The sequence below is a fragment of the Thunnus maccoyii genome, chromosome 11 (assembly GCF_910596095.1).
Source record: "Thunnus maccoyii chromosome 11, fThuMac1.1, whole genome shotgun sequence".
Lineage (NCBI taxonomy): Eukaryota > Metazoa > Chordata > Actinopteri > Scombriformes > Scombridae > Thunnus > Thunnus maccoyii.
Genome location: NC_056543.1, coordinates 32,454,150 through 32,598,328, shown reverse-complemented (window position 1 = coordinate 32,598,328; position 144,179 = coordinate 32,454,150). Strand labels below are relative to the sequence as shown.

The window sequence follows — 144,179 nt, the reverse complement described above, 5'->3', positions numbered from 1 at the left end:
TCCATGGATGTATAAAGAGTCCTTCAGGCTGTTACAACAAGCCAGCCGTTGCATTGGCTAAGCAAGGAGCTATCTACTACTGCTACTCTGCCTTACAGTGGAGAGAATTGAAGATGAAATCTGGAAACTATCATTGGACCAACTCGATCTCAATATTGCATTCTGGTTGTTGATTGGTTAGGGAGGACGTCCTCCCTTGGAGCGTCATTTTACGTATCTTGGCCAATCATAGATTAGCATGAAAAAAAAAAGAAATACATTAAATCCAGTGTAACAGATTCCGCCCAGAGGAGGTCAGCAGCCACCCGTCCTCCTCTGTCCCCCACTCCCTCTCACTATCCCTCACTGCCCCCCACCACCACTTCACACACACTGCTCTTTCTCCTCCCGCCCTGCAGGTGTCGCTGTAAACAGAATTTCAATAATGGATTTTTTCCAAAGGACAAAAAATATTTTATGAATAATACTGAGATTTGTAATGGTTTATTTCAACCAAATATTCTTTTTTATATTTTGATCTCCCTCTTGCCTCTCAAAAAATAGAGGAAGATCAATCTCCTCTGCCTCTATGGACCAGCCTCCACTGATTACAACCTTGATGGACCCCGCCGCACTGTTTGAAAAATTCAGTTCTTTTTTTGTCCAATTTTTACAGCACACTCATTTTCTGAGTACTTGCATTTAATTAAGTCATATACTTTGCCTCCAATGCCATTTCAGAGCAACTGGTAGAAAAGACCATTGTGCCAAATCAAATCAAAAGCTTTCCTGAAATCCACAAAGCAAGCGTACATTTTTCCTTTATGTTTTTGGTGTACATGTTTTTGGATTAGAGTATGGAGAGTAAATATGTGATCTGTTGTTCTATGTTTGGGTATAAAGCCAATTTGGGATTTACTTAGTATGTTGCTTTTGATCAGGTAGGACAGTATTCTTGAATGCTACAAAATAGTTTCCACAAATTAGAATTTACACAGACACCTCTATAATTATTGGGATTTAGATTGTCTCCGTTTTTAAAAATAGGAGTAATCAGTCCCTTGTTCTAAATTTCAGGATATATGCCACTTTTTAATACCAAATGTAATAATTTTAGAACAGCCATTTAAGTTTGCTACTACTGTGTTTCAACATTTCTGTCATGATACAATCAAAACCACAAGCCTTTCCATTTTTAAGATCAGCCAGTTTCTCCTGTAGCTCTTTTATTGTGATTGGACTGTCCAGAGCATTTTGGTTGTCCTTTATTACATTTTCTAATGATTTCAATTTGTCAATTGTGGACATCTGATGTGTGTTCAATCTCCTTGCCAGTTCTGGCATTAAAATCCCCACATAACAACACTGAGCCGAGCGACTGGAAGTAAAGTATTTCCTTCTGCTGAGTGCTTGTAAAATTGTAGGTGTTTGTAATTATTATTTTTTCATTGAATATCGAAATGTATGTTTATTTTACATTATGTGTGTATGCAGTGCTGAAGAACAGTATTTATACATCAGTATGTATATTCAGTATCAGTATGTTTACTAAATTCTGTAAAAGCCACAATAATCTGCTGTTCAGGTCAGTAAAGACAGCTGTATGGACAAGGCCAAATAAATATGGTTAACAGCATTTTATATAACCATTGTGTGCAACTCTGCTATCCAAACATCAGCCATGATCAATGTTTTGTATAGTTAATTTAATAGCAGATGATATAAAATAATGACATCATGTGGATTTAATACTCTCTATTTTATCAGAAAGCACAAGACTACTGAGGTTTATTCTCATTTAGTATTTATGCACTGTATTATTGTTATGTTCTTATTTTTACACTTATTTTGTCACTTTATTTTAAAACCTTTGATTGCAGGTTATTTCAAAAAGCAGCAGGAGGTATCAGTTTGAAATGTTTAAAGGACATTACCCAGGTGGTACTGCAGCTTTAAAGTCAGCATATTTTTCAGTAGATGAAAAAGCTCCAACGTCAACAATTACTTGTGTATATGTAATGAACTGCTATCAACTATTACATGTAACTTTTGCTATTATATCAATAAACTGTTTTTCAGCAACAAGCAGTCAGTGGTGTTTCTAAATGCTTTTTATATTTACATCATATATACTTTATATATTTATATAATTGAGTAAACTAGTGTTGTCATGTAATTACACACTACCAAAGGTGTGAGTCCACATGTCTAATATGAGCTGATCAGAGGGCAGACGCCAGAGAGTGTTGAGGAAGTAGAGAGGAGAGTGGTGCACTACTGATCCATATCTAATAATGAAAAGCCAAACATCAAACAACAAATGCACATTGTTAATGATAATGCCAACTGTTATGAATAGAAAGGTCAAACAATGAATAGTAAGCCATCAGATAATGAATACAGAGGAAGAATAGTCATTAAATATGGAAAATGAACCTCCACACAAACTAGATACATCTCCATCCTGTTTTATGTGTGTAGCTTTCACCACTAGATGTCACAATTTGATTATTTGAGGTGGGCCTTCATTATTTATTGCTGCCACATTCACTGTTTGATGAGGTGATTTGTTATTTGATGTGTACTGTGTGCCCGGCCTGTCAATCAAACCGGCCATCAAAGGCTCCACTCAATGCCTACAGAGCAGGAGTCCTGCAGGGGAGACTCTTGACCGACCGATGAAAATGAGGAAATAAAGTCTTTAGTGAAAGTCAAATGTATGCTGTCAACCAGATGACATGTTTCACACCTGATTGACAGCAGATAGCAGACTGAGGTGATAGGAAGAGTTCAAGATGCAAAACACAGTGAGAACTTTAATGTCAGATTTTCACAAGCTCACCTGTTTAAGACAGAAATAAATATTGACTGTCCACTTCCTCATGTCACCAAAACATTCTGTAATTACTATATTATATTCATATGCATTGCACTTGACTCAGTTTCTACTATTTCCCAAAATATCTTACCATCTAAAAAACATGATCCTGTACAGTATCAGACATGTTTTCTTTCTATGTATTAACACATCAGCTCTGGTGTGAATGTGTCATGCTGATAAGCAGTGACTTTCTGCGGTCAAACCAACTGAACTTGTCTGAGCTTTGTGTGAAAGGGAAGGAAGCACACGCAGGCTAAACTTAGAAGACGTTGGAGAAAAACTCTGATCTCATATTTACCTGAAATGTAACTTCTCTCTTTGTCTTTCTGCTGCATTATTATTAAAACAAAGTAGAAACATTTGTCAGACTCAGAGCAGCTGAGTGACAGAGTGTCAGTGCTGGATGTGAGGATGAGGTATACTTTGATCTGTGTGCTGGGATTATTCTGTAAGTACATTACTGACTTTCTGTGTTTGCATGTCACAGATTAAAGAACATGTTGCTGAACAGTTAGAATTACAGAGTATCACTGGTTGAACCAGTTTCTCTGAGAGCTTGAACAGAGCACGTTTATGGTTTTTAACTACAGGGTTGTTTTATAGGCCAGATGTTGGTTGGTGACTTGGCTCAGTTTAGATTGAAGGACTGTTTTTTGAAGCAATTATTTTTGCACAATGCATGTAAATTATTTAAGGTATTATTATGTATGTGGGTTTTGAATGTCATGATTTTCTTATTTTATTTACGTTTCATTGTATAGAGATTTTTATTTTATCTGTTTCCTTCCTGCTTACTAACTTACTGTATATAGACTATATATAGTTTTAAATGCCTTTATTATGATTTTGACTTTCTTCAGTTTGATTATGTCTGATGAAGTTTCACTTCACTCTTCTACGGACACTCTGAAGGTGACCAATTATTTTATTTATACATTATATATAAATATTTATCATTTATTTGTCATTGACTGTATTACTCTTAATCACACTTTTTGTATCTAAAGTAGATGCAGAATTGCTTATTCCTCAGAACGATTTATATTTTGGTATTTATCATTTCTGGGCAGATTTGTATGTTTATATAGTGAGACCAGATGTTGTGCTGACCCTTGAGACAAATTGTATATTTACTAAAGAGTTTGTTAACTTCATACAGATGTGTTTTCTCTTCATGCATTCATCTGATAATCTTAACGCTCATCATTAACAGGGCAGAGTGATGACCCAGCAGAGGACACTGATGACTCTGATGTGGAGAAAGGATCATCTGCAGGTGCAGTCAATTTCAACAGTCATTACAACTTCATTCATTATTACACTGGAGGTGATTACGGGTCGACATGCAGTTCAAATGATCTCACTTACTTTGGGTAGTGACATGTGTGCTGGCTGCCACAGTGTCTTTTTTCCATCATCTTATAATTGTGATAATTGATTGTGAAAGCCAAGTGCAGGACCAGCCTGTATGAGCAATATTCCTCTTATAATTATAATATCTTATAATTGTGAAACTAATGTAGTAAACAGGTGAGTGTGGAGCTGCTTTTAAGAATTTGGGACATAAAATCATTTAGTGGGCATATCATTAATAAAACAGTAAGTGTGACTACAACTTCCTCTTAATCCAATTTAATGCTGAATTCTCACGACACACTTAAAAACCATTATATTTAACACTGATATCATATTGCTGCTAAATAACTAATGTTGTAATAGCTTTGTTTATATGAAATATATAGTCATTTACAGTAATTGAGATGATTAATGAAGACTGAGAAAATCACTTTCCAACAGATGCACCAGAGTCTGTCCTCACTGTGTCTCCATCATGGCTGAGTCCTGGAGACTCAGTAACTCTGAGCTGTGAGGTCAAACATCCATCTGCAGGATGGAGGTTCTACTGGTATAAGACTGTTCCCAAACTATCAGACTACTCCTACAGCTATGAGCTGCTACGTGGTAGCACCAATGGGACTGAACACGATTCCTACATCATTCATGGGTCGACTCACACCAGTCACACAGTCTTATTATGATGCTTGTATACTGTGAGTTTGTCACATAAACGTATATGAAAATGGAGTGGATTAAAATAAGGCGTTTTAATGTAAGATTTATATATATGACGAGTAGAGCTGGCGTGTTGCCAGACAGAGAAAAAACTGCGTAGCTGCAGAGTGGAAAAACATCTTCTGGACTTCTGGGCGTTTTTCCTCCAAATTAATGGATTATCCTGGTGAGTTAGCCACTCGAGGTTAGCTGGTTAGCATCAAGGTTCTGTTCCAAAATAATTTAATCATGTGTTAGTTTATCTTGAAAGGTATGATGAAGCAAAAAGTCAGTCAGGATATAATGTTTGTGTGACGCATTAGAATATAGCTGATGGTGCTAAACCTTTTGGCCGCTAACCACTTCGGTTTAACTGCAGCCTAGAAGCTAGGCTAAGTGCAACATGCTAAGCTGCTGATGTAGCCCTGGAAAAGCACGTAAGGCAGTTTGTGCATATTTGAAATGGACTTAAAAGCTAATGTGTATGTACTATAAAATATAAAAGGCCAGAAATGTGCATTTATTTTAAATGTATATGTACAAAAAAGGGAGGGAGACTTAGTTCAGAAATGTTTATGGTAACACTTTCTAGGAAGCCCATGTCCATAATGCATTATAAACATTCTTATATTGTGTTATAATCTGCGTAAAGCACTGTATAATTATAGTTATAAGCACTCGTAAATGTTCATATCTTTGTATAACAATGATCATAACACACTATAAAGCATTTTATAATGACATAAGGTATATAATCACAATATAATTATAATATTTGCAGGTCACTCACTGACATTTATTTGCAAGGATCACAGTGTATTATAATTCTCATAGTTGTAATACATTATAATAATACATTATAATAATTATTTTTAAATCAATAATCACTGTCATAATGCATGAAAATGTGATTATAAGTTACTTCAACGTCAGGATCCTACCAGGTGTGTGTGTGTGCTGCGTTGCGGGCATGACCCAACTCATGCACACAAAGTCTGCCCGAAACTTGGGTGTCATGATTGATGACCAACTAACCTTTAAGGTTCATGTGGCCTCAGTCGCTCGATCATGTCGATTCGCCCTGTACAACATCAGGAGGATCAGACCCTACCTGTCTGAGCATGCAGCACAACTCCTGGTACAGGCTCTCGTAATATCACACATCAACTACTGCAACTCCTTACTGGCAGGCCTCCCTGCATGTACACTTAAACCTCTGCAGATGGTTGCGTCTGGTCTTTAATCTGTTTTGGGCTGTTGATATCCCTCCACTGGCTCCCAGTTGCTGCCCGCATCAGATTTAAAACCCTGACACTTGCTTACAAAATAGCAACTAAAATGGCTCCTGCCTACCTGAACTCCCTCATTCAGGTCTACACTCCCTCCCGCCCACTACGCTCTGCCAACGAAAGGCACCTGGTACCACCACCATAACAGGGCCCTAAGTCACTAGCTAGACCCTTCTCTGCTGTAGTTCCTCGGTGATGGAACGAGTTACCAAACTCTGTTTGATCTGCAGAGTCCCTCTCAATCTTTAAGAAAAGACTAAAGACCAAGCTCTTTCGCAAACACCTCTGCACTTAATGAACTGTAGGGAGAGAAAAAACAAAAAACAAAAAACAAAACAAAAAAACATGCTGCTATGCATTCTAATCATTGCCTTGTTGCACTGCCTGTTGGCATCTACGTCCTATCGGGCCCAAACTTAAGCTTTATGGCACTTACTCGTGTTGTTCTCTCCTTACTAGATCCCTGCTTGTGTTGTATCAGTCTCATATGTACGTCGCTTTGGATAAAAGCGTCTGCTAAATGAAAAATGTAATGTAAATGTTTCAGCTCCAACGCAGTTTTGCTCCGTCCTCTGCATGGTGTCCTATCCCACCAGGAGCGTTTCAGAAGCAGAGCGTTTTGTCTACAGGGAAGCCATGCACCTTTTAAATTCAATTGCACTCCTACTTAAGGAATTACTGCAGCCTAGACAAAGGAGCGTCTTTAGGCTACTGTAATTACTATAGTAGAAGGGCAACTAAACTGCTCGATTTTGTTAACTTGTCATTTTCCTTGATTTTTGTACTATTGGTAAATAGGCCATGTAGTTAAATGGTTTCTTAATTCGCTGTTTTAATTGTGTTCATTATTGATATACAATGGGGAGTCTGCACTTGGTGTTTTATTTTGAAAACTGACTGGATGCTCTATGTTACTGTCTGACTGACCTGAAGAAACCAGAGGGTTCATTATAATTAAACTTAAGAATATATTTCATGAACATATAAAATAGAATAACATAACAAGGCTGTACAGTGTGACAGTTTTGATCACATATGCTATTAAAAATAATTCTGTGTGAAGAGAAATATGTATCCACTCATACGTGTTACTTGTATTAAATTACTCATTTTACTCGCAAAACTTTGAATGCACTTAGAGTAACTAGTGTTTCCCTTATGTTGGGGGGGAGGTTGGGGGTGTGCTGAGTAAAAGTCGGGAGACTAAGCAGCCAGACATTTCTCTGTTTTCTATTTCTCTGTTTACTGTCTTCAGGTTTGGCTAACCTATTGTTGCTAACTGTGGAGCTAACACCCTTCACTTTTCCAGCGGTTGGGGAAACAACAGACGTGACTTTTCTTGGTCTTGACAAGCTGCAGCATTTCTTAACTTACACACTGTAGTCTGTACTGTACATCTACTATCAGACTGACCACTTATTGCCAACCTTTTCCTCTGCCGCTCGCATTCACATCACTTTTCTGCCGCTCGCTCTCTCATTCAACTACTCACTCACCCACTACGCACACGTATTACGTGCTGCCCTATTCCTTAAAAGGAGCTACGCTCCCAAGAGTTTCCCAGGCAACAACAGAGGTTAACTCACGTTTTGGAACAGCGCTGTACAGAGGCTCCCAAACTCTATTGATTTCTGAATGAATGGATAGTTGGTGTTATTTTTGGCATTAAAAAATACTCTTTTGTCCTGGTGGGGGATCTCGTTCCCTGATGAGTGAAAAGCACTGATAATGTATTATAAAATGATAGATATGATACTTTTATAAGTCATTATATAATGCCTCATAATGTATTATGATCATTGTTATAAAGCTTTATGAATACTTTTAAGCAGATTATAACTCATTATAAGTATATTTATAATGCATTATAGACATGGGCATCATAGAAACTGTTACCATGTTTATTTTAGTCATTGTAAGGGTTTAATCCTGTGTGTGTGCAGATTTAATTCTTGTAATTCTAATTTGATGGACACTGAAAGGAAATTCAGATTGTGTGATAACTGCTCTGCACACTTGTGTTTGGGCTGTTTTGTGTATTTTTGAGGTACGATTCTATCTGTGAGTGGAGCTGCTTCGTCTGCCATCCAGATCGTCATCACTGCTCGTGGATACCTTCATCTTGGCGGGATGCTGACATGTGGATGTTGCGCCGTTCCAAGGAGGCAATAGGAACCAAATCAAAGGGAACCGAACTAAGGAGCATTCTATTTTATTTTCATTTTTCCTGAGATCTCAGATTATTTTGTTCTTCTTTGGCCCAAAACAGACTTAAAAACTGATCACAACTGATGTCATAAAGAAACTGAAAGTTGACAAACAACGTTAAAGGAACATTTGAGGTGAAGGAACCCAAGACCAAATAAGACTAATAACCTTAAGGTAACTTAAGGGAAAACAAAGACTATCAAGAACTGATAACTGATAATAAGTGCGTTTTGATCCAACAGAGGAGACATTTAATTTGTGTATCAAGCACTGAGAGTTGAATGCTTCTTAATTTCTAATTTACAGTAATTTTGGTTGTACATTCATTTGTTTTTTTTTGTCGTTTTTTTTGGTATAATTGAGTTTAAGATTTGCATCAAACAAAGAAATGTTATTTCTAAAGAGATGCTTTGCATGTATAAAAAGAAGCTATCAGGAAAATGACAAAGGACAGAATGAATTTATAAATATATTTTCTATTATTTTTCCTCAGTCATTGGTCGTGTGTGTTTTGTGTGGCCTGGAGGTCTTTTCTCTTTGTAGAGGTATTATATTTTTCTCTTTTGAATTAGCCTGTTATTTCTATACTATTTTTGAATTTCAAGTGTCAGTTTAATTTTCAGTAGTTTGTTTTTATTAGTTTTGTTTTTATCACAGATTATTGGAGAGCTTATCAAAGACTGTCACAAGATGGTTCCATCCATTATTATGCCAACCATAGGCGACACTTTGTGTATCTACAGACAGGGTCTCATACACAACATATTGAGAGAGCCTGGTGTTCTTATAAGGAGAACATCTACCGCTTCAGGGGCAAGTGAACGGCCACAGCTCTTAAGATGAACCTCAGATTCATCGAGTGGAACGACTGGTTGGCCAAAAAACATGATGGAGTGGTTGGACGCCTTTTTAAAGAGGTCAGAGTGTTATTTAATGTGTAAAAATAGCACAACACAAATGCTGTGTTTTCATGTCAGAAACCATGTATAAATTTAATATCTTTGTAAATGTATTGTCTCAAAATATAAAAGTGACATTTGTTGAATGGTGTGAAGACATTATTATCAGGCCTTAATAAGGAAGCAAGGACTTTTAAAATGGGCAATTTGTATCTTGATCTGAAATTGAACTGATCTGAAATTATACAGAAATTGGTGAGAATGAAAATGGTTAAAAATCATACTTCAATTTACTGGCCTGCAGAAGTTAGGCAGAAACTACTTGGAAATTAAGCTGCAACAAATCACTTCAATTTAGGGGTCTGCTAAGTAGAAATTAGACAGAAACTAGTTAGAAGTTAAGCTGGTATGATCCCCAGAAGTTAAGCAGAAATTACTTGGAAATTAGGCTGCAACAACCCACTTCAATTTATGGTTCCACTCAGTAGAAATTAGACAGAAACTACTCGGAAATTAAGCAGCAACAACTCATTTATTTGTGGTGAAATTTGAGGTAAATGCTGGGGTAATTTGGAGGTAATTTCAACAAAATTTCAAACTTACTTGCTTATTATATCTACTTACCATGAAAGTTGAGACAAATTTTGAGGTAATTTTGGAGTAATTTCAAAGAAGTTACTTGCTAATTACCACCTAATTACCATGAAATTTGCGGACCGTACCGCTTGGACAAGCCACATACACTCGCCTGACTCAATCGTGATTTGCGAGCACACGTGAAATAAGAACTTTTGACTGCTTTCCCGCTACTACAACTGAAGGCTTGTTAAAATAAGGTAAATACAACAACTGACCATGTAGACACATTTAAAAAAGTCACACATCTTAACATACTATATTTCTAAAAATACAGGTAACGTAATTTTCATTATTATAACTATCTCATGTAGAGTCAATATATTTGAATGGAGAGTTAGTCATTGTTTTATTTTTGTTATCCTCATTTTAGACAAAAAAAAAAAAATGCCATCATTGACCGATTTAACATCTTCCACAGAGGTCAAGAGTGAGTATAAATATACTGGAAATACCTGGAAATCACACATTGAAATCACATCTTGCCTGTTGTGATTTCAGCATAGAGGTAGTTTTTCATTTGAGAATGATATAAACGAGTAGTGGCAGTGTTATCACTGGTAGTGATACGAAAATTATTTTTATTTGAAAAAGTAAAGGAAACATGAAAATAAGATTTTGTGATGATGAATTGAGCAATATCTGGAATACAGAATGCTAAAATTAATTTATTGCAAAGATATAGAAAATAAAAACTCAGTCAGGTCACTTTTAACCCATGTTGTGCACAAGCGTGATAATCGAAGTAAAATACACAGCTATGTTACCTTTCAAGATGAAATTACTCGCCAACCAAGTAATCTCCCATTTTCAGATTTTCCCCAACTGGAGTGAAACTTTCCAGCTTCCAAGTAAGCTCAGAGTTGATGGAGAAACATTTTTATCTGTTATTGGTCTCTGTCTTCTCACATTATAGTCTATAAAAATAGACTAAATTGGTGACTAAATTAGCTGTATATGTGTGTAAAATGGTGCATGCACGACTCACATCCACGGTCGAAACTTAGAAACTTAGATCGACATGTGGTTTGTCCAAATGGTGTTGCCAGACTTACCTCCAAAATGGCTGACCTGCTGGCGCATGCGCAACAAAAATTCCCAGTTGACTCAGATTGTGAGTTACACCATGGATGTATAATATATATATAAATATATATATGTGTATATGTGTGTGTGTGTATATATATATATATACACACACACATACATACACATATACATATATATTATAATACATCCGTGAGTTAAATCCTGGACATATGAAGAGAACTGAGTCTGTTCATGGTCTGAACTGTGAACATCATCGTAATGCTTCACTGACACAGCTAAACTTAGAGCGCCCTCTGCTGACCTTTGACCATCCCAGCACAGACCACACAAACAATACAGGGAACCTGTGACATTTTCAAACTCAGTCTTCACATTGTTACGTTCATATCAATTGTTCTATAATGTGGTCTATTGAAACCTCTTATGAGTCACATATACTTGCACAAGCAACACAGAAGTCAGGTTTAGACTTTATTATTTGCATTTTCTCTTTTACAAGAAAAACAAGACTAGGTAAAAGCCTAGTATATGTCTGGACCCTCTATGGTCAATGTGTGAAATTGTGGCCAATTTGTTACAGAGATAGTCAGTGGTAGTGTCTATAATGTGAATTCCTTGATATTAAATGTTCATCTGCAATTTTCTGTAGTGGTCCCAGTAATATATATTACTAATATATATTATATATATAATAATTATATATTATTATTAATATATATTGCAGCAGGAAATAATGGATCAATCCTGGAAAACTATTAATGTAGCACTTCTCTCCTTATGACAGTAACATGGCGATTATTCGACCAATGAGAATTTAGTTGGATGAGAGCATATTGACCAACTAATCGACCAGTCGACCAGGAGACTACAGCCCTAGTACATAGTCCTTTAAAATCTTGACTGCAACTAATCACATCAAACGGTCCTTTATTTTAAAACAGCCATGGTTATCTTAAAAGAAGAAAATGTGCAACATATCCATATTTGAAGCTAAAAAGAGACAAGGCAGATAAATGGTAGTACAAAAAACACAATTTTTAGCCTGGGACTCAAAGCAGGTGTAAGAACAGGTGGTAATGGAGCTGAGCAGAAGTAAGTTGACAATACTGAACATTTTCATGTTGATGGGTGGATACTTTCATAACCAGAGGTTTGCAGAATGATACTACAATAGTACAGGAAGATACCAGTGAAATGAAGCGATTCAGTGTGCCTCAGGTCTGAAAGAGGTCTAGCAGAGGTCTGGCAAGTTTCTTTCAATGGCCTGTTAGGAGTAGGGGGAGGAATAGGCGGCACTGGAGTGGGGGTGCGTCTCCTCTTGTTCCCCTCCTCTGGCTCACTGTCAGAGTCAGTATCACCAAATATGTGTCTAACAAACAAAGCAAAACACACAAGAGCCTAGTTAATGATGCAGCATGTGCAACACAAAAATCAAAAATTGCACCTGCAAGCAGCTTTAAAAGATGAAAAATGTTTTAATAAAAATCAACCGGACACTCAAAATACTCAATTGGTCAAGACTATGAGTCTGCACTAGGAATCCCTTTGTGACTTATAAAGTACTGCAGTACAAAATATTTTTAATGCTTAACGCTTACTTTACCATTTCATATTTAGTGCATATTGCTGCCTACAACAGCAAGACAAAATGTTTAGTCTTTTGATACCTGTTATGTCAGACATCTGATTAAATGTATCTGCCTACAGTAAATGGTCTTCTAATCTTGTATGTGTCGTATGTCTGCAAATACCAAACCTTGGCTTAATTTTTCTCTTCCTAATGACTTCTTCCTCATCATCTGTTTGTAATTCCGAAGTATTACAGGTCAGTGAGGCCCTCAGCCTTTCTCTTGCCTTTAGGTAATCACCTGATCAGAATTGAGATAAGATGAATTATTAGTCTACCTCTGCAAACTCTCAGAAACAAATATCTTAAAAATGCCAAAATACACTGAAGGGGGGGCTCAACTTAATAGGTCCAATAGTTATGGAATCAGTACATTTCAGTGCATAATTTGGTTAAATTATGTCTCTAAACATATCCTTACCAGCTCTTCAGAGGACTCGAACATCGTACTGTTTCCAGTCTGGTCCTGGCTCCTCCCGTTTTTGGACAGCTCTATTGATGCGTTCATCACTCTTATAGTTTGGCCACCAAGTTACACCATCTTCAAACCATGACTCTGATATAATATTTACAGTCTTGGCCTCAGTAAACTCCACAACTATGTACATCTGAAAAAGAAAATGTTCAGATTATTATTATTATTATTTGAAACCCCTGTTTTAATACTCTGCATGGTCATCATTTTTCTGCAATAGCAATTCAGTGTTTACAATCAGTAATTATCTCTCTATATAGTTTTATAGTCAGACTGCCTTTCACTGAGATTCACAGGAAATAATGCATTCATGTGCTCAAGAAATACAGTTTGTAATTTCATCTCATTGATAGAAGCCCCCCTGTTTGCCGATAGCTCTCAGACAACAGTATCAGAGTAGTGTTACTTTATTGCTAAGGCAAACTTAACATTTGCTAATGCTGAAGCTTCACATTAAAAGCATTCAACAGGGGAACCACGGGTTGGCTTTTATTGTGAAGCAGTCACAGTAAATGCAATGTATTTGTCACCGAGTTAAACGCTGACTGCTACTGATCACAAAAAATGGATTTACAAAATAAGACAACAGTCATTTTCAACACTTTTGTCAGCAGGTCTTGTTTAATTTTTGAAAAGGGAGTAGGGGAACCAGCAGAAACAGCCACAGTAAACTATTAGATGAAGAGTTGCAGGCAACATGCTCTTACTGTAGTTTGTGAGAACTAACACACCTCCAACACATCAAAATAAACAACTCACTATGCCCTGCTATTGTGTGGAAAACTACTCGTGCCATGTGTGCAGCATGAGATAACACTGTGGTTGCTAACAGCACGAGGAAAATAGTTGACTTTCTTATGATGCAATGAATCCTCTCGGCCTACGGTTTGCTCGACTTCAAACATATCACACACCTGTAACTCCATCTGAACAAACAGAAAGGTGTGATGCAACCAGTTACTACAACAAAAAACACAGCACATTTTCTGGCTGCCTCACCAACCATTCCTTATCTCCTACTTGTTGGTTACCTACTCTATGTTTGATCAATCAAGTTATCAATGTCAATTAATTGATTGTTGATTTATCAGTGACATCCATTTTTTTTTTAAAACCAAGTGTTTTGAAAATTCAGCTTCTGCATCAGACTCTGAAACAATTACTTGTTCTTCCCATGCTATGTCTGTGTGAAGGCCGTCTGAATTGTCATCCTCCACTTGAGGAAAGACTCTAGAATCACAGTCATTGTTGCCATCAGTGTCATTGGTGCTGTGGCAGGGGTCTGTCCTAGGTACTGTCTGCTCTGATGTTAAATGACAGTCTTCAGCAATGTCATGGAGTCGTTTTTCAAGTGATAAGCGGGCCCTCCGCCTGACTCCAGAGCTTGTTAATGGAGGTTGCCTCCTTTTCATCTTGTCTCTAAAAAAGATTATTTATGACAAAAAAGAACCAATAGTGACTAATAGTAAAAATATTTGTTGACATTCACCAACATAATGAATCTGTTATCACCTCCAGAATTACAGTATTGTCTACAGACCAACATGATTATGCTAAAAAAAAAATATTTTACTGTAAGGTCCCCTACAACAAGCTTTTGAAAATGAACTGAAGATTCAAATAAGTGACCAAAAAAATATGGAAAAAGTAAAAAAGCTCTACAATATACAACCAATATGTAACTTATAGACCTCTAGTTTCACATTGGTCTCATGTGGTCTAATGGTAAGTTAGACAGTTTTCCAAAAATAAAGACATTTAAGGCTGCTTATATTTGACATGTTTTAAAATATTTGTATGAAACAAATATTCGTTAAAAAAACAAAAAACAAACAAAGAAAACACTATTTGTGCTTTGCCGAATAATGTATTTGTATTTGGGCACACTCCTACACCCTATCCCAAGGCTAACTCAGAACTAAGACCCATGGTAACAGACCAGTGTTTCCATGGTAACAATCAGTGACAACTTCTGACCAGTGGCACCACATGACAAAAAAAGAGGAAAATATGTGTCATAAATCTTGGTTTGTTAACATTTTTGTGAAGTGACCAATGAGGAGGGAAAGAGTTTTTAGAGAGTTTAGTAACCTTTTGGAAATATACAGCAGTGTGGACATCATCAGTCATTTTCATTTGAAAACTATCCTGAGTCTGGTGAGTTGGAAGAGGTTCTGATCCCTGCCACATTAAGAAGCCACAGCAGCTCACCTCTGCTACGGATTTACACTGCCTTGAGACTTTATGCTACTGTAAGTTTTTTGTATGGTTGCAATCTTCACTGAATTTTCACAATCAATTGTCTTTGTAACTTTAAATTCTTCCAGAAGACAAATATTTTCTACTGGAGTGAACAGAGCTGAGCGGTTTGACAGGGTTGCTCAATAATCAGTCATGTTATTTAGTTTCAAAAAAGTCTAAATTTACCCAGATTCAATAGCAAATTAGTCCATCTTAAAATAATTAAGAACTAGACAGCTTTGTGCACCAGATGAATTTAGAAGTCTATCTGAAGTGTGACTAGAAAGTCTTTGTTTGTGAAACCAACCCCAAATGGATGTATGTGCAAAGCCGGCAGAAACAAGACAAAAGGTGGGGCAAATTAAAAAGAACAAGCTACCTCTACCAGCCATCTAAGTGTACTAATATCATGAACCTCATCACAGTTTTACATAACTTAATCTGTAAAATTTCACTAACCCCTGACAGACATGTGACAGAAAACACTTTGTAATAAAAAGCTTGGCCTAAATATGAAATTTGTTATTTGTTACCAACTCCATTCAAATTTCAAAATACTCATTATTGCACACTATTTAACTCTACTTGAGCTCATAAAGATGGCATGTATAGTTTGTGAATTATATAATGTATTAATGTCCATGGAGGCCCATTCAGTCCCATTGTATTTATAACTCAGCACCTGTATACAGTACAAACTCCATTCAAATTTCAAAAGGCTCAGTATTGCATACTGATCAACTGTACTTATGCTTAAAATGTCATGCACTGTAAGTTTATGAGTAACATAATGCATTTACACCGTGTTCACATCAGAATCGCCACACGCAGGTTACTGCTGTGAAACCAGTGGCTATGAAGTTCAATTTTTGTTCAGTCTGTGCCAGAGCAATTCAACACAACACCATGAACAAACCGACTAACGTTACAAGTACAGAGGTGAGTGAACCTCTCTCTTAGCTAGTCACAACAACTAAATTAACAACCAAACACAATATGCTTCTCAATGGTAATTATAACACAGCGATCAGACAATGAATTACAGTTAACTTTAGATGAATTTTTTAACTTCTTTACGTTACTTCTTTACTTACTGTAAAACTTTAACTAACTTATAGCCTGGATTTGAAAATTACTGTAATGATGGGGAAATCAAAGCAGGAAAAAAAAACTTACCCTACTGATCCGCGGCACTATGGGGGAACCTGAACCTGAAATAGAGACCGGTTGTGCGATCAAATGGTGCTGTTTCAAACTAATGTTAGCAGTTAGCCTTAAGGTTAGCCGTTAGCCTATATGCTACTGGCTATATGAGCAGCTAATGTAACGTTAACAGACAGTAAGATGCGGATGAAAAGCAAGTTGTGGGCGACATTGGTTGTAACATCACTAATAACAAACACAGAGTTGTTTATTCATTATTAATTCTAACTAACTTAGCTAGTTAAGTAAGCAAGCCCGGCTAAAAAGCTAGCCGTTGCCGATATAATATTATTAGCAAGCTTAAATGGGAAGTCAAAACCTTCTGAAATTATGTTAAGAGGCATAAAACCACTTTAAATACTGTTTTGTCACAACATTGTTCGCCTTACCGTAATAAAAATTTTTCCAACGCTGGAAGAAAAGCCGCCAACGGTCTCCTGCTTTTCCTTGGTCTGTTCTGATACAACTGAACAAAAGGAAAAAGAAAAAAAATCGCGCGCTCGTTTCCACGGATCTGGCCCGTAACTACTTTGACTCTGCTGACTGATTGCGAGTCTAACTGACACACCCACTCGTCAGCCTGTATGCGGTCCGTATCTGGCACGGGGATGTAAAACCGGTGAGACTGTAACATGGACCTGCCGGTTTGGAGGCGGATCCGGTCCAGAGTCAGTTGCTATCTGGGGAAGTAGCATCACATGACATGGTTAAGCTACATTTGAGTCAGAAAAAAGGGTATAAATGCAGTTGCAAGAACAATACTTTCCACTCATATCTTAAGATGTTTGTTTTGAAAGAGAACTTATTTTAACTCTAATTAACTATTAACTATTTTTTTCTGCCTCTTTCCTGGTTGAGAATTATGGAGGCTGCGGTATCTTTTGCAAGATGGCACAAGGGTGCACAGGCTCCTCACCTCACCGATATCCCTGATGCTCGTTAGATGGGTGCTGATGATGTTCTGGGCGAGTTTAATCACCCGTTGCAGAGCCTTCCTGTCTTGGGCCGTGCACATCTCTTGCCAACTTGTGATGTTTCCAGTGAAGGATGCTTTCTATTGCTGGAAACATCACAATGTTGTTGTTCATCATTTGTGATGAGAAAATGTAAAAGAAATAAAAAGCCAGCATCCTGGTATTAGTTTGTTATAAAATCCAAAGCGTCTTTACTACCGGCTGCTGACAACGCTGACAGCTGGAGATTCTATCACAGAAATGACGGTAGAGAGGCTGGCACCTGTACGTTTAAACAGGGGTTTAGCCAGGTTCGCTGCATTTAACACTGAAGCTGTTAGTGTCAGAGCTCGGAGCAGGAAACTCAGTCACTCTGTGTCACACTGCTGTCCTCCACCTCCATCATCCGCTCCAATTCAGTTTGAAAGAGCAATGGCCAATGGGGAAGCTCTAACAGTCAGCCGGCTCACTAATGGTGTAACTTCATCACTCACTCGTTCACTCATGGACAACTGCAGTTATAGGGCTGGTCCGATTTGGCGGAGTGAGCAAACCAATGATATTGGCAAACGTAACATTATCTCGGGTAAGGACTCCAGCTGGAGAGTAAACTTTCCCACATCCAAAAAGAGCAGGACAGAGCCGCTAACGTTAGCATCCAGAACCAGCTTCTATACAACGGGGAAATACTGCACGGTAGGTGAATGGCTTGGTTTTTTGCTGTTGTTTTTTATTATAACATATATCCCAACAAATGAATGTCGTAGGCAAATGATTCTCTTTGGCCTTGGAAGTGGCAAGTAAATGTAAATGCTTTAGGTAGTTTTGCAAGCATTGCTTGCTAACATTAGCAGCTAATGTTCACACTGCTTAGTTATGGAGGGACAATTCAGGGGAAGAGTTTAGAGAACATCCATCTCATCTAAGCATCCACCAGAATACAGTGACACAAATGAAATTTGGGATGTTGCTGTATATAAAAATAAAGGCTACAAAAAGCTCCATTGTTTAAATTCAATTTTTAATTTTTTACTTTTCACTGTTCAACATTCTATACCTGACTGTAAGCCCTTAATAACTAGTAATGAAGCTTAAAAGAAAAGGATTATTTATTCATGTATTTTTGCTGTGAATCAGGGTCATTACAGTCCACTGGAACTGCAGGGAATCCAAACTGCTGCCACCTTCATGATGAAGTGAGATACAAACTTTGGAGGTGAGTATTTGAGAATATTCTATATTTTTTATTGTCAACAAATCCCATGAAATCTAAAGACTTATCAATCTGATTCCTCTGTGCCATAGAAATGTATAGAAAGCTCCATTGTTGCCCAAAAACTATTCAAAATACATCAATGAGCATCATCCACACTCACATACAAGAAAATATATCCATGATGTAGTAAGTGATGTGACTTTGTTTTAGGCTTAAACATTAGCATGTAGGACCTGTATCTTGATCTCAAAACATCAGGCACCAGGGAGAGAGACAAGAGGAAATAACATCATAAAAATAGAAATGTTAGAAGCTGATACTAGTGTGAGAAGCACAATAGGAGCACTGCCACCAACCTGGGTTGGGAGCCAAAGTTTAAGAAACACTGCACCAGTGTAAACAGATGAATGAAAATATATATGAATCCACTGTAGAAAATAGTGACTTTTTATCCGTCTGTCTATCTAAAGACTACAGTGCCCAGCTGATAGGACTTTACTGAACCTTGTTTGAAACTGTAATTTGTGAGCTGTTTTCAAAGACTTGAATCTTCAGTAGGAGACTTTCTGAGACAGAAAGTATGGAGAGATGGATGAACACACTATTGGTTTTGGTCTTTTAATGGGATTTGTTGACAGTAAAGAGAACATAAAACAGTGCCAGCCTTTTAAAGAACACACTAACCAACAGTGACTGATCTCAGCCATCAGCTCAGGATCAGATATTATTAGTGATCTATGATAATAATTGACAGTAAATACATTCTATTAAGTTCATTTCAATATATATTCATTTATAAATTCAGGTTTGTCTGCTTGTTGAACATTTGTTGACACTTTGCTTATGCTTTGTGAGGCAGTCAAGACTAAAATACTGTATCTACTGTTAGTAGCAATGACTATATATGATTTTAATCATGTAGACTGTCTGTATTCTATAATGTACAGTATTGGATGGACAGCAGTGTCTGTGTCATAGAGACTGACATTCTAGAACTGTCATGTCATGATGCAACAAAGGACATTCTGATTCAGCTCAGCAGATTTTGACTTAAGATCCTGAAACAGTACAGAGCAGCTGGTTAACATTTTACTCACGTTGTATCTACGGAAAGATCTACAACCATGTTTAAAATGCCTCGCTGTCTACGAAAGGTTAGTTTTACAAATGTTACACAGTTTATGTACTTTCCACCTTGTTTATGTCAACTTGGAAGTCAGAAATAGTGCTATTTCTCTGACTTTCTTCAACAAGAGTTTTATAGATAGCAGGGTCTGTGAACACAGCTTATATCTGCTATGAAGACACATGATTTTTCTTTCAATTAACAATTAATTTGCTCCATTTTTCTTTATCCTGAACAGAAAAATCAAGTGTCAGTTGTGGAAGATGAGAGCCAGCTGTGCTCCATCTCTAGTGCGAGGTAAGAAAAGTTCACCTGCACACAGTGAACTGAGTGAGCAGAAAAATAGAAACACCTGTACCATGAGATGCAGACTGTAGTGATGTTGTAGTGGACTACAGTATATTGAAAGGTGTTTCTGATATTTAGTCAACTTCTCTTAAATGTATGGAGTCCGAAACTTCCATCATGATGTACTCCAACACATCAACACTAACTACAGCCTCCAGAGTGAGCACAGAGTTGAATCATCAGCATCAACAACAAATATCAATTAGTAGGATTTATTACAAGTGTTACAGGGTTTCTACTTTTTCTATATTTGTAATGGTCCCCTGCGTCACACACTAACTTGTCATTTGCTTACAAAGACTTGACTTGCACTTCAAACCAGCTCTGGTTTACACCTGCTACTAACAATTAACTTCATTATTAATGATTTTTTCTATTAATCTATTAATTCTAGTCTACAAGTTCCAAGTTGACATCTACAAATGTCAAAAGATATTCAGTAAACAAGGACATAAACCAGAGAAAGGCAGCAAATCCTCACATTTATGAAGCTGGAACCAGGAAATGTTTGAGACTTTTGCTTCATAAATGACTCAAAGTTGAATAAATGAGTCAAATGACACTATCCTGTTATTTGCTGTATTGACTATGGAGAGTGATCAGTCCATTCAAACAATGCTGTCAAATGATTGTAAACATGAGTTGATGGTGAAAAGTCAAAGTGTGTTTGTGTTTTATCAGCAGTCAGAAGTCCTCTGTGGAGAAGCCACCAGGAAGGACTCCTTGGCTGCACAGACTGTTCGGTCGACCTGTGGTATGTTTGACAGGAAGTGCTTCACATTCACCTGATTTGAGCAGTTTGTAAACTCTCTATTTGGTATTTAGCCACAAAAGATGTCAGACATACTTTATTCTTATGATAGTTTTTGTTGTCACGTCAGAAGAGCGAAAGGGAAAGAGAGGAAAGGGGACAGCGCTCCGGCCACCAACAGAGGTAAAAACATCATTCCTCCTCCCACTAGCAGAGCTGACAGTGTCTGTACTAAGAGTCAGGAAATGATTTATCCACAGTTCAAACTAAGTCAGCAGTAGATTAACCAGCTGTGTTTGTCAGCAGAGTCACCTCCTCAGACGCTCCAGCCAACCAACAACCAGAGAAGAAGACTCGCTGGAGGTGCCGAGTCTTCGACTGCTGCAGAGTAAGTTTCACTGCTTCACATCAATCACACAGTCACCAGTCTGGACTAGTAAAGGATTCAAAAGTGTGTCTCTGTGTTACTGAACTGTGAGAGTCTTTGTTTCCTCCAACAGAGAAATCGACGAGTCGCTCCGGCTGCCGACGACCAGGGAGACGACGGAGAGCAGAGAATCCCTCAGAAACCTCAGAGGAGGTAACGAGACTCTTTTCACATCACTGACAGTGTTTGTCAGGAAGAAAGAAAGTCAAGCAAAAACAAAGTCTGCTACAGAATTACAGCCTGTCTCTCCCTCCATGTTGCAGCCCTGTCAAAGCTACAGATGGGACTCTCACTGCTGATGAGGTTGATGAGGTGGTGGAGTTTGATGCTCTCACCGAGGAAGAGGAGGAAGCTGTGACGAAGACAGAGAAGAAAGCAGCCAACAGAAAACATGAGCTGCACAGACTCACATCTTTCCTCCTCTCTGGGTATCGGACACTGGCCAACCAGGACTCGTCCTCCAACAGGTCACTTTCACATGTTCATAGTTCACATTCAAAAGCACAAAAATATCAAAAGCTGCCATCTGATGTCTGATCAGATTTGTTGACTTATTCTTTGATCAGATAGTTCCTGATTGTAATCAACATTTTCTCACTTTTTCACATGAAAAGCTCTTCAGACAACATCTGGTCTCTTTAGTGTGGCAGTACTGCAGCATCAGCATCAGCTCTGTCAACACATGTGATCGTTACATCACTTTTACATGAAAACATTGACTGTATGTTTATGTGTGTGTTTCTCTCTTCTTGTAGTGCCAAAACACATCACGTCCGTCATGGTGATGTCATGACCTCCCAGAGACTCAGAGGTCAGCAGGTCGACTGGTTTGGGTGAGTAAATCTGTTTCAAAACACAAATATTTAACAGAAGGTTTGTTGTTGCTCTGTCACATCTCTAAACTAACAAATGGATCTGTAACAGAACATAAATCCATCAAAGCAAAGTGAAATCTAACTAGTGAGAGAAAAGCAGCTGCAGTTAGTGATGTTGATGTGTGTGCTGACAAGTTGTGTTTGTGTGTCAGGTTTCCCAATCCAGCTCAGATCTGCTATATGAACTCCAGCCTTCAGAGCCTGTTCACGCTGAAGGACTTCATCACAGACATCATGTGCCAGGTGGAGGTGTGGGGTTCAGTGCCTCAGGCTGAACTGATCAGGTACAGCAGCCACACACACACACACACACACACACACACACACACACACACACACACACACACACACACACACACATTGAACTGAAATAACAGCAGAAGCTCTCCTCTCTTATTTTTTCTTCACCCTCTGCAGAAGACTCATGAACATCACGTTGCTTCACCGCTCCGTCGACGTCCGTGACAAACTCCAGGCCCTCTTTATGTTCAAGAGCGCCCTCTCTGTCCAGGCTCAGGAGTTCCAGGATTTCAACCAGAAAGTGAGTCAGCTGCTTTGATTGTTTCTGTTGTTTCACCTCCTCCTGATAGTTCCTCCTCTGTGCATCAAACCCTGTGTGTGTCTCTGTGTGTTCAGGATGCTCATGAGTTGCTGACAACTCTCCTGGATCAGATGAGGAGTTTGTCGCCAGCGCTGCAGGAAGCAGCTGCCCGCGTGGGAAGAAGCTACAGGTGCCCCGTTGAAGACCACTTTGAGTTCCAGATGAAGAACACAAGGATCTGCAAGAGGTAAAAGAACACAGAGAAACACATCACACACAATCACAGCTCAACACACTTGTCTCTTCATACAGCTTTTTTATGTATATATGCCATATGTCATATCACATATCTTCAGTGAAACAGCAAAACACCTTTCTCCCATTTTCCTTCTTTTCCCCATAAATACAAAACATTGTCAAAAGTTTCCACATTAAGTCTTAATGTTAAATCAGGATGCCACAGAGATTTTGAACCTTCTTTAACCTTCCAGCTGTGCTACTAAATCCCTACAACAGGACGCCTCATCATGACCTCTGCAGCTGTAATTTTATGTTCTGTCCCTTGAATGTGCAGGTGTGGAGCCCGGACTACCAGAGAAGAGGACTTCAACAACCTGTCTCTGGACCTGGTGCCTGGAGCTTCAGTCCAGCAGATGCTCCAGGATTACCTGAAGGTAAGATCCACCTGTCCTCCTTCAGTGACATCATCCTTGCTGTTTTATTATTCAGTATGTCACTGACAGCATGTTGTCTCTGTTGTTCAGGAGACAGACTTGGACTTCAGGTGTGACTGCGGTGCCAACACATCCGGCCAGCAGTCCACCTTTGTGAACCTTCCCAAGTGAGTGACATCACATCCAACTGTGGTCCACTGACCTTAAAGGACCTGCTGAACTACACACACACACACACACACACACTTTACTTCTCCTTCATCTCCTTGTTCTCATGTCTTTTCTTCTTCTTGTGTTTACTTCCTGTCTACAGGGTGCTGATGCTTCATCTAAAACGTTTCAGCTTCACTCCGTTCCTGCAGCTGGAGAAGCTTCGACACCCAGTGGAGCTGTTCAGAGAGCTGCTGGTGACCTCCAGCCAGGTAAGAAACAACTCACCTGAGTCCAAATACAAAGTAAACATGTGGTCTGTGTGTACTGGTGTTTTATATGTGTGTGTTGTTGACTGTGTTCCTCCTCAGGCTGATGGTTGGTACAGTCTGGTGAGCGTCATCAGCCATTTAGGCTCTGGAGGGGAACAAGGTAAGATGATGACACGCTGACATCACACTGTCACCTTCTGTGGTTCATCTATCAGCTTCTCAGACTCATTATTTGAGCATTTTTGTTAAACCATTTTTTTAACTGAAATGAATCATACACAAGTCAGCTGTAGAGATCAGTTGACCTTCATATCCTGTGCAAGTTAAGACACCTGATCTAACAGTGACTCCTCTCCTGTTAGGACACTACATAAGTGACGGAGTGCACCCAGATGTGGAGCTGGATGACCTCGCTGACCGCTGGCTCATTTATAACGATTCAGAGGTCACAGAGACAAAGGGGGCCTCTGTCTGTGAGCGGCGGCAGCGAGATGCCTACATCCTTTTCTACCAAAGACGGGTAAGATGACAAAAGTGTCTCTTCCTGAAGTCAAAGTGACTCTGATGTTGTTTGATTTGAACTGTTTCTCCAGACAGTGAGCCCACACACACGTTGTTGTTCACAGGGATTGTCTAATCCACCCACTCTGTATGACTGCAAGTGTTTTTCTCTGTTCTCAGATGTAGAGCAGTGTGGAGATGGGGGACTGTGTGGCACTCTCCTGAAGATGATGCAGTGGAGGCGAGCGACCATGGGAACTGGACATCACAGGTAAGTGTGTTCCTCTCTTTTGTCTTTCTGCAGGTGGTGAAGGAGAAGATGGAGGTTCAGGTCGGACCAGCAGCTCGTATCGTGGTCTGAAGCAGCAGGAGGACCCCCAGCCCTCAGGAGGAGGGGCTTCTTCCAGAGAGCCTGGTTCCTCCCGAGGTTTCTCCACGTTAGAGGGAGTTTTTCCTCGCCACTGTCGCCACACAACTCGTCTCCTACATACATCATTCTAATGCGGCTCTGGATTGGACTGTTACTGTCAGACATGGAGATGAGTTGCTCTGAATCAACGTGGCTTGCTCTCTGGGAACGACCAGCTGTAAATAAAAAGAAATAAATAAATAACTTGAGAATTAAGAAGGATTTGATCCTGCTCTTTATTTGTGTATTTTACTCTCAGTGTTATTGAGTCTTTATGGTTGAAATGGACCTCAGTGATCAAGAAGTCTCATCATTGTCCACAACAGCAAACACTGAGTGTTACGTTCAATAAGTATAGAAACAAAGAAAGAGAAGACAGATCTTAAATAGATGTTCATACTGTTGAATTGTTTTGCCTAATATGTTTTGAAGGAAATGTAATTGCTGGTTTATATTTGTTGACATTTTTTCCTTCCTGTCCACAAAGTGTTAGACTCTTGTGGAGGAGACAGACAACTAACCATCATGTCAAATCAATTCAATTCATATTTATACTGAATTATTGCCCAAAGACAGAGATGCATCACATGTGAGGATGGAGGAGTTTAATTCACCAAAGCAGACGTCCTGGCTCACTCCAGCCTCATTTTGAGGAGACAACAGTTACTCACCAGGTGCATCGTCTCAACTGTCAAACGTGTAAAATAAGTCATAGTTTTAAAAGGAAAACGCCTGATAACTGCTACTCTGATACTGATTATGGATCTACAGCTGTCAGGCCTATAGAATGAGACTGATTAAAATCTGTTTATTACCAACAGAACAGAATGGACGTGAGGGAGAAACCAGCTATAAAGCCTCATTAGTTTGTGAGAGAGCACAGGTAAAGTATAAGTGATGTCCTGTCCAGGCTCAGCTGATATTATGGCAGTAATAACAACAGCAGGACTGTAGCTGTATACGTTTCCTCAATGAACCAAGATGCACTTGGAATGGAAAGTTAGAAAAAGCTTTTTGGTTTATGAAGAAATCATAAAGAATGTTACAATGTTTTAATGATTCATTTATGACTCAAATAAATATTCTAAATACTAAAAAATATTAATAAGAGAGAGGCAAAAATAAACTCATAATAAAACATAGTGTAAGTGGGTTTACAAAGAAGACAGGAAAAGATGGATGTACAGTACATTCTGCAGAACACATGGAGGAAATGAAGTCTGACAGCAGGAAGAGCATGAAGAGAGGAGAGCAAGGAACTAACTCAGCTTAATCTTGCTCACCTACTACTGAGGGAAACAAAGTGCATAATGTGCTTAGAAAGCAAAGACAGCGTGTGTAGAGGAAAGTGGGAATAAGTCGGAACAGATGAGATCAAAGCAGGAAGCAGAAAGGTAGAGATTTAGAGGGATATACTGTAGAAGGGGAGAGAGGACAGACAGACAGACAGACAGAGGTCGGGAGAGGTGACTGAAAAAGGGGGATAATGAGGACAAAGATGGGGATGGAGGAAGAGAAAAAGAGGGATGAGGTGACTCAGAGAGAGAGAGAGGTTTCAATAACATTTACTGTTCAGTTTTCATGACAAGCATGAAAGTCTTAAAGCTCTCGTAGCTTTCTCTCCTTATCTGTCACTTTGTTCACTCTGTCTTAAAATGAGTTGTAAATAATAAATAAATCAATGAATAAAAGGGGTTTTCTTTTGTCTACATGTAAAGTACAACTGGTCACTCATATTCTCACCATCTGAGCTTTGTATCCTCATAGATTTGGTTTTAGGGCAAAATTACTCAGCGCTCTCATTGACCTCATTTCTAGCAGCAGCAGGCAGCTGTTTTCAGCAAACACGCTCTGATAAACCCACTGTACACTACCTGCTAAGGCTCAACCAGTAATGGTAGTCATAGTCGTACAGTCCCATGAGGTACAGCAACACATGGAGACAAACTGACAATAGATGCCAAGAAACATGAAGTAACACACACAGTAGAGAAGCTAGAAACAGACAGGAAATCATCATTGCTTATACATTTAGTGTGAATGGTGAAATCAGTTAAAACAAACAGTGAGTTCACAAACATCTGCTGCTCATCTTTGTAGGTAAGACACAAACTGTGTACCTGCTCCCTTATCTTGCATGGTGATTACAGCCAATCACACAATACATTGTGTTTTTATTTAAACAGGTCTTCGGCTTTGTTCAGACAGCCTGTGTGAAAAACTCAACACCTCATTCATTTGAAAGGAGGTAGTCCGGTGACACAGTGGCGATGCCAACTATGGATTTATTAAGGAGAACTGGATTCAGAAATCCAAAGATGGCGCTCCATTCATTCATGTGGCTGAATCCAAATGTCCAGACGTCACTGCACTAAACTGGTGCAGGCCTGGGAAATCTGCAAGGATGAGGGCCGTCCACAAGGCAGGGCCGGACCTGACTTTGTTAGTGGCGAGATATTAGATTGGATCCCCCACCTGCTGCTGCCCTGAACACCCATCACTCCCCAGCACTGCAAAACCACTTGCTTTTCAATTGGACTTGAATTTCATAAAGAAAATAACAAGTAAGTTAAATAAGCAAAGGGAAGAATAAATACAATTATGCTTATAACATCAACAAGAAATCATTTCAAAAACAGCAGCAGTCAGATTCAATGGAGGTAAATGAGGAGCTGGACACCTCTTCAGCAGCAGAAAGAGTTATAGATGAGGCAGACAGAGCACTTGTGGTCCTTTCAGCACCAGAGACAGGTTGAGATGAGGTGGATGGAGGGTTTGGGGTCACTGTGAAACTGTGAATAGAAGTCACTAGAAAATAAACTCTGAAGTGAACTGTGAAGCCAATCATACTCTGTCCTAACAACAATAGAAAGTTATCTTAATACATTTACCACATACATAATATGTTTACCATCAAATTTATAGGCAGCAACATGGAACAGGCCTTCAGGCAGACAGTAGACATTACAACATTCCTAATTTCACATTTTAAAATTGGAATATTTCATTTATTTGCTTAATATCAACACAATGATCATATATCTTAAAATGGTGTTAATTCAGACACAAACCTCCCTTGTAAACCACTGGTTTGGATGAAGTGAGCATAGCTCCCTGTGGTGGATCAGAATACTTGTGCTCTTTAGTCTGTAATGGAAGAATTGTAACAACCACCTCTGTGTCTTTTTTCCACAGTGAGGTGAGCTTCAGTGACCGTAACATGCTAACTTGAAGCATCTAACTACAACTGTGGCTGACAAAGTACAAATTCGTTTGCCCCACTAGTAGTAAGCATCTAAAAAAGTTATCTTTTTTTCATTCATTCACATTTTTGTTTCCTGGTGTTTCAGCATTACAGCCATGTGTGGACTACAGCGTGGGTATGGACTTTATTTGGTTCTTTTAATAATAACCTATTCTCGTGGCATGTGCAGCCTTGCAGTCACCCTGTGCTCACCCAGTTTGCCCTGATTAGAGGTTCTGTTGTGTAACAGAGTCAAGGATTTTGGTTACAGTGGCTGGTTGATTACTTGAGTGGGTGTTCTTGTAGCTTAGCAGAAGATTACAGATTGAAATGCTGTTGACTCTGTTTGTGCTTATGAAAACTGACGCATGATGATCCCAACTCTGTTCATGTAAATGTAAAAAAAAAAAAACCTAAACCTGCCCTTGAAGGAGCATCCATCTTTAGTTCAAGGGTTTGATGAATGCACATGAAACTTGTATAACATTACTGATGAACATGAATTCAAAAAGACCGTTTGATGAAATTAGTTCCTCAAATGAAGACGACAGACATTAACATACATAGAGATTTATGATGAAAGCTGTTACCATTTTGGTTTCATCTACATTTTTTACATGTACTTTATGAGATAAATTTACATTTCACTCAAATTTACTGACCCAATCCTGAGAATTATGGATTTTTTTTTTTAAAGGAATAGTTGAACATTTTGGGAAATACTCTTTTTGCTCTCTTGCTGAGAGTTAGTGACACTGACACCACTCATATCTGTCTGTTATTATGAAGGTGCTAGGGCGCCTCAGTAGCTTACTGTGCATACCACACAACTGTAACATCCGTGGTTTGATTCTGGCTATGAACCTTTGTTGCATGTCACACCCCTCTCTCCCATGTTTCCTCTCTGCACTTTAAAATAAAGGCAAAAATGCAAAGCGAAATCTAAAAAAATTAGTTATAGCCAGCAGCTAATTAGCTTAGCTTAGCACAAAAACTGGAAACGGGGAAAATAGCTTGCCTGGCTTTGTCCAAAGTTAACAAAATCCATTTACCAGCACCTGTAAAGCTCACTAATTAAGATGTATGTCATGGCTCATCTTGTCATTAGGTTATGTTTTTTTTTTGTTTGTTTTCCATTTAGTTCTGCATTTCCTGTTTTATTTTGGTACTTAACTCTCCTCTTGTTTCAGATCCACTTCCTGCCCTTGTGTGTTTCCCGCTCCTGTCTTCGTCATCATCCCCTAATGTCATCCACCTGTGTATCATTACCCTCACTCCCCTTGTGTATTTAGTCTGTGTGATCCCTGCTCCCTGTGCCAGTTCATCTTAGCCTTCTTTGCAAGTGTTCCAGCATTATTATTCCAGTTATTTACCTCTAGTGTTTTTGACCCCGGATCTGTATCTTGACTCTGCCTTAGCTCAGTCCTTTTTGTCTTGTTGCCTTTTTCTGACTGCCTGCCTGTGTACCGAACCTGCAAGTAAAGACTTGGTTTTTTGGAAGTGTTTGTTTGAGTTGTGCGTTTGGGTCTAACCCTGGTGTACCAGACACCCCTTGTCAATGTTACATGTCGAACTATTCCTTTACGTGGAGTCTGCATTGCATTACCTAATGACAATAATGTAAATGTGAGAAAAAATAATCCAGTTTCGAGAGTCTAATAAACTTTCATAGCATATAGAAACAAATGGAAACCAAATGGCTGTAGGAGCTGTGGGAGAAACATTCAAGAATCTAGAACTGTACAGCAGCCATTCAACAACAGTCCACAAAAATTTAAAGTACCGCATCTCCTCAAATAAAAGACAGTAGTCAATTAAAGCTGGGTTTCTGAAAATGGCCGGGGGTGTGGTCGACACAAACAAATGAAGGCGAGCCCTTAAAAACAGGCCAGGAAAAAAAGAAGGGTGGATAAACTGGGCAGCTGTGGCTCAGGAGGTAGAGCGAGTCATCCACTAATCCTCCAGTCTGCATGTTGAAGTGTCCTGGGGCAAGATACTGAACCCCAAATTGCTCCTGATGGCTATGCCATCAGTGTATGAATGTGTGTGAATGGTTAGTTCACTCTGATGGGCAGGTTGGGACTTTGCATGGTAGCCCCAGTACCCATTCAGCATATGAATGGTTGAATGTGACTCATGGTGTAAAAGTGCTTTGAGTGGTTGAAAGACTAGAAAGGCGCAATACAAGTACAGTCCATTTACCATTTAAACTCCTGGTGCCTGTTATATAATGTGCATGCCAGTTAAGTATAAAAAATAGTTACCTGGATGTAACTCCAGCTCTATTACTACATACGTAGCCCTCTAGCCGACTGTCACAGAGGGGGGAGGAGGACGGAGGAGATGCAATATTGTTTAAATATGGAGATAACAGTGCATATTTTAATAATAATGACAGCAGCAACACTACATGAGCATCGGGTAACCAGGGTAACTTGGCTAAGCAGATCAGAAAACAAAGAGGCTTCATACTAAAATTTGGGTGACAATAAGAGTAAATGAAGGCCCTTCTCATTATATGAGAGAATACAGTGAATGAATTGTACTCAAAGAACTATACTGTCGTTTGACCATGCAGTGTCTTTTCTTTTCCTAAAATAGAACTTCCTGAAGTTTTGTCATCACTGTGAGGTGAAATTGCCATTTGAAATTTGAGGCAGACATTTGTCCATATGACTCCATGTTAATGGATAAAGCTGATTTTCTGTATTTTTCTTATTCTTAACAAATTTCATGTGCAGAGCCAAACCAACAATGATCTCATTCTACTTACAAGTATTGTGTGTATCCAAAGCCTGATATATCTTATTCTTCTGTGCCATAGACCTCCGTTGTTGTCCAACAACAATTAAAAACACGTCACTGAGTCACACTGCTGCACTTGATGACATGTTCCTTGTCTCAGAAGGGCAAGGTTACTTTAGTTTGGTTAGAAACGGCTCCAAAGAGTCACAGTTCTCTTTACAGTAAACAATCACATTTTCTTTCACGCTCAGTGTAGTGATCAGACTCTGACCCAGACATTGTAAATTTCTCAAAGAAGTTTAGTACAAAGTCAAGACGCTGTGATACACTGCACAATAAGCTAGCAGAGTGGTGTCAACAAGGCTGTGTCCTCATGCATGCACAGTGGCCTCTGAGTGGTTCCTGAGTGAAAACTTTGACAGTGTTATTACTCTTAGTGAGCTGTTTCAGACCAAAAGAACCAGCAGGAGCAGGTCACATAAACACATACACACACACACACACACACATTCAGCTTTGAAGTCTGCTTGAGCCTTTTGTTCTACGATTTCCACCGCTGCTGTACGAGGCACAACTTTGATCCTCCAGCAAGAGGATTATTTTGATTGCACACAAGACATTTCATTAAGTACCTGCTGCCATGTTATTCCACAGATGAAAATGTCACTGAGACAGAAAATGTTGAGATAAATGAATCTTTTTATGTTTTAAAAAAGTAACAGTGAAAGCCAATTTAGCAGGAAGGCAGGGGGTCCAGTTTAAGTAGGGTGCTGATTTGTCAGGGATATACTGTTGCATTTAAAATTCAAATAAGAAACTTGACCAATATTTCATTTTTTAATGTGTTTGTCTGCAGCAGGGAAAGAGTCTGTGCTGGATCACAGCTTCATCTCTGAGCACACAATAAACTGGATCTATTTCATGAATGATTTTGGGCCCTTTGTTAAACCACTTTCACGGCATTTACTGACAGGGGGTGGACAAATTAACAGAAACACCTTATTATACAAACTAAGTCTATCACACTTTTAATCCACTGTCGGCCTAGTTTGTGTAAATCCTCCTGGTCCTAGACATGTGGTAAAGCACAAATGCACTCTTACATGCTCACAATGACAACGCTAACATGCTGATATTTAGCAGGTATAATGTTTACCATGGTTCACATCTTAGTTTAGCGTGTTAGCATGCTAACATTTGCTAACCACTAAACACAAAGTACAGCTGAGGCCGATGGGAATGTCATTAGTGGTGGCACTAGAATGAAAAGTCAGATGATGATGGCAGTCTATCCAATAATTGTCGAGACTCAAAAGCACAAATATCAACCTCACAGTGGCTCTAGAGGTAAAGTCATTAAGATTCATCGCCTGGGAACCATGAATGCCATGAATCCATCCAACTTCTGTTAGATCAGGCAATCATCAAAGTCAGTAGGCTTCATCCTCTGGGAAACATGAATGAGCTAAACTTATTACTCCACTACATTTATCTTACAGCTGGAGAACAAAAACAGAGTGCACCAGAGAGCACTGACAAGTTCATTTTTAAACTGTAAAATGTCACACTCAATATATATCTTGGTCACTATTCTGTAATAACAAAATGGAAGGGATCCTTATCAAAAATATTTTTTGTTACACATTTTTCAAATTAATGTATAGGTCAGACTTCAGAAGTAAAATGTTGCCTACATGTCAACATATCAGTAATTAAATGACTTAATTGCATCCTGGTGGCATAGACATCAAGGTGCTGACCATGAACCCCAACTTCCCTGGTTTTCATCCAGCCACATCTCCCTCCCCTTCATTTCATGTTGTCTCTTTACTTCTAGTAAGCAGAAAACAGCAGAAAACAGCAGAAAATAACATGTTTAAATATCTTAACACTCAAAGGACAGTTTACCAGGACAAATACTTTTAATACTTTTAAGCACATTGAGTTTACGCTTGTTGTATGAAATGTGCTATATAAATAAATTTGACTTGACTTTGACTTGACTTTTAATACTATTTCCATCTTTGTATTACTACTTTTACTGAAATAAAGGCTTGACATGCTTCTTCCAACACTGATGTTGGACATATCTTTTGAAGTGTCAACATGTATCACGTCTGGACTCCCACTTCCTCTCTCCCAGCAGCAGCTGATGGCGACTAATCTGGTACGGCTGGCTTTGTTGCAGAGACGTGGGAGGTGTTAAGATTAAGAGCAGCATGTCTGACTAAACAGAAAAGCAAACCCACATAATATACAAGCTCACTCAGGGAAACTGTAGAATAAAAGCAGAGAAAGACAGAGGAAATTATTCTCAGCCTTCCTGATTGTCAGCTGCCTCCAGTGACAACAATGTAGAAATTAAAGAAGTCTCTTCATAGAAATACTTAGGCGTTATGATAGATGCCACCCTATCATGGACTCCTCATATAGAATTTATTTGTAAGAAGATAAAGCAGGCATTTACTTTCTTCATAGACTCAGATCTATGGAGCCAGTAGCCAGATTATTTTTGTTTTATAATCAGTTATACAGAGCGTCATGCTGTACTGGTGTATGGCCTGGTTCAGCAGCCTATCTGTGAAACTTAAAACTAAACTATATCATCAAATCCAAATTTGTGTGAAGATTATTGGCCAACCTGTGGCACACTCCTTTCAAATAGCTCACAACAAGAGCATGCTTAGACTTGCTAACAGTATCTCGCATTTTATAAACTTCTAATAAACTTTATTTATGTAGCACTTTTCTTAACAATGTTACAAAGTGCTTTACAAAAGAAAATAAAACCAACAAGGCGAATAAAAATAAAGCAAACAGGAGCACAGAATAATAGTAATAGTAACAATAATAGTAATAATAGGACAATTGAATGCACAGGAGTAAAATAATTATAAAAAATACATTAAAAATAACATCAATTAATAGGTGTAAAAACAGTAAATAAAACATATCAAACATTTCTAAAAGCTTTCACAAAGAAAAAAGTTTTAAGAAGAGTTTCAAAAGAAGCTAGAGACCTAGTGTGTCTGAGTTCAGTGGGCAAGGAGTTCCAGAGAGTGGGGGCTCTGACAGCAAAAGCCCGATCACCCTTTGTCACCAGCTGTGACCTGGGAGTTACCAACAGGGCTCCATCTGCGGATCTTAAGGGTCGAGGGGGCACATACCAGTTCAATAATGCAGATATGTAACTGGGAGGAAGGCCGTTTAATATATATATATATATATATATATATATATATATATATATATATATATATATATATATATACATACATATATATATATATATATATATATATACATATATACATATAATATGAAAGCTAACTGGGAGCCAGTGTAGGGAGGCAAGAACAGGGGTGATGTGCTCATACCTTTTTGTCCCAGTAATGAGACAAACATCAGCATTTTGGACCAGCTGGAGATGGTGAAGGGAGCCCTGGCTGATACCTGAATTAAGTGCGTTGCGGTAGTTGAGCCAAGAATATATAAAAGCATGTATAATTTTTTGAAGATTGGCAAAAGATAAAAATGACCTAATTTTAGAGATGATCTTCAACTGGTAGAAACACAACTTGACATTTTTGACTTGGTTCTTAAAACAGAGGTTGGAGTCAAATATTACCTCCAGATTCCTAGCAGCCTGTGTAATGTTCTTTGACAGATTGGCAAGGTTTACTCCAATAGAGCTGACGGAATTTGGGGGACCGAACAGAATGACCTCAGACTTGTCGTCATTAAATTTAAGAAAATTTTGGGACATCCAGGATTTAATGTCAGAGAGGCAAGATTTAAGTTTGACTAGGATCCGAGGGTTTTAATGCTAAGTATAACTGTGTGTCAGCAGCATAAAAATGATAAAGCACATCATGATTCTGAATAAGCTGGCCAAGGGGCAGCATGTATACGGAGAACAGAAGGAGGCCAAGAACTGAGCCTTGAGGGACCTCACAATTCAACTGCGCTATCGTGGAGGTGGAGTTACCCAGAGTGACACAAAAAGTTCTATTGAGGAGGTATGATTGTCATAAAGTAAGAGCCGGGCCCTTGATGCCCACCCAGTTCTCTAGGTGGTTTAGGAGGATACTGTGGTCGACAGTGTCAAATGCGGTATTTAAGTCTAAAAGGACTAAAATCAAGCAGTCACTTCTGTCTGCAGCTAGAACTAGGTCATTAGTTACCTTAACAAGAATTGTCTCGGTACTGTGAAATGCTGTAAAACCGGACTGGAAGCAGTTAAAAACACTATTGCTATTCATAAAAGAAATAAATTGAGAAGAAATTACTCTCTCCAGAACCTTAGATAAAAAAGACAGTTTAGAGATGGGCCTGTAGTTGCTTAAAGGTGGGAGGGTGGACAATGGCATGCTTAAAACTTAAAAGAACTGGAGGTCAGGGAATTATTAAAAATATGCAAGATAACAGGACTAACAGTGGGGAATACCTCCTTGAGCAGCTTGGTGGGGATGCTGACTAAGGTGCAGGAGGAAGAGTTCATGTGGGAAACTATACTTCCTAACTCTATCATTGTAATTGGCTGAAATTTGGTAAAAGTGGCAGGATTATAATGTTGAATGGAGAGAATGTGGGAGGCCGGCTGGATTTGGGATCTGATGTCTCCACCTTGCCAATAAAATGAGCAAGAAATCTGTGAGAGAGCTCAACATCCAGTTCAGGAGAAGAGGTGGAGGTGTCACCAATAACAGAGTTAATAACTAAATATGATGTGATATGTATGATTGTCATGACTGTAAAATGTATAAATGTATTTGTACACTTCTGAAAAGTGTCATATGTGTAACTTTATGTTTAATCTGTGTGTAAATCCCTAAAATGGAACTACCTAAGGATGCAAAGTGAATTTCAGTGTAAACTGACAATAAAAGTTGTATTTTATAATATATAGTTTGTCTGGCTATTGTGAGCATACATATACTCAAAATAAAACTAACAAGACTGGTCAGTTTTATATGTTTTTATTGTTCAAAAATGAACAATAAAGACCATCAAACAACTTCAGCACATTCACAACAATGCTGCCAGAGTTCTAACAACAACCAGGAGAACTGAGCCAGTTCTTAAATCTTAACACTGGTGCTGCTAGTTTATAAATCATTATTATAACAGTCATGGGACAAAATACATTTCTGATCTCCTTGAAGAATATAAAGCCAGTAGGGCCCTTAATATCTTTAGGAAGTAGTCAACTGGCAATACGACTGACAATAGTCAGTCATAGACTGACAATAGTCAGTCATAGACTGACTGGACTACTCATCAGCTTTAATCAGCTTTGCAAAGCTCCTCCCTTGCCATTGTGCATTGTACTGCTGATCAATAGCGTCCATCATCACTACACCACAGTGATTTTTGTCTCTATGCCAGGATGTTTGTCTTTATTTTGAGCTAATTAGAGGGGACATGTCATTCTTTTTCTGATTTTCTGTTATTTTTATACTGCTATGATGTCGGATGTTAAACATCATCAAAGTTCCAAAACTTGAGGTGAACATATGTAAAAATGCTCCGTGAAAGTCAAAAGCTAGGGCTTCAGCCTGCTCCGAATACTTTGTTTGCAAATCTACCTCTACTTCCTCCTTGGACTGACGTCAATTGTTATGCATGCCCACAAACAGCTGTCTGTTCTGTAGCCCTTGTTGCTAAGGTTGTTCCATGGTTGTTCATGTTGTCCACTTGTACATTTCAGATCGGATCAGGGCTCAAACATGTACACGTGTATTTGAGTAGTTTCCATTTCGAGTAAAGAACAAGAAAAAGAAGTGAAGTCCTACTTCTACTGTTTGTTTACGTCGCCTACCAGAAGGTGGCCAATCAGAAAAAACAGCCTGTTTCAGACAGAGGCTGAACTGAGAGGCTGCAGTATAGATACATGAGGAGTTTTTTTTAAAACTGTCAATCATGCAAAGATATTCCAGAGCACCCAGAATATAAATATAGACCTGGAAATGTACATAATACATCCCCTTTAACAGGTTGGATCAGTGTAATTCTCAGGTTTATCAGTGAAATGTATGAACTACAGAACAGACTGCAGTCTCTGCTAACAGTGAGAAGCAGGGGGACAGCTGTCTCATGAATGGGTCCAACACGCATTGAGTAGACCCACACGATATGCGTGTCTGCTGTCTGAAAGTGGTATTAATCCTTTTTCAAATCCTGCTCATGAAAATGGTCAACACTGAGGTCAAGAGCATAATTTGTTGTGAGAACACTGAAATATGCATATAATTGTGTGTGCTTCTGTTCACAAAAGGTTAGTGTTTGATCACAGTGTGATTTGTGTCTGAGCTGTCTAACATCCGCCTGTTTTTGTCCATTCTCTCTTAGATGAAACATGGTGGCTTGCTCGACCTCTCTTACTCTCCACAGGTGGATGAGTGTGCGATGACTCATGCTGCTGTTTTTCTCTCCTATCTGGTATAAAGGAGAAGAAAGGGGTGGCTGGACCCTGTCTTTATAAATATAGATAAATGAGGCTGCCTGCTGATGGAGCTGTCACTTCGACCGACACGCACACTCTCTGACTGCATTCACGATGACTGCAGATGACAGATGGAAAATCTCGGGCAGCATTCACACCTCCTGTGTTTGAGCCACCGTAGAAAGGTTGACTTTGTTCCACTTTGTAATGGTTCATTCCATTAGATTCACTCTGACCAACTACCAACCAGCTTCACATGGCTTCTAGTGTGGCTGTAGACTAAAAGTCTACAGCCACACTCCTGGCATAGAGCCACACAGTGTTTACATATATTTATAGATCTCCTCTTTTAATCCCAAAAGAGAGAAAAGAAAGAAAACACATTATTTCCAGGTGTGACTCACCCCTTTGCTTCCAGAAATAGTCTTTCTATATCTGTATCTATCACTGCCATGGCTGTGAACATTTGTGTTAGTGTGATTGCTTCCCTCCTCCACACTGTGTCTCTGTCACAGCTCCTCAGCAGGGCCGTGTAACAGACTTTCATTTTGAACCATTTTAAATTCTTGCCATTTTGGGCATAGTTAAAGTTAGCTCACCGGCACCCAGAGGCTGTTCTCTCACAAGTTATTACACCCTGAAGCTCACCGAGCCAACACACACAGGACAGACAGAAAGATCATTCAGGATCTAATGGTAATGACTGTTCTGTTTTCTACTACACATCCAAAAGGTCATCTGTTACACACACACACAGTCCAGGTTCATACAGTGAGATTGTTTGGAGTAAAGCAGTCATCCTCCTGATACATCCTGAGCTCTATCAGAGCTGCCTAAAAAAATATTTCAGAATTTAAAAGTCTAATTCTGTTTCTCCTGGAGAGTTTCCTCTGTCCTGTCAAGTTTGAAACATTCAATACACAGGCATTGAAGTATAAAACAAGAAGGGCCTAGCCTCATGAAAAAAAGAAAAACGTAGCAGTTGTGCCGGTTGCTTGCCATCCTCTGCAGTTAACTTGTTTTTAAAAAGATAACCTTGACATTGAAAACATCACAGCAGTCGAACTATCAGACACCGCCGTCATCAATCTGTTGAGAAGAGCAGGAAGCTGTTTACCTTCATACACAGCTCACACATGCACACACACTACACTTATCTAACTCTAACTAGTTTCATCCTTAACTATTACAGTGGAAACCGCTTATAGTGATCACAGTTACAGTAATCAACTGCTTATATGGATCAAAAATCTTGAAAAAGAATCATTCCTACACAAATGCTGTTCTCTTACAGTAATCAAGTAGTCCACTTACAGTGTTCATTTTGGGTCTTTTCATAAATGACAACGTGGAAATTTTTTTTAAAACCACAGTAATTATAAATATATTTTTTTACCTTACTCCCATGATACACATATGCTATGTACTATGCGCGTCATCTTTAAGGATGTCTCAATCCTAAAATGCATCTCAAGGAGAGAGGAGGCTTGCCGGAGGAGCTGTAAGCAAGGATACACAGGTGTATCCTTTGCGGAAGTTTTTCGACACCTGTGACGTATAAAAGAGGCGTGACACACAACTGGAATATACAAACCATTTGTAGTGCTTCACACAATAAAATATATAAAGGATATGTATGTGTGTGTGTGTGTGTGTGTGTGTGTACGTGTGTGTGCGTGTGTGTTCGCGTGTTAAGTAAAATATAATAATGTATGATATACGTTCATTCTTGTCATATTATGCCATGTTGTAATTTGCATTAAAAGTGCTCATCTGTCAGAGATCATAAAATACAGGAGCAGGCTGTACTAAAACAATGGACAGATGATGCAGCTCTGCAGCACGTTATATTTAATTGACATGACGGCTCTGAAGCGAGGATGTCTCATTTTGTTAAATGTCTGTTGCCTCAACTCCTCTTTCCTCGTGTCTCTTCCTCGCCTCCTCTGCTCGCATCTCAGGTGGGAGTGACTAAGACGCGAGGAGAGGAGGCGAGGAAAGGAACTGAGGATGTACAAACTGAGAAATGAGAAGAGGGCTGGTGTGGCTGTGGGCATGTTTATTTGTAACTGCCATGAAACAATCAGAAAATAACATTTTATTCCTCTCATTCACCAGCTTTCTCGCTACCACTGCTCACTCTCCTCATCTACTCTCTAGCTCACTCAACCATTGCTTCTCTCTCTCTCTCTCCCTCTCTCCCTCTTTTCTCTCGTCTAATTTAAAATGAGTTGAAAAGCTGTCAGCAAACCCTAACTTTACTTTTAATGTTATCAGCGAAGAGAAATGTTCGCCCCTCTTCCTAGTAATGTTTTTGTCTTCCGTCATGCAGCATTACAGGTTGTGTTTCTCCAAAAGTTGATTCTGGTTCAACTTTCTCACTGCAGGCTCCCACCCCTGCAGCCTAAACACATAACCCGTCTGCTACCAGCTGGTTACCTGAGGCTGGTGCTGAGTGCACATTGAAATCATGGCAGGAAAAAGAAAGCAATTTTCTCTCAGTGAAAAACGTAGTCTCCTTGAAACTTATGACAAACTGCCAAAAACGAGCCAATGAGATGCAGCAGCGAAACAACAAGCGTTTGAAACAGCTGTTCTGTATTTTGAAACAGGCCATAAAATTCAGTAAATAGCAAAGCTGCCTGTTTTATTACTTTATATTCATGTAATAAATATACAAACGTCATTAGATGGTAATCAGCATGAGAAATTAAGAAAAAGAAGAAAAATCGGTTATAATAATCATCTGCTTATAGTGATCAATTTGACCCGGACAGATGTGATCACTATGAGCAGTTTCCACTGTATTATTTTGCTGTTTAAGTAATTTTGCTGTCTGATATTTCTCAGGGCTGACATGGCAAAGAAAAGACATTTTTCAATTACAGTCCATCTCTTCGAGTGAGATAAACACACCTATCTTTCGTAACAACTGTTTGCAACAAATGCGATTGAAATACTATAATAAGCAAGAACTGCACTCTTAGAAAAATGCTATAAAAAGATACAAGTGAAGACAGGCTATAGTCCCTTTCAGACACCTTGTGTGTCTCTTTGAATAAGTCAGCACACTAATCTTACTGCGTCTGAATCAGTGACATTTCCATAACACTTCCAACTTGGCTGATGTCTAAATATAGGGCCAGAGTTGCCAGCTATTTTCAATGGAAAGTAGATAAGGTCTGCTCGAAAACTAAACTTAACTGACACTAGCTAGCCTTATTGTTAGCTATCATTATTTTTCAAGTTGCTTATCATCTCATCAATATGCAACTAAATCTACCTCTAATATCCAAATGGTTTTATGTAGGTATTGAAGTATCATTAAGGATGCAGACACTGGTATTAACTCATTTAGAATAAAACAAAAGAGAGGGAGTTATGCACACTGGGTATGATTGGGCAACAAAATGTGCTGCTGCTCTGTCCCACTCACTGAAAACAGTGAGAGACCCACAGCTACATTAGTGCACATTCACTGAGAAATATAAGAGACTCTCTTCAAGGAGAGGAGTTAAGGTCTACCCAAAAAAACAAGTTGATAATGCTATTGAAGTTATACACATTTTTGTGGATGGCTTGCAAAACACTCACAGGAGATGAGGTGGTTTAACTTAAAAAGCTTTCACCTCTTCAAAGAGGGGAGACTCTCAAGAGAACCCTACAACCTGCAAGGTGAGGGTAGCTTCCATCTCTACAAGATTAGACACATTACAAGTGTAACGGTGCTGTGTCTGTTCTCAGCGTCTGTCCCTCTGACATGAGGTATCAGAGTATAATAACCTACAGTGCACTATCTGTCTTTGTTCTCTGTGTTTCGGCTTCCTGCTCTTCTTAGATTGACAGTGGTGGCTGATAGTTTGGCTGTGATTTCAGATTTCAAGTTTCGATGCTGTTTATTGGGTCAAAAGCTTTGTTGCCTGAAAGGTGTTCAGGAAGCTGTAATTATTTGAGATATATATCCATCCTGAGGGGGGCTCAGGTTGAAGACTTGTGGGTTTTGTTGTTACTTTGAAAATAAAACTCTTTTTGTTTCTGTATTGACAAAATTTTTGGCATCTAGTTATTGATATTTCTTTGAGGACATCATACTACCATACTGTCCCTGTATCATGGATATTTTATTTCCAATTTTCTTTACTATATGTATTCACATTGCTGTTTTTGTACTGGGTCACTTCTGTCTTGATTCTTATGCAGCAGTGGGATGCCTACATTTGGCGCACATAAATGCAACACTAAGACCAAAAAGAAACATAAATACACAGGAAAAATACTCAGTCAATTATAAAGATTTTTTAAAAAGTTAAAACATTACACAAATAACTACATTTTCCTCCTTGAGTTTAGGAGGGAGATGGCAGAAGGTATAAAGAAGTGTTTGTATCTGTTGGTTTTAGCTAGTGGAAGTCTGAGGAGGGTACCAGATGGCAGAAACTGAAAGTGTTGATGTAAATGATGGGAAGAATCAGACAAGATGGATTCTGCTTTCTTATAGAACTGTTTGTTGTAGAGATCCTGCAGAGTTTCCTGTGCAGTGCCAGTTATTATAAAGTTTTCTGATCTCAGAGCAGTTCAGTAATGTTTCTGTTTAATATCTTTTTTTCTCTTTTCAATGTATTTTTCTACAAACCTTAAGTTGTTTTGTCTCCTGCAATCATTGGATTTAATTTCTCTTTTTAAAACTGGTTACACAACATTTCATATTTTAAAAAAGCCCAACCTCTGTTCAACTAAAAAGGTCAGTTATGAACAAATTTCCAGCATCCTCTCCCATTCCCGTTTGGAAGACGGATAATATTACACCTAAGGTCCAAAGCATATATTATTAGAAATATTCCTCTCTGTATTCACAGGTACCATGCTCTTACCAAATCAGCAAGCCTTCCAAACAAAATTCACACTCCCAGAAGCCCCTGGAGCACTTGTTAGGTGGTATTAAGCTCACTTACTGTGTTCGTTCTCTGTGTTGACCTTTACTTGTTTTCCCTGCTGGATTCTCTTGCTTCTACATGTAGCAAAGCCATTTAAATAACATCATCTCTGTAGATATACTGTGTTTTCCTGTGTAATGAGGAAGTCTTAATTTTTATCTATATTTACCATAATTGGATATCATTTACGTGGTATATAGTCCACACACATAAACAAGCTGTAAAAGATGCATACAACTGTTATTTTGTTGTCAACAACAACAACCTTTCACACAGTTGTGAGGCACTCAAATACTGTAAGTCTGTGTCAAGAGCAGTGGTGGTTGATTTAAATGGCGTGTCAATGTGGTGTCATGTACAAAGCCCTAATATACCCAGACAAGATTTACGTATCCTCCAATGAACAACTGATTTTGGATTTCAGACTTCGGTCTATCTGGATTTGGATATATTTTGCCTTTGACCAACGCCTGGACTGTGACGACGATTCAAGAACATGGACCTGAGCAAACAATGCCAGTGAGCCTACTGGCTAGCTTAGCCTAGTTCACTTAGCTTGGCTGTGCCCGGGCTTGTTGATGTTGGTGGCTACTGTCAAAATGTTTTCATATTTTTTGAAGACTGTCTGGTCTTTCATGCATAGATTGCACTAAGCAAACAAAATGCCATCAATAAAGACTTGTGCAATCACGGCCAAGGATGTTGAGGACATAAAGAAATTGCTCAACTTTATCAAGAGATTGCAACTACACCTTATGAGGCCTTATGAGCTTTGATAGGTGTCATTTATCTCCACCTGGAAATAATTGGCAACCAACACCGGAATCGGAATATGAAAACCTTGGACTGAAAACATTTGATTACACACAACATAAACTACAAGATATGGAAAAAGAGAATTTAATTTTAATTCAATTTATTTATATAGCGCCAAATCACAACAAATGTCATCTCAGGTCACTTTTCACCTAGATCAGGTCTACTCTTTAACTTACAGAGACCCAACAATTCCCCCATGAGCAGCACTTGGTGACAGTAGTAAGGAAAAATTCCCCTTTAACGGGAAGAAACCTCAAGCAGAACCTGGCTCTAGGTCATCTGCCTTGACAAGTTGGGTAGAGAGAGAAATATTGATCATGAAAACAATTTTTTTTCCTAATAATGCATAATCACTGTGAATACTACACTGAAGATCAATTTAATAGAAATGTGAAAACGGAAGGAGTAATATCAATAATACATCAATAGTAGGAACCTCAATACAAACCTTTCAAAGATCCAACATTGTTTAAAACAACTTGATAAGAAATGGCGATCTCTGAGAGTTGGCTTAACGAGGAGCTTGGAGGGTTGAAATACAGAGTTATGAGATGTTGTAATTAATAGGATCCAAAAAAAGGGTGGTGGAGTACATATTGATAAAAGTTATAAAAGTAAATCAATCAGTAATGTCACTTGTTATAGACAATGCCATGGAATGTATCACTGTAGAAACTTAGAAATCAAAAAACATATAAGTTGTGTATACAGAACACCAGGATCATGCATTCATAATCTTTAGGGATAAGTTATCAGGGCTGTATGATGACAAACAATAAGAAAATGTTTGTGGGGATTTCAATATTGATTGGTTAAATCCACTTGAGCACAATAACTAACCACAGAGTTCATCAACTCAGTGTACAGTATCAGTCTAGATCCCTCAATTACACGGCCAACTAGAATAACAACAAAGTGCTAAATTGACAATTAATTTACCAATGTTATTGAGGAGAAAGTAGTCAATGGACTACTTTCTTATCAGTCTTTGCAGACATTCGGAGCTGTATTAGGACCATCAAGGATGTTAAAACTTACAACCTAATTAGACACAAAATATGAGAGGTAATTAAGACCTAATGAAACAAGATTGGAATAAAGTCTATGTGGAAGATGTAAATGAAGCCTATGAGACATTTCTGTCCATAACAACCACTCTCTATGAAAAAAAAAGTCCAAGTAAAGAAAGTAGTAAAACAGAAATTTGCTGAAAAGCTGTGGCTAAATAATGGAGTACAAAATGCATGCAAGAAGAAAAATATGTTATATAAAGAATTTTTAAAGAAAATAACAAAAGAACATGCATACAAGACAAAAATAAACTGACAAGTATTATGAGAAGCAGCATGTATAGTAAATTATTGGAAGACAACAGAAATACATAAAATACATAGAAAGAAAAACAGGATACCCAAATAATTTCCTGACAAAGAATAATACAACTATAATATGGATTTAGTCGCAGATGAATTTAATGACTTTTTTGTCAGTGTTGGCGCTGGTTTGGCTGAGGAGATTGCAAAGACTAGAACTAGAGATGATGTTTATAAGGGGAACAGATGGAAAAGAAATTATTGAGCAAGCAAAATGAAAACAGCTAAAGTCACACTGTACACACATATTTATATATAAAGAAGAAAAGGCTGGAGACAGACATGTACTCTCTAATTACAGACCTGTTGAAATAACAACTGCAGTAGAAAGTAAAGAATATGCAGTGGGGGAATTCTCGGATCTCAAAAAATGATTTAGTATTGAAGAAATTACAAAGATATGGAATTAGATGAGTAGCACTCTTTTGGTTCAACAGTTATCTGGAGAATGGGTATCTATATGTGCAAATAAGGTGGAGAGTGACATGCTGGGACCCTTCATTGTAAAAAAGCTGCTGGACAAAAGGGCTATACTCCAATCTACCACAGACACAACCACAAGACCACTGCAAACATTGATCATTTGACACATTTCATTAAGCCAGGGCTAAGCTCAGAAGAATTGAAGGGCCCTCTCCTCTGGCCTCATACAGCACAACAGCCATTGATATTCCTCTTTTCCATCAGCAATCTACAAACTAAATCACCCTGATGCTGCCAGCACCCCTTCAATCTACTCTCCAGCCTCCTCAACTACACTGTCCTGTGCCTGCAACCCTCCCATTACACACACTCCCATCTCTCCAGCCACATTATCCATGAACAGCTGCCACACTGAACTGACATCCAGTATCACACACCCTCACCAAAGCAATGGTATGTATATGTAAAACCTGTAAGAAATTTAACATATTGTATTCTGTATTGTATTATCATTCTGCTCTCTGTACCCTTTTTAAAATATTCAATTATTTTCCTCTCCAGTACCTGACTTCTGGGATCAGGAAAGATATTGTGGGCAAAGGTTGGTCTGTACAAGCTGTTCACTTCAGACCTCCAGAGCCTTGCCCCTGGATGGGAACTGAAGAGCAAGGTATGTGTCCAGCATTAAGCAGACTACTAAAAGTTTGCTGAAACAGGTCAGCCTATTAATGATGAAGTAAACTCTTTGCAGGTGTTGAATGCTTATTTGAATGTTGTACCACCAAAGGTATTTGTTATACATACATTTGAAATGACAGGTATTGGAATGGCACATCTCGGGGTTGAGTAAGGTGAGCATCATTATTCAAATTCTAATAATGTCTTATTCAGAAGTTCATTTTAACAATTGGACTTTTTGTAGCTGGATGCTGCAAAATATGACAATATAAATAATTGGAGCAGTTTGCAAGGACAGACATGGGTTTGACTCTGGAAGTAAGTGAACTTTTGACCGAGTTTGTATGCCCATCTTTAGCACACATGAACCCTTCATGCACATTTAGGAGTCCATCTGTGTATTTTTAACAGGTTATGTACCCCAAGGAATGAAGGGCCGTTTTTGTGGACCCATTTGTGCCCAGCTCCAGAAATGCAATGAGATGACAAGGTAAACAAATCTTGGACGATCCCTCTTAAGTGCACCTATTTTATCTCTGGTGTGGTAGACTATTTCACGTAGCCACAAAAGCAGCATCTCATACTTTCACCCCTCTATCTTCATGATGTAGAGCCTTCATCAGGAGAAGGAATGTCAGTATCTCCAGGTGGTCATGTGACACCATTTCTCACCCCCACCAGCAAGACACCACATCATGCGGGGAGCTGGTGTGTAAAGTAGGTATTCCAGTTTGTCAGTTAATCCATCTCTTTCAATAAGACAACTGACTCTAATCTGTATTCAGAGTGGCAGAGCATGTACTGAATGGACAGAAGCCTGACTTTCCAGCTGACCTGGAGTCGGTCCACAGAATGAGGCAGGAAATGGCCAAAACATTGATTTCTGAGTCAGGTATGAATGTGATAGTCTTGCATAAATTCTAAACTAAGTATACAGAAAATTCAATAACTATATTTGTGACAGATTCCATGCAGGATCTCTGCCATTTCTGTGGGAAGAAAAGCCCATGAACCAATGGGCGGACCTCATGTTGACTGGGTAAGGAACATAGCTCTGCTCCATAATGTGGAATTTATTTTCACTTTCTGATCCTAAAGTTTAATTTGTTTTTCAGATCAAATGCACCTCATGAGGCCAGTGGTACCACTGGGTCTGTGTGGGGCGGCCTCCTCTGGACAATGAATATTTGTGCCCTGTATGTCCTGCTGCATAATTAAGTTGTGAATAATAAAACTATGCATTACTCAACACAAATTGATTTAATATTACACACAGAACTGTTGATCCAATGTGCTTTACAGCACACAGAGGTAAACAGAAATATGGTCCAAGCATCAAATGATTATAGATATTTCCCCCTGACTACCTTAAGCAGACATCATGACCTCTGATCTTCGTAAAATGTTTAACTTCAAAGGTGCAACAAACTGGACTTGTATATCTGCTTTCATTGCAATAACAGTGGTAACAAGTTAATCTAGCAGAGGTGTTTTGAAGCCAGACGATAATATGCATTTGTCACTTCAGCTTTGACATATATTATATACTGACAGCCGCACAGCTCAGTGGTTTAGCACAATGCACTGCAAGTTTTGCTTTAGATATCATGCCTGGTACCAAAACCCATGTGGGGTTTTTTTTTTTGAAAATCCAACAAAATATGGTTACGAATTTTTCTGATCCCACAGTTTCACTAGACTGCATAAACCATCAATGCCTAAATTAATTAGATGGATGGCATTGTCTACAAGATTATGAGTGATAGAGAATTATAATCAGGCCTTTGCGAGGTCAGCTACGTTTGCTCTCCATGGTCTGAACATCTGCTGTCACCATGAGAAATGCCCGACGTTTACAAACAAAGGTAACCAGTTAACACGAAAACCAGTTGATTTGTAACACAGGGCTACTACATCCTCAGGGCAGATATAACAACTAATGACTCCAGTAAGACCAGAGGGGCGTGGGGGACTGTGCATTTATATTAAGAAAGCTTGGTGCATGGTCAATGCCATAATCAAGGGGCACTGCTCTGCTAACCTTGAATATCTCATAGTTATGTGTAGACCTTTTTATCTGCTCAGAGACTTGACATCTACAGTTGTGACTACAGCTTACATCAGGATGCTAATGATAGGCTTGCAATAAAAGTATTGTATGTTACCATTAGCAACAACCTTTAGCAGATAACAGACTACACACCCAGCCAAAGCCCAGGGTCCCTTGTTCTTATGTAGAGAGTCTGAAAACATGTAAAATAGTTTAAAATAAAATAACATTAAACACATATGAAATGGACAATCAGAAAGACAGACTAGCATAGAGGGAGAGGGTACAGGATATTAAGTTATTAATTTGTATTATTTTGTTTTTGTCTTGTTTTGATTGTTTTGTTTTTGTTGTTTGAGGTTACCTTTTGAGAGCAAACATAATGTGTGTTATAAGGGTAGGAATTATAAGCTGCAGCTTCAGCCTACAACTTATTTTTGGACTGCAGAAAAAAAGAGAACTTTAAGTTGGTTTATCGTGCTGTTTTGAGCTGTTCTATTTAAGTATCTGTTTTTTTCCGTGTAGTTATGGATGTAAAAAAAAAAAAAAAACTATAAAAAATTTGTAGGTGTAAAATTTGTATTTGCAGACCAGAAATAAATTCTATTCTATAATCATCCCTGCCATTAGCCAGTAAGGATGATTGTCTATCACTGTGTTTATTTGGAAACAAGTCTGGATCTATTTTTTATTATTAAAATAACAAATTTACACTTTAGTGTAGCCCTATGGAGGTATATTTCTCATAGTGCCACCATCTGGTCAAAATTTAAATTTGTCCAATACCTTGGTTTATGAACAAATACCTGCAAACTGATAGGTTGATATACATACCCACATCAATGCCTCATGTACACTGCTTAGGCAGTTGAATTAATTGGCGCGATACACCAGGAAAATAACTATCTGTAAGTGTTTATCATCCTCTTCCACTGCTGCTGGGTGTCCCTGTTAAATCCTTGGTCGAGGTACGTTGTAGATGTTTGACACTGTTGGTTTGTTTCCCCAGTTAGGTTGCTAAGTTTGTTGCATTTTCAGACCAAAGTTGCTGTCTGCGTCATCATCTCAGTGTTAATGATGCCCTCAGTAAAGGCTTGCAGAAGTAGGTCGCTGGCTGTGAAACTGACTGTGGGAGTGTAGGTACCTATCTAAAATGTCAGATGATTAATAACTTTATGTACAACATGAAAGTTGCTTTGTCTTAAGCTCTTTAATTCACCATGCAGACCCCTCTAATGGACTTTTTGACTACTGTACTCACCTTCTGGAAAAAGGCTGCAGGGCATCCGAACCAAAATCCATTTATGAACAACTTAATATTTATGAGTTCAGACCTGATGAATTACTATAAGAACCTTTTATTAATGATTTATTAACATGCAGGTGACTGACCAACCTTTGCTGATGGCTTATTAGAAATGGAGAAACTCAAGACCCTACATTAATGACTTACTAACATTTGTAACTGCAAACTTTTAGGCTTATTAAAAAATGATAGACTACAGAGCTTAAAAGACATCACAAGTTTTTTGCTGTATGAGGATTTTCCACAACTTAAAACAGCAAGTCCTGTTATATATCAATAAAAATACATCCTATAAACATATATTACTGTCCGATCTGTAGTCATTTTTATTTTCTGTGGACTGTGGCACAAACAACTCACAAATTAAATCCTCATTAAATCCAGACGCCCTCATTGAACTCGCTTACCTTGCGAGGCAGCTGGATCCATGAGATCTTGCAAGGTTTCATCTTGTCAGGCCTCAAGTTATGTGCTTGTGTTTCGGACACAAGAATTTGGAGTCCCCAGTTGAAAACTATGCCTTAAGCCTGCATGCAGTCTTCAGTATGGACTCATGTTTTTTCAAATTGTGCGTGCAAGCACTGTTTCCTTCGATTCGAATTGTTTCCAAGGTATTCACTGGAGCCCGCAGGACACAACAGCTCCTTTAGCCTGTTACCGTGGAGACCTCAATGGCTGTGATATCATTTTGAAGGTAAGGGGTTTTCATGTCAAAGAGCAAAAAAAAAAAAAAAAAAAAATCAAGAAAAGAGCAATAGTGATGGGATATGCTGGTGTTCAAAGAAGAAGAGACACGGCAAAACTCCAGATATATATTTATATGTGCAGTACATAATATAGATGAATTTATTCAAGTCTGTGGAGACATTCAGCTAAATTGGAAACTAAATTGCCCTGATGTGAATGCGTTAAATGAAAAAAGCGCTCAAGGCATCCCTTTGCCAAGACTGCAAAATCCTTCAGATGTCTTATTTTAATAAGATGACAATGGATGCCCATTTCTTAGCCGGTTAGATCTCTGTGTGTTCTTTAAGTGTCTGTAAGGCAGGCTGTGTCTACAATCACTCACTATTTACTATATAGTGCAATATATTTACCTTTTATTTGAGTGTCTGAATTGTGAGTGTGTAAATGTATCCACCATATAGTTTTTCAGTCAAATAAAGATTTTGGGAGCTAAAATCCAGTATGATGACACTCATTTTTCCTTTAGTCACTTATAAACATGAACATACATCTTCTCCTGCACCTAAGCTTGTTGAACGAGACACCAAAGAAACATATACCAGAAAAGTGCACCGCTAATGTCAGTTAGCAGCTAGATAGCTAATCAGCTGCTCAGTTGCAGCACTGTAAACAGCATGTACACATACCTTCAAATGTCACTTCTGACTTGTTAGATGCTGGTTTGGTCGTTGTCTGTCAGTCAAATAAAGTTTATGGGAGCTAAAATCCAGTATGATGACACTCATTTTTCCTTTAGTCACTTATAAACATGAACATACATCTTCTCCTGCACCTAAGCTTGTTGAACGAGACACCAAAGAAACATATACCAGAAAAGTGCACCGCTAATGCCAGTTAGCAGCTAGATAGCTAATCAGCTGCTCAGTTGCAGCACTGTAAACAGCATGTACACATACCTACAAATGTTACTTCTGACTTGTTAGATGCTGGTTTGGTCGTTGTCTGTCTGTAGTTTGTAGCTACAGCAGTTTGTTTACTTTGTCTCTGTTCTGTACGGTGTAACACTAGAAGCCTGCCAGCTAATGTTAGACCTTTTTTCTTCATTTTAAGAATACAAAATTATGAACAATATATTTAAAAATCATGTTGACATTATTCTTGACTGCAAAGATGGATGATTAAATGTGATTTCAGTGTGACTTTAAAACTTGAGATGATCAAACTTGATGAATGAAGAGAGGTCTTGTCATTAAGATAAGACTCAAGACTTTATTGATCCCAGAGGGGAAATTCACAAACACATTGTTACAAGCCCATCTATCAGTGCTTTATCTACATCCTGTTCAGGCATCATACAAGTCTCTCTTGTCAGTTTTTGTTAGATGTCACCATTGCTGCACTGTCAAAACCAGGATAAACAGTTCAATAAGTGATGTGTACACATTTAATACAAGAAATGTCAAAAGAAGGACAGAGCAGCCTTAAATGCTTTTACAGGAACATTCAGACAGTTTCACACCCAATAACTCAAAATGACCAGAGCACAAGGAGTGTTGGGCACTTTCAGACATGAACCTCCTCATCCTTCACCAATGTGCTAACAATTTCATTTGTTGGCTTTATGTTTGAAAAAGCCCCTGAGTCAACGGTCCATAATGGCAATTTGACAAGTTTGACAAGTTGACCTAGTAACATTTACGTAAAACTTAAACCCATAACACAGCACACATTTGAACTAAATGTCATCACATTAATGGAAAGGCTACAGCAATAAATGGTTGAATACAAAGAGGGACATTAAATGCGTGTCTTGTCACACGTCTAAAAGAGCACTTAAATAAATTTGCCAATTATTCATCAGTGCTAATGACAAAGAAATAGGGAAAATAGATTAAATGAATAGTGAAATACTGTGAATGAGCCAAATGGACACCAACACAAACCTGGCGAGAAAAACAAATTCGTGGACAGGCATTTAATATTCTCAGGGGTGTACAATGATTTTTCAACGTAACATAAGAAAAATCATAATAGAAAGCCATTAGTTTTCACTTTTTGAAGGATATTTTACCAACAAAGCTTATTAATTTCATTCCTTGTCAGTTCACAGAATTGTTTTGCGCTGCTTGGACAGTGACACAGCGGCGCTGTGGCTCGGCGCTGTCCGCGGTGCTGAAGTGGACAACAGCCGAGACCCTAACAGCAGAGAGGCGACTGAAAAGTCTCATTTCTCTCTCTCTTAGGAACATACACTTATACAAATCAAAGACTGAAACGGATGTATATCTTTGGTATTTATTTAACTCAACTTAACAACACAGGCAACAGTGAGTCCTCCTTCAACAACATTATATCTGCACTACAGAGTAACCGCACTGTCGTGATTTATCATTTTTAAAACATTAAATTGGAACACTGTGTGCCCAGCAGCTGCAGCCTACAGCACAGTTATGACTATCTGATTCAATGACATCACGTATGCAACAGAACAGCCACACAAAACCAAACTACCATGCCAGAGACCTTGGCTATAGGCTACTCACAAAACATTAAAACAAACAGAAAAAATAAAGACTTCATCTACTTGCTGTCAAAATAATTAGACTACAGACTCCATGCTTTGACATTTGTAGAGCAACACATCAGTTCTACGATACATTAACTCTAATATACATTCAAACCATGTTTTGCATCCACAGACTTAGAAACATTGTGATAAAGGTAGCCTAGTAAGCTATGTTCAGAAATATTTATTCACAGTTACATACATCCAACAGTAAAGCTATTGGGCTCATTTTCTCAACGAGGACGGAGGCTCAACCAGGGTGGGCACAGGTGACTCAGTGGGCAGGCCCAGACTCACAATGCCCATCCATGCCGCCAGGTGTGTACCAACTGCTTACAGTGTGGATGTCCACCAATGTCCACCAGCACAAACTTTGAAATTCTGTGGTTGAATATGACACGTTTCTTCTGGGATGCACAGGAAGGCAGAGCTAAACAGAACTACATGCCAGCACACAGCAGAGATTTAACTACTGTACATGCATTCAGCAGCCCTGTCAGCTCATTTAATTGACTCGCCTGGCAAAGAACAAGCCATGAAAGCTGGTTAGTGTTGTCTAAATTGTCACTGAGTCATCTAATCAATGTGACTGTTGGCTGTCTGACATTTTATTCTGAGCGTGTGCTGCTTCTCTACAAATGGGTCCAACACAGACAGCTGACATCAGGAATGAGTCAGCCCAGTTGGAGGGAATGTTCAGCATGAACGTAGTATTAACACTGAACATGGGAATATATTTAATACATTTTCATATATTTCCAGATACTAAGTCACTCTTCTAGTTCTTGGGACCTTCAGGGCCTCCGATATTTAGAGATTTACAGATAAACATCTCCATTAAGATGTTCCTATATTCAAATCCTTTTTGTTGTACCAGATATAAATTTGACACTATTTATGCTATTAAATGACATCAAACATGACATGTCTAGCACTGTTATCCTGTCATTAATTATTACTGTTGTGATAAACATAAGAGATATTATTTAAACACCAAACCATAGTAAAACGAACATGCAAAAAACATTGCAATTCATGAAATTATGCAGGAAACAGTCTTGGAGTCTTTGTTACTTGGTTACATGGCAGGGACGTGGAACCAAGGCATGCTTTTGAAGCTAGATATAATGGAAAAGGGATCATCCAAAAAGTTTCCAAAATTCATCCAAAATTTTGCGTGTGTTATCAGATGTTGTCCTTCTCTTTCACATACACAGGCAGTTTTTAGCAACAAAGCTCTAAGCATCCACTCTATACTACCTGCCGGGTAACAAGCCACAGACAGACACAGTTGGAGACTAACTATTGAACATAATGGAGCATTTAGCAGATAAAGAACCCGACATTTACCTCAGGAATTGGTGGAGACCTAAATGGCAAATAAGAACATAAATATTGGACTTGCATTCCTCAGGGCACAAACATGACCCTAATAAATGCTGATGTTGCCACGTTACTGCTTAATGCAAAGATTCGATTGGCTGAATGGAAAGTTTATCTATGTAGAAGGACAACTAACAGTATTCCATTGAATTAATACAGAACTAGGGGGAGCCATCATTTTTAAACTTATCCCTTTTGGTATCTGACTTTTTTTCTCAAAGGAGAGCGCAGGACATGTGATTTACAGAGCAAATGTGAATAGTGTTTAGCAATTTAATTTCAGATGGACTTTAAAAAAACTAAATCTCAGGCTTTCTTTGATTCCTATAATATTTAGTACAGTGTGCTGTAGTATAACCTCTGTTCAAAGGAGTCAGTGTGGATCTGCTGTGGCAGGAAGCTTCAGACAGGAGTCCGACAGCCTTTCTGTTTCTCATTTATCCTGATATAAAGCATGTTTCCAATCAACAGCTTTTATGCACATTTTCAGTTTGTGTATAAAAAACCCTGAGTTTATCTTGATGAGCCCAACTCCTAATATTAACATGACAGTAGTGGATGGAAATGAGCACCAATTTTCATTTTCTTTTTGCCAATTTTATGGGAGTTTGGGCTACATTTGGATGGAAACTGGACTACATGCTACCATGCTGTAAGAAAGAGTGTGTAGCAACTACTGGAATCAAAGTAAAAAGTCGCTGAGAGGCTGAAGTTGTTTGCTGATTGTCTGAAACGCTACCAAAAAAGATTCGCTGAGATTAAAAAATACATTTAATAACTTCTATTAATGAAAAGGATCAACTTATTATAACGTGCACAAAAAATACTCAAAATAATGACAATGATCAGATGTAAAATAGTGGTCAACAAAAAAATATGGTGACCCACTCAGCCTCTCTCTCTTTCTTACCACCTGCCATGCAGGTGAACAGGTGCTTATATTAACTACAGGATCACCGCCCATATCCATGTGACCTAATTATCACTCACTGTGATTGTGCAATAATAAATAAACCAAAATAACCCCAAATATAAACCATCACAAAATTACTACTTTGCAATTCATTCTAAATTCACAATTAATCCATTCATGGCTCTTACAGAGTGAGTCACAGTATTGGGCAGTAGCGCTACTAGTTTAACTACATTTCTCTGTTTTCTGAATCAAACAGCATTTTCAGTAGCAAAACTCTTTTATTGATCAAGTAGTGTGTTAGTGTCCACACAAGCTTTATTTTCCCATCAAGCATTTCTGAATCTCAAGGGCAGTGGAGCTTTATGCTGCAGTCTGAAATAAAGCTGCTGAGGATCAGTATATGTCGCCACCACCATACACGGATGAATCGTGTATGTGTAGCTGACAGAAGCACTTCTGTATGACAGTGACATCACGTACCAGTCCTTGGGCTCATACCTGCAATAGCTCTATGTAGGGGAATACAGACATGGTAGCTTTTCCATTGAAAGATGGAAGAGGGAAGCTGTAACATTGAAGATGGAGAGGAATTGCAAAATACAAACTAAATTAGATAAACAAATACATACAGGAGGAGATAGGGGGAAAATGAGGGAACAGAGGAAAGGTTTAGATGGGGGACCGTAAGGACAGACCAGGGGTGCCATGAGATTAATCATCATTTCTCATCTATTGTGTGTTTGTAAAAACGTTTCACCAATTTAAAAAACAGTCAATATTTGTATTAACTATGTTTTATGTTATGTTTTTGAACATATCACAAAAGAATAAATAAGCAATAAATATCAAAAACACGAAACTGTTTCATATGCAGGAAGTCGCAGCTGACATGAAAAATTACAGTTGCAGGTTGTCATAGTAACATATCACGATTTCCAGCTTGGGAGTTTTGCAAGAGCTCAGAAGGAGCAGTCAGAAAAAAAGTGAGCGTCAGAGCAGCGATGGAAAGATTTGAGATGGTAAACAGCTCAAATAAATGCTGAAACATCTCAGCTCTCAACACAGAGATGACTGTATCCGAGCCAAACAACAAAACTACTCAGCTAACAGCTTCACGGACAGGTTTTGGCTATTTGTGGAAGACGGATATCCATCATTGTCAATTTATGTAGATATAGCTACTAGTTCAGAGTTGGCCAATGAGAGTACCACTTTTTAAACTGCAAATCATATAAAATATAAAAATAATATAAAAAAATATAAAATTAGCTTTGATGTAGAAAACTACTTTTTCCATGTTGCTGTAGCTACATTTCTCTGGAGGATAGCTTCAATGTAGTGGAGCTTCATTTAAATTTAGGATAACTGGTAGCTAAGCTCATTTTCCAAGTCGCTTACCCAACACTGGTGAGTCAGCAGATCAGAAATGAGTCTGGAAGTGAGAAGGAAACACAGGAGAACCTGAGACTGATGACGACACTGGAGGCTAAATTAAGTCATTGTTAACAGAGTGTGCTGATTGGTTTGTGAGAGTTTGTACGTGTGATGTAGTGCGTACGCAAGGTGCATCAGTAAATATTTTTCTGTGTGCATTTATTTTACTTCGCATTCCAGTGTGACCTGTCGGCTGAGTCTATGTTCATGTGTATCTGTTTTTCAAGTGTGTGTGTGTGTATGTGTGTCTCAGTGTCAGAAATCTCTACAGTTTTTTTCTCTGGTTGAATTGTCTGTAAAATGATCATCTTTCCTGTGCTTCTTTTAAGTCTTTGTTTTGTGGTCTATGATAAGGCCTCTGTACTTGTGTGCGTTTTAGCATAGCAGACCTCATTTTCCCATGGTTTGATGTCACTACCCAGACTGCATTGTGACATCAACAACAATGGCGACCTACGAGTGAAAGGATTTTTTCCAATTTCATGAAAAACAAAGACACCAAGAATGTTTTTTAATATCACATTTATATAGTTTATGCCAACGTTAATCTGATAAGGCCTACAAGTCGGGGTTCTTTTTAAGTCTTATTAGTCAACCCTGGTGCCTATGGGAAAATCTGCAGTAGTTATGGTAACATGCACAAGTGAGATATTTGAATATGACCTTACAATCCATATTAGTCTGTAGAAAAAACAGTTTGAAGCCCAGAGTACATTATGAAGGATCTCATCTAAGGAAAAAAAAAAGGACAAAATCAAAATGCAGAAGAAAACAGCTCTACAATGAAATAACACACAGAGACAGTAGTACAACATTAGTGAGTGACACTGCACACCACACAACAGTGGTCATACTGTGTGCTGAGCCTGTCTCTTGACCTTTGTTGAATGTCATACTGTCTCTGTCTGTGACTGTGACCTGGCTGCTAATACAGACAGACTGCTTGAAATAAACTTTGTTCCTTTACCTTATATTTAAAGATTTTTCTCATATTCTGTCTCCCTCATGTATTTAAATGAATGAATTAATAGAATGCAGTCAAATACGGTAGCACTAAGTACAGCTTCAAACATGAACAGAGTTCAATCAGTTGGTCTCTTAACATGGTGTCAGACAGAACATAAGGCGAATTTTAAATGTGGTGTGAATGCATAAAAAGTCAATTGAAAGACATGAGTGAACAGGAAAAGACACTGATTGCCTGGGATGTGTGCACTGAGGCAGAGGTACTATCTGTAATGGAAAATGAAATCAGAAAAAGTACCTAGTAACAAAAGCGACTACAGTTGAGTAGAGTTGAGTTGAGCTGATACCATGTAATAGAAAAACAGCATGACAGGCTGCAACATTGACTGAGTGCCTTTGGTTGCCGAACCCTGGTGAGTCCAGCCAGTGTCCCGCAGTGTTGTTTCCTTCAAGCAGGGTGGTGGGAGCTGGGCCTGATGTCCTCCAGTCTGTTGCCAACTGTGCAGCTTGGTATTCAGTTCATTTAGGTTAACACATTGATGTGGACATAAATGAAAGCAAAATACTTAGGGTATGAGGGCTGGTATTCATTATCATGGTCACAGCAGAGTAGCTAAACTCTGTCCTTCAGCACGGAGGCATAAAATAAGAGACTTTAGATGTACCCTATGTCTCCTTGCTCCTCGCCTGAACCAGAAGTTGTTCCTGATGCACCATTTTGACAGGCGTCCCAAATCTCTTATTCTGCTCCAAGGAGCGAGGAGCGAGGAGGGATCTCTGTGGAGCGAGGAGTGAGGAAACATGAGGGCAGCCGACACGCCCCCTGATTGGATATCAGTTATTGATTGGATGCTGCAGCTGATCAGACTGATCTGATACATTACAGCAGTTTCATCCAAAAGCAGAGACAGATTACAGATTAAATTTAAGTGTATCACTCCCAAGTTTTATGTTTTACTTGTTTTCTGATTCATCATATAGTTAAAAATCTGTTAATTGTCAGTCTGATCAACAAAAGAACCATAAACAACTTTCTTCTTTTATCAGAAAGATTTTTCTTTTCATGATGTTATTTCCTCCATTAAACAGTTTCTTACTGACAGACACACTCTTCCTGACTTTAATTTTATCCATAATAACAGTTAAACACATTGATAGATAACTTATCAATAGAATGAGGTTGGATGAAGTCAAGCGTCTCTTTAATTCAAACAGAACATATGTTACAGACACGGAGAGTTATATTTTATGTCATTTATTGTCATTTCCATTCAGTCACATGTGAGGCTGAAAATTCCGGAGCGTCGGGTTTGATATGAGTTACATCATTTCCATTTTGCCTGAAACATTTAGCCAAATACATATTATCCAGTGTTCAGAAGACACCCTGATCATATGCCTGGTTATTGAATAATGAATTCACTATCAAGATTATCAAAAAATACAGATATAAATAATCAATAAATAGTATAAACGCATTCTGCCAGTAGAAATGGTTCCTGTGCGTCTGAGCAGGACACAGTATAAATGCAGAATGCAGGTTTTTATTTAGGTGTTTGTTAAACAGGTAACAGGCAGCAGAGAGGAAACAGCTGCTCTAGCGATGATCACTGTGCACCTTTATTAGTGTCAGCACAGTGCACGTGTGCAGACACAAACTCCATCAGAAGTTTCTACAGCTGTTAAAGCCGACTGACAGCTGATCCAGCTGTGATCAGCTTTCGCTGTCATCAGAAACGGACGTCACTTCACATGACACTTCAGAGGAGAGGACGTGTCTTAAAACGTATTTCCTTGTTTCCTCTCTCCTCGCTTGGTTTCCTTGTATGTCTCCTTGCATCCACGGTGGGAGGGACTACGATGCAAGGAAAAGACGCAAGTGAGGGAAACGTGGGTGCAATTTAAGAGACTTGGGATGCACCCAGAGAACAGACCAGCCAATAAAAGGCAACCAAAGTCACACAGCAGGAGCGTGTATTTGTGTGTGTATGTGTGTGTATGTGTGTGTGTGTGTGTGTGTGTGTGCACATAGGTGGCAAGATGGCGATGTGATCTGGCGTGATGATGTTGAGAGTTCAGATGGCGGACGTGACTATGGGCAGAGGTCACGTGAGAACGCGAGAACCAAACAGCGGAAGTGACCAACACAATAGCCAGATGGCACTGCCTGGCCGTCAGCGTCTGTGAACCCAATTCAGTGTAAAACACACATGTCTGATAGACACACATGACACACATGGACTGTCAGATGTGTAAGAAGATGTGTGTGCATGTGTGTGGGGGTTAGTAACACGAGAGGGAAGAAAAGAGAAAAAAGAAAAGAGCTGGCTTCGAAAAAAATTCTTAAGATGTCTCTTTTATTTGTTTTTCAACCAAGTATATGTGTATTGAAACAAGTTTAGTTTGCTTTTGTTTTTCTTTTATTTGTAACATTAAGTCTTGTGTCTTAATTTTGAAGTAAACACATATGGTATTTTATTTTGAAGTGAATACTGTTCAAGATTTGAGTGTAGTCAGATTAAACTTTATTTGGCACTCAACTCAAGTTTATACAAGCTAACCAAAGCCTGAATCCTCAATTTAAACTCCTGAAGAAGAAAACAACGCTTGAAACTGGACCTCTAACTGCTTTCTGAAAGCAACACTGCAAACTAGAAGTTAAACCGGCCTAAAGACTCAACATCTCTGCACCCATGAGGACGTGCCCACAGTCCGAAGCCTGATCTGGGCTCTTTCACTGCCAAACACCGCTGTTGATGCTACACAAGACAACGCTGGACCTGCCGAGATGACACCTCTACAATGATGAAACACCTCAATAATAAGGCATAACATGGCTTTGTGATCAAAAGTTGATGTCAAACAACGGTAAAATTAAAAGGATAATTTCTTTAGAGAAGTTGAATTAGCTTTCCCTTAACATTCCCCGTTGCAATACGTTAAGCCTGGAGACACTCTTGCTGAATGATGGTATTAACAAATCCTAACTAAAAAGGAGGTGGTGCCCACAATATATATATAATATATATGTATTGCGGTGCTCCAGATGGGCAGCTCTGTCGCCATGGGTGTGTGTGTGTGTGTGTGTGTGTGTGTGTGTGTGTGTGTGTGTGAGTAATTGGGTTAATGAGAGGCAAAAATTGTCAAGCGCTTTGTCCATTAAAGTTGAAATAAAGCTTACTGGTCCCACTCAAAAAGTCATCCTTGTACATATAGAAGATGTGAAAATGTCCTCCTATTGCAGAGTAAAACTGAAGAAGATGGCTTCACATTAACTTTAACAAAGGGATTGTATTCAGTGATCAACATGTCCTCATTCTGTAGGGACACAGACAGTGAAACTTTTCTCTTTCTTATCAGTTAAGTGTGTGTGTGTGTGTGTGTGTCTGAACGCTTGCTTGCCTGTGGGTGTGTGAGTGTGGGTGTGAGAGATTCAGATAAAGTGAAGCAAGTTTCTTTCTTCTTTTTGTGTTTATGAGTTGTTTTATTAAAGCACGTATCAGTCTGTCCTCCTCCGCCCACCTTGTCCTGCTAACTATTCTCTTTCCCCCTCGTCCTTGGATAATAAAAATATTACTGCATGAAGAGGAGTTCTCCCTGGGGAAGCATGTTGAACTGAAGAGATGTTCTGATATAAAAATGTGATAATCAACACTTAAAAATGTCCTTGAGCTTCTTCCAGAAATCTAATTCCACTGAGGACCATTTTTCAGTTTTGATTTTAATATTAAGCATTTCAGTACACACTCATCTAAAAGTCAGAGGGAAATAAAATTGTTGACATGCAAGCAGCTTCACCAGGACTTTTGTAATGAAAGCTTACAACCAAACAAAGTTCATTGTCCATCCCAAATTTGGACATGTAACACAATGAAAAGGAGATGATCTGAAATACGAAAATAAAAATATGACCAGTTAAAATACAATCATGCATCATTTTTAACTGCAGGTGCTACACTGTCAATATAGAGGATAAGGTACTGATCAGGTGGGCCTAGTTATGTTAACTTAGCATAAAGACTGGAAACAAGGAAAGACATGCCACAGACATGCAGTAATTGTCTGAAGCCTGTAATTAAATGTAGTGAAAAGCAGGTGAAAACTGCAGAGGATTCAATGGGCTACATTTGGTCAGTGCTGGGTTGATTTTGATACACTGATGCAAATGCAGAAGAGATGAGCTGACTTGCTCATTTAGAGTAAGTTTGCACTTGGCACAGATTTAATTCATTCTACCTTCCTCTGTCAACAATAAAGAAACTCAACGTCACAATGGTGAACAGCCATGGAGAAAAAATAGTTTCAATCGGGTTAGAAAATCGCCCTCCTGCTGTGTGAAGAACTGAGTAAAACCACACACCCTGATGATGGTCAATAAACCTGCAGAGTCTGAACACTGAGGCATAGATAAAATATAATCCCTGTTAAACCTCCCGGGGGAAAGATGGAAAGGAAGAGGAAAGGATCAGAAGGCAGTAAAAGAATGAAATGTTTAGGATCCATTTTGTGTATTCTCCTCCTGCCAACACACCCTCTGGTTCATTTTGATACCTGCTGCTCTTCTTATATTTTTACACAGAAATTTGGCCTCAGGGGATTCATTTAAGGTACGGTAAGATCCACGAAGTCAATATTTAAACTTAAAAAGCTTTTGATAAACTCTTAATTCCAGATACAATACCAATCTCACTTGCTCTGCTGTCAGTGAAGTAGATCTTTTGTCATCTAAAGCAGGATTGAAATGGAAACAAAAGCTTCATAAAATGAGAAAACAAATGACCTGTCATTGACATTAACGCTGTGTTTTGTTTACAAAGGATTGTGAAATGAGCTTACAAGAAGCTGTTGGAAATGAACACAATAAATTAAAAGGATTAAAAAAAACAAAGACTGTTATCTTGGTGACTTTGTGACTCCAGAATGTAACAGAGGCCTGTCACAGACTGTCAGAAAGCAGCCAATCAGTGGACAGAAAAACAACTGGCTTCCATGCTAGCATCTCTTTCTCTGTCTGTCTCTGCTTGTCTGCCCTAAAAAAACAAACAAATCATTTTGTTTTGTGGCTCACTTAAAACAGTATTTAATCATTGTCGTAACATATGACACATTTGCATTGTTAAAATTCTAGTTACAATAATAAGAATAAGATTCAGTTGTCATCAAGAATAAATAGAAGTGTAACTTATGTGAGACACACCACAGATTGATTAAAGCCACTGTGTGTGATTATGATTATAGTCATGCACTGTTGTCAGTGTCTGTTTTGATACAACCATAGCCAAAACTGGAAATTCTACACATAGTTATTAGATATTTACTAAGCCTGTTGCAAAGTACTGTTGTCACTTATGTGTCAGTGCAGATTTTTAATTTAGCTTGGTATTTAATAAGTGCCCCAAAGTAAGATCTGATGCTGGGCTGCTCTGACATGTGTTATGCATATCTTGAAATCAATGTAGTGTAAACAAAAGTGCAAGCTTGTATTCATCCCACATGTGGAACCATATACAGTATGTGAGGAAATATGAGTTAAACACCCTGATGTTGTCAGCTCAAAAAAAAAAAGATCAGTGATGGTAAAACTTTTAAACTTTTTTGTTTTTTGTAAATAGAAAACAGTCTACTTAATAACAATAACTGGATGCCACAATCATATCACACAGTTGCTGGGAGCCACTAAAAGTCAGGAAAAATAGGTAGAAGTGACCTGGGAGTATAACAGACTGTAGCATTCCTGCTTCTTCTGCTCCAATAAATTCACTTTGTAATGCATCTTGTAAACTCACTCTCTGTTTCTCTCTGCTATAGTCTGTGTGTGCGCTAAAAGAGTGCCACAGATTTTACACCTGCTTTTCTCAGATGATGTCTGTAGTGATGAATCAGGTGCAGCTGATATTTTATGAATTTCTATTCTCTCCTGTCCAACCCTTTTGCACCTCTGAACAGGAACGACTTAAAATACACATAGTATTGCATGAGGTCAAACACACTCATATTTTTGTCCATAATCCTCATATGGCACTTTTTGGCAGCAGGAAGTCTTTTTTAAAGACAGTCTGCCTGCAGGGCTCTTCTGTGGGGATGCCTCCGGCGGAGTCAGGAGGAGAGCTCAGATTTTATTTTTTAAACTTTGAACAGCAGCAACAATGAGTGCTTCATCGGTGTGTGTCTGTCAGCACATTCAGCAGAGCAGCAGCAAAAGTGAGCGCTCAGTCCATCTCTGTGGCTACTGGCTAAGCGGGCTAGTGTTTATATCGGTTTATATGTAGCAACGTCATCATGCAGAAACCTACAGGTCATGTGGGAAAAAGTTTTTAGAAAGGCCTTCCACCAAAAATTGAATTTTCAGATTTGAATACATATGGAACACTACTGGGAAGCTACAGAATGATAAAAAAACAAACAAAAAAACCCCTGCCCTTTAATAGCTCAGCCTAATCAGCAGTGCTGTGTTGGACAGTGCTGTTCAGGGTGGGGCACCACAAAAGAAGTGATAACAGTGTAAGGGGTAAAGTAGTAGGCGCGTCCTGATTTGCCAGCTATGTACATGCAAATTTCAGTGGGAGATTGCGTGTGTGTGATTGGAGGAGAGTATTACCCAAAGGCTCCAGTAGAGGGCGGAGTCTGTGTGAGATAAAACAAAGCTCTATGGATTTACTATTTTATATGTTATAAGAAGTGTATGAATTATTTTTGCTGATTTGGACAGAGTTGCAGGTCTGTTTGATGACCTATCAAGATATGGATCATGCACCAAATTCTGTTACCAGCCATTTGAGATGATCTAAAACATTGCCTCACATTACGCCTCTGTTCAGGCCTTTACAATTCCATGAGACAAAGTGGACCAGATTTTTTTGCCCTGTTTTAATAGATTGGATGTTCTCACCAGCCATTATCACGTTGTGTGGTAATCAAATCAAGAATGCAGCATGTTTCTATGACATCCATTTAATTGAAAAACAAACCTGTACCAAAGAAAGAACTACCCCTTTCGAACTATACCCGGAGCTCTCTCTGTCTTTCCTAAAAAAAGACACATTTGAAGAAAAAAAAAGACAAAAAACTTTAGACAAAACCTGTGCAATATGTTTGTATAGCTTTGTTTTTAAGGTTTTGCTCAACACGACTACATGTTTACGTGCACACCAGCTGGGCTCGTGGTTTGCCATAATGAAGCCAACTCTTGCACTAGCATGCACGCACACACATAGACAAACAAGCACTGCACAGCCCACCCAGCAGCCCCCTAGCTCTGAGCCGACTGCACAGTGAAGGACAAACATCCAGATGATGTAACAATAAGCAACACACATTTTTGAGTGGAGGAGAACTTTGACTTTAACTTTGACCTTAACAGAGACATCAACCGAATCAAAAACCAGGACAGGAATAAAAGTCTTCATTTGACATGAGTGAAATATTTTTAAAATCCCAAAGCAACCTTAAACCAGTACTGAGACTTGGCTTGTCTGTAGCTTTACCATGTTTTTCATGCTCTTGTGAATTCTCTCAGAAAGCATGTTTTCCTCCGATGTCTGTCACATTCAACTCATCAAATGTGTGGAGAGTGATGGGAGGACGAACAAGAGAAAGACGAGGAGACAAGGAGGGATGGTAAAGATGGAGGGAGGAAGGAAAAAAGCCACAACAGAATTTTTGACAAACATATTCACTCTGGGTCTTTACACCTTCTTGTCTACCTTCTTCTCCTTTCATTCCTTTTCCTGTTCCCATTTCTCCTTTCCTCCCCTCCTCTTGTCACCCATTCACCCTATTCTCTTTTTCATGTCACCATCTTCTCTACTCTCATCGCTCCTCTTGTCCTGTCATCCACCTACCTTCTATTTTTTTGACAGTTTCTATATCTTTATGTGTCTTTACGGTACACTGATTTCCAAAGTCCATCTCTTTTCTCTTTTCATCTCTCTCTACTCTCTTCCTGTGTTCTCCTTCCTTCTCTTCTCTGATTTGTAATTAATCGCCTCCTCTGCCTACACTTATCTCCAGGGGGATTTGTGAGGAATCCTTATATTACATCATGCTTATTAAAACCACTTAAAACTAAACTTTGCACTCCTGATAACAACCTCACCTAAGATGATCGCGCCTCAGCACAAACGCCTGGATGGACATTTAGACATTTCGATTTTTTTTACCCCTGAAAAAATTTTTCAGTATTTACTCTACAATGCCCTTAAAAATGATTCTCTGTGGCTCATTTTGCCTCAACTGTTTTTCTCATTTTGGGGAGCAAGCTGGGGAGTTGAGAATATTTAAGTGAATGCCTGTTTGAATAATTTATGGCTCAAATGGAACAAGCTGAAAAAAGGATATAAGAGTGTATTTAAAGGGTAATGATGTGTTCTCAGTGTGTATGTATGTGTGTGTATGTGTGTGTGTGTGTGTGTGTGTGTGTGTGGAGCAGCAGGTGCACCAATCAGAGCAGTCATGCTGACTGACATTTCACAACCATAATTTGCACACACAGAATGCAGGCTGAAGGATTATGACCCACCCAGAGGATTATAAATTCACAGCCTTCATGAACTCCTCAACACAAACACACACAGTCATAGACACCAGTTGGCAAGTCAGGTGTGGGGATCATGTCAGAACTACTTATGTCAGCCTAATAGTGGTGTAACGATTCACAAAACTGTCAGTTCATTTTCAGTAGTTTTTAAAAAACATCAGAAAAATGGATTGCCGGAAAATGTGCCTCATTTCATTTTTTCCAACTTATTAATAATTGGACAATTTACTATCAATAATTTGCAGTTGCAATGTCTGTCAGTCCATCTGTCACTTTGGTCCAGACTGAAATATCTCAAAAACTGTTGGATGGCTTGTCATGAAATTCTGTACATACATGTATGTTCCCCAGAGGATGAATCCAAATGACTTTGGTGATCTTTTGAGTTAAAACATTGAGTAGAATACTCAGTTTCGCATTTGTTAATATGAACATTAGGAGTCAACCAAGAAGACACTGTTTGCATCTGTCAGAAACAAGACAGAGCACTAAGATCTTATCTGCTACAAATCTCTCTAGGCTCACTAAGTACAGGAACAGTTAATGGTGCAGTGTGTAGAATTTAGTAGCATCTAGCAGAACGGATTTGGTAGAAATGGAATATAATATTCATAGGTATGTTTTAATTAGTGTATAATCACCTGAAAATAAGAAATGTGTTTTCATTACCTTAGAATGAGCCCTTTATATCTGCACAGAGAGCAGGTCCTCTTCCATGGAGCCAGCCATGTTGCACCGCTGTGTTTTTACAGTAGGCCAGAGTGGACAAACCAAACTCTGGCTCTAGACCGGGCCTTTCGTGTTCACCATAGGTTCTCCTACATGCTTGGAATGGAAGGTGAGGGGAGTTGGTTGCAATCTGCAACCTCACCACTTGATGCCACTAAATCTTACACACTGGTCCTTTAAGTGTCAAGATGGTATAATATTACAACTGTCTACTAGGGCTGTAGCTATCGAATATTTTAGTGATCGAGCATTCTACTGAAAATTCAATCAATTAATCAAGTATTTGGATAGATAAAACATAATTTTGCTTAATTAAAGAGCAATAGTAAATATACAAGAGAAAATAAGACAGGTCTCTTGAAATGAACAACTAATTGGTTTCCTTTTTTAGAAAAATCAACATTTTCATGTTTTAAATGCACAGTATGCAATGCATATAACAATATTTTCTATCAAAAATAAACATTTAGTCACTACCCATTGTTTCTCTGTCTGTACTTGTACTGTGAACAATGACAATAAAGTTGACTAAGATGAATTAAGTGCATGTTTGTTTCTGCACCCATTTGTTTCTGCTTCTCCTTCAACTTGGTGCATGCCAGTTCAGTCTTCTTAAAAATGTTCAACAAGGCATCTCATAGCAGCCACAAACTTGGAGATAGCTTGGTGGATCTTTAGAGAGCTTTGTACAACTAAGTTGAGGGTGTGTCCTGCACATAGCACTGATGCCCATCCATGCCTTTCTTGCAAAATCTTTGCTGCTGCTACGACATTAGCACCGTTGTTGTGAACAACAGACTTGATTTTCTCTGGTGGAATGTCAAATTTGGCAGTTACATCCTCAATCCACTCTGCAATATTTGCAGCCGTGTTTCTCGTCAAGCGGCATCATTGTCTGGCAGTGGGACACCATTTCCCAATCCTCCCCAAGATAGTGACACATCACCCCAGATAAGCCTCTGTTGCAACGCTTGTCCAAATATCAGTTGTGAGTGCAATGCTGTCAGTCTCCTGCAGGGCTTTCTTCACCTTGCCTTTGATGCTTTTATGTTTTTTCTCCATCTTTTTTGTGAGGAAGGGTCTTGAAGGAAGCTCATACTTGGGATTGAAAGTGGAAATCATCGCTTTAAAGTCATCATCCTCCACCATGGACAGTGGGCGCATGTCTGTGACAATCATGTTTAAAATGCTGTCTTACAACTCAGCTGCTTGCCCAGTGGAACATATTGCAGTTGTCCACACATATCTGTCCATACGAAGCTGTGATGATTCACTGAAAAAGAGGTGAAAAAATAATTATTGATGATATTTATTATTAAGGCAAAATATCATAATCATACAGTAAGTTCATGGCTGTGCATTTATAAACCCTGTTCATTGCAATCAAACTAAAATTAACACACCTGCTGTATTGGAGCACATTAGGCTTAGGGACATGATTACTAGCCACCACCGTTAATTAACTAGCTATAATTAACGTACATTATTTAACAGCCTTCCTCTCGAATAGCAATCACAATGATTTAACACTACATTGAATTTACCTTGTCTAAGGTGACGGTCCTCCGGTCTGTGAGTAGAGTGGATGTTTTCTGTTGAGATGCTGCAGCATGGACAACTTGCTGTTGTGGCATGCTAACTCGATCTTGCAATGGAAACACTTCTCTTTGCTCGTCACCATTGCTATCGCTCCCTTCTTCCATTTTGCAGCCCGCACTAGCCCGCGCCCTCAAATCAAAGCACTGCTAACTCCTTGCGTATCCTTCCACTTTGTGGCTGACGTAAGTACATTGTGTCACATTAAAAATAATCATTCTGAAAGAACATGATGTGAGCTTTGAAATGAATTAAAAGAGGTATCGAGGCAGAGGAATTTGCCTTGATAATTTTTTTATAACTTTTTGTTTTTTGTTACTCGAGGAATCGTTTCATCCATATTGTCTACACTCTGTTATTACAGACATCACTGACGATACAATACATTAAAGATACATATTAAGCAACTACCAACATGATGTCACCCCTATCGTGATGCAGTGCGATTCAACACAATGCGATACAATGCGATTCGATGAAATGCTAAAGAATGATGCTATGTAATTCAATATGATATAAAAAGTTTGATTTTATTTCTTAAGCATACAGCAAATCATAAATTAAATTAAAAAAGTGCCATTTTTACTTAACACATTTATTTTTCTAGCACTGCAACTCATTAAGTATCTCATTTATGCTGTTTCTTTTTGCATTTCTTTTTGACATCTAAAAAAAACACAAACAGACCTTTTCACAAGTCTTTGTGGTGTAGTGTTCTCTGTCTCCAGTTTACATGCATATGCTATGTGACCCAAACAATTACTGTCAAAATAGTTTAATAATCCACTTATTCCGACATGCAGAACAATAACTCTAAAGCACGAGTTACACCCAGAACGTTTTGGCAGCATACCACAGCTGCAGCATGCTAGAATGCTTGAGAAACAGTTAAGAGAAGAATGAATCAATCTAAATATCAAATTATTGTCCACAAATTATTGGTCACATTTCTAAATAATAAAGGCATAGGGCCTCTACTAATAATTATATGTAAATAAATCAGATTTTACCCATGCAAATATGTTAGAAAGAATGCATTGCGAGTTCATCCCAAATTGTATCCGGTGCACGTTTTTTAATCTGGGCAATTGCATTGTGAACATTCATGCTGGTGCACCAATGTGAATCGGTGAATCTTCCCGTTCCATGTAGTGCCCTGTAGAAATTCACAATGTAATAGCTGCGCATAATGTAATAAAAAATGTAATAAAAACCGATAATGTAATAATCTGCCATTAATGTAATAAAAATGGTGAGTGCAAAATGTAATAAGTTATTACATTAGGAGTTTAGTGGCAACTTTTTTGTTGTAACTTGGCATGTATTGTAATAACAAATTAAAATGTAATGATGCATCATGATGCATCACATCATGGCCTGCATGATCCAAATTTCAATTGTGCCCGATGTGTTTTTAAGTATAGGGTTGCCCTTCAAAACCACAGACAATTGTTCCTTTATGTGCATTTTTGGTGTTTTATGCCTGATAGGCCTTTTTTCTGGGGATTAGGGTTAGAGGTTAGGGAGTTAGGGTTCGGTAAGTAGTTGTCATGGTTAGGGTAAGGGTAAGTCTCCAGGAAATTTAATGTAAATCACTGTAATGTCCTCTGAAGTGATGGAAACACAACTGTGTGTGTGTGTACATGCATGCGTGTGCATGTATGCTCTGTACAGCTCTTGGCTGGTGCTATTTTAAACAGCAGAAGACAGATGGGACATAGATAAATTCTTCACAAAGACAAATTGGATGGTTGGACAGTACTTGCTGTGGGCGAATGAGATTAGTACAATACAGACAGACTCTCTCTCCTCCCAAAGTTTCATCACAAGTTCCAGCTTGTGTATGTGGTGTTCCAAATTTATTTTAGCCTGAAAATTAATCATTAGTAATGAAGCAAGGGAAAAGTAGTTTCTTTTAGTGAAAGTCAGCAGTGTTGGGGGAGGAACACTCCCTCTGTTCAAATTGTAAATTATAAAATCTGAAACTAAAACTGTGACTGGGCAAATGTTCTTTATATGGTTTCAACTGGCCCCTCAGAGTCTTAATAAACTTTACAGTTCTACAGCTGCATGTTGTAAAGTATTTGTTGTGGCTGCAGCTGTTTCTAACATTTAAAAAATTAGCCTGACATTAGTCTTTATGATAGCCAAAGTTAGTCTAGAATTGCATCATCTTCAGGAACATTAGGCTGCTCTATGGCACATACCAATAATGTGACCATAGTGCTTTACATCAGAGCCAACAACAGAGCTAAGATGCAGTCTGTGTATATACACTACATTTTACACATTTAGATTTGTCATTTTTTAAATGAATGAGTAGCCCTTTTTGTTGGGTCTTCCAAGGCTCTTTGCTTTCATTTTTCAAACAGTTGTTGATCAATATGATGCATCTCCCGGTGCTTTCATAACACAGAATTGAAGACATAATGAACAACTAGAGGCTTCCTATGTTAGCTGTTGCATAGAGTATTGCATTGCATTGCTTTGCCTTGCAATCAGCCAGCCAAAAGATTCAGTCTAATATTTTCATAGCGCCACCTATAGTACAGTACATAACATCACAGTTTTGAATCTTACTCATGACTAGAGATAGGCATTGTTTTCCATACCAGTGCCAAAACAAAACCTGAGTTTTGGTATCACTACCAAAACAGTACTCTTTTTGATATCGTACCTGGAGGAATATAAAGATGTTTATTTAGCAAAATAAATCAAACTCTTCAAATGCATTTGGATTTACTGTTGCCTTAGCACAGCACTCTACTGATTTTACACATGAACATTAGTTAACTTGTCATGATTACTACTACTCACACTGCCAAAAAAATTATATATACATAATTTCAATGGTGGTTCTCAGGGATGTATTAAAGGGAACCTATTATGTTCATTTCCAGCTCTAAATTTTTATTTTTGGACTCCACTAGAGTAGCTTTGCATGATACACAGTTCAAAAATTTATCTTACACTGGCCCTTTATGCAGCCCCTCAGTATACTCTGTGTCTTTACAGTCTGTTTGAGCTCCTGTCTCTTTAAGGGCCCCCTCCCGATGAGCCCAATCTGTTCTGATTAGCCAGCTTTCTGGAGGCTGCATGTATCAGAGTCATGTTAAGTTACTGCCAACATTTCTTGCTTTACTGCTTCAAATTAAAAGCCTTTAAATGACTAAATAATGGGAGACTTTTATTGTGAAGAATTACAGGAAGTGAAAGGTGTTCCTTGCTGAATTAGTGGCTCTAAAAACCAGTCAAAACAACAACATCTGGAGATATTTGGAGCTATTTGTTTAGCAGATCTGTCAGAAATAATGGAGGGAGGAATAGTACAAGCAGAAACAGCCACAGTGATGAAGATGTTTGATGAAGAGCTGCAGACGACCAGTACACCTCCGACAGGTAGTCCTGTGTAATGGAATCATAGCTTGGTGTGACTAACCCCCAAAACAATGGAAAAATGCTGAAATGTTAGCGGAGCAGTGAACTTGTGCACTGTGTGTGGAGCAGATGACCATATAAATAAATCTGGGCTGAAAGTAGAAAATAATGTTGGAAAGCGAGCGTTCAGAGCAGCATGAAGCTGGTGCTTTTTGCTCACAGGGATTATGTCTATGTACGTTTACCTCATTATTTGACACATCAGCCACATGATCATCCAACTTTATGTATATGACTGAAAATAAGGAAAAGCATAATTGGTCCCCTTTAAGAAAGCTGCATACAGCACAGCCACTCAGTCTGGCTGATAATGTGTCCATTGGTCAATCTGTAAAAGAGCCTGTATGCTCAACCAACCTATGCTGTTGTAGCAACATCATGACTACACTTAATATTAGATTTTGCACTTGTAAGGAAATGGGGCATCACCCTTCATGGGAAAGGAAAATAATTAACCAAACTGAACAATCTCATAGCTAAAGTCAGCTCTTAGATACATTGATCTCTAGTTCTCTGCTTTGAAGAAACATTCACAGAAAAAACTTGATGATAAATGAATCATTTCTTTATAGTTAAGTGTTTATTAACAAATGAATGAATGAGGTAGTAATAAGGAATACATAATAGGAGGTCAAACAGATGAATCAAATGGATCTTAAATGGCAAATTAGAATGGATTACTTGGTTTTGATGATGGTGAAAGAGGAGTGTGTGAATTAGGCTACCAGAGAACAACTGAATGCTAAGACGTAAATATGTGAATTCAGAACACTACCCAACATCAACTCTTACTCACAGCAAGCAGAGAGAGTTGGCCAGAAGGATATCTCAGCAAACCTAGTGGTGTCATGCCAGAGTCAATGGAGCAGAACCGCAAGGTTCTACAACTACTCTATTAATGAAAGCAGGCAAATGTTGGTACAGTCTTTGATGAGTCTTGATCCGTAAGCTGAGTGCTGAACAGGGCTCTGAATTTTCTAACTTTACTGAACTTTCCTCATTAAAATTAACTTGAAAATAATCTCGTTGGCCGAGCGACACTACTCCCAAAGTTATTATCAATGCGAAATTTACTGAAGTACAAAAGAATATCAAAAGTGAGGCTCGCTTCCACTAAAAGTTAAAACAATATGCCCAACTTGGGTGAGAAAGAAACAAAACGCATTAATAAGACTCTAGAAAGTAGCTAAACTTAAGGAATCATGTGGTGAACAGAAGTCCGCAGAACAAAAGGAGAAGGATCTCCAAGGTGAGCCATTATGTGTTCCCCAGAGACACAGAATGAAGACAAGAGCTCGAGACATCCAGCTGTTCAGTTTGCTGGCAGGTGGTGCATGTGTTGTAAGCAGAGGATCGCTTCTTCTCGCTAAAAATGGTGACATGCTTCTATTCCTTTGTCTCAGAATACAACGTGGGTTTTCTTTGACTAACACGAATTAGCTGACTAACTGAATAAAAATGATATTTTGATGTTAATACACACCAGTGTCACATACTCCAAAACAATCACCATGGCCCATCAACAGTGATTTTAAAAGATGAATTGCATGGTACAATGTATTACCCACACATTAAAAAAAAGGCAAACAACACATGGATTAAACAACAACATCTCAAACATCATTCAATTTTCATTCAGACTGACGGAATGTTTGTCTCAAAACTCCATGTGTGTAAAAAGCAAATCCTCAAGCGTAGAACTGAGATCCACAAATGTTTTTTCGATTCACAAATAAAAACTGAGTTCACAAATGCCTGTTGGAAAGTTGTACATGTTAGGAAGATGTTCACAAATGCTTTTCATTTATTTGTAAATTAATTCAATGTATTAATGTATTAAACTGTGGAATTTGTTTGTGTATTTGCAGATCTGTTTTATATTTGAGAAGTATTTTTGTGAGTTTACACATCCTTTTTTTGTATTTGTGGAAGGTGTTTATATTTACAGATTACACATTTACACAGATTATACAGATTGTCGATCACACAAATCATTATGAAAGAGATCTCTCTCTATACCGAGGGGTGTGATAAAGTGACAGTATTTGACAATCTGGCAATGAGTACAGGTTGGACTGAACCAACTCAAAGGGTGTTCCAAAAATGTACCATTTTTTTATTACTTGTTTTTGTCAGTTGCTGAAAATAGTAAAACGATCATTGTTATAAGCTGCTTAAATATAATCACCTGATTGTGGTGATGATAAATTTAATTTTAAAAAGACAAAAAGTGGGGTAGCAAAACCATAACTTTGCTCCCCCCTAATTGAATAATGGGGATGCATTTGCTCCACTTGTTGCATTGCTCAGGCACCTATGCCTACGCTGTCTCCAGGTGACAAAGAAGCTCTTGCTCTGCCCTTTCCCCATCTGGCATCCCTCAGATTATGTTCCAGGGTGGACAATCAGGCAGCAGCTCTCCTGTCTGTGTCACCAGAAATAACTCATTGTGACAACTGGTTTTCAGTAAGGGCTCAGATGCTCTGTCTCAAGAGTAGCTAGAGGGCTTGGGTTGTATGTTTTTTCTCCACTGCTCCCAGGATACCTCTAACCTCCATTGCTTCAGTTTTGACAATGTTTTTAAAAAACCTGTCTCTTGTGAACCTCCCAACTTTATGGAAGCTGAATATTAAATCACTTGAGTACCTCTTTAAAACAGCAGCTGAACCTTTCCTAGTTACGTTCAATGACCAAAGATCAAAACACACAGGCTGCACATCAACTGACTGTAATACACAGTGATGTGTGTTCGCACTGTGAGGAAACACTGTGGGCTCTCTCCACAGAATCTGCTCTCTCACTGAAATGCTCCGACCTAAATAAAAGAGAAGAAACACTAAAAATATGCCAACTTTGGTTCAAAATAAGTCTGATATTACAGTAACCATATAAGAGCAGTACATGTAAACACAGTCTCCGATTTCCTGTCTTCACTTCCTGTCAGTGAGTGTTTGGCTGTGAGGTACAGGTATGTGATGCTGCATCAAAACACAAAACTGGCTCTGTCAGTCTCAGGGGTTCTGTACTGGAAGTAAACACATTTGGATTCAAAGACTTGAGAGACATTGGGCTAAACAAAAGAACTCTGTTGTGTACAGAATGTGGTAAAAAAAAAAAAAAAAAAAAAAAGAAGATTTTAATCTGAGACCAAAGCTGATTTTACAAAAGGAATTATATCTTATGTTTAAAACTTCACTAAGGCCCTGTTCACACCTGGCATTAACAAGCGTCTTGAGTGACCACTTGTGATCGGATCTCACTTCCCTGCTCTATATGCAGATAAACACGAACATCATTTCCGTTTGCAAAAAGTCAGATTTGTTGTTTTTAACCGGTGCAAGGACCGGGGGTCCGCTCCGTCCAAAGCTGTTTTCAACTTGTTTGATAACAGGATAAACAAATATACAATGCATTGTGTGCCCCTGACGAAAATCAAATGCCTGTCCTGTTGATTTGCTCTAGCGCAGCACTGAACATATATATATATAAAACAAATATAGAGTTATATTCAGCGATCTCCCCGCAGCTGCGTCTCCCCATTGAGGAAGAGACGCGGTGAGCACTTATGTAGGAGGCACAGCTTCACAACTTCATTGATTATTTAAATCTCCCAACACACTGACAGGATCAGTCAGGATCTAATGTTAATTAATGTTCTGTGTTCTTTTACCCATCCAAAAGGTGTGTTACATACACACAGTCCAGGTTCATACAGTGAAACCGTCCTCCTGATAAATCCTGAGCTCCTTTATGTTGAGCAGTGCAGCAAAACTGAAAACCAATCAACTTGACAGGATGAAGAAAACTATCTAAGTAAAACAAAATTAAACGTTTAGCTTCTGAAATATTTTTTTAGGTGAAAATCAAGTTATTTTCCGGTTTTGGTTTAATTTCTATTCCAACTGCCGAGTTGAAAAGGAAAACAGGTTAGGGGAATGGGAAAAACAGGAAAAAACAGGAAGTGGATTTGGCTTTTTTTAATTCACATGAAAAATGGAAAAACAAAATAATTTTCTTTATCCTGTTGTCAAATAAGTTGAACACAGCTTTGGACCAGGAGGCAGCAATTCAATTCCCCTGCCTAGTCTGCTGGAAAATAGAGGACGTCAGTTGAGTAGATGATCCTTCAATGTGGCCCAGGACACATAACGTTTACACTTCTAAATGAATGTGGACACATGTGGCCCAGACCACCTCCGAATGTGGTCTGAGTGATTGGATTTCAATGCTTCCTCAATGCATCTTGGACGCGTTCACACCTGTACTTAGAGATGTCCACTTGTGATCGGATCACCCGAGACGCATGTTAATGCCAGGTGTAAACAGGGTCTAAGACATCAGAGCCATGGGTAAATTACAAAAGGGCTGCCCAGATATGACTGTTCTCCCTGGGGATGACTGGCTGACAATGACTGGCTGGTCATCTTGAGAGATGGCTCGCTAGCAAGCTCTAACTCAAATCTCCAAATGTGTTTTTAAATACAAAGTAATTTGATAATAAAAAAAAATGATAATTTGATAGTTATTTCCCAGCAAACATTGGTGGGTATGGTGACTTTGGGAACATATTTGGAACATAGATATGAATGTGTAAAGGCCTTTAAACATTGGGGGGCGTTTTTTTTGTGCGATTAATTTGTATGTAATATATTTTTGCGAAATGTTGTTTTTGTCATGACTTCTTTCACACAGAATATTACATGGCAAAAAAGCAACGTCATATTTTTTTTCATAACTAGGTCAATTTTTCTGAGCTTTCACACAGCAAATAAAGGGCATCAATCAATCATGAAGCGTAATCTGCACAGACAGCTGTTTATTGCGAAGGCCCACATGGGGTGTTGAGGAGGATATATAATATATTCCAAATATCCCATTGTATGTGTTTTGAACTTATTTACTTGTATCTATATACATATATCTACATTACTGTATCTACATTGATTGATCAAGGCTCCCAGTCTGTCTGTGAGCTGCCTGTTTCACTGCAGGCTGACAGGTAGGCCAATGAATTAATATATTGATTCATGTAGGCTATCATGTATCATCATATGCACCATCATCATGTCTTCATAAATACAAATGCTCTTGATTTCTTCTCTTCGAGCTGACATGCAAACTAATTTGGTTCAGTAAATTTCTGCTGTCAGTCAGCCTGGTGAAGGCAATTTGTCCAGCTGCTGTTCTCCCCAGAAGCTGCAGCTGAGAGACAGCTGCATCTGTGGACAGAGATGTTGAAGATGATCTTGTCCTCCTCCTCCTCACTCAACAAAAGAAGAGGAAAGCATTATATCTGTTCAATCCACACTGACTCTGACTCCAACCTGCGTGCAGTGTCTCTGTCCACAGAACCAACCGTCTGTCAGCAGCAGCTCCTTCGGCGCTGATAGGACAGCGGCTGGTCAAACTGTCTTCACCAGGCTGACTAACAGCAGAATGAGCTGTCACAAATTTGTGTTACTGCGTTTCTGTCACAAATTTGTTTTGCTACCAGTATGAATAGTTTTGATGCAAAATATTTGCAGGGGGAGTATTTTGCATTTTCATGCCAGTGTGCAAAGGCCATTAGAGTTAGAGAAAATGAAAAGGAAAAAGCCATCCGGGGTGCAGTACAGAAAAAAGAAAACAGAAGACAACAAAAATGGCAAGGAGAAAGGTATGTAATTTTGATTGTTGACTTTGCATTTTGTCAATTTTAGCAAATGGATCAATTATGCTATCATCATGTAATCTTATTAGTTAGCTAATGTAAGCTAAGCAGTGCTGGGTCAGGGGAGTGTGATGTTAGCTAAGAACATAAACGTTATTGCCATTCAGGCGAAACTGTCATCAGGCTATCTGGAGTAAAACATATAAAAAGCAAGTTCAGCTATACAGTAATTTGTGTCATTTTCGTTGTGTCATGATTTAAATGTGAGTAAACAATGTTAGACTAGTTTTGGTGTAGTGAAGTGAGCTATAGCCAGTGTGTGTGGTATAAGGAAATTGAAATGTTGCAAAAAGGAAAATTAAGTGAGTGTTAATCAACTGGTTGGAAGCTAATAAACTAAGCTACGCAACACATAGTTTTATCAGAAGATGGCAGTATAGGCTTAAATAATCTGCGAGTAAACAGAGTAGAAGAAGCAGAGATTGCCAACTGGAAACAAAACAAATAGATATATCGCCTTGATGAGAGAAAAATGGACAAAAGTCCTCAGGAATTTGTTTCAATTGGGCACGTTGTAATTGTTCTTTCATGTCAGCTAGTGTTGGCCATGCTTCATGCTATCAGAAGATGCAGAGAGTGGAAACAGCTGATCAGTCATGTGAGTTGAATGTTTGCTACGTCATTATTTATTCAACAAATTTTGCGCATAAACTCTTTTTCGACATTTCCAAAATCCACCTCAAGAAAGTTTTAAAACTTTTTTGTGAAATTGAGGAAGTTTTTTTTTTTTTTTTTTTTTTAGAATTTTGGCACTTCTGTTAAGTTTTTCTAATGCAATACTTCAAAATGTGCATAAAAGTAGGTTGATGGAAACACGGCTAATAACCCGGTCAAAAGGTTAAGGTTACCTCACACCAACCCTGGTGTGTGTGTGTGTGTTTATTCTGGGTTGGAATGAAAAAAGTGTCAGGGCAGGCTGTCCAAATTGGGAATGGAAACATGTACATGAGTACACATGTACTCGCTGGTGAATTTATAATCGTTTAGAAAAAAACTGTACACAATGCTGTTTTTTTAAAATAGACAACCCATGCACATATGAACAAAACGAATGGATGAAGAAAAATAATATCCATTGCTAAGCAATCACAGATATGGTCCTACAATCTGAACTGAAAAACATTATTCACACTGGAGAAAAACTGACATATAATGGTTTAAAAAGTAAGAGTAAATGTTCCCACCCCTAGTCCAAATACACCAAAATGCAAATGCTTAATAACTTCATAATAGCCTAGATATTATTTAACACATGGAAATGATTCAAATGTTGATAATACACGTTTTTGTTAATATTGTTGTATCATATTTATCATTTTAGATTCCCTTTTAAAATATCTGGGACCACAACATGCTTGACTGTAAATTTGATTCAGGTCTGGCCCTCTCCATGTTCAATAAAGATCCACCTGAACATGACTTCAAAAACCCCTCAGATACTTTAGCTCTATTTTGTTTTTTATTTTTCATAAAAAAGTTTAATTTAGTTTTTAATTGGTTGAGAGCACAAGTCCTAGAGGGACATCCTCTCAACATGATCTTACCCTAACTTAAACCAAGTTAGTTGCCTAACCCTAGCCATACCTTAACCATAGCTTATTTGCCATAACCATGATCTTTCTCTATCTCTATCTCCAGGGTTTTGCAGAATCATCCATTATTGATGCTCTTATCTGGTAATAGGCTTGGAACAAGATGTGAAATGAAAAGCAAGCACTATGAATTGTAAAATAGGAAAACATTGCTCAGTTCTCCACCATACACTAATTGTTGCCCTCATTATCTTGTTGGCCCTGAACATGGTCACAGCACCCTCTTTAAGGAAGTTTGTATATTTGCATATTTTCTATAAATGCAGGAATAAATATGATTGAAAGTTAATTTGAAAATAAGGGTACTGTGCTTTAAAGTCATCATCATTAATTATTAAATAGGATATCATTAATTAGTAGTGCAATTTAGTTTGTTGTGAAGTGATGTTGTCAACATCTCTAGATCCAGAAAATGTTCCTCTCCTTTCATTACAGCAGAAATTAAGCTCATTCTTTATTTATTCATATATATTTATTTCATCCACTGCAGACTTGAATAAATAAAACTCTTGAAGCACTTGAAAAACACTCTTCCAGTTTTTCTTTTTAGTTTGAATAGAAAACAAGGAGCAGAAAACTCTTCCATTACAGTTGACATACAAAAGAAACGTGACTGTCACCATAAAACATCAAAGTCCAAAATACACACTAGTTTAAAAAACACCTGCAAACCAGAGCTACGTTGTGGAGTCAAAGTTACGTCAGCAGAAAGGTGATGATGGTCTTCACGTCACTGCAATAACTAAACATAGTGCAGCTACATCATCTGTGTGGGTCCAGATCCATTTAAAAGAACACGACCGGGCCTGTTCTCTACCAGGATGAGCAACACAACAAAGCCAAACAAGATGGTCAAAACATGGAGACCTTCACCGGTCATGTCTGTACTTACACAGATACAAAGTAGGCTGATTCTGACCTCTTTGCCATTAAAGGCAAACTCAGTTTTGTTTGTACATCCTGGGTTAGCTTAGCTTTGCATAAAGGTGTGAAAAGGCTAGCTTAGTTCTGTCCAAAGGTAGCAAAATCTGCCTACCAGCACCTTTAAACCTCAACATTAATGCCTTTTATCTCGTTTGTTTAATTTGTACATAAACTGAACAGTAAAAAAATGTGGTTTTATGTGAGATTGTTTCAAGATACAAAATGTTAATTAGTGAACTTCAGAATTTTCTGTTTTCAGTCTTTATGCTAAGCTAAGCTAAGCTAAGCAGCTGCTGGCTGTAACTTTTAACGTAACAGACAGGTTATATAAGAAGTTACAGTTTTATCGATCTTCTCATGGGGACAGAACAGTGACAGTCACTTAAAATAAAATTTGACATTGAAAACAAAACCTGAACTGAAAAAGGAAACACTGGTATTGAAACACTTGTATTGGAAAAAAGTTGTATTAAATAAAACACGGGCATTAAAACAATTACAATCTTACGATCTTTTTTTGTTTCTTTTTTTTTGCATTATGATGTGTTTTTCAATGTCATTCTTCAGATTTTTTCCTCATGTCTGTCTTTTCTCAGTGACAGATTTTTTTTAGGCTGTCATTTTTTTTCAGTGTCACTGGTTTTCAGTTTCAATTTTCTGTTCTTCAGTTTCCACTTTCTGTCAGCATTTTGAAATAGAGAGGAGGGCCCTTGCTGTGATTTTGAGCCAGAATGTTGTAATTTTCGTTCTAGGACTATTAATATGTCATTTTCTTAAGACTCAATATTTTTTCAGGCAAGAAAGTAACCATGTAGATTTCCAATAATAATTCCCAATCAACAGAAAGTTGAAACTGAAAACTAGTGTCACTGAAAAAATAGAAATGAAGAAAAACTCTGAAGATTGATATTAAAAAACACATCACAATGCAAAAAAATATCTAAATAAAATAAGATTGTAAGATTGTAATCTTTTAATGCCTGTGTTTTATTTTTCGGTTGAAATTTTTTCAATGCCAATACTTGTTTTCCAATACAAGTGTTTCAATGCCATGTTTCCTTTTTCAGTTTAGGGTTTGTTTTCAATGCCAAATTTTATGATGTCAAAATTTAACCGTTGCTGTTCTGGCCCCATACTCATCTAACTCTGCAAGACAGCATATAAGTTTATCTCAAAATGTCACATTTTTTCTACCACACTTGAAGAAACACGTAACTTTACCAGTTGTTATTTCTGTATATTGACATAAAGCAACCTGTAAAACTATGTCCATCTGACCCACTTCAACATTTTTTTCTGGCTCCTGCAGAGGACAGTGACATCCCCATTCTTAATCCTGCTTACAAAGTTTTGTTTGCCTCAGTTGTTTTACCAACTGGGGAAACAGCTGTCACTGAGCACAACACCAGAAAAAAAAAAAAAACCTGAGATATGAGCAAAGATTTAGAGGTCTGGAATCAGGGTACAATTTTATATTGATTTTTTTAAACAGAAAATTAAACTGATATGTATTGCATGTACCAGACAGACAGGATATAAACAAACCTAATTTTTACCAAACATATTGGAAGAGAAAGGCCAATGTTAAAATATATACCCAATCTCTCTGTTGTAAACATCAATTAGATAGTATCTAGTAATTATCTAATGGGCCATTTTAAACTACTGCACTGTATAGTTGTGCACATACACAGATTGTTATGCAACCAACATTTTTGGCATGTTCACGTTCAGTCTCCCTCATGTGAAGTAAACTGGGGGTTTGTTTTTGTTTAGTACAGTCGTCCCATTTTAAAGATTTGTTTAAACTCTCTTTAAACTCAGTGTTACGTGCGTAACATTTCTACAGCTGTCCATTCATTTGGACAGACACAAAAAGTTGTGGTCTACTCTGCAAAAGCAGAATCTGACTTTTCTGTTTGTATGTGAGTGCAGGTTGCTGACTTGCTGTAAAGCTAAAAGCAGGCATCTGCTACGCTAATATTTCTCTTACTTTTGTTTAAGAGCTGTCTCAGCGTTTCTGTTGCCTGAATCCTTTCCTGAGCCACAGTTGGCTAACATCTCCTGACCTGCTGTGATAACAGTGGAGGTGCCAATAAACAACTTGCTCGCTGCATGCTTTGCCAAAAAAAACCCCCTCATTTTCTTTCTGAATAACAGACTGTAATTGACTGTAATTAACAGACCATAATTACAGTCACTCTGTGCAACATTAAGTGCAATGAGCGCTATCTCTCTCTTAACTCTTAATATACCCTGAGTTAACCCGAGCCTTCTCATTACGTGAAGAAGAGTTCTGGTCCAAAATGAAATAGCCACTACTTCAAAAAGGGACACTGATACAATTTGTAGAAAAAACTTTTGACCAACTTCAGTATTTTTAGAAAGGTTATTGGCTTGTAAAATTATAAACTCTTCCCAAGCTGGATCCCTTAAATCAATATGTAGCATCTTGGAAGTGAATCCTTTATCAAAACCATGATAAACCACCAACATTTAGAGGAAATGTCAACATACAGTTTCGTTGTAAATTGTGGCATAAAAGAAATTACTCGCATGATATTCTTCCTTACATTCTACCTTTACTCACATTCATTTTCACCTGTGTCTTACTTCTTTTTGCTTTTGGTTTTTAAGGATTCTCTTAACATAGTAGTTTTTACACAATCAATGGATGTATTAATAGAGCTGGATACAGTGTTTCAGAGTTGGCCAAGATGCCAATTTGTACCAGTGACCAAACACAGTACTGCAACAAAACATATCTCATGCCCCTAGAAGAATTTTCCCAGTTGACCGCCATTATTAAAGAGATATCTGTAAAACTGTAGACATGACACCTTGACCAACAAACAATTTCAATTATTGCTCTTCATATTATGGAATTTTAAACTGTCATGATTTAATATTTGTAAAACTTTCTCAGAGCAGAAATGCTGTTTTATGTGTATGACATCATCTCAGTGTAAAGCCTACAGGACATAAGGGAAAAAGACACACTAACTGGTAAGCTGGTTTTGATTTATACAACCATCACACGCCCAAACAGCACAGTGGTTTGTAATACTATGAGGAAGGCTTTTACAACACTGTTATCATGGTGACAATCATTTTAGTTAGGTAACCAGCAAAATGACTCCTTTCACATCACAATCTACCAGGAATGTGTGCTTGCATGTATTTTATTACCTAACATTGTAAATGATTTGTAAATGACAGTTTAGGTTGGTTATTTTTTGCTGGATGATCCTGATTTTTTTTTTTTTTGCCGGTGTCCTGTGTGTTGGGATGCTATGTGTGCCAATACAGTGGTCTCGAATTAACATGCTGTATGTGCATGCGGATGTGTACTAAGCTCTACAAAGTGAAAGAGAGAAAACAAAAAGAAAATAAAGAAACCAGAAGGAGAAGTACCTGTCTTTGTGTAAATGCTAGGTTAGCAACTTTTGTTGGAATGAATGTGTGCTATCTTGAAACACTGTACCCATTTTTAAGATATTTTCAGATTGAATGCTGAGCAAATTTTCATCCTGTTTAAAGGTATCCTGTAGAGTTTTTGACCATTAGTAGTGTTATGAAGCAATGATTCTATGGGTGGGTCCCCATTTTGTTTGTATCTTGCATGTGCACAAGCACGCTATTCCATTGTTGTACAGTTGGTGGCGGTAACATGCAAAAAAAAAACTTAGCGATGTGCTAACAAAGGCAGGGAAGAAGAGTCCTAACAAACAAACATGGATGTAAATAATGCACAATATAAAATATAAAATTACCTTTGCAAATGTTTTGGAGGAAGATGCACTCAACATGTTTGTTAGACCTCAGTGTGTTTTAGTGAATAACACTGAATGTCAACATAATTTTTGTTTGTTTACAAGAAAACTCCACAAGGAACCTTTAAATCATGCAAAAAAAAAAAGTTAATTCACCACAAAGAGCCAGTGAACTAACAGTACAGATGTCAATAGTCAATTAGCCTGTGTGTGGGTTGAGTGAGATGAAATATTGTCAACTCACACAAATGCATTTTTGCTCCACCTAGAGCAAATTTGTGTCATTTGCTCAAAGTTTTCTTTTGACTTTATTTGCCTTCGGACAGCATTTAAAATTCACTTAGCATTCAGTCAGAGCTAGAGCTGTTTTTTGAACCAAATCCATGTCAAGTCTCGTATCTTCATCTCTGGTCTGAACACACCTTGATAATACATCCATGGTACAAGCCCACCCTCATGCATTAATCCATCCTCTGTCCTTCACAACAAGAACAGAATAAGAAGTGTGACTTTTACAATGGATACACCTGCAGTTAAATCTACTTCATTTGCTCAACTCATCTTACATCCTTACATCATCATATTAATAACAATAATTTTCCTCTCTCTTGTAAATAAAATTTTCAAACTCAACAATCATATACATTTATACACACTACAAATATAGATTTATGTATGTTGTCTCTCTCTAACATCAGTACCTCATTGGCATCTGCTTTCATCTCCATGTTGTTATTGTCAACAGAAAACACCTCAGAAGCAGCATGAGGTTTTCCTTCCCTTTTTGGCAGCTTTATCTGACCTCTGCAAGTGTCTGGAGTCCCGGTGTGTGAGGCTCATCCAGGCTCTCCCTCCCCAACACTAACATCTGGTAAGGTGGCAAGAAATCCAGCTTAATCCCTGCTGATCCACCAAAAGGTATGATGGGAGGTAGAGGCCACCTGGCTGATCCCAAGAAGCCGAAATTAAGGGGTAGCTGAGGTCACTGAAGCGGAACTGGAAGTTGTAATATTGTGAAGAATCTGCAAATTATTTTTACCCTTATGTCCAAAGAGTTAGTTATAAAATGGGTAAATAATGTCACTTTTTGTCGTGGGAACATGCCCAAGAGTGTGTGACATCATTTATATGGGCAGTCCTTCTTTTTCATCTGTCTCATTTAACTCTCAGACTGAAAGACATTGATAGACTCAACATCTTTAAAAAAGATTAAGTGAAAAATAAAATGATATATTTTCCCAGACTAATTTCATTTCTGGCAGTGAGGAACAAGGCTCTGGAACAGCACTGAGACCAAAAAAAATTAGACTTTGGTGATTTTAATCCATGAACAAGCACTGGTTGACAGTTTGGGTAGAAGTTTGTTTTGTTGTAAGCAGGAACTCACAAACCTCATTCAACTGATTCAGACCCTGCTGACAAGGCAGGGATAAGACACTGGATGAATTTGAGGATAGGAATTGGGGAAAACCCTCTAAAGTTGCTCTGAAAATGCACTGAAATGCATAGGTTTATACGTTATTCTCTATTTTCTTGATGAGTTGCAGTACTCATGACTGTATTTCTAAATTCCTTACCGGGAGGCACTTTGTCTGTGGCACCTTGACACTGGACCTTGAACCCTTCTCTTCCAACTATGATGTGACAGCAGAAGTTAAAATTGTATCTAACCCATGACTTGCACAGAATCAACCTTGAAGCAGGGTTTTATCTCAGTTTTAGAGGAGCTCTGCCAGCCACACTCACACACAGCTCTCATCTTTGTCTCCATGGCTTTTGTCTGGTCTACACTTCTCTGTTTTCTGCCCAGGTAAAGAGAATTCCTTCACTTCGCCACTAGAGTGCGCTGCTCCATTTCGTAACTTCCTGATGTCGCCCAGGGGAAGCTGGGTGGAGCTGTAAGCCAGCGGTGGGATAGTGTTCACAAGGATGAGCTGAAGAGGCTTTTTCTCCGGCTGGTACTGGCAGCGAACATAGCGTAGGAATGCTGCGCGGTATGTTTTATTAAACAGTGTGTAGACCAGTGGATTGACTGCGGATGACAGGTATCCAACCCAGACAAAAACATTAAGAAGGCCTCCCATGAGTCTTGCGTCACACACCGCCGGGTCACACACCACCACCAGCACATTGGTAATGAAAAATGGACACCACATGACCACAAAGAGAAAAAATACCACCCCGAGGACCTTAGATGCCTTCTGCTCATTGCTGATTGACTGCATGGTGCGGCGGCCAAACAGCGAGCCAGAGACACTACCACGGTCGCCTGCAAGGCCACCGCTACTCCCTCTGCCGCCGGCCTCACGGCTTATTGAGCGCCTTAACAGTTTCTCAGAGGAGAGTGAGGTTTGTGGTAGGAAGCTCAACGTAAATGTTGTGCTCCATTTGGGCCGTGGGACCAGCTGGTCCAAGCAGAGGGTGGCTTCATTCTGCAGGGCATTGATGGTCAGGAAGTAGGTGATGACCATGATGGTGAGAGGGACGAAGAAGGCCACGAAGGAGCCGACCAGCACAAAGTTGTTATCTGTCAGCAGGCAGCTGCCATCTTTGAAGACCTTGGAGTGGTCCCTGAGTCCCAGCACAGGAATTGGCATCGAGATCCCTGCAGAGAGGAAGGAAACAGACCAACAACAGAGACATTAGGAGAAATTTACAAACCCACAACACTCTCTGTGATTCATGTATATATTTGTGGTTGTTTCCATGTTGGTGAGAGGAAAGCTGGTTGATTTTCTGCAGTAGTGGAAGTAATGCAACAAATTTAAATTGCTCCATTACAAGTTTGCTTAAAATAATACTTAAATTGAAGTACAGTAGTATTATCAACAAACTCTTTGTAAGCAGGGCCACATCATTTTTGAGCTAGGGTCAAGGGTTAAGGCAACCAACTGTTCCCTTGACCATCTTCTTTCTGCACTCATTAAGAAGATCTTAAATAGTATATCAAACATGGTCATAAATATTATTAATACATCCCTTGGGAGTTTTTCCTTATAACTTCAAAACTGCTGTTGTGAAACTTCTACTGAAGAAACCTAACTTAGATTGTGGAGCCAGGTTCTTTTTGAGGTTTCTTCCTGTTAAAGGGGAGTTTTTCCTTACTGCTGTTGCCAAGGGCATGCTCATGGGGGAATTGTTGGGTCTCTGTAAATGAAAGAGTATTGTCTAGACCAGCTGTGTGTGAAAAATGCCTTGAGATGACTTTTGTTGTGATTTGGCACTATATAAATAAAATTGAATTGAAATCAATTGAAAAACTGCTCTCACTAAGATAATTAGTGATCTGACACTTAGCACTGATGCTAATAAATAATAAATTGCCTCGAGAGCTGGGTTGGCTTCACAGAGTGTGTTTTAAACTGGTTCCGGACATACATTACAGGAAGGAAATTTTTCATTAGTCTTGGAGAACATGTGTCAATGAGACAAAACACAGTTGTGCATATCTGTTGAACCAAGCGATCCAGATGCTTTAAACTCCCCGACTGCCTGTATGTCTGCAATCAATAAATGGATGAGTAATAACTTTTTAAAATTAAACAAAGAGCAGACAGAAATCTTATTAATTGGCCCTAAAGCAAAAAGGGTTGAGCTCTTTAAAAGACTAAGTCCCATATAAACAAAGTAACCAAAACAGCATTCTTTCACCTCAGAAATATTGCCAAGGTTCAACCATTCCTAACTCAGCAAGATGCTGAAAAACTAATTCATGCTTTTATCGCAAGTAGGTTGGACTTTAGGGGCCTTCCTAAAAAGTCCATTGAAAGATTACACCTTATTCAGAACTCTGCTGCTAGACTACTAACAAAAACAGAAAACACATCACTCCAGTCTTGGCTGGACTACACTGGCTCCCTGTGTCTTCCACAATCGATTTCAAAGTCCTTCCTGCTGTTTGTAAAGCTCTCAATGTGTTAGGGCTGACCTACATCACAGACTCCCTGTTGCTTTATGTTCCTTCATGAGCCCTTAGATCTTCTACTGCAGCCTTGGTAGATACCCATAACCCTACCCAAAAGAAAACTGGAGATGCAGCTCTCTTCAATTATGGTCCCAAATTATGCAACACCTTACCCAAAAAGCCTTTCTATAGCACCATATCACACCATTTCTTATGCACCATATCCTACCATCTTTAAGACATTTTATTGCATTTTAAGACATTTTTATATTATTTCATTGATTGATTTTGTGCTTTACATAAGAATTTATAAGTTGTTCTTTTCTTTTTTTTAATGCAAAGCACTGTTTTTCTTGTTTGCGTCCCTTTAATCTATGCATGTTTCCTGTTTAATGTTCTTAATGTCTGTCTTTTGCTTTTTATCTCTTTAATGTGAAGCACTTTGAGCTACATTTTGCTTGAAAGGTGCTATACAAATAAAGTTTATTATTATTAATATTATTATTATGGGAGCCCCTACTGACAACTTAATGGTATCTGGGACTTAATGGGGCTGGAGAACACTGATTGATTTGCAGTCTTTAATAGTGTAAACAGACCAGTGTTTCAAGACTACTGTATCTTCATCAGAGACTAAATAGACAAAGACTTTTTTCTCTTGGAAGTAAGCTGTCCTTGTTCTGAGAAGCACCTGATTCAGCTTCATACTGCTGGAGGATGCACTGAGAACCCCTTTTCAACTTGTTTGGTAATTTGGTCAGGCACAGATTTATTTAGGAATATGCACCTTGATTTCACCTTTCATTAGACCCTCTCTGCCTGGTAAACACAAATACCTCTCAAACTCCACATCCCCAGTTTGTAACACAGGCTTGAACTGTTTCACAGGCTGAGCTACAAACAAATTGGTATAGTGCCCCTTTAATGTTGGTGGAGGTGGAGCCAATTTAACTACTGAATCTACTGTTATGTAGTTTAATTTGAAACAATGTATCATGTTTTATGAAATCATTGAAGGTTTCATATTTTAAATATTATCCACAATATAAACAGCCCTTAAAGCCATCAGATAAATGTTGTATAAAGAAGCATGAAATGGAAATAAACTACTTGAGTTAAGTACAAGTACCATGGAATCGTTCTGAAGTACATTTGATGTCCTTTGTAAATATATACCAATGATTTAGCAGATGTACACAGATTGCGTGACAAATAGACATGCAGGATGTTAAAACATATTAATTGGATACTAATATAGAAACAGTGTTTGTATGTGTGAAGGGGAGAGGGCTTAATAACCTCCTTTCCTGCTTTCTTGTTCTTTTGAGCAACACTCTTCTTGTCAAAACATGTTGACATTTCATCAGTGCTGCAGTGGCTCAGTATAAATCCTGTTCACAAATCTGTGATCACACAACTAAATAATGCAACAAAATTAATTTCATACAATGTAAACTGCTGTGATTTGAATAATTTAACTGTGACAATAACACTGCGCTGGTGAGCTGTGTGTCAGTACATAGTCATTCCATGACAGAGTGGGTGGGTGGGATTATAATAATGGGAAGCAAAAAAATCCCAAAAAACAGATAAAGGCTGTCTTACAAGTATTATATACAACTATGGAGAGCCCATTAGATCAAAAGGCTCAATCTGTATTTACATTCATCTACACTGTACACCTGTGTGGGTGAACCATGACTGTGAAGGTGCTTTAAAGGATGTCATTTCTTTTATTGTTTGGTTTCATAATTCATTCTTTACTGTTTCTGCACTCCACTGAAGCTATGTCTTGCTCATTGAGAGTAAATGGCATCATCTCTAAACTAGATGTTGTTTGTCATTGCCTTCCAAAATGACTAATAGGAGCATTTTTTCTATCTGGTTTGGTTAGATTTAGGGTAAAACTACCTGGTTAAGGTTATGAAAAGATGGTGGTAATTATTTAAAGACACCATAGTTGACTGCTGGAAGGAAAAGAGACGCAAACAGCAAAGTCCCCAGAGTTAAAAGTCGCACACTTTGATGATCCAACCATCCACTTTAACACCTGACAGACAAGTTTTTCTCATGAGGACAGGCTCTGACTTAACTGTTCGAAACCAAAATGCCAGTTTTTATGACTCTGTTTGTACAAATATGAATGTCTGACATTTGCTTGGTGACATATCTTTAATCTTAAAATAAATTCTGTGTGACTGAAAAATGTGCTCATTAAGATGGATCCATGGAAGAGTTGCTGCAGTTGAAACAGTTCCTTTATTTTTCAAGACTGGATATAGATAAGATTAGAATAACAAACTGCATTTAGGTTATAAGATCTAAAAAGATTTTTAAATTTTTTTTTTAATAGCCTTATTGTGATTGTTGAACTGTTATTAGTCCTAGACCAACATTACCAACACACAAATTACATTGTTCTCACAATCATTTCATTCTTTATTTGCTGAAAAATGCTTTTTATCCACATAAAATCTCCCAAACATTCACATTCTTGGTGTGTCTTTTTTCCAGTGGATTCCAGCAGCTAGCAGCAGGGCAGGTACAGTCTGTCAAAAATGCTCACAATGAAAAGTGTCAAAGTGTCCACTAAGTCTGGGGCTAAAACTCTATTTTTCCATTTGTCTGTCTGTCACAGTGTGGGAGGAAAGTGCAGTTTTGACTCCACCTCCTAGTCAACAGCCTCTCCAATACCAATCTCATTCCTAAATTTTCCTTATCTATAGCTTCTAGGCCAGGAAATAGGTCTGTCTTGAGTCATAAACTCACAGGTGGTGATGTAATATGATGCCTATAACTTTGTTTCCTCAGCCCAAATTCCTATTTATTATTTATTTATTATATTTATTATTCCAGTTGTACTGTGACAGCCTGAAGGTTATGACAGCCTACCTCTTTCTTCCAGAGGTAGGGAGACAGGAAGAAACAAAGAGACAGAAATGATCATTTCTTGGCCTTAAACTGCTATCTGCTTCATATCCAGCTGATCGAATGTTATTTGGCGAGGTGACATTGTTGATAAGAGCATCATTTGAGTTTCACTGTGTTCTTCAGATAATCCCCCTGAACACAAGAGCTAGTTTTTCTCTGTTTCTTTGGTCTTCTTCCCTTTCTCCCTGATGGCAACTCTCTGCTCTTGAAACATGAAATAACATGGATAGTAAAATCACAATATAGGGAAGAAAACAACCTTGATAGAAGAGGGAGAGAAGATAAAAGCAGAGGGGAGGGAGACACTTTAAACACAAAAGAGATGAAGGGGAAAAGAGAGGAGATGAAGACTTTCAGGGTTTGATTTCAAAATGCAACAGAGAAATGCTGCAGCCTGAAAATTGATTGAAACAATTCAGACGATCAATCTGGACTCAAAACTCTTGATTCACTTGCCGCTCAGTTGCCATCTTTCACTGTAACTCGTAAAGTGCTTTTTTTTTTACACTGCAATCATTTTGTAGAAACAGTGATTCTTTTCAATGGTCAGTACCCAGAGGAAGTGTGAAGGTGCAAAATACTAGAAAAATAAGGAACTGAGTAAACATTCTCCTGCTGCAAGAAGGGTTTGCTTAGATGCACACAAAGTTTTTATGGGCTGAATCTTCTCGATAAAAAGGTAATTTCCAAAAGAAACTTTTTTTTTTGATGATTTAAGAAAATCAGCTCTGTAGTGAAAGAAGACAAACATTTCCACACATTTTGTTCAAGAAGATAATCACCTTTATTTTAAGCATATTTGAGATCACAGTTGAGATAATAACATGTCTTTATTAATAATAATAATCTTTAGTTATAGAGTACTTTTCAAAATCCACACACACACTGCCTGCTGTCACACCGATAGTAACTAACATAGTAATAAAATGAGAAGACGTGCTCCATTGGAGTCAGCACTCGGTTCAGGTTGTCAAGTGATAGTTTAAAATAAATACATCTCTGACTGCTGTCATCTGCTGGCTGAACATTGAAACACACACTGGCTCTGGACCTGCATTTAAACAGCCATTGATTGTTCTGTTGTCTTACAGAATTGAGTAAAAGTCATCTCATTGAAATTTCTTTCCTCTTGTCTTTATTTGCATATTTGGAATTGAAGTAATTCAAAAGTAACGGAGAGTAATCAAGTTACGTGACTTTAATGTTGTGATACTTGGATTAGGTTACTGACTGGTAATTGGTAATTGTATTGAATTACATTTTAAAAATAACCCTCCCAACCCTGTATATCATAACTGTAACACCCCCACTTTAATTCCAGCTGTTGACCTGTGTTGCATGTCATACCTCTCTCTCTGTTTCATGCCTGTCTCTACACAGTCAGCTATTGAAGAAAAATGAGGAAACATGTTTTTCTCAAGTTTTTACAGGGTTTGAGTTTCTCCATGGGGGTACCAGCTATCCACATCCAATCACCAAAACTAAGTCAATCAAACTGGAATTTGCAAGGTTCAGTTAACAAATCTGACCGTCTTGAGTTCTCTGAAATACATTTAAAATAATCAAATACTAATAAGTAACCAAATGTGTTTCCAGTCATTTGAATTACAGTAAACATGAACCATCTTTCAGTCAGAACAGGCTGACAGACTGAGCTCAAGTGATTGTGTGTGTTTTTGTCAAAGCACATATACATGTATATGTGTGTGTATGAGAGTATGTACGGTCTGGTGTGTAAACACAGATCAGTACAGTATATGCTCTGTCTGTCAATGTGTTTGTTTATGTCTATGTTCTGTATGTGTGTCTATATCTGCGAGTGTGTGCATGTTTGTGTGTGCAGGCAGACAGACGGCCCAGTGTTTCCCAGTGGGAGTGTTACAGTGGCTCATCCAGTAACTGGAGGGAGATCAACCGACACACCAGCTGATCCAACCACCTCACACACACACACACATCTGTTTGCTACTACATGCAGAGTTTGTCGCTTTATTAATCAGCCAGAAAAACAGAAAATTTGTCACCAGAAGAACATTGAAAATAAAACATTTCCAACAGGGATTTATCTTGTCTGGATGGGGGTGCAGTTCTCTTCAGAACTATCCTTTGAGCACCATGGACTATAGGAGAAATGTTATTTTGGTTACTGCATGAGTCTATGTATACATAGATTGATCTAAATCCAATGACAATGAACTTTAGCATGCTTGAACAAGTCACTACCTTAAATATGAGTTTATTTTATCTCCTCACAGCCACTCTAAGTAGGATTTTCTACAGTGAAGGGTGAAATGCTAGTCGCTCATCCTCCCCAACAACTTCAAAAGAATTTTAATAATTTATTACTTTATTTAACTAAAAACTAATTTTACCATGAATATTTTCTCATTTTATGCTTGTCTTGTCCCCACCATAAACTTTTGTCATCCGGTCACCGTTTTCCATTCAGATCTTTTGCTACATCACATCATATCACAAGAGGGTGAGGGAGTATTTGTACTAGGACCGATGCACAAGAGCTCCAGTGCATTCTCTGTTTTAGAAGAACCATCCAGAACAATCTGGTATTAGCAGTTGGGTCTAAGGCAGTGAATTAAATGCAATACATAATGACATGCTAGCCTGACACACCTAAGACAATGAGTAATGATGCACACTCTTTCACTAACATACACATACATAGATATGCTTGTAAAACCAACACTAAAGCTGTGCTGCACACAGACCATGCAGACCCACCATACATGAACCACAGGGGGAGAGAGCATATGTAGAAAAACTGAAAATATGGATTCCAGGAGGAGTAGCTGTGGTGCTGGTAACAGCTAATGGGGATCCAAATAAATACACAATAAACAAACTGCACTACAGTATGATACCGCAAGTTTCCACAGATAACATAGAAGCATTGTCATTGCCTGGCTTTTGTTCCACCAATTTGGAGGGCAGAAGAAAGGTTGGCAGATCAGTTGACTCTGAGTTTTTATGTTCCCTGATCAGCCCGTCAGATGTTAGGAGTAGTGGTCAACCAATTAATCAGTCGGCCAATCAATCAGGCTGATACCTGGCATTGAGATAATAGGCATTGGCCAATGCCTGTGCTCATGAGGCTGATAAACAAAAAATGTCTGCAGACACATCTGTAGACAGCCTTGTCAGTGTGGCTGCTATGGAACAATGATAGCGCTTGTAACCAAGTCTGTCAACTAACATACAACAATATGCTTTGGGACACTTTGTGGCGATGGTGAAAAGGTTACTTTCAAGTCCTGTACTATAATCAGAGCTACATGGCCCCTTGTGGGGGAATCAAATTCTTACTGGCAGCATGTAATGCTGCACTTTACTGAACCTGATGTGTTTATGTTCCTCTGTCTCAGGCTCTCAGTGTGGTTGTTTAGTCTGCATTGGACTTTGATTGACAGCTTTCACATCAGCATTAATGAGCCGAACTAAACACACCATAATTCATTTGAACTGTACCAAACAGGCTTTGAGTGAAAGCATTTATGAGTTGGGAAAAAATATCAGGTGGGTGTAAAATAACAAACCATGATTGATTGTTAGAAAGATATGGGTCCCTTCCAATAGAGTCACTATAAATGATCTTAAATCAAAGATGTTGCAGAATTGCTGATCAGCAGCAGTGAGATCAACACTGCAACTGCCTGGAAGAGATAATAATAACAATAACAATACTGTTTTATTTAGTCATAATGTAGTATTGTTATGTCCATATTCAAAGATAAACAAATCTCTGCTGCTGAATTTGACGATAAAATGTGAACCACTCATCATTATATCAAGGATTAAATGATTACTTTGGTAGCATACAGCAACAGCTGCAATGAGTCTTAGCAGTCGAAATCACTGTTTGAAAAGAATGTGTTTTTTTTTTTTTAAGGGAACATATTACACATATTTCCAGGTCTATATTTTCAACCTGGGGCTCCACTGAAATATCTGCATTACAGTTCAAAAACTCCTTATTTATCTCATACTGGCCCTTTACCTAGCCCCTCAGTTCAGCCTCTGTCTAAAACAGGCTGTTTTAGCTCCTGTCTCTTTAAGACCCCCCTCCCAATGAGCCCACTTTATTCTGATTGGCCAGCTCTCAGAGGCAGATATCCACTGGCTGCGAAGGCTATGTCAACAAACCATGAAACAAAAGACTGTAGCAGGATTTAACTTCTTTTTCTTGTTCTTTACTTGAAATGTCAACTTCTCAAAAACGTCTGCACATGTTCAAGCCGAAATCCAAATTGAAATAGTAGAGTGGACAGCACAAACAACACATGGAAAAACCTTAGCAACAACCTTAGCAACAAAGGCTACTGAAATGGACAGCTGTTTATGGGCATGTGCGATGCATTGACATCATCTCATTGGTAAGGTAGAGAAAGCCCTGGATTTTGACTTGCAGGGAGCATTTCTACATACATTAACCTCAAATTTTGGAACTTTGACCATCCAACATAACAAATAACAGAACATCACAAAAAAAAAAGTCCCCTTTAAGCAAATTACTTCAGGACACATCTTCAAGTTTGCTCCTCAAGATTCTGTAGTGGACATAATGGGAAGACAAACAAATAAAGCAAAATGAATGAAAATATAAGAAATACATCACTTACAGAAACTCAAAACACAAAAATATTGCGTAACGTGAACTTACAAAACTGATTTGTTCTGCAGTATATCAGCAGCCTATGGAAGATCATTTTTCAGTGGTTTGGGAATTAGTAAACTCTTTATACTTTTTAAATATTGTGAATGTTGTACAGGGTCAACATGCTATATTTAACTTTAAAGCTGAATGAATGTAAGCATTTAAGAACATGAAGACGTGGTTTCAACATGTTGATGGTTCGTCTTCATTCTCCTCTGTTTGTATTTTTCTGTTTTCTCTCTTGAGATCATTTGTTCAAATAAACTCAGGTTAACTCTCCAGCAGGAAGTAAATAAAAAAACAAGGCTTCAGTGCTGAGTGACGCAGATGTCTTCCTTCAGACTTCATTGAGCGGAAAAGTGAAAACAAGCCTCGCAGGAAATGGTTTGTAATGAATGTGGTTTATGTCAGAAGACGTTTCCACTCCAGTGAATCAATATTTGTCATGTTCATGTTCAACAAGTAATGCTGGAAATTCATGATCATGTTTAAAGCTGTGTTTATCTTGCAAATAGAGCTTTACATTCAAACAGTTTCACACCTGTGCAACATATTTCCTGTTTCCTACATCCTTCCCTCTTTCCCTTGTTCTCTCCATCTCTGTCCTCCTCTTCAATTTTCACTTCCTCTTTGACCCTCTTCCATCCCTGTCTTTCTCTTTAATTTTATACCTTATCTTCATGTATTATAGTAATGATTCTGGAAGGAATGCTCCAACGCAACCTTCTCTTTCCCAATATTGATTCTGATGACTAAACTATTCGTGTGGACCAATACCAGTGGAGTTTTTTGTTAGCCATGCTAGCAGCATGATTGGCAGTGTTTGTCTGTCAGTCAGTTACTGGATCACTTTGGTCTACACTTAAACAACTGTTGGTTGCTGTGGAATTTTGTATGGACATTCATGGACTTTGGTGGTCCCCTGACCTCTAGCATCACCGCAAGGTTTTTTTTTTTTTAAATTCATGTTCCCCTCAGGATGAATTGTAATAACTTTGGTGATCCTCTGACTTTTCATCAGGTTAAAATGTTAGTTTGTCCAATACATTGGTTTGGGTAACACATTCACATCAGCCTAAACTGTATTTTGTGATTAATGCTAATGTAACAGGGTTATACATACCATAACCTCTTGCTCATATAATTACACAAACTCTCTCTAATTATAATTAACACTTGCCAAGGAAGACCTCCAAACCCAGAATGTGTATACTGTGTAGATGTTAGGTTGAAGTTTAGAGCCCCTCTTCCTTTATTTCTTCTTCTGTGGTCCCCACTATAAATTCCTCTTGCTCCCTTCCTCTCTCCCCTTTTGTACAATTCTCCTGTCCTGGAGAGGTGGGTGTCTTTTTTTCACCCATTCATTATCCTAATCCATCCTATTATTCCTCATAGTTTGTTGTGTATATATGTATATTTTCCAACAATGCTATAATGTCTGTCTTCAAATATCAATATATAGGTTTCAGCATACAGGAACGTAAAACTATTTGTTTATAAAAGTTGAGTGCTGTTATCTGAAAGTTGCGGCAAACTCATCTAACTCGTTTTGCCTGCACATTTCTTTTAGACCACATAGGTCTATCTGCAGACTTACAATATCTGCACGACACACCCACTTTACTACATGACACACCCACTTGGTTAGGTGTAGGCATGAGGAGGGGGATGGTTAGGGTTAAGGGTCAGGGGTGTGTGTTGTGTAGCATACCGTTATGGTGACAACATCAGGGAGTGTGTGTCATGTAGTAAAGTGGGGGTGTCATATAGTAAAGTGGGTGTGTCATGTAGGACTGCAAAACTGAAGGTTGACCCTTCTCACTTGAGCAGGCAGTAACATTTACATGGAGGTCCAGCTTTACTGTTCGTCTCTTTCAGAATAAACAATGGTCATCCACATAGAGATCCTGGTGTAATGGCATCTTCCTTTCTAATCAACACAACGCAGAACGCCACTGATTACTCCACTTAGCAAATGACAGAACAGAACTAAACTGATATGGTGAACATGGTAAATGTGGTACCTGCTAAATATCAGCATGTTAACATTGTCATTATGAGCATGTTAGCATGCTGAGGTTAGCATTAGTTCAAAGTATAGCTGTAGATTCTTAATTTTGTTCCTCTATCACTTTCAAATATGTAAACCTCTCTGTGTGGGACTAATTGGTGTCATTCTTCTGTGTTTAAGGTAACACAGGAGGCACATTGCAAAGTATTTTGGTATAATTTATAAATTCAGTCTATTTACCATTTAAGAAACATGAGCTGTAGAAGATATATTGATACATTTGATTTTGTCCTCACACAACTCCTGCTTTCAAAAGGTGTGCATGCATTTGCAGGAAAACAATTATTTGAATGGGCTATGGGCACTGTTTGAAGACAACAATTACGTTTACATGATGAAGGCCATTATGCAGCTGTTTAAACATGATGGCCTCCACCCCTCCCTGGAAGGCTCTCACCTGTTATCGACCAACATTGAACTGACTTTGCTATCTTGTCGCCTGACTCACAGTCAATCCATCTGACTGTTCCTCCATGGACTCATATAGTATCCCTGTTAGGATCACAACTAGATCAAATACTAACCATCTTAAGCATCCTGTGTTATCAACTGCTTGGTTTGATAACTTAATTACAGTTTGCCACAGTAACTCCAATTCAGTTCAGCCACTCAATTCTGTTGTCTTCGCTCCTTTAAACACGCAGTCAGTGTCTAACAAATCTTTCATTCTCAATGACCTAATCACAGCCAGCAATCTTGATTTCCTGTTCCACACTGAGACCTGGCTTAAACCAGGGAAATGCGCCCCCCTAGTGGAGCTCTGCCCACCCAGCTACAGTGCTGTGAATGCTCCTAGACTAACAGGCCATGATGGCGGCATTGCAACTATTTTTAAGAATAACTTTACTTGTACTCCATTCAGTTTTGGCTCCTTTAACAGTTTCAAAATTCTTTAATTTAAAATGGTGTGTGACAACCCAGTGTACTGTGTAACCATTTATCGACCACCTAATTCAGTTGTCAGTTTTCTAGATGAATTCTCAGAATTGTTGTCCTCTCTTGTGGTCAAATTTGACAGGGCTATAATAGTCGGTGATTTTAACATCCATATTGACAACCCATCTAACTCATTTGCCCTAGACTTTTTAAACATCTGCAATTCTTTTAACCTTGTGCAGCACGTCTCTGGACCTACTCATAACCGTGGACACACTCTTGATTTAGTTTTGACTCTGGACATGCCTCTTAACTCCTTGAATATGATTTGCCTCTGACCATAAAACTGTTGTATTTGATGTACACCTGTTATCTCCTCCAACAATCCAGAAATGTAAAAATTGTCACTGCTGCAACTCAGTTTATTGGCCGACTTCACCCGAACATTAAATCCACTGCTAGGAATCTCAGTATCATCTTTGACCAGTATATGCCATCTGACCATCATATTAATAAACTCGTCCAGTCCTGTTTTCTTCACTTGAGAAATATTGCAAAAATAAGACCTATATTGACCCCTACTGTTCTTGAACAATTAATCCACACATTCATTTTCTCCAGGTTAGACTACTGTAACTCTCTCTACACCTGCCTCAGTCAGTCTACTTCAAAACGTTTACAGTTCATCCAAAATACAGCAGCTAGACTTCTAACCAGAACTAGCTGTAGGTCCCACATTACCCCTCTTCTTGCATCCCTCCATTTGCTTCCTCTAAAATTCAGAATAAACTACAAGATCCTGCTGATTACATATGAAGCACTCCATGACCTCGCCCCTAGCTACACTTCTGAGCTCCTTGTTCCCCATTCCACTTCATGACCTTCAATCCTAAAATCTTCTATCTATCCCCCACTCAAACCGCAAATCAAAAAGTGACCGCACTTTCTTCTTAGCCCCAACTCTGTGGAATCATCTTCCACAATCTGTTAGATCGGCTGAATCCTTGGACTGTTTTAAACAACGCCTCAAAACCCATTTATATTGGCAACTCTTTCTATAGACCTCACCTCTTGTTCCCATGTCCTGTTTTATTTCATTTTAGTTGATTTCTCTCTGTGTCATGTTTGTCTATTTTATTAATCTATCTGTTTCAATTTTGCATGTGTATGTGAAGCGCTTTGTATACTCAAACAAGAGTGCTCATATTTCACCACTATTGAAATGAACAGCATGAACGCATCATAATCCATCCATCAGTTATTTATACACATTTCCTGTTCAGAGTCACAGGGGCCTGCAGTCTATTCCAGCTCATATTGGGTGAGAAGAGGCACACCTCTGTTACAGGCCTGACAGACAACCATTCACACTTACATTCATGGTGCCAGAATCGCTTGCAGGATGGTCAAACAGCTTCGGAAACCTCTGCCCCCCCCCCCCCACACCTGTCTGATGTCAGAATTGGGAAGGCTGTGTACAATAATTTCTTTAACTTTCCGATACCAACAATCACGCCTTCTTCACACTGCGATTGGCCAGCTGTGAGGATGTGAGAAAGGTGGCAGGATTAAAAAACATTTTTTAATAGAAGAAACATACAGACACAGGGAGAACCCTTGCTAACCGGTTAGCATCCTACTGCACCAACAACACCCAAAATGAGCTCAGCCTGCTATCTACCTTGCTTGCTGCACCCTGTGGTAGAAATCTTTCAGTTGTGCAGGAGTAGGTATTTATGATGTTGAATCCACCAGCTGTGTTATGCTCTTTAGCAATGTCACCATAAACATTTTTCTATAACACATTAAAGACAATGAAGAATTAATGTGATATTATCAATCACATTTTACCTACTTTAACTTGAATTGTAAATACAGTGGAAACAGCTTACAGTGATCACGTCTGTCTGGGTCAAATTGATCACTATAAGCAGATGATTATTACCAATTTTTTCTTTTTCTTAATTTCTCATGCAGATTACCATCTAATTGACATTTGCATATTTATTACATGAATATAAAGTAATGAAATGGGCAACTTCAGTATTTACTGAATTTTATTGACTGTTTCAAAATACAGAACAGTTGTTTCAAACACTTGTTGTTTTACTGCTGCATCTCGTTGGCTTGTTTTTGGCAGTTTGTCATAAGCTTCAAGGAGACTACGTTTTTCACTGAAATTTTTCCCATCATGATTTCAACATGCACACAACACCAGCTTCAGGTAACCAGCCGGAAGCAAACGGGTTGTGCGTTTAATCTGTGGGGGTGGGGGCCGCAGGGGCCCGCAGTGAGAAAGTTGAACTAGTACAACTTTTGGAGAAGTGCAATATGTCACACTACAGTGGCCAATCACAATCTGATTAGAGCTGTAACCCTGCCATGAGGGAGGACAAAAACATTACTAGGAAGAGGGGAGGACATTTCTCTTTGTTTGAGAGAGAGAGAGAGAGAGAGAGTGAGAAGCAGTGGTCGAACAAGCTAGAGAGTGGATGAGGAGAGAGAGCAGTGGTAACGAGAAAGCCAGTGAATGAGAGGAATAAAATGTTATTTTCTGATTGTTTCACTGCAGTTACAAGTAAACATGCCCACAGCCACACCTCTGCACAAACGCTGCAATGCCTGATAATGGTGCCGCAGATGCTTATTGCATATCATACATGTATCATGGGAGTAAAATAGAATTACTGTAGTTTTAATTTTTTTTTCATGTTTTCATGTATGAAAAGACCCAAAATGAACATTGTAAGTGGACTACTTGATTAGTATAAGCGAATTATTTAAACAGCATTTTTATAGGAATGATTCTGTACCAAATTTCTCAACAGATCTCTCCAGTTGCTGCTATTGTCTTAAACTATCTGAAAAGTTAATAAAGTGTAGCAGGGCAGTGAGAGTGTGTGTGTGTGTCTCCTCATTGCAGGGTGTTTGGAAGAAACGTGAATGTTTCAGATTGGATGTCATTTTCGAGATGTTCACACAGACACACACACATGCACCCATGCACACACACACACACACACACACACACACACACACACACACACACACACACACACACACACTTTCAGCATGCACTCAACCGTGCCAGTGTGTGCATGTACACCCCCTCTCCTCCTCTGTGCAACAATGTGTAAGTCCTGATATTACGTCCAATCAGATCAGACCATAAATAACCACGACTCACCGCAGGAACATTTCTGGGCTTGACTTAATGCCAGCCACCCATAAGGAAACTCCCATAAGGAAACCGCAGTGCTGATTTCTCCTCCTCCTCATCTCGATACACCCAAGAAGAAAATCAAGGTGGTGCATGACTTGAAAATTAAAAATTAACCCTGATAAATAAACCCTGAAATAATCTCATTGGGCTCATAGGCGGCAGCGTGTGGCATGGCGCTGAGGCATGAGCAGGTCTGGTGTGATTCTGCCTGAGGACGTGACCTGCTGCCTGCCATGCTGACATCACATTATTCGACTCTTCCTCTTGTTGACTCTGTGGAGCTTCAGCCAGGTTGCATCACAGCAGAGCTTTTTTCAAGGTTTACCCTCAAGTTATTTGAATATATATATTAAAAACTGCTAAAAAGGTACAAGTCTGCCAAGAAACTGTGCAAACAGAACAAAACCCTCATGGAGAGTGTTACACCTGTGCTTTTGAAAGAGGGATGAAAATCAAATAAACATGTCATAGAGACCTGGTTACTCTGCTAAAAGGAACCAAAAAAATGTAAAAACTCAACTAATTACAAACTTAAGAGTAAACTCCTCTTCTGTCATCTGCAGCAGCTCCCTGAACTCTGTCTTATCATGCATCTATTTGTATAGGTGGTGGTGGTGGTGTGGGGGATATTAATATAGTTTCTATCAGAATACACTGGCATACACACAAGCTTTTCAGTATTTGTAACCTTTTCATCCTTGCCAAACCACAATACAAGCAGGCAGCTACATTTTCATTGCAAAAATATTGATTTACCTTATTTGCCTTTATCTATATGCATAGTATTGCGTCATTTCCTGTGTCACATCTCACGTGTGTTTTCATGACAAAACGTAGTTTGGAGACCAGACAGACTCATCAAGGATTCCTTCTGGGAAAAGATCTTGTAATGTGTGACACAAACTACTCGAATACAGCATGTATATGCTGGACTTGTACTTCCCAGGTGTCTGAATACACCACTACATCATCCAGATACACCACACAACCACTAAGACCAGGAACAGCACGATTCATTAGCCACTGAAAGTTGCAAGAGCATTTTGGCATTACAGTGGAGTACAAACCAGAGGGAGTTATAAACACTGAAATTTCTCTCCCCCTTTTTAGTGAAGGGGACCTGCCAGTGCCCTTTGAGTAGATTGAATTTACTTGCAAATTACCCTCCATGACTGCAGGCTACTGCAAGAGAGGACAATATGTTGTGTGATGTGGAGTTTGAAAAATATTTACCAGGTAGGGAGGGTCTCATGAAAGCTGCTATTGAGCTGCATGATGGGAAGTCTAGGATCCAGCATTTTTGGAGCTTGACTCATCCTTGAGCTTCACTAAAAGTCATTATATTTACTTTTTTTAATCTGTTTATTATTGCAAGTCCCCTAAACTTATAGAAATGCCAACTTATAGAAATGCCTTGAACACACCATCTTTCTGATGGTGTGTTCAAGGTCGTCAGGGTTGAGAGTTGCTGCCAAAAAGAGTTGTACCACTTAACTCTTCCTCCAGCCCCACTGCTCTGCTCTCAGAATTTCAGATAGACACAGGTTTCTTGGTCTGTACCCAAGTTTGGAAGAAGTATTAATTTTACATGAATGTATGTTTGACTTTAACAGCTGTTGTAAAATGGCCTAAATGCAAGTCAACAGATTCACACTGTCTTTACACAGTGTCAAACTTGATTAGTTTTTGTATATTCGATATGACTTTCCAAGATCACAGCTTGACAACACAGTGCTCAATCAATTCTGGGCTGTTGTAGTGTCCTTGAATCCAGCAGTGTTTTGAAAATATTACTTGCAAACAACTGCATGACTGCAAATAGTCATAGCATTTACCAAACCTCAAGTAGACTAAAAGTTTACTGTGATAGATTATCTATCCACAGCAAGTTCCAGGTAATGAAAATTGACGGCCAAATAACTGGTGTCATGTAGTGTAGATGTTTTGGTCTTTAGTGTTTTTATTGTGTTTTTGTACTATGTCACCATCTGGTTAATGGAAATTAATGTTTACATAACAACTTGCTTTTGCTTTATTCTGGGGTCAAATTATTGTTTAGTTATTTACTTGTGTACTTATTTCTTAATGAAATCAGCTGAGGACAGGTGGTGTTGTAAAATACATACAGTACATAAAAAATAAAAAAAAAATGATTGAGATGGGACTATGTTGGAAGTGTATGTTTTTAAGCTGAGGAAAGACAAGTGAGTTAACATGCACATGATAGACCAACTAAATCTAATCCCTATTATAGTTTTCTCTGCTGATTCTCTTTATACGCTGATCACAAATATCCCATTAATTAACTGGGTATATGGCAGAGGCACAGCTCTCAGCTGAATGCTAAACAGCCAGCCTGATGTTGCATCATCAAAACAAACTGTAATGTGTTTGAGTCATGTCTTATAGCCTCTCAAGGCTGAAAAGAACACAAAACATGTTACCTGTCAGAGATGAAGCAGAAGTGACACTACAAAGCAAATGTGGAAATAAAAGTAAGGACGCGAGAAATAATCAAAATGAGGAAAGGGATCTGCCACTAACAAAAGGTATCAATACTTCCTGGGTTACATAAAAACAAAGGACTCATAATATAGAAGCATAAAATCATAAAGATGGTTGTGAAAACAAACACACATTTGGCTATAACGCCTTCTTCTGAAACTGTCCTCCCAAGAAAAACGGCAAATGCCATCTAGTGGCCAAAGTAATTATGACCTGGAGCAATGGCACAGTTGAGATGTCAATTGAGACGTCTATACTGTATATGTTGACATATGTTGGTAGGGGCAGGGTGGTGGTAGGCTGTAACCCAACAGTGGACTTTGCCACAGGAGACTGTTCATTTCCTGTTTCCAACCATGATTCAGGACAATTAAAAAAAAAACGTAACTACAATCGTGACATCCTGACATTAACCCTGTGGTTATTATTATAGCCATGATGATGAAGGTTGCGGAACTTCAAGGAAGTCGTAACTTTAATCCACACAACGTTTCTCTAACCTTAACAAAGTGATCATTTTAACCCAAACCATGATCTTTCCCTTAACCTAACCAAGTGTTTTTTGTGCCTAAACCTAACCAGATCTTAACCACAGCATTATCACATCATAAAACATCATTATTTTTTAACAGTGATTTGTAATGGTTTTGGTAAGTAAAGGAAAATAATGTCCTGCAAAATACTACCAATAGGTAGTAATTTTTTTTTACTACCAATAGGTGGTAATTTTCGTGTCTTTCTGGAGTCACATGGTCTGTCATTTAATTTGGAGGGCTTGTTGGTTCTTCTTCAGGAAAAGCAGAAATGAATACTCAGGATAACAGTGGTGCCACCAACGCTGACAATAACCATGAAAGCATGGTATCATGATTTATGCTCACATTCCCATGTTTACCACATTAGAGTGTCACTGACTGGAAATCTCTCAACAGTTGTATGTCTGCAGAGTTGGTCATGTCAGGGTTATTTAATACTGTGCATTCACAATGTAACACAATAACCATTGACATTGGATTTAATAATCTCGGACAACAGGCTTATGTCAGCTGTTCATATTTGTCAACTTTTTTCTGCTGCTTCTGCATTATTTAGCGTCTAGTCATATATATCAATGCATTCAGAAAAAATCTAGAGATCCCAATAGTGGTAGAGATATTTAATTGGAATGAGCAACTGTCCAACATTGCTATCACTAGAGCCATGTCAGTCTTGGAAATACATCAGCTTTAATGTTTAATTGTCAGCTCTAGGCCTATAAACAATGTTGATGGTATTGGGTAGCTCAACTGGCTATATTAACTGTGAGATATTGTCAACCATTTCCTCTATTTAAAGCTAAAATCCAATCTATGTAACTTTAGTCTTTAACTGGATTGATACTTTAGCCGTGGCGTGGCAACCTGTTTTTCTCTTTAGCTGAAGTAAAGACTAATCAACCATTTCATTATTATACTATGTTTTGTAATAATTTGACCCCATGCTTGTTTTCCAGTGCCCATGTAGATAGTTACATCTACACTGTTTCCTTATTTCAATCGACTCACAAACAGATAAATGTATAGCTGGCTGCAGAAGAGGTAAACAAAACAGTAAAACAGTCAAACTTATCTCCAGAAGTAACCGGATCTCAGATAAATTACATAACTGCATTAGTTTATTGAAGAGAATGTAAATGATGAGTGAATCCAAACTATCGTGCTTTGGATCTGGACTAGGAAGGAAGGCTAAATTAGCTATCTGCAGCTCCGGCATGACTCGGTCATTAGCAGCCACAGCGCGGAATGTCAGAGCTAATGAAGTGGAGGCATCAGGAAGCAAACACAGACCTCAGAGCCACAGAGGATCACAGAGGCATTAGCCAAGGCTGAAAACTCACTCCAAGTGAATTAGTGCATTTGTTTTTGGTCAACAAGTTTAGAGAAAACACAGTGGGTATTGGAAGGGTTAATTGAAATAATGAGGAGGGGAGTCGTTTCTTGTTTCAGTTTGGTCTAAAGTCTTTACTCCTTTCCTACTCTACCTCATATGTGGTTTTTCAAGCTATACCTTCCCCTGCCCCACTGACCTCATCCCCCACACCCTCCTCATACCCCGCACACATCCTCCTACCTGCTTCACCCACTTTCACTATGAGCAATGGGAAGAAAGGCTGTTGAACTTATTTACACACAGTTATTTCTTTGAACTTATTTAATTGGGCTTATTATAAATGGTCTTGTTATATTGACAGACCTCAGTGGACTTATTATAATCCCACTGCTGGACTGTGTTCTAATATTATCTATTATAATATTCTTTTGTTGTAATCTGCCTTCCCCCCCCCTTCAATTTATGTTATATCTCCAGACATCAGAGGTGGCTCTCTTTGAACTGCCTTTCCCAAAGTTTCTGCCCTTTTCTTAGTTGTTTTCTTTGTTTTGTTTTGTTTTATTTGTTAGAAATCTGAGTAAGGTCAGAAACCATTTTGGTTGTGCGTCCATTGACACAATGATATTGAGCTATACAAATACACCTGACTAGCTTCTTATACCTAGTAAATCTTGTTGTATGGTCTTTAAAGTTCCCCTCCAGACATGTTTTAAGATGCATAACAATACTCAACTAATTAATCTGCTTCTTCCCTCCTTTATTGAACAATTTAGAATCTATGATTATAAAAGTATTTTTTGTTTCAAAAGTCTAACTACTAGACACAAGATGTCTTCTACTTTACTGAATAGTCTATTCTCAGTGTATGTGCATGGAAGGGTTCAAGTTTTCACATCGCATTTGTTAAAGTTGCATACTAGACCATGGTTGCTGCTCATAGACACACGCCTTATACTCAGATTTAAGGTGAGCACAGATAAACTTTCCATCTTTAGCAAATGAATGTGAAAACAGGGTTTAAGTGTCAAACTCTGTGTATGTATCATTCTGCACTGTGAAGCTCAAATATCCAGCTGAAGGAACAAAAATTTAAACAAGTTTTTGACTGGTGAGAGACTTTAAATTAGGCTCCACCTGGCCAATTACAAACAGTATTAGGGCATGAAAACAAACCTCCCAACCCAGGCTGGAAATAACTTTACAAAGATTAATATAAATATATGTGCAGACCTACAGTACGTGGAGAAAGGTGTTATGGGAGAGGCTCACAGAGGTGCCAATGAGCTGATTGATTGATTCATGATTTCTGACAGTAGGCTACAAGTACACATTTGTTTACATGTAGCCAGGAGGAGCATGTTCCAGCCTTCACAAGCAGCCTGTTGAATATACTTTTCAAAAATGGAAAAACTACCCCAGTACCTGCAGGCAGGGATGAACTGGCCAGCCTACATAATGGCTCATGATTGCCTTTTTTTTTTCTGGAATACAACTGGATAACGCATGCTGTGATGTACAGTAATGTCCCCCTCCCTCCCTGTACATACTTTGTCCTCCAGAAGTTTTAAAAAAAACAGTGATTCTCACACGTCATGACTGATCATTTTTTCAGAAATAAACTTGCAAATGACTGAATGAGAACATTAGGTTGCCTTGTTTTAAAATAATTTAGGCCTAATGAATATAGGCTAATGCTACTATAAAAAAATAAGAGTAACTGAAATTAAATGTGCAATTGCATTCAGCAACAACTATGTACACGGATAAATAGCTCTAATAGAGCAGAAGCTTTCAAAAAATCCAACCTACACTGTCCTTTTTGCATCACAATAGATTTTTTCATAGCCTACTGTATATTTAATGATTATAGTGGACTGGCAATGGCATATTGGTATATTATTTGATTATATTCAAATGTACCTTGTACTGCAGTATTGTTTTTTACCCTGTTTCATTATTGTTACATTAATTAACTTTTTACTTTGTTCTCCACTAAGTTATTATTATCATTATTATCATTATTATAATAACAATTATATATATATATATATATATATATATATATATATATATATATACCCTACATATATATACATACATATGTAGAACTGCACCTTTTGATTTACTCACCACTGAAAATCTTTCTTTTGAATATCCAGTACACATCCACTCAGTGGCCATACTGGAGCTTTCAGTTGCATCACATGACATCTGGTCAATTCTCTATCTGCTGAGGAGGCTTGTGTGATGCAATTGAAAGCTGCAGAACAGCTACTAAAAGAGTGTTAGAGGTGAGATTGTTTAATAAAATAATCACTTTGCCTGTAATTTGCTAAATATGCTAGTTTAGCAGGCCTTCAGAGCTATGAGGAGGTGATAGCACAACACAAGAGTAGTTTATTTGGCTATGTGGTGTAGAAACAGCCAAATGACATTCTTTACACTGACTGAAAAGTGTCAATTGATGTAATGTTTTTTTTAAAACTTTTTTTTGTTGGCCATGATTCTGGGAATCTATTGTAACTGCCGTGAATCCCTCCCACAAAGGACCAAGATGCAAAATTAAAGTAAGAGACCCCTTTTAAGAAGACTACAGGGAGTGAATGTTCAGAATTCTAAATGCGGGTTTTTAGTACCTTTGATAACTTACTCATTATGTAGTTTGTCAGATTCCAAAAGTTAAATAATTTGGCTGGCTATATTATATTCTATAATTATTGTCAACAAATCTTATGTTTGGAGCCAAACCAACAATGAACTCATCCTACTTACAAGTATTGTTTGTGTATCCAAAGTCTGATATATCTTATTCCTCTGTACTGTAGACCTCAGTTGTTGTCCAAAAACTATTCTAACACTTATAACTATTACACTTATAACTATTATAACTATTATAACACATCAGTGAGCGATACCGCTGCACTGGGTGACATGTTCCTCCATCCCTGAAGACAGTAGTTACATTAGCTTGTTTAGAAACTGCTCCGGAGAGCAAAAACAATTTGTGGTTTGGAGTGAAATGTCTCAACAGCGCTGCTCACGCTAAACTTTCTGTGTAGACATGGTGTTAGGGCCCTAAAATGAATGTCTGGAATAGCTTCTCAAATAGAAAGATGCTTCTTCAGGAAACAATATTACTGTGTGGAGGTGCAGACCATGGTGCAGAACACACAGCTCCACACATCTGAAGCCCAAGGCAGATAATGTTTTTTTTTTTTTTTTCCCCAACGTTGATTAGTACAATGAAGATAGAAATAAATATAAAACTGGTGAAAATGTTTATATGATTGCATCAGACAGATGGTAACACAGCCCTGAAATAAATAGTCACATCATTTGGTAATTGGTGTGACACAACAGCGTTTGCACTGTACATTTCAGGAATACAACATGAAATGCTACTTTTGCTAAACACAAATCTGTAAAAGAGGCCATGTTGCACAGGATTATTTCTCATTTCAGTCATGTATGTCCTTGAGGTGGGATATGACATTTCTTAATTTTCTCTATCTCCTGCCTCTGTATTTGCCCTGTTGATTTGACATTTGTGTCACTATTCTGAACAAACTGGAGCTTGTACTTTATCTTATCTTGCAAAATCAGGATAACTCAGTTATATCTGCTGTAAATCATTAAGTAAACCAAACATCACTGATGTTGAGCTATGACGTTCCTATTGTCAATTAATTTGATAAATTCAGAGCGCTGGGCAAACTGCCACCAGCAGGAAAGTCAAATTTCTGCCATTTCTGATCTTGATTAGCTAAGTGTGAAAGCATGTTGACTAATAATAAGAAGAACAAATCGCTTCGGACAGGAAAGTGGAAATTTTTTAGATAATTCAACTTCAATGAAATAATAACTGATGGCTTGTTTTTGTTGCTTGTTATCTGAAATATTATCAGCTGGAACTGAAATACATAATTTCCATGCTGTTCTACATTTCCTCTATTTGCCTGCAGTGAGTGTAGATAATGGCCGTGCAGAGCTATTCTGCACTCATCTCGTCTCGCCCACCACCTCAATCACTGCGCGGCTGCAGGCCCTCGTCTCAAGCCCCATCATTACATTTCCTGCTCGTCTTGGTCCATTGACCCGAGCAGCTGGATACCAACCAGACAGGCAGAAGTCAATTATCAGGACCTGATTGTTCCCTCGCCTCCATAAAAATGATATGGAGTCCTAAATGTCACTTGTGTCTTAAACACAGGAAAATTGCATCTCATAAGGAGTTTACTGCCCTCCTACTCACATGGTTAGGGGGTCTGCTCTTTCTTTTAACTGAGCCTCTCCCAGGTAAGACTTTAGTTTATGTATTTACAAGCTCAAAGAGCTGGCATTTTCTTTATTTTATTTAATCAAAGTATGGCTGATTAGCTCTTGTCTATCTCCGGGGTGCTTTACTCACAAAGGGGAGAGTGTCACAATGGACAAGGCTAAACATGTCGTACAGTGTGTTTCATCCTTGACCACAGAACACAAACACTTATTTTCAGGGCTGTTCAAATGTCTTGGTAAGTGTTCAGAGATGTGTAGTACATTTTATTGTGTTGAAACCACTTCTAACTGTAGTAGCTGAAACTTAAAATCAAATCAACACACTTCTGCCCAGCTCACCATTATGGTTTGGTTTGTCTTTTTTGAGGGGGGTTGGAGGTGTTATTAAAGGTTTTATTAACTTTTTTCTCTTGGGATGGCAATGTCAGTGTGTCTTTGGTCCAGACTTTAATATTTCTACAGCTACTGGTTGGATTGTTGTGAAATTTGTGGTCGGCAGAGAATGAATCCTGTTCTTTGTGTTTAATCATAGTTAACAAATATTAGCATGGCAACATGCTAAACCAGGCTTTGTCAGTCTGATACTATGGGCCCCCACAAAACCCCCCCATCTACCGAATGTCATCCCTGGTGTAATTTCAGATTGTGATAACTGAGTGTCCACCGGTTTTTAACACACACAGGACAAATATCTGCATATGAATGGATAGAGGAGAGTGTCTGTGGGCTAAAACATGACCCCTGTTTTTTAGCCTTAACATTCTGGCAAATTGGCGCCATTAAAAGTATGCCGAATGAGATATTATCAGTTCCTGTTTGCAGTGTAGCCACGGATGTACAGACATATCACTGGATTGATACTGAGGAAAACTTGATGATTCTGGAGTTATATAAATTATGAGAATGTCTTTCTTCTATTATTTCCAAGATGATGTATGGATGTTTTTTGTAATGCATTCTAGCGATGATGATATCCTCACAATGTGTAAGTCACACTGAATCTAAAAATATGTGTATCATGTCTGTGTGTTCACATTTGAGTAAGTTATGATTAAAAGAGTGAGTAAGAGTTTTGTTGCATAGTGCAGCTCACGCCTCACGTCTCCCAAACCTTGTGTCCCAACACACCTTCAACTCTCTCGTGCCCCCCTAAAAAGGCATGCCATGTAGTAAATATGACTTAAGATTTAATTTTAAAGAGCTATCATTCCCTAGAAAATGAAAACTGATTTGTTACATTATTTTCTTTATAGTTTTCCTGGAAACGGTCATTGTAAATTGATTGTAATTATGGAGAGCATGAGACAGTGTTCAGATGACACATTTCCTAGCTGAGAAAGTCATTTACTCACAACAATGCAAGTCTGGTGAACATGAAAAATCTGAGCATACAAATCAACAAATTATGACGATTAATTGTTCAGTAATAAAAAGCTTGTTTTGTTTTCTGTTTGAACATTGGGCCTCATGCAGGAAGTACTTGTACGAACAGATTTGTTCTTAAAAAACACGTACGAATGATTTAAGAACATTCATCAATTTTCTCGCACTTAGAATTTTCTCTTAGGTACAAACAAAATTTTCGGGTGGTCCAGACCTGTCGTACATGTCATGAATAGATTCTCTCTGACTTTCTTCACAAGGGAGAAACACTTGTTTGACTTATTTATATAACTTCTCTCACTCCTTCAGCTGCGTCTGGGTCTCTCTGCTGGTCTCTGTCCAGTATCATCTTGTGTTGCAGCTGACAGTGTAACATCATTTGTAAATTATAAAATTCTCCTCTAATGTCTCTGTGACTTGAACTTCATGTCAAATCATTCCTTCTTTTTTTCTGTCACAGTGCAGAGCTGTTCTGATGACATGATAGCTGGATTCATATTTTCTCATTGTTTCAGTTCTCTTATGGTCACTCTTACATTTGTTATGTGTTTGACTTCTGATTTCTGAAAGCAGGACTTGTGTGCAGTGTTTTTACTCGGTGGGAACTTTTTCTGAATGAAACTTGCCCACAAACGGAGCAGAACATGGCAATTTTAGAGGCATGGATTATGCTAATGATCACATCTCATGAACGCGTACCTTCTCATGAACAGTTGGCATTCATAAGGCTGAAACAAGCAATTCACGACAAGTTCAGGCCGTTAAGAATGTTTGTTGAATCCAACATAGGATTTTCTTATTTTCCTCTCATTGCTTTGTGCAAGAACAAATACAAGTGAAAAACAGCTGTTACTGTTTACAAGGAGTGACCAACAAACCACCACCCACCCATTCTACGCGGATGTTTAAAACTAACAAACCCTCTGTGCTGAAGCTAGCGGGCAGACTGAAGCTGGTTTCATGGGACAGACGAATAAATCAGAGTTCAAAAGATCGTATATGACATCAACATGTGTCGTATCAAATAATAATCTGTTTGACAAAATACAACTAAATAGCTACCAAAAACTCTTCAGTGGAGCAGAAGTTTTTAAAAAAAATTTACATTGGTGTTGTTTTAACCATCCAACACCATCTGGTGTTCCTGCTTTACTTTACAGTAATGTTAATGTAGCTTTATAGTTTGGATAGCTTGACTGGTTACGTATTCCCACAGTGTGTCATCTGTCCACAATTACTGTAATTAACACTATACAAGTTAAACAAGTTCTACTTCATGCTCACTCAGACTTTAAAAGGAAGGTTTTTTACATTTCCAGAGAGTGAAGGAATCAGTAGGGAGGAGACAGAAGCAAGGAAGAATTGAAGGATGTGATGATGTTGAAAGAAAAACAAGGAGAAAGTGAAGAAGATGCAGCTGATGCAAGATTGTAAAAAAACAATTAAGGGGGAAAGAGAAACACATAGAAGCAGCCCAGGTGTCAGGTGATGGAGAAAGCAGGAAAACTGTAAGGAACTTACACATGTATCTAGATGAATTACTGTTCTGGGCACTGTGCATCCCCACTAACAAAAGTCAAAGCACAAGATCGAAACCTGCCATAAAAGAATTTACAGATCTTTTAATATAGGCATTAACACTACACAACAATTCTATGAACATAATATTTTCTAAAGCTGTTAAAAGGTTGTTGACCTCAGTAGCTTTACTTTAACAAAAAAAAAAATCTGTGTAAATATTTAAAGTTGCAATACATGACATTCAGCCATTAGATAGCTCTATAGCACCAACAGACAAGACAAAACAAATGTGTGTTGTTTACGCAAACGAAAAAAAAAGAAAGCCGACAACTCAAGAAACTCTGATCAAACTGTCAAACTAGGCAGTGCTTATCATATATGGATCAAGATTCTGTCACTGCATTGCCTATTTATCGCCTCAAATGTTTTCAGAAACATATTTTAGTGTAATGTTTAGCTGTAATGTGAGAACGTTTGTGACACAGCGGCCTTGATGGAAACGTGCACTAACATGCACTAACATGCACGCACACATGCGCTAACATGCACGCACAGCCAGTGTGGCTGCCAAAACAAAGAACACAGAAGCTTGGATTACAACATACACAGAGAGAGTGTGACTTAATTCACTGCTCAAGTCATCATTACTCCACTATATCTTTACATGGCAAATAGTTATTTGCTGACATCCAGTGAGGCTCAAAGTCATCTATTGGACCTGGAATACCTAGGAGACTGTTTTCCCATTCCTGACAAAAGGCATGGTAGGTAACAACCTTTTTGTAAGGTGTGTAAGATAGACTTCAGTGTTGGTCATGGTGGGAAAAATTATGTTAACCAGCATGCTAGGTCTGTTAAACATGCGTGCTTAAGAAGCCACAAAGACATCAACCGTCTGTTTGATTACAGCAGCTCAGGCAGTAAAGGCACCTGGTGATTATATCTCTGGAGCCGAGAGAGGAAACCCTTTTTGATAATGTAAAAGTTATGGTCAGATGGGGTACTGGAAAATCTCCCTTATTTTCAAAGCCCATTGTGGACAGGTATGAACCATAATAAGTTACAGTGCTAAAGCCATGGTCATGCTAAAAGTGAAATTCACTCATCCATATGAAATAGGTAGGTCCAGGAGCTTTGTGACATAGTAACTACTTGCAGGGCTAGTTGGTGAACTACTGTAGCTGGCGAGCTAACTCACAAGCTGGCCTGGCCAAGCTGGCACACCAAACATTCACAATATAGCTCCCTCAGTTACTCTCTATTTCTATCTACTGTTCTGTTTACTTCCCCCTCGCATTTTGTTCACCATTGCATAATATTGTTTAATAAAAAGCAGAAAATAAAGCTCTGCTAGCTGACAAGCTTGTTAACGGTCAGTTAGCAAACTCCTTAGTTTTTTAGCTTAGATCGGTCACTAATGGGACAACAGCTTCTTAAAGTTTATTCAAAAGATGTTTATATACTATTGACTCCTGTGTCATGTCTGTCTGCAAACCATTGCTCTTTTGTGGAAAAGAATAGTGCACCATAGCTAATAAGCTAGCTTCCTCCATTTGAGACTCTCTGGCTCTTCATTTCTTCATAGGTCAGCACTCTCAAGATGGCTTGCTATTGGTCAAAGGTACAAATTCGCAGGTCAAAGTTCACCAAAACTGAACTTGACATAAAAAATCTGCTGTATCTGATTTATTTCGCCCCCTTTGAGCAAATCCACTGATAGCGGTGATTCTGTTGGTATGGATATATCTATATTGCTGTGAAATTTCATGTAGCCAGATTTATGCTTGACACTAGGAGTGAACGGGCTCCCCATATACCTATGGCGTAGGTTTAGATTTACTAGTGCAGTGCCCGTTCACGATGTGCCTGTTTGGAACGGGCGAACTGCTTGGCCTCCAGTATTGCTGCTTTCAGCTTTCAAATGGGGGGCTGTGGCTCAGGAGGTGTACCAGATCGTCCACTAATTGGAAGATCGGTGGTTCAATCCCTGGCTCCTCCAGTCCATATGTCAAAGTGTCCTTGGGCAAGATACTACAATACTGAACCCCAAATTGCTCCCGAAGTCTGTGCCATCAGTGTGTGAGTATGTTTGAATAAGAATTAGATTAGATCTCCTGATGAGCAGGTTGGCACCTTGCATGGCAGCCTCTGCCATCAGTGTATGAATGTGTGTGAATGGGTGAATGTTGACATGCAGTTTAAAGCGCTTTGAGTGGTCAGAAGACTAGAAAGTACTATATAAATGCAGTACATCCATTTACCAAACAAAAAAATCACACTTCAAATTGCTCACATGCAGTAAGTTGAACATTTCATGTGTTAACACTCACCAGACAGCCATACTAATTATTCAGAATTTAAACTTTATACAGTGCCCTCCAGCATCAGCAAAGGTGGTCTGCAACAAAGATTAGATGTCACAGTCAGTGGTTAAACTCTGATGTCACGCACACTACTGTCCACTTTCCACAATTGAAGATGAAAATGCCATTAAAAATCACACTTCAAATTGCTTACATGTGTAAGTCGAACATTTCATGTGTTAACACTCACCAGATAGCCATACCAATTATTCAGAATTTCAACTTCATACAGTGCCCTCCACAAATATAGGCAATCTTGGTAAAAAAAAAAATAAGCAGAAAAGACTGTTAAAAAACTGTTATTCATCAACGCAATAAATAAATATGGATAAATAGAGCGTTTAACTGAAGTAAAATGATTCAAAAGAAACAATGAGTCCTCATCAGAAAATTTAGAAAAAGTTTTCTTAACCTTTTATACCTAGCCTTTTTATTTTATACCTAGTCATTGCTAACAGCTAGCTATTTGGGACCAGACTATTTTCTGCAACAAAAGCATTCATTCCAAAAGTCTTTTTGGTTGTTTTTTACATCAAGTGTCTTATATTCCCAGATTCAGCAGAGTCAGGACTATTGAATGGTGATGCCCAGGACACAATTTGCATTTCAAGCAAAACTAGCATTCAAATAGCGAACGTGAGTTAATCAACTGGCTGCTTTCATTGCTAACAGCTAGCTATTTGGGACTAGGCTATTTCCAGGAAAGAATAGCATTCATTCTGAAAGTTACTTTGATGATGCTTGAAATGTTTGAGTTTAGCAAAACAAAATGGCAAACTTATTGAATGGTGATGCCCAGGACACAATTAGGGATGGGCATTTCAATCAAAAATAGCGTTCAACTTAATAGTGAATGTGAGATAATCAACTGTCTTCTGTCATTGCTAACAGTTAGCTGCTTCCTTGGGTCCTCAGCAGTACATCTGCCAAGTGTGAAGTTGATCAGATGAATAGTTGTTGAGAAAATCGAAGGACAGACATACATACATAGAGACAGAGACTCCTTCCATTTTAGTCAGATAGGTCAGCATTGGATTTTGAAGGAGAAAACACTAACTTATCAATCACAATTTTGTAGTCTCCAAAGTGGTATCTACATAGCTGCTGTAGCCCCTACAAGAACTTACACTTTGGAGACGGTGTAGCTTTGGAGTCTCTGCATGTAGCTGCTGTAAGCCCCTTAACGGAGAGGTTTAATGTCATTACAACACTTTGAACTTTACTGTAAACTCTCATTGACATCCCAAAGGTTCCATACACGCCCACGAGTGCCAGACAGGAAAACAGAATTTTGTTCAAAATGATGCAGAACATGTTGGCATGGTAGGTCAAGATATGCCATATCTGATGCTGTACTGCATTAATCAGAGCTCAAAAGGTCAAACACAACATAGACCATGACACAAACAGAAACAAATCATTTCTTTTGAACTCTATTGACACAGACACAAACAAGTCATTTACATTTCAACATTAAAATAGCTGTCTTATGTTTCTGTGTGTGTGCATGTTCTTGTGTGAGTGTGTATGCGTGCATGCGCATGCGTGTGTACTTACCCACTGAGATCGTCCAAACTGCCATGATCTTGATGCGGGCCTTGGTGTGGGAGTTGAAGCGGCTGTGGTGGAAGGGGTTTCGAATAGCAATGTATCGATCCAGAGAGATTGCGCAGAGGTGCATGATGGATGCTGTGGAGAACAGGACGTCCAGGTAGATCCAGATGGGACAAAGGTAAGAGGGTAGGGGCCACCCATAATCTGCAGGAGGGGATGGATGGATGAATGGGGACGTAAAGAGGAGAGAACGAGTAAAATACTGTTAGTATCAACAGATCAAATCTGTGGTATCGGTGACGATAGTTTTGGTTGGAAGAATACCTCTGTTCTAGTGTTCTTCTACTGATGTTCGTGATTTCTCATATTTCCCACAATACCTTTCAACAACCCTCTACAAAAGGTTAATTTATGGCTGTTAAGCAAAAGTTTGGGATAAACACAAAAATTTATGTAGCTAGTTTGTGACCATTTGGGTGTCAGTTTGGATCAAAACCCAACCTGAGTTACTATGGCAATGCATTTTTATTGTTTTGTGCTTCTTTCCTTGAATTTTAAATTGTTGGTGTAAAACCACAACTTTAAAAGAATTCCACTCTTTTTGATACAGAAGACAAACCCATTTAAGACAGTTGTATTATTACTAAAAGCGTGGTCTCACCCGTGGTTTAGATTCCAGCGGCAATCCAGAATCTGAGAATTGTGCTATTAGATGATTATTTTGAGTGTAGATCTGAAAACTACAGACTGGTTTCACTCCTACCCTTCCTATCAAAAATACTTGAGCACACAGTCTTTAACCAAGTTACTGAATTCCTTTCTGGGAACCTGTACGATCTGAATCAGCCTGGCTTTAAGTGTGGTCACTCTACCAAGACTGCACTCCTTTTGGTAATGGAATCACTGCATTCAGCTAGAGCTGCTGGTCAGTCCCCAGCTCTATTGCTGCTAGATCTGTCAGCTGCCTTTGTTAACCACCAAAGCCTCCTCTCCACACTCACTGAGCTTCGTATCTCAGGATCTGCCCTCCACTGGTTCATGTTCTACCCCCCAGAGAGATCTTTTAGAGTATATTAGAGGGGAGAAGTGTCTAAACTGCACAGCTTATCCACAGAGGATCCTCAAGGTTCAGCACTTGGTCCCCTTCTCTTCTCAATATACACCACCTCATTTGGTGCAATCATCTGCTCCCATGGTTTCTCATACCATTGCTATGCTGTCAATACCCAGCTCTTCATATTGTTCCCACCAGAAGACCACACAGTCTTGGCACAGATCTCGTCATGCCATGCCAATATCTCAGCATGGATGAAAGAATGCCACCTTCAACTTAACCTCGCTAAAAACCAAGCTCCTTGTCATCCCAGTCAGCCCCTCTATACAATAACAGATCAGCATCCAGCTCGAATAAACCCAACTCATGCCCACAAAGTATGCCCAAAACTTGGGTGTCATGATTGATGACCAACTAACCTTTAAGGTTCATGTGGCCTCAATTGCTTGGTTGTGTCGATTTGCCCTGTCCAACTTCAGGAAGATCAGACCCTACCTGTCTGAGCATGCAACACAATTCCAAGTACAAGCTCTTGTAATGTCATGCATTGACCACTGTAGCTCCTTACTGGCAGGCTCCCATATGTATGTTCAAACCTCTACCGATGATCTAGAATGTGGCGGCATGGCTGGTCTTCAGTCAGCCCAAAACTGCACATCACCCAGCTGTTCATATTCCTCCACAGGCTCCCAGTTGCTGCCCACATCAAATTCAAAACCTTGACACTTGCTTATAAAACAGCAACTAAAACAGATCCCGCCTACCTGAACTCCCTCATTCAGGTCTACGCTCCCTCCCACTGACTATGATCTGCCAATGAAAGGTGCCTGGTAATACCACCACAACAGGGCCCTAAGTCGCTAGCCAGAGTCTTCTCTTCTGTAGTTCCCTGGTGGTGGAACAAGTTACCAAACTCTGTTTGACCATTAAAACTGCCTATGGTCATTTTCGTAATTTCATTGGCTATCAGCACAATTTGTTCCAATTGGCAAACTCTCCTTGGCTATTGTAGGCTGTGGACAGGACACAGAAGCTCCTATTGGGTCAAGTGAGGTGTCAATAGAAAGGTCAGAGTGCAGCTGCCAATTTGATACCAAGATATCGCTAATATTAACACGTTAACTGAAGTTATGATGGACAATATGTGGAAAATGTGGCACATACATACATTTGAAATGATGCAATAGCAGTCCATGGGCATTTATTGATGTAATGATGTGTATTGGACTAAATATTTTACTGGATTGGATCAACTGGACCTTTGCCAGTGTAACAAGACCATTTTGTCAGAGTTTTATCAATCGATGGAGTAATATGAGGCTTCATAGGTGAGTTGCCCCAAATTTGTAATTGTTCGTTTGTTTTTTGGTGGTTTGACAAAGGTGCTGATTGTACCTGCTCTTGTGATTATAATCTTGAAATGGTTTGCATCAATTGAATCACAAGAATCTTAGCTTTCCAAAGATATGTCACATGAGTACCCACTTAAACATAGGAGTTGTGTACATAGCATAATTTGTGTATTGCATTGGACTGACCAAACTAAATGGGCCAACACTCCAGAGTTAATTTGAAACAAACCAAACAGGTTAGGTGTAAAAGCACCCTCAGATTGTGGTTGTACTGCTGCTCTCGTATTGACCAACAATAGAAACCTCTTAGGTATGAATGTGTTGAAGTGAGTGAATGAAAGCAGGACAGTGCTGAAAAAACAAAGAGAACCATTGAAATAAATACTGTAGTTGTATGTTATGTAGGCAACTGCTTATTTCCTGTGTTTGGCTTTACAGCTAGTCTCTTTCAGATGAATGGACAAAATGACATGCTGAAACATTTGTTTTTGTCCCTGACTGCTGACTGTTTATGTTTTAATTTAACTGTCTGTAATAAAAAGCATTTGCAGAGCCATAATGATGGTTTTCATGTGCTCGTTGCCTCTAAAAAGCTAATTATACAGTGACCACGCAGTGATAAATGGAATGAGTCATACAGATGGATCGAGGCTGAAGGCTTTAAAACCTGCTTTGAACTGAGAACATGCTCCAGATATATACACACTATCTTAACTGCAGATGCACAAACTGGAACTACGCATCCACACACATGCATATGCACATATGTTCACTTCACATATCACATAACACACAAACACACACCAGCACATGTCCCTCATGACTGTCATCTGCTTGCACGGCAGCCATCTCTAAATATAGTCCTTTAAATTGCTTTTGAAACCACTGAGCTGCCAATGGAAAGTGCATTTTACAATATTCTGAATATCAATATGAATGGAGACAGATATGCTTTTATGGTACATATATATAGGCGAGGCAGGTTTATTTATTGAGGCCATTTCGTACACAAGGCAGTTCAAAGTGCTTTACACAGGCGCTTTACACAGGCGCAGAGCATTAAAAATCAAAAAGATAAAATAAAAACATTCACAAAGCAATTTTATAAAAACATCTATTGTTTTCTTTAAAAATAAATTCAACAAGTCTAAAAGTCTACAGCCACGGTAGCGGTAAGACACAGCAAAAAGAGAGTTGTTGGAGGGATAGATGGATAAAGAATGGAGAGAAGACTAATATTTTTAGATCTTCAGCACTAGTGGGGCCAAAAAATGTACAGTTTGTCCTGACGCTGACACCAGAGGAATCAAAAGGATTTATCCTCTGTATGTTGGCCATTATAGGACGTCTTAGACTCACCATGGATCAAAATTTTAGACTGAAATGCTGACAAACTGATGAATGGACAGACAGATTGATATTGTAATCATTAGTCACATGCTACTAGCGTAGCAAAAAAATGATATACACAAAAAATTTAAAGAATGTAGCAGTGAATATGAAAGCATTTAGCCTGGATTTAAAAGTATCTGAACAATGTCACAAGGGACTGACATTTCTTCCACTAATTCACTAATCATTTTCTATTTGTATATTTTATATATTTCTTGTCTGTTAACTCCAGGTTGGGCAGTTTAATATTTGCACGATGATTTATAATACTGGTCTGCTGACACTGATACTAGTTTTGCATTAATTTGATACCATTCCATTATCTGTCTACATACAGTAGATGGAGACCTTATTTCAATACAGCAAATCAAATTTTGCATATAGCAGTAACATGGCGCTTTATCATAGGCAGAGCAGACAGTCACACTGAGCCTGCTAGCATCCTGCTACTCAACACAAGAGCCACAGACTTAACCCACATTACCTCTCCTGCTAAAGTCTCCTTCTTATCTAACTTTCAAAAATGAACACACATCTTGTCCTACACCTTGGCTTGTTGAATGAGCCACCAAATAAACATTCACTGGGGAAAAGTGCACCACTAACCACTGTAGTGATCCAACCTGCTCAACACAGATATATTGCATGGCGTCTTTTATTATGTATTTCACTTTCGACTTTTATGCGACCGGGCAAGTAATTTACACACATTTATATGAACATAATAGAAGATTGTGAGCATATTCAACACAAGAAAGCTAGCGTAAACATAGGCTTTACTAGATCAGACAGTGCTAGATCAAATAGAGGAACCCTAGAAGAGCATGTGAGAATGACAGTGAATCCGCACATGGAGAATTCAAACTGTCAGACCAAGCAGGAAGTTGAAAAAAAAGTCTTTGCAGTTGGGAGATTTGTCTCTGTCAGGGTGTCACCAGCTCCTTAGGATCTACCTTAAGGGTGTCAACAAAAATTGACAGGGAACTGAGGGGATTAGAGCGAGATCATCACGGATGTCTACACCATATTCAGGGTCAGGATGGAGCATCTATGCAGTCCTTCCTTACCCTCCTCCCCTCTTCTGATTCTCCATCATTCTCTCCACAGGTGAGGGACGACCTGATCCAGGCTTCTGTTATTTGCGAGAAGATGACTCATCCATGTCACTTGATGTCGCCATGGTCACCGTCAGACTCTCGACTATTGCCTCCTCCTCCTCATCACTCTTGTTCTCTGCTTTTCTCTCAGATTTTCCTTTTTCATCCTCATTGCACTCCACATTTTTGTCCTCAGTCTCACTCTATGTCCTAGTCTCTCTTTCACCATGTCTTCTATTTATAAATCTTTTTTGGTCTCTCTTCCATTCAGGCCCATTATGCTCAGGCATCAGTGACAAACAGCCTTCTCTCCTCTTTTTTTTCAACCTTCAACTTTCTCTTGCACTTGAGTTTCCATTCAGTCTGTTTACTTTTTTGGAAACTAAAAACCTCTTTGCTTGATTTCCTCCACTGTCTTGCTGCACTTAGGGTGGAGAGATTGTGGTTGTCTCCATGTATACCCTCCAGGTATATTTTATTATATATTATATTATATTTAAACCAGACCAACTGCAAAATACTAATAATAATTATAATGAAAAAACAACAACAACAACAACTTGAGTTTCCATTCAGTGGACTGAAGTGAATCAATTAGCTTCCTCAACTTTTCTACTCAGAAACTGACATACTATATGTAAAAACTTCTCAGGTTCGACATATATATTAAACCCCTGAAATAGGGATCTTTCTGAAAGACAGCTACGCTACTAGGCCTTTACCACTACAGAAACTTAACAACTCATAACTAAAAGGAGAGCTCCACCAAATGTACACAAAGTCTGTTTCCAGTACTACTGCATATGTAAAAAAGAGGTATAAAGCGTTGTGGGTCCAGAGGGAGCTGTGTAAAATCTGATAAACTGCATCAAGTAATGTCACTTTAGTCAGCATTGGTTGGCACTGAAGACTACAAGTTTGAAAATGAAAAAAACTGGGGATGTGGATTTATTAAGAAGTGAGGTTATCAGACCTCTGTAGCTTGCTCCTCATCTCTGCTGGAGGCTGGCAGTTCCAGGTTACATTAGCCATTAATAGCATAACCAGTGTGGCCAACTACTCTCAGTAGAAAGTAGCTAAAGCCTGCTTGAAAAGTTGCTAGATATCACTAGGTGATGTCACACACTAATATGCATATCTGAGACATCATAAAATAACCACATATATACAAGATTTAAAAAAAAAATCAAAGTAAGCACCGACTACCCAGCAAGGCCTGCATCCTTCAGTCTTGGAGCCTGACTCATCCACAGATTCGCCAGCTAAGAAGCAGCACGCCACAAAGCATCTCTCTCTCTCCATGGACTCGGTAACAACTGGGCATAGCCTAGCAACACATAGTGTAGCATAGTTTAGCTAAGCATAGACTGTCTCTCTGTGGAGAGATAGAAGGGGAGAAAGGCCAATGTCCTTAAAACGATTTGCATATCCAAATTTAACTACCTTCTACAGTCACTTCCCATCAACATTCCCTAAAAGTACTTTAAACAATTTGACAGATTAGGCAGATTAAGCTAGAGACCAGTAGATCAGGGAGGGCTTGGTATCCCAATCCTTTTGTTATATCATTTCGCCTTTGGTCTCCGGCACATGGTGCACTGGTCTTTACCCCCAGAACAAGCTCCTCCCTAGCATACCATTGAGAGCTCCTTGTGTAGACCACTTCACCCTAATCACTTTGTCACAACTAAGCTGACAGCAGATGAGCAGACTCAACCCAATCTTATCACACACACAATCGTTTTTGAAGAGAATCACTGCTATATGCAAATTTGACCCTCACTGTCGCATCTCAGCCTCTATCTGGTTAAACCGCAAGTTATGTGTCGGACACTCATCTGTTATCTGGAAACTGTGGTTTGACAGAGGAATTCATCCTTATGCAGATACTTAAGGTGTTTGGGTGAGGACACAAAACATCTTACTATTACTCAATCCTGCTACACTGCTCAAACAACTTGGCTTCTGCCCTTAAAACGGTGTGGGAGTCTGATCTGGGTGCATCATTCACAGAAGGAGAGTGGATTTGTTATTAAGAAATTTTTTAAAAGTATATTATATAAATATAAGATCCTGAACAGAGTCTACTAGACGTCATCTAAATTATATAAGGTCAAACTAAGAGATAGCCCTGAATGCTGGTAATACCAGGGGGGAGACAACACCCTGATGCTCATGTTATGGGACTGCCATAACATAGAAGACTTCTGGGTGGGAATTCACACCCATATTGAATGTATTCAGAAATACAAATTTCCCTTCTCTCCTAGTCTTTTTGTTTTAGGTGATCCTTCTCTTCTAAGGGATCTTAGTCCCTCAGTTGCAGACTGGTTTGAAACAGCCCTCATGCTGGGCCACAAATTATTATGTGTGAATGGAAGGCCCCTGGTGCTCCCTCTGTGAACTCCTGGTATAGTCAGGTTGGGTATCTGGCAGCACTGGAAAAGCTGTCTTTCAGACTTATGAATAATGTAGACTTTTACATGCTAAAATGTAATAATTGGGAAACCTACAATAAGGGCCCTGATGGAAGTTTGATTCATTAACTGTCTTGTCTTCCACTTTAGCGTGTAGCATTGTAAAAATATGCTGTTGGGTGTATTTCCCTTTTTTTTTCTTTTTTTCCCTCTCAAATCAGTGCTGTTTGTTACTTTATAAAGTGTAGCTGCACTGCAAACAGCTTCTCAGGCCTCCCCTCCTTTCATTACGTGAATCTATTTTATTTAATGCTGTATCATCTCAAGAGGGTTGCTCTCAAGCACTGATTTGTATTTCCTCTTTGTTTTGTTTGTTTGTTTGTTTTGTCTTTGTGTTATACTATTGTCTACATTGCGTATGTTAAATGCAGCATCTTTAAAAATAATAAAAAATTATAAATCGGGAAAAAATGCAGTCCATTTACCATTTACAGAAGAAAAAAAGAGAGGTAGAAAATAGGGTTAGGGTTAGAGTTATATATATATATATATCATATATCATATATCATATATATGTAAAGAAGCAGCAGATAAACTGGATGGTTAAAACAACACTGATGTCAATTTAACAAACTATAGCTTCACTGAAGAGCTTTTATGGCTACTTACTTCGTTGTATTTTGACATTATTATTTGATGCAGCACGTTATGCATGTTAATGTCATATATTATCCTCTTAACTCTGATTCATTCATCTGTCTCATGAAAGCAGCTTCAGTCTGGCTGCTGGCTTCGGCATAGAGGGTTCGTTTATTTTAAACACCCGTGTAGCAGGAGCTGTTGGTAATTTGTTGGTCCATGTTAACAGTAACAGCTGTCTCTGTGTCTCATACGAGGATACAGTGCTCAAACAGAAAACAAAACAAGTGCTTCTAGAAGCTACAACAGAAACTAAGGTAGGAAGCCAGTCTTAGCTAACAGCTGTGATGGAAGTCTGCATAAGTTACGCTATTTCTGAATTTGAGAGGTGGCTAAATGGCGCTCACACATTACATTTTTGTCAAGCTTCACATAGGCTTACATGTAAAATTCTTTTTGGGGCTACACTCAAAACGTTCGGCAAAAGAGGGACAAAGAAGATCAGTGTCAGTGGGACATAACCACTACATTTTACTTAAAATGTACATAAAACACCCAAATCTCTGACTGAACTGTTGCATTGTGGGTAATATAGGCCCCAGGTTTTGACAAGGAGGCAAAATGTGTGGAATAAAAAAGACAATATCTCTGGTACTACTTCATCAGATTTGATCCTTTTTTAAAAAAAAACAAAAACATTCAGCACTACTCAGGAGATGGTACGAAATCCAGCAGTTTATTTGTAACACAGCAAACACCGCAATTAATGATGCAAGAATTTGTTTAGGTTAGTACTGAGGTTTATGGTTGCTTCTTGGGTGGAAGCTAGTTAGCCTAGCTTGCTAGCTTCCACTTTCTGAGTGTAATACAAACTTAACTGCCCAATGTGCCCTTCCAAAAGTTAAATGTTATAGAGGGACAGACATTTTAAATCACTATGTGGGCTTGTTGAAAAGGGGGGAAAAAGCTTATATCATTGTTCGTAGGCTATTACAGGACTGTGACATGCTCTAGTTGGTAGGGCACCACAGAACCTGACAGTGTTTTTCCTAGCAATGCCAGCCCTCAAATGTCAGTGAACAGCTGCCCTCCAGAGGACTGAAGCTTAGATACTGTTCCCACTAATATCTAAAAACTGTTTCATCCTCTTTTTAGAAATGGAGAATTCTGCACAATAGCTGCATTACAGTTTCTGTTTCCTCAAACAAAAAGTGAGGAGAATCCAAATTTCAGTGCAGCTTTAAATCTTGAATGCCAGTGTGTCCACTATGATAGATTACCTATGTCAAGTAAGTTCAAAGCATCTACAAGTAGATTTTCTCAAGATTAACTGAAATAATTGGCTGCATGGACAGGAAGAGATAAGTTTAAACACTGTTGTATGCTGTAGTTAGTGGGCTAGAACTTGCATTAACACAGGTTTGGTCTTGTAAACTGGTTGACCTGTGTTTAGTCCCCATGTTGTTCCACCTAAAAGAACTCAAGCATGGATGCTGCACTGTAACTTATCCTCTATTCTTACTTCCCTGTGGAGAGCCACAAAGAGAAAAAGAGAATTCCCCCTCAAGCACTGATAAAGTATTACATTATAACTGGCTCTGCAACCTCTGATGGCGATTACCTGGACCCAGAGTGAATTATCCCTCACAGAAAAATTCTTCCCCCAACACATAAACACAAAAAGAGAAAACCACAGAAAGAATCCCACAGGACCTGCTGAAATGTGACTTCTTGCTCCCATGCCTGCTGCTGCAGACAGAGCTGTCTTTATGAAATTGCTGCTATAGTTTTACACTCAACATGTCGTGGCGTTGTCACCTGTGCCTTGTTACTCTGAAAGAGCTGCAAGCCAATATTTCTGCTTCCCTGACTTATAAAACCTCAACAACTTCAGGGACTCAGATCACAGGAAAGCTGCAACTGCGACTGTCACTACCTGACACCAATTACGCCCAGTCAGCTCTGCATGAGAGTTCACTCTTCCAGATGACTGTGAAAAAACTCTTGATTTTTTCGTCCTGTTCAGGTGCCAGGGCAAAGCTGTTCAAAGCTGCCTCAAGAAATCACTGTATTACAGTAATACCATAAAAGTTTTGTGGAAAATGTATCATTTAAGTCATTAAAATACATACATTAAATACTCAGGACACTGAGGTTGTGAGTGCTGTGTAACTTGTATCAATTTTGGTGGAAATCCTATGTGTCCTAAATATCTTTCAGTGTTCCTGGTGCTGTATACTGGTGTGATTGAAAGAAAACAGTCACAGATGTGATATTTGGTCTTCAGAGGCCTGCTTTGTTTACTTCCATCCACACATTTTTTGGTTAACATCAAAATATGTCTGAAAAAAGACTTTTAGTCACTTAAACAAACATTTGTCACAAATACAAGAACGGAGGTGTTTGGCCAATTAAATAACATATGAGTCAATTAATTGTTTAAATCATTTTTGAAGAAAAAATGCTAAAAATGTACAACCTCTCACAAAGACTGACTTATAGTAAATTCACCATCTTTGGGTTTTGGACTGTTGGTGGAACAAAACAAACTATTCAGATATGTCACCTTGGGCTGTTGGTTCTGAATCAAAAAGCTGCATTCTCTCACTTTGTTGTGATCAACAATAAAGACAGACAGAACAGACAAAACAGATTCTTGCAATTGTGGCTAAATCTAGAATTTAGATGTGCTGTATTAATAGATGTAATCAGATTTGGTCCGCATTTTGCAGTCAAAAATAATGTCCATGTGTTTTTCAAATTTATTGTTAATCATTTTTTATCATTAAAAAAGGAAGATAAAAGGTCTTTGGGGAAATATCAGAAATGTTCCTTCTTATCTAGCAGCTGGAGGGATGTGTCACATGTTCCCATCACCAGTTCCCAGATTCTAAGGAGACTCAAAGGTCTTCAAATGTCTTGTTCACTGACCAACTTCAATCATATTCAGTTTAAAATGATAGAACAGCAGCAAAAGCAGCAAATCATCCAAGTGGAGAAGCTGGAACCAGTGAATGTTTGGCATATTTGCTTGATGAATTATTAAACAATTAATTATCATTAACATTTTTGTCGATTGATTTTCAGTCGACAGTCATTGTTGTTTTAAATTTTATTTGAGATTTTGTGCAAACAGGACTTAAAGAAAAATAAAGCACTGTTTTTTTAGGGGTCCAAGCAGTGAAACTCATAAACCATAACAGCTACAGTTCTCAAACTTGGTAGATAGGTTGGAAATCTCATCCACTACTCAGACAAATAAAGTTTGGTCATGACTGGCAAAAAGGGGAGTGGTTTATAAGCGTAAACTCACATATTCATCAATATTGCAGTCAAAACGTCCGAAAATCATTTAAATTTCACCGTAGGTCCTACAGAGCTGAAATTTTTTCAGCACATTCACTGATGTGTGATAAAAGTTTGTCTCACTGCAACCTATGGTCAATTCAGAAGTCCGTCACTCTATATTTTTCAAAATATGTTAAATCAGTTAACATCTATATCTCCAGAAGTCTTCATTCAATTGCTACCAAAGTTAAGACAGACATTCTTTAGATACTAGACACCACACGTTTCAATTGGTGTTCATATATGTCAAACAGTGAGTCCGCAGTGATATTCAGTGTCTCACTGTAATTTGTACTGTATGCACAGCAATTTCTATTTGACCAATTGTTTGATCAAACTTCAACAAAGTATTTGGCAATACACCAACATTTTGACTGTTGAAAGCATTTTAAGTTTGAATAGACAAAAATACCCCAGTTTTGCACATGTGATGTCATTGCCTCAGTTTGTGAGAAGGTGTGTAAAAACCATGTCTCCCCAGCAGTGCAGTCTGTAAGTCACCTTCTCTGGGGATACAAAGGTTCAAGGTTCAAATCCCCATGTAGCCAGGTCCTTTTGCTTCTTGTCAGTTAAAGAATCAAGCACCCAAATGCTCGCAATCTGCTTGGACCCTGCTCATTGCTGCTTGCAGCTATATTTTATGTTTCATTTTTACACTGTACAAATCTTTTACAAAACACAATGACAGTTTAATTACTGAAATATCCATCTTCCTTCTTTACTTTTACTTGGATGAAAGCTGACTATGCTGACTATGATCAAACATTTATTGTATGATGCAGTGGAGCCAGAGCTCCAACAAGGATATGAGGATTATTTTGGCGTTTTCATTGTGTAACCATTAAGTTGAACAGTGGGTCAGGCTTTCAAGATCTTCTCAGTATTTGATGTGGTTTGGACAGAGAGGGGAACCACAGGGGAACAGAGTGCAGAGTATCGATTGGCTGATGGATGCAGACATGAAGAGATTCGATCGCTTGAGATGCCTCTCTAAGAGGTTAATTCTGGGTGACTGCACAGACTGAATGCTGCGACTGTTAACCACAATGGAGGCTTTCATGTGACATACCCTACACTTTGACTGTCATATTGAAAGTCTTCAGTGGTTTGGAGCCCTGAGGTACAACAAAAGATAAAACTAGGAAACCTTTGTGCCTTTAGCTCCGGGCTAAAGGCACAACAGAACAGAACATAGCTCTTTGTGTCTAAAGTTTTTTGTGTGTTTTCTGGCATGTTTGTTTTTTGATGCCATTGTCTGAATGACAGTGAATTATATCTGGAACATGTGGTAACTGTTCCAGCTGACTCTTTACACACAGACAAAAGTAATCTCATACATTTTTAAACTTGTTGAACTTTTATTGCACTCACACCCAAAACAAAACAAAGAAGAGATCATTTTAGCCCACACTACACTGTAAAAATGTCAGCTTATATTAATTTATATGAATTGAACAATTACAAGTTGATAGGCCTTAGAAACCTAACTTATCACTTACCTATTTAAAGTAAAAACTGAAATTATGCCAACAAATAAAACTAGTCTCTTGCTCCAACAAAAGTGAGTCCTTTGAGTCTGTAATTCATTACAAAATGAGAAAGTTTTGTTGACTGTCTACTCATGCTGCAGCTCGCTAAGCCTTCTGTATGATTGTATGTTTTGAAAGCACAAGAGAGAGAGAATGATGGCTAATTTCATTGTAATCTCAGCTCCATTATCACAAGAGACAGACCCTTTCAAGGCTATTTCCATCATAGTTACGATCGGGAGTAGTGATGACTATGTACGCATCTTTGAGAGACAGATGCATTTACATTTTATCAACATCTGGCTAGAATGCTCAAACCACCTGCCTCAGATTGTTTAAACCCAAGGTGCATTTACACTTCACTTTTTTGATGTCTGATGTGATCCGAGCTGCCCAAGACAATTGATTCACATTTTGGGGCTAAACAACTAATACCTAGGGCCAGATGTACACACAGAACACAAGCATACACCATTTTCTACACATTAACTACTTTAAAAGAATGTGCGCACCTCACGTATACTTTAGACCAGTTTATACATTTGGTTCTAGAGTGATCTGAGGCTGATAAGATCCTACACAGCAATTTGTAAAATGTAAAGTGCAGTTATAAACTTAATTTTGATTTGATCAGTTTTATCATTTTATTAGACGTTATTTTATTTCTTCTTTTATTTAATAATTGCTAATGTTCTTTTAATTTGATCCTTTATTTGGAAGCACTTTGTAAAGTCTATTTTGATACTGGCGCTATAAACTAAATATTTTTGATTTTTAATAATGATGATTGAGATATCTGATGATTTTGATGATGATTTACAGGTGATGAATTGATGACACAGGTGTTATAAATAACTACAGCTGCGCCTAATGAAAGCTGTTACTGGAGAACATTGCCGATGTGGCAGAGTTGGTAAAGTGGCATTTCCTCCTTGTTGTTATTTTTTTGACAGGTTTAATGAGTGGTGGAGCGGACAGAAGCATTGATATGCAAATTGCTCATTAATGGCATGTTGACATCCAGTTATGATGGTGGGAGTAGATGTTCCACAGTGATTAAGATCTGTCAAACAGAATCATGTATAAATATAAACTATTTGCACTCCAAAGCTGAGCCTCTTGTCTCCCCCTCTCCTCTCAGTTGTAGCATTACTATGTGCCAGTGGCATAAGCAGAAATTGTATTTTGGATGGGCCAGTACAAACGTGGGCGGGCCATCTTTTCTCAGAAAAACAGGGCTTATAAAAACTTAAAAAGTAGGAAAAAGGACAAACATAGACAAACTGAAAAAACAGCAACAATTTTACTTTGCAACATTCTGCAAATATGAAGCAGTGAAAAATGACAACAGGTCTACGTTTGTTGTTTTCATAGCCTACAAAACAAGGCGCAAATGCCTGGGTTTGGCATTGAATACAGAGATGATCTCATCATAATTCAGAGTCAAGAGCTCCTTTTCAAAGGACAAGAGGGCCAGGGTGTCAAGACAGGTAGTACTCATGGATGCTCTGAGGTCCGTTTTAATCTGACTAGCAGTGGAGAACAGTCTCTCAACACCACAAGAAGTCATGATAAAGGTGATGATGACTTGAGGTTTGGAAAAATATCTGGAGCACAAGTGGATGGAGCGCTCCTGGATGGAGCTCTTTTTGTGCTTCCACAAACTTTTCATGTCAGCTGCTGCCTTTCATGAAACTGTGTATATTGTTCAGTGTATCAAAGACTGTGCTAACTTGCCCAGACACCTTTGACGCTGCACAGAGCACCTAATTCAGTCTGTGAGAATTACAGTGGACACAGCTTGAGGAAAAGTTTGTTTTAGAATCACATGCACACCTCCCTTGTTTCCTGACTTAACGGAGGCCCTGTTGAAACTGAAGCCAATGTACAGAGATGGGTCAAGTTGCAGTGGTTCAATCACCTGTAATATCTTTGAAATATCACTTGCACTCATCGCGCTTGTGTCCATGAACCCCATTGCCCATTCTTTTATTTTCCCTGCGTGAACATATCTCACATCAACAGCTACAAGTTCACACTTTGACTCATCCTTATATTCGTCTGCCATTAGAGCATAATAGGTGTCTGGTGTCTGGCAAGAAGCTGCTGACTCCAGCAGCTTATTTTGAACATCTGGGCTCATCAAAGTTCTGTTTCTAGGCAGCTGCTCTAGACAATTTTGGATCTGTGGATCATATTTGCACAACTTGAACAGTTCTATAAAGTTTCTTTATTGAAAGCATCTGCATGTGTCCACATAGGGGGATGCCCTGCTTGGTATAAAACAGTCCATATCTAAAATGGTCCTGATTCCTCTTGATAAATGAAGAGTCCATGGCATCACGATTCATTTAATTGAACACATTTTCCCAGTTTGCAATTTGGCTGGCCCTGTAATTTTGAAACTTGTCCAGTGAAACAGAGAGGGGCTCGCAAATGAGCCATCAGCTCCGCTGGGTAAATGTCTGCACATTTAACAGAAAAGAGTGTCCTTATTTACACTGTATTCCAACCAAGAAAACTGTCCATACCACTTTGATGAGAAGCACATTGATTTTCCATTCTTGACAGTGCAGGGAAATACCTTCAAATTTAGCTGTGAAGGTGGTTCATCAATTGCAGATAAATTGCATCAGGCCGACCAGGAGAGAACACTGGTCCGGAGGGGCAAGCGACCGGGTTAAATTTCTTGTGGGCTAATGAATCTGAAGAACTGGGCTGGGTGGACTTGGTTGATGGAGGCAGTGGCGTGCCTTCTTCCTCAACTCTTGCTTTTTTGAAATAACACATTAAAGAACTTTGTTTAGCTATTGTTTTGTCAGTAATGTTACATCGGCTGAAAAGCTAGCTAGCTAGCTGGTTGAAGGCAGCCCAGAGAGTCTGCCTGTCAGAACCAGAGCAACCAACTAGCAGTCCTGTCCCCCAGATCAACACTCCATTAGGTTTAGAGAGAGACAGGTTCTGTTGGTCATGGCTGAAGTTTTTACTGTATAATGACAAATTGCACACAGCTCTGCGTAAAATAAAACCCTGCCCTCTCATTCATTTGACTCATTCATTGGGGCAATGCATTGACACACAGCAGGGGTGCCAATACAGAGTGCTCTGACACAACAATGCAGGGCTGTCTGGCAAAAAAGTTGAACCTGGCTCAACTTTTGCTGTAATGAATGTGTGGAGTTATCCAGCAAGTCGCTGCATTGGCCAATCACATGCAGTACTGTGCAAAAGTTTTAGGCACCCTAGATGTTTGATTCTTATCCATTATGCAATACCACCAGGGAGGTGTCTGATCGGTCCCAAATTTATTCATGATATGACAATGACCCCAAGCATACAGCTAGAGTCATAAAGAACTATTTTCAGCAACGAAAAGAATGATGAGTCCTGCAACAGATGGTGTGGTACGGCCCCCACAGAGCCCTGATCTCAACATCATGGAGTCAATCTGGGATTACATGAAGAAGCACCTGAGATGGCCTAAAAAATAAATCCACAGAGGAACATTCTTTCTCCAGGATGGTTACAACAACATACCTGCAAGTTACCATGAAAAACTGTGTTAAAGTGAACCGAGGAGAACTGCTGCTGTTTTAAAGGCAAAGCTGCTCACAGCAAATATTGATTTACTTTAGGTTTCTGCTGTTTACTCAACTTTGTAAGAAGTTAATTGATAAATTAAAATAATTTATAGCAATATTTTTGTAAGCATTTTCACTTTACCTTTAGTGCCTAAAACTTTTGCACAGTATTGTACATACAAGCGTACATTCCTGGTGGTGGTAACATGAACACTGTGTTTCTGCTGTTTACTCACAATCATCATTGTAAGATAAAACAGATAAAACAGTTTATTAATTTGTTGTGAGAATGTGAGAAGGAATAATACAGTCCAGCACTTCCTTGGTTTTCCTCATAACTTTGATCTGAGTCTGAGTCTGAACACAGATTGGTCAAGGTTTGTTTTAGTGCTTGTGTTGTGGTGGGAGAGAGGCTACTCTGCATTATGAGGGAACGCTGGCACATACTGGCTGCCACTCCTTTTTGCTAAATTGACAATTGACTGTGAACTTCACTGCTCATGTGATTTAAGTGGCCTACCTGCATTTTGTTCAGGCTTTTCATATTTTCTGTCTGCATGCTTTGATCACTCCCTGAGTTAGAATATATTCTATTAAATTGGTGGACTTTGGATTAATCAGTGTAAAGTGCTGCCTATCTGCTCAACTGGGATCCCTTTTCTCCAGAGGACAGCTGTCTCTTCATCCAGCCTGCCGGCTCAGGTGTGCCACAAATCCCCGACTGGCTCCCCTGCACTCTCTATCAGCATGGAAATCACCTGCAGCTGCACTGTCGCTGTGACGGACTCTAGTGACCGGGGTTTTTCTTAAACTGGAGCTCCCTTCATGTTTGCTCACCAATGCTGCCATTCTATCCAAGTGACAAAACTGCTTTAATTATGATGTTCTACACTGCCACTGCTACAGAATTTACGCAGCTTCATAATCACATCCAACAAGGGGTATTTAACCCGCTCCCAAGAGTTTAGGATTTTAAGAAACAGACATTGTTACATCCGTAGAGGCTCTCGCTGCGGTTTCAATATGGAATGTAGAAACAAAACAAACCTGGGTGTCATCATTGGAAACACTGCAAGACTACCCTGTACCCGGCAAGATGCAAAATATGGAGTGGATCACAACTCTACAATACATCTCTGAGCAGTGTCTTTGATCTTCATGCCGCTGACAAAACACGTGAGGTCAGTTTTTCAGCCTCTGCTCCCTGGTTCACTCACAAATTATATAAAATAAAAACAGCTGGACATGACCTGGAATGATGCCTCAGACACTCTGGGCTTACAGTCCATCACATCAAAGGACTTACTCAAAGTCCCTTAAAGATGCTCTGTCACAGTTCTAATCTAGCCTAATTAATAACAATCCTGGCAACCATGAGCATCTTTTTTTCCACCATAATCATCATTGACTTTTTCAGAGCCAAGGTCAACAACATCTGCTCTCTGATGTCCAGCTCTTCCTCTTTGCCTCCTTCTGTCATCAACCCTGTCTGGGAGCTCACCATCTCTCCTAAATTTTACTGGCATCAAGCAGAGCCACATCCCCCTACATACAGGACCTCATCACACCACAAACCTCTACCCGCACCCTCAGATCTTCCAAGAGCTTGCTTGTCCAGGTCCCAGTAGGAAATCAATAGGAATATACTAAATGTAGGTATGTATGTACATAATTTTGTACATGACACAATTTCACTATTACACTTATACTTTTATACTATCATAATTCTTCTGTAGCTCCAACTCCACTTCCTGGATTGTATTTCATTGTCTCACTGGTACCTTAAACAACATGCCCTCACCACTGCAGCCCTTTGCATTGCTTTAACACAGGGCTGTTTTCAGTCTGAGTGTAGCCTTAGGCACTGCTTGCTAGATGGTAAGTTCTAAATAACAAGCCAATTTTAATACTCCGATTTTGCAGCCCTGCTAGAAAATGAAATGGTTACTCTAAAGTAAAAATACTGGAGGGGAAAACAAAATACGAAAATATAAAACATGTATTTGCAGGATGGATGAAACAAAGTTTAAAGTATGTGTTGAGCCATATGAAATTGTCATGCAGGCTGGAACTTGCCCTGACTTCCACCTATATAATCCCCTGTCAGTATCTCAATTACACGCACCTCATTTGTGTCGTTTCATCTGAACCATCATCTAAAGAGACATCAGTGTCTGATGACGACGGCACAGCTGGGATACAGCTGCATCACCTGTCAGTCTGCAAGTGCTCTGTGGTGTTTTTTGATGCCTCGGACCATCTGAATAATGATAAGGGGCACAGTCATTATTTCCCATGCAGTTATTCTAATTTGATGCCCTGCCTCATGACAAAACAAATCCTGAAATATTAGTCACTGCATGTTTCACCTTGAAATAAACAGTTTGACAAAGAGCCAAATGCATTTAAATTGTTTCCGTATATATACTGTACATTCATTATTTAATAATCTAGCTTATGATTACAGGGTCTCATTATTTATAGATATATTTAGTAATATGATGTAAAAATGGAAGTCTCTGTACATAAATATATCTCATGTCAATAAAGACTATAGTTTCTGCCTGACACTCAGAGGTTTTCAGTGTCACCTGTGACTGAATGACACCAACTGATAGTTAAAATGTGTCTCTTGTTGAAAGACAACGGACTGTCCTGCTATATCTCTAAACATTGACAGTATTATATTACATCATTACTAGACACCCGAGTTGCTTTTATTATTTGTCCTGGTATAAAATTGTTATACCCAACAGACTGTTGACTGAGAACTGAATGAATCTACACTGTAGTCACACCAGTAACTGATGGAGCCATCTGACCACAGGAAACAAAGAACAAAGTTTTTTTTTTATCCCAAGCCAAAATGTGCAAACAGATACAATTTTTAGTCATGAACTGAAGCTGTCTGGCTAAAATTTTTCTATGAAAAGCAGACAGAGAAGCTCAGAGAGAAGCAAGGCGTAATGTTTGTTTTTTGATTAGAAAAGGATCACAAGTCCTTATTAAAATGAGAAAAGAACTCAACAGAGAGACGAAATAGTGTAAAAGCTCAGACACAGACTTGTTCATGGCCAAGTGTGCATGCTTTCAAAAGAACAGAAATATGAAAATAATTGATAGAAGAAGAGAGCGTGGAAATGGAGAGTAGGAAAATGAGCTCCCAAGAGGACAGAGTTGAGCAGAGAAAGGTTGATCTGATGAAAGAGAAGAAGAGAGGAAGTGATCTCAGATTTTGTAGAGAAGAAGAGTGCAACAAAGATGAAGACAGAGCATCACACACAGTCTGCATGCAGTCTACATACCTAACAGTGACTCACATTAACACATACCTGAATCACAGCACATTACATTCCCAAACTCTCTGAACAGACTAGGCTCAGGTCGATGATCCTTTCTCTCCAAAATCTGACTTGTTTACCTCAACAGAAATATTGCCAGATGTCAGAGGATGAAGCCCACACACACAAACAAACACAAACAAGCACACACACACACACACACATGCACTCCCCTCTGACTGTATTTGTAGACCTACTGCATCAAAGCATTCCTCATACACACTCGCTGTCCTTGAGAAAAGCATATATAAGATGAAACAAAGCTTATAAATAAATGTAATTTTATAGTAATATATGTACAGTACAGTAGTATAGAAAATATGTTTATACTAATTTGAAGAACAGTGTCTTAGAACTGCATGACAGAGGAGGAGTGGATGGTGAAGGTTAGGTTTGGGCAACAGAAGCACTTTCGTTAAAAGGCAGGTTCACAGTTTTTCAAGTCTGTTCTAAAACAATAGTCAGATATATATATATATATATAATATTTCATCCATGTGTCCGTATACATACATATACACAATTATCTGTGGATACCTACATTTTATACATACATACATTCACTGTGTGTGCATGTCTGTCTACTCCTGCTCTAAGATGTGGGCACTGATCATATCTATATTTTTATTTGTTATCTCAAGATCTTCCTCTGTCCTTTTATAAATTCTTAGTCTCAGTTTAAGTAATTTCATAAGGTAATTGTTGGCCTCATATCTCATCCACTTAACCCACCGTCTTTTATACTCTGTCTCTTCATTTTAACTCTATATGTTGTTCTTTGCATTTCTGAGATTTGCTGTAATGTTACTTTCCATCTTTGAACAGATGGACTTTTAGCCAATTCATAGTTATTTGCATCAGGGCTGCCATTATGAGTATTCTATACACTGGTCCATTTCCTGCATTAGCTCTATGTATTCTTTCTTTGAGAAGCTGCCAGAAGTATTTCTGTATCAAAACCACAATTTGTATTTTGTGAATCTCTACTCAATATCCCTGACAGTGTACCAAAGGCTAAGACTCATGGGATATGTTGTTGCAAAATGCTAACAAATTGCAGTATGTAAATTACAGGCAAATGGATGACTATACATTTCCACATCTTCCAGTTTCGGTCCGGGGGGCAGACACCATCTCTATGTTTAAGAGTAGGCTCAAAACTTTCCTTTTTGATAAAACTTATAGTTAGTGCTGACCAGGCTGGCCTTGGACCAGCCCTTAGTTATGCTCCCATGATGCACTAAGCTCCTCTCTCCTCCTCCCCCTCTCCATCTGTATGCATTCATGTACCATTAATGCATGTTACTAACTTTCTTGTCTCACAGATTCCTATAGATCAGGGTTGTGGACCCTTGAGATAACTTGAATTGAAAATTGAATTGAAGTAAAGGTCCATAGACTTTGAAGCTACTGTTTGTTGTTTGGACATCCTGTATGAATCCTTAAATTGGCCAAGTTGGCTTTAACAAGCTTCTGGCATTCATGGAGCCAGTAGAGCAAATCCTCTTTAATCATGGCTCATTGTTTGCTCTGGCTTATTTACTGCTTTTTCGAGAAGGAGAGAATTGTTACAATACATACAAATGATGTGTATAAGAGTCAGCTTCTGTGACTCTGGGTCACAGACAGAGCATCAACATCCATCACATCATTATTCATTGTATGGCCGTGTTTACTCTGCACATGATAATAAATTTCTTGAATTTTGAATCTTGAATCACAATAAAGAATGATTTTAAAAACACAATGAACAAGTGACAAAAGTCTGATGGGTTCACCTTGATACAAATGTGAACTTTGCTACACAGTGGCGGGTGGTAGTGATGCACTTACAGCTGTTTGGTAACTGCCCAATAACTTAAGTTACAACAGTAGCCATTTAGCTGGCTAACAACTATCCATTAAGTCTTTACAAACTTTCACTCTTGTCACTCCTCACCTAAAGAGATTGATGCATTCTGGCCCCAACACAGATGATTTTGTGTGAGGGAGAGAAATGATCAGTGATCAGATAAACACTACAACAGCTCAGTGCACCTTTTGTATGGTTGCATGTGTTGAATTCACTGGAGCTGCTTTCTTCCTGACTCTTTCATGAGTCAGAGAAACTTCAGTTATAATCACAGGTCCAGACCCTGTAGAGGCTACTTCCACAGACTATTACAGTTGGGAAGAGACAGACAGATGAATTTTTTCAACATCTGGCTAGAATGTGTCTCAAACCACCTACCGAACATGTCGAACAAGTGGATTTCAATCTGTCTTGAATTCTTCTGTAGACGTATTTACACATAGCTTTTTTGATGTCTGATAGCTATCCAATATGAAGTGGAAGAGTGTAAATGGGGTGTCAAGAGTAGTGCAACCAGTAGAGAGACCATCTGACTCACACAGCTTTTGTATGTAACTGCCAAAACCCAAAATCTTTCACATATTTCAGTCCAAGATCAAAATAAAACTATTAAAACAAGTGACAGCTGAAGGACAAGTGGAAAGAATTTGATAACTTGAAACTACTGTAGCGTTAAAGCTTGAGTAACTGTTGAGTGTTGACTCACTCTGAGTAAAGACAAAAACTCCTGACTGTAAGACTGACTGTAAGTGTCCATTTAAAACTAAAAGACATAATATGTCAGGTATGTCAAAAGCTGTGTGTATGCATGTTTCTGTTCCATAGATTCAATTTCCACTCCAACAGTTAACCATAAATGGACTTACACACTGCAGCACCTGTAATGCCTCTGGTGATCATTATCTGGGGGTTCATCAAGCGACACTTTTCACATACATGCAGTCATGTGATCTCTTGGTATACACATATTGATTATAGCTAATTTAATGTGAGGAAAATAATTGAGTAATTCAAGGGCATAATTTACTAATTTGATGAGACTGTTTATAGAAAATCTTCCCCCTTCATACCTGCTGGGCTTTAAAGACTTGACTCTAAAGATTTGAAAGTCAAAGCCAGAATTCCCACTCCAGTAGTTGTTTTTACTGACTTTAAGATCTTTCAGGAGTCGGGTTGCATAACACAGGAGCTGGCATTAATGTGTCGCACTGGCTGCCTGAGTGTTAGTGTGAAGAAAAGAGGTCAATAAATATCTAAAGTCAGAAGAGACTGAGGAAGTCCGTGGACAGGTTCTTTTCAAGTTACAGCCAGTGATCCACCAAAATATTGAATACTAAATAATGATCTCACATTCCCTTAGAGAAGAGAAAGATTTTCATATATGAAGGAAATGAAGGAAGCAAGAGAGAGAGAGAGAGAGAGAGAGAGAGAGAGAGAGAAAGAGATGGCATCATAAGACTTTAAAGACAAAGGACTTAGTAAAGCACTAAAACATATCTGTATCTCTCCAGAGGGAGCTATATGAAATCTGATAAAGTGCCTGCATGTCCTGATTTTGACAAGTGGTTGTTGTTCAGAGACTAACATTTTGTATGATGGCCCTGGGACTGCCTCAGCCAATCAACATTTGCGATGTCATCACAGAGAGCCTTGCTGCATGATGTCTGCAAAACTTGAAAAAAGAAAAAAAAGGAAGAAAAATGGCAAAAAGGCGCAAATTACAAGATGCGACCGACATGAAAATTTTCAAATTTACTTATTAGTTTATACTAGACTGCTACTACAGTTTTATTGGTATGAGAATATTATGCATATGTGCTTTTAAGATTAGCATTTTGCCACCATGGAAGTAAGCTAACATTAGCTTTCAAAGGTGAGCTAACAGTTAGTCCAGTTGCTACCAGCCAAAACTGATAAGCATTGCTATCTTTCTAGCTCAAACTGAAACAATCTGAAAGTGATATTTAGATGTTGATATTTTTATAGCTTGCCTTGCTAAAAAAAAAAAAAAAAATTATCTAGTTAGCAAAGATGAGCAAGCTAGCAAGCCACAAAGCCAATACTAACCAAACTTTTAATGTGTAGGTCCCTACTGTACATATAACTCTTCCTCCTCCTCTCCATCTGTATGCATTCATGTACCATCAATGCATGTTGCTAACTTGGCTTCTTCCCCGGAGTTCTTTGTGCTTTCTCATTTCGCAGGAAACTCTGGGTTGCAGGCCGAGCCTTCGCGGTCCTGTTGGTGTCCTTCCCCGGCTATTGCTGCTGACTGACATTACTCTCACAAGGTCTTTAAATCAGATGAGATCTTCAGGCTCATTTCTTCCTTATTTTGTCTCTCTCTCATCATTTCTTTCCATATCTGAATTTAAAACTAATGTGAGGAACAAGTTGGCTGCCCACTCTCTAAAGTGTTAGCTGTTAATTGCACAAATAAGAGCCCTGATGACTGTAATCAGTACATTGTGAGCTGTGACTGCAGCAACACCATGACAGCCTTGAGGTGCTGTGATTGTTTTCCACCCACACTGATTACTTAATGTATACATTCAGCAGGAAAACAAAATCCTCCACCTTTCTCTTTAGCTCTTATAGTTAGTAATTAATGAAGTGCATGCTGTTTTAAAATACAACTAAAAAATTTTATGCAAACCAAGTTTGAACTGAAAAAATGTTACATCCTCTCAGTGAAGTGTTGTTAGATGCTCAGACTGGCACATTGACTGTAGTTGAACTTACTGTCTCCATCTTCATTGCTGTTGAAAACAGCTCATTATGTTTTGGCTGACAATTCAAACCAGAGCCATCACACAGAAGTTACACAAATATATTAGATAAAAAACAAATGACATCAATCCTTGGATCTGACAGCAATGTGACATAAAACAGGTGCTCCTGATGCACAGATAGGCAATTAATGTCAAAAAGTCAAGGCACACTGCTTTGTCAAAGTACAAGATTTAAGATATATATATTTTACCAAAAAAACTTTTATATTGCAGCATGATCAAGAGTCTACAGCATGCTAGCAGCTCTGTCGGGCTGTACTCATGCACAGCAGTGCTTTGAGTTAAATGCTAATGTTGGCATGATGTTAGCACTATACACACAAGTAGTACACACAGCTGGGGATGAGAATGTCATTGGTTTTTCAGGTATTTGGTCATAATTCAAACAAATATGGACAAAACTGGACAAATAGAAATGTTGCTAGATGAAAAGTCACTTATTACAACTATCATCTGGGAACCATGAATGTGAATACAAAGTGTCATAGCAAATACATATGTGTATATATACAGTGTGTGTAGATAGATAGATAGATAGATAGATAGATAGATAGATAGATATATAGATAGATAGATAGATAGATAGAAGTGGTGGGCCAACCAACATTGCCATCCCTGGAGCCAATCTCCAATTGCTACTTGCAGTCAAGGAGCTAGCATTGCAGCTAGTGTTACACTACCACAATGACTACTTAGGATGTCAGGGTGGATGGATGGGCAAGCATCTAAAGTGTATGAAAAGCCCTGGAGACCGCAGTTCACGTCCTGTCTCCAACAGTCAATGTCAATTTCTCTTAAACATGAGTCCGATTTTTACCTAAACTTCAACTTAACCATGAACATAACCAAGTGGTTTTAGTTGCCTAAACTTATCCAGACTTTAGCCATCAATGTGGCAAATCAGAAAAAAACTCATCTGAGTCATTTTTAGAACAGATATATGGCTTGTTTTGGAAAGCACTGACAAATGACCTATTTTGTCATTTTTGGATATGAAGACTTCTGCAGAAAGTTATAGATTTCAGCTTAAATGCACAACCAATAAATTGCAAACAGCTGGTTCATGTTTAGTGACCTGGATGCTCTGTTAAGTTTTTCAAAGGAAAGCAAGTGGACAAGAGAAAAATGAGATGAGGTGCCAACAAAGTTAATTATTCCAGCTAATCCTCTAGTGGACCTTAGGTTGTCTAACATTTCTCTCATTCTTTTTAACACCTTTGTTTCTGTCACTGTAATGCTCTGACAGCACATACAGTAGTCTGTTCCTTTAATTACACTGCTGTGTCTTGATAAAAGGCAAACTCACTTGACTGTCAAGTAGATGTCTCGTCTAATGACATCAATTTCCTCTGGCTTTGTTGGAGCAAAGGCAAGGGAGATGAGAGGGTTTTTTCTTTCTTGGGAACATTGACAAAGCAAGGATACATTTCACTCCTCACTGCTTCACATTCATCATTTATTCACATATAAACAGGGGTTAAATGCCTTGCTTAAACGTATCAACACTATTCTACAAACAATTCTTCATTCACCATCCTGTGGTTTGGTGGAGGTGGAGCATGGGTGCAGCTGAATCATGTTTTCACCAAATTGTCACACGCAACTCTGTTGCAGTCATATGCATCTTGCTTTTTGTTTGGTCAGACCTATCTGATGTTGCATGTCCTCTAAACAAAACAGATCATGGAACAAGAAGAAGTTTGATACCAGTTTACATTACACATTTTGTGAAAATAAACACAAGATGAAATTTTAATTAGGTGGTCATATATGGCTGTCTTCAGTTTTGTTTTTGTTTATAGAGCAAGAAACTGAATGATGTGAGCCAGCCAGTAAAGTATAGTGCTTTACTGGTTGGAATTCAAACCGACAAGATATAGCAGTTCTGTCTTATCGAATTTGCACAGGCTGCTAAAAACTATGGAAGCTGGGCATTTAGCCGTATTTTGGTAAAAATATGTTTGTTGGTCTTTCTTTTGAGCCCCTTTTAGCTCATAGTTTACAGTAGTACGTATATTTCAGTCTCACCACTCTTATCAGCAGTATTTCCAGCAGCAGCAGGAAGCTGTTTCCAGCAAGCAAGCTCTGACATACCCACTACCTGCCCAGCACCAAACAGCAGATAGATAAAGTTAGTGACTAGCTGGGGAACATAGTGGAGCATTTAGCAGCTAAAGAGACAGTTATTTTTCTCAGGAGTTGGTGGAGACCAAAAACAGAGCTAATTCATCTCATGAACACAAACAGGACTCCAGTGGGTTGATAGTGTTGTGTCTACTGAATGTGTAAAAAGGAAATTGCTAACATGTTAGTCATGAAAACTTGCCAGTGATGAAGTGGTCTGTCAGCCTATTTTCTGCCCCCTTGTGACCAACATTGATTATTGTAGCTCTTAATTGTCTTTGCTGTAGAACAGTTCAGAGCAAAAAAAAATTAAACAGACATTTAATTAGCCGGGAGAGAATCTGTTTTGCATATGAAAAGGTTTGGCAATGAAACACACAGTGAGATCAGACAGAGCACACACACATGTACAAATGTAAACACAAACACATGAAAACAAAGGTGAAAATAAAGAAGCTCACGTCAAAGGGATAATTCATCTTTACACCAGACTCACTGAGTGATGATCCTGTTTCATCAGACTGACATCTAATCACTGGATCTGGAGACATGAAGAGAAGTTTTAAACTAAACCTCAAGGTGCAACACTTCTTTGAACTGATTTTTACAGACATCTGTTTTAGCAGCACTCTAATTTACATTCATTCATTTCACACATCAGCTGCCAGTGAAACCTGAGGATAAAGGTCTCATATTATCCAGGTTTTAATCTTTTTTTCCCCCGTGTCTGTTACAGAATGAATCCATCCAAGTCCATCCATCCTTCTATTGTGTGTTGTTTAACCAGGTCTAGCTCGCAGTGGCAGCAGGATAAGCTGCTTCCTCTGTGGCATCCTGAGGCCAGATGGGAAATATTATCCCTTCAGCATGTTCTGGTTCTGCCCCGGGATCCTTGTCCAGTTGGACATGTCCAGAATATATGCACTGGGAGGCATCCAGGACACCTCAATTGGCTGATTTCATAATGAGGGAGCAGCAGTTCTTATTTGAGCTCCTCCTGGATGTCTGGATCTGGATTCACAAAGGACCCACTAACAGTTCTCCTTTTCTTCTCAAAAGTATTCACAAAGCTGCTGAGAGCAACTTTTACTAAAGAACTGAGAGAACTGCCAAACTATAAGGCCCCCTGTTGTTATGGATGACATCATGTTTCATGAATGAACTTAATCACTTAATCACAAACAAGTCCACAGTGATTGGTTAACAGTTGTCAGAGGACAGATAGATAGATAGATAGATAGATAGATAGATAGCAAATCTTTTGATGAGGTAATTCTACATATAGCACTATTGTTACACTGTATTCCAGGAACGGCCATGCAGTCAGCTTTATTTATTTATTATTAATCACAGCTGGTGATGTACACTTAATGAACTTTTTCCAGCATTGACTAGTGCGGAGTTGTTTAAACCTGATCTCTAATGTTACTGGATTATTTTGATTTCTTGGTGAGTATTATTAAC

General features: G+C 38.6%; 2 protein-coding genes and 1 long non-coding RNA gene across 9 annotated transcripts; 1 reads left to right on the top strand and 2 right to left on the bottom strand.

Annotated features, from left to right (window-relative positions):
* Positions 1–14,224: 14,224 nt before the first annotated feature.
* LOC121906696 lies at positions 14,225–17,406 on the bottom strand. Its single transcript, XR_006098711.1, has 3 exons — positions 16,930–17,406; positions 16,514–16,548; positions 14,225–14,515 (listed from the first exon to the last, which is right to left on the bottom strand). It is a non-coding gene; the product is annotated as an uncharacterized LOC121906696 (long non-coding RNA).
* Positions 17,407–19,231: 1,825 nt separating this feature from the next.
* LOC121906695 (ubiquitin carboxyl-terminal hydrolase 37-like) lies at positions 19,232–25,002 on the top strand. 5 transcript variants are annotated; one of them, XM_042425705.1, is made up of 17 exons: positions 19,232–19,863; positions 20,074–20,132; positions 20,868–20,937; positions 21,047–21,117; positions 21,241–21,322; positions 21,435–21,514; positions 21,625–21,828; positions 22,117–22,194; positions 22,389–22,520; positions 22,654–22,777; positions 22,873–23,024; positions 23,352–23,451; positions 23,542–23,618; positions 23,765–23,873; positions 23,973–24,033; positions 24,236–24,393; positions 24,555–25,002. In XM_042425705.1, the coding sequence occupies exons 1-17, from the start codon at positions 19,834–19,836 to the stop codon at positions 24,558–24,560; spliced, it is 1,593 nt and encodes a 530-aa protein (XP_042281639.1). In that variant the 5' UTR covers positions 19,232–19,833; the 3' UTR covers positions 24,561–25,002. The 5 variants fall into 5 exon arrangements, with proteins under 5 accessions (XP_042281639.1, XP_042281638.1, XP_042281642.1 ...); XM_042425704.1 differs by having other exon boundaries at positions 19,236–19,863; positions 20,865–20,937; XM_042425708.1 differs by having other exon boundaries at positions 19,237–19,863; positions 20,865–20,937; positions 21,068–21,117.
* A 58,070-nt stretch (positions 25,003–83,072) lies between these two features.
* On the bottom strand, positions 83,073–136,188 carry htr2aa (5-hydroxytryptamine (serotonin) receptor 2A, genome duplicate a). Of its 3 annotated transcripts, XM_042425574.1 has the most exons (4): positions 135,939–136,188; positions 134,732–134,866; positions 116,201–116,401; positions 83,073–85,655 (listed from the first exon to the last, which is right to left on the bottom strand). In XM_042425574.1, exons 3-4 carry the CDS (start codon positions 116,322–116,324, stop codon positions 84,793–84,795), a joined length of 987 nt encoding a protein of 328 aa, XP_042281508.1. In that variant the 5' UTR covers positions 116,325–116,401; positions 134,732–134,866; positions 135,939–136,188; the 3' UTR covers positions 83,073–84,792. The 3 variants fall into 3 exon arrangements, with proteins under 3 accessions (XP_042281508.1, XP_042281507.1, XP_042281509.1); XM_042425573.1 differs by lacking the exons at positions 134,732–134,866; positions 135,939–136,188 and adding an exon at positions 117,671–117,741; XM_042425575.1 differs by lacking the exons at positions 134,732–134,866; positions 135,939–136,188 and adding an exon at positions 116,522–116,605.
* Positions 136,189–144,179: the final 7,991 nt, after the last annotated feature.

Excerpts from the sequence above, each read along its gene's own strand:
- LOC121906695 (XM_042425704.1), top strand. The coding sequence starts at position 19,834 with ATGTTTAAAATGCCTCGCTGTCTACGAAAG. Across the intron at positions 21,118-21,240 it reads CGCTCCGGCCACCAACAGAG|AGTCACCTCCTCAGACGCTC; the intron begins GTAAAAACATCA and ends GTTTGTCAGCAG. Across the intron at positions 23,619-23,764 it reads ACCTTTGTGAACCTTCCCAA|GGTGCTGATGCTTCATCTAA; the intron begins GTGAGTGACATC and ends TCCTGTCTACAG.
- htr2aa (XM_042425573.1), bottom strand. Across the intron at positions 85,656-116,200 it reads AGTTTGGACGATCTCAGTGG|GGATCTCGATGCCAATTCCT; the intron begins GTAAGTACACAC and ends TCCTCTCTGCAG.